This window comes from Dicentrarchus labrax, unplaced genomic scaffold, assembly GCF_905237075.1.
Source record: "Dicentrarchus labrax unplaced genomic scaffold, dlabrax2021, whole genome shotgun sequence".
Classification (NCBI taxonomy): domain Eukaryota; kingdom Metazoa; phylum Chordata; class Actinopteri; family Moronidae; genus Dicentrarchus; species Dicentrarchus labrax.
The window spans coordinates 4,904,558-5,017,552 of NW_026136715.1; the positions used below are offsets into that span (position 1 = coordinate 4,904,558).

General features: G+C 41.3%; 4 protein-coding genes across 12 annotated transcripts; all 4 read right to left on the minus strand.

Annotated features, from left to right (window-relative positions):
* Nucleotides 1-787: 787 nt before the first annotated feature.
* On the minus strand, nucleotides 788-20,544 carry mical1 (microtubule associated monooxygenase, calponin and LIM domain containing 1). Its single transcript, XM_051426337.1, has 24 exons — nucleotides 20,376-20,544; nucleotides 16,977-17,285; nucleotides 16,355-16,562; nucleotides 15,018-15,125; nucleotides 14,748-14,843; nucleotides 14,408-14,563; nucleotides 13,617-13,717; nucleotides 13,106-13,363; nucleotides 11,835-11,950; nucleotides 11,005-11,131; nucleotides 10,517-10,595; nucleotides 10,146-10,293; nucleotides 9,712-9,902; nucleotides 8,589-8,695; nucleotides 8,276-8,332; nucleotides 7,860-8,151; nucleotides 7,316-7,383; nucleotides 6,212-7,022; nucleotides 5,959-6,077; nucleotides 5,761-5,874; nucleotides 4,699-4,792; nucleotides 4,058-4,151; nucleotides 3,685-3,758; nucleotides 788-2,185 (listed from the first exon to the last, which is right to left on the minus strand). The coding sequence occupies exons 2-24, from the start codon at nucleotides 17,232-17,234 to the stop codon at nucleotides 1,992-1,994; spliced, it is 3,870 nt and encodes a 1,289-aa protein (XP_051282297.1). The 5' UTR covers nucleotides 17,235-17,285; nucleotides 20,376-20,544; the 3' UTR covers nucleotides 788-1,991.
* A 1,114-nt stretch (nucleotides 20,545-21,658) lies between these two features.
* Nucleotides 21,659-47,905, minus strand: src (v-src avian sarcoma (Schmidt-Ruppin A-2) viral oncogene homolog). Of its 4 annotated transcripts, XM_051426338.1 has the most exons (14): nucleotides 47,491-47,905; nucleotides 31,369-31,630; nucleotides 31,150-31,249; nucleotides 30,053-30,070; nucleotides 29,360-29,458; nucleotides 28,733-28,759; nucleotides 28,429-28,532; nucleotides 26,854-27,003; nucleotides 26,513-26,668; nucleotides 25,989-26,168; nucleotides 25,548-25,624; nucleotides 25,292-25,445; nucleotides 24,733-24,864; nucleotides 21,659-24,513 (listed from the first exon to the last, which is right to left on the minus strand). In XM_051426338.1, exons 2-14 carry the CDS (start codon nucleotides 31,619-31,621, stop codon nucleotides 24,305-24,307), a joined length of 1,659 nt encoding a protein of 552 aa, XP_051282298.1. In that variant the 5' UTR covers nucleotides 31,622-31,630; nucleotides 47,491-47,905; the 3' UTR covers nucleotides 21,659-24,304. The 4 variants fall into 4 exon arrangements, with proteins under 4 accessions (XP_051282298.1, XP_051282299.1, XP_051282301.1 ...); XM_051426339.1 differs by lacking the exon at nucleotides 30,053-30,070 and having other exon boundaries at nucleotides 47,491-47,904; XM_051426341.1 differs by lacking the exon at nucleotides 28,733-28,759 and having other exon boundaries at nucleotides 47,491-47,904.
* Nucleotides 47,906-50,108: 2,203 nt separating this feature from the next.
* kcng1 (potassium voltage-gated channel, subfamily G, member 1) lies at nucleotides 50,109-61,414 on the minus strand. Of its 2 annotated transcripts, XM_051426344.1 has the most exons (4): nucleotides 61,171-61,414; nucleotides 59,796-59,971; nucleotides 53,897-54,724; nucleotides 50,109-51,760 (listed from the first exon to the last, which is right to left on the minus strand). In XM_051426344.1, exons 3-4 carry the CDS (start codon nucleotides 54,668-54,670, stop codon nucleotides 50,984-50,986), a joined length of 1,551 nt encoding a protein of 516 aa, XP_051282304.1. In that variant the 5' UTR covers nucleotides 54,671-54,724; nucleotides 59,796-59,971; nucleotides 61,171-61,414; the 3' UTR covers nucleotides 50,109-50,983. The 2 variants fall into 2 exon arrangements, with proteins under 2 accessions (XP_051282304.1, XP_051282303.1); XM_051426343.1 differs by lacking the exon at nucleotides 59,796-59,971 and having other exon boundaries at nucleotides 61,171-61,412.
* Nucleotides 61,415-85,816: 24,402 nt separating this feature from the next.
* Nucleotides 85,817-105,491, minus strand: nfatc2a (nuclear factor of activated T cells 2a). Of its 5 annotated transcripts, none has more exons than XM_051425529.1 (10): nucleotides 104,973-105,491; nucleotides 102,119-103,031; nucleotides 101,823-101,991; nucleotides 99,603-99,805; nucleotides 99,312-99,484; nucleotides 97,308-97,448; nucleotides 95,065-95,120; nucleotides 94,761-94,920; nucleotides 93,924-94,637; nucleotides 85,817-88,102 (listed from the first exon to the last, which is right to left on the minus strand). In XM_051425529.1, exons 1-10 carry the CDS (start codon nucleotides 105,028-105,030, stop codon nucleotides 88,047-88,049), a joined length of 2,643 nt encoding a protein of 880 aa, XP_051281489.1. In that variant the 5' UTR covers nucleotides 105,031-105,491; the 3' UTR covers nucleotides 85,817-88,046. The 5 variants fall into 5 exon arrangements, with proteins under 5 accessions (XP_051281489.1, XP_051281484.1, XP_051281486.1 ...); XM_051425524.1 differs by lacking the exon at nucleotides 104,973-105,491 and adding an exon at nucleotides 103,463-103,929; XM_051425526.1 differs by lacking the exon at nucleotides 104,973-105,491 and adding an exon at nucleotides 103,463-103,927 and having other exon boundaries at nucleotides 94,788-94,920.
* Nucleotides 105,492-112,995: the final 7,504 nt, after the last annotated feature.

The following is a 112,995-nucleotide window of genomic DNA, read 5'->3' on the forward strand; positions in this document are numbered from 1 at the left end:
AGATAAAACTGGCTCAGGCTAAGGTAAAAAAAAACACAACGATTCCTCTATTGAGGTGATTATACACTAATTAAAACATTGTTATGAACATTATATTCCATTTTTGCCAATAGATCCTCCTAAATGTTACACATTGGACCTTTAAGTACAGTTTTGAGGTACTTGAGTTCTTTACACGAGTATTTCCATTTCACTATCTCACTATCTGACAGTTATAAAAACATATTATCATCTCATTAAATATGAAATGTTTTAATAGATTAAACTTCCAAACAGAATGTAAAACTTAAAATAAGCAAGATGAGTAAAATGCTGTTTACACACTGATGCATCAGTAATAATAATCCAATATTATAATATATGACACATACTGAACGGGGTGATTCTGCTCAATGAGTACTTACTTCTGAAACCTCAAAGTACATTTTGCTGATAAAACATCTGTACTTTTACTTAAGTAATATTTGATTGCAGGACTTTAACTTAGTATTAGGAGTATTTTGACATTGCTTTTTAGTTTTAAGTCGAGGATCTGAATACTTCTTCCATCTCTGATAAATGACTTACTGTCATATTTAGTTTACTGGCAGTCTAGAGGGACAAGTGTGCACCCTAGAGGTCAGAAGTTACAATAGCAGTCAACCCTTTTATTTTTACAGTTCTGTTTATGGCCAAGTTTATGGCAATATGCCCAGGTATACCAATAAAACAGCTGACAAGACCGGACATGCATTAGCTAAACCACTGAAGACCTTAATGTATTATCAAAAACAGGAAAACTAAAACATCAAAGTGCATGATCTTTATTTGATATACTGTGAAGTACCGTCCATGTGGCACAAAATGGCAGCAGAACAATGAATATATAAGGCTCCTTTTCACTAACAACAAACTGCTCTTTGTCTTGATTTTGGCTATTCCGCCAGCACATGAATAGGAACACCTGCAAATGATAAATGATGGCATTTATAAATAGATGAACCAGTCCGTTAAGTCTGTTTTTCATTCAACCCGAAATCCCGTGTTCGTATAATACACCACCAGTTGAAGAGCAGCCGACAGTTGAAGGCCATCAGTGAAAACAGTAAGTCTGATCCGAGAGGACTGAACGATCCACCCCTGAGATTAGCTATCCAACATGCTATCAGGGAAGGACATGGTGAACAGCAGGAAGTGCTACAAAATCCATAAAAGTCATCAATGAAATGTAAACTGGATAATAAAATGAAATCATGAATACTAATAACGGAATTTAATAATTCTAGTATTTTAACTACCTTTGTTTTACTCCTCCACCACCATCATATTTCTAGAATTTATTCAGTATACAAATACTAAACATAGAATTATGATATGTATATTATGCCATTGTGTACAGTAGCACTTATTCATGATGCCACAAGTAAAATCCACATTAAAATATTTTCAAAAACACCATTTATTCTGTGTTTTCAACCTAGATCTAACTCTAAGGCTCCAAAGCCAACAACTGCAGGTTCCCCACCGCTTTAATTTTATGCCTCTTAGTCCCGGCTTTAGTCACATGACACCGAACCAGGCCATGTCCCCGGCTGGGTAATGATTATCTGCTGTGTCGTGGTGGTTAAATAGTGCAGCAGACACTAGAGGTCTTTTCTCATACGTTGTCTGTTGCCGTGTCCCCACTACCAATGCCAGGCCGGGCTCAGCCGAAGAGTTGTTGGACGCAGCCAAGTAAAAGCCTCAGATTTCCAGGTTTATGTCTCCCTCTAGGGACAACTAATATTCACTCAGCCTCTGGTCCTTAAGCCCAAACTCTTTATCCTATTTGGATAAAGAGGAACCGCTTGTGGTGGGTTACCCTCCGCAAAACAATTCTCATCTTTGGCTTCTCAAAAGTTACGTTTCAGGTTACAAGTCTGAAAGCAGCGAGTCTCACATACAGCAGATGTGAGGGCATCCCCTCTGCAGTACATACAGGTTCATGACGAGTATGCGTGTGCGTGAAAGCTTTACGCCCAGTGGACCTGAGCTCCTGCTTTCGAGTGCCGTTTGGCCTCCCTGATGGAGAAGGCCTCTTGCTCCTCACTAATCTCCTTCAACCTCTTCTCCTCCAGAAACGCCACTAAGGAGTCCCTCATGTCCACCACTTCGATCATCTGTTGGAGCACCCGATCTTCTTCCGCCTGCTGCTCTGGTGTCTTGTCTGCCGGACAAAAACATATGCACACTTTAGAGCTCGCTTTATAGTAACAATGTATTAATGGAAATGTGAAACTTGTTGCTTGTAGTGATTAGTCTACAGGGAATCACTTTACAGAGCTTTATAGTGAGGTGGCTGTGCATGAGGAGGTAGAGCAGGTTTTCCACTAATGAGAAGCTTCTCCTTGTGTCCCTGGGCAAGATACTGAACCCCAAATTGCCCCAGAGTCTGTGCCATTGGTGTGTGTGTGTGTGTGTGTGTGTGTGTGTGTGTGTGTGTGTGTATGTGTGTGTGTGTGTGTGTGAGTTTAGTTTCTGAAGAGCAGTTGGCACCTTGCATGGCAGTCTCTGCCATCAGTGTATGAAGGTGTGTGGGGTGAATGTGATGGTGTAAAGTGGTAAAGTGTAAGACTTGTAAACATGTGACAGTCAGAGAGCCAAGTTTCCCATGTAGAGACCATGAACAGAGCTAAATGAGGGTGAATACTGGACAAAAACTCCTAAATAATGATGATAATGTAATTGCTAGATCCCTAAATAAGCAACCGAGTCTCCCAGAGATACTTGTTTTGTCTTGTCAGTAATTTATTTTCCTTGTAGCAACTCCTTAAATGAGCAATCAGAGACTCCTGAGGTTAAACTGTGCTTCCCAAAAGATTTTAAAGGATAGGTTAACATTTTTTTAAAATGCTTTGAAAGCACTGGTGGTCGCTTTAATTGTTCCTCCTGTCCACACCGGCTGCAAAGAGATCACTTCTTAGAGCATAGTCAATATGATAATGAGGCATTGAGATAATCAAGTCAAGTAGGTTAAAGTCTTTTTAGAACAAAAGTCCCTCTTTCTGTACTATCCCTCCACTACAGTTTAGTGCAGAAACACTGATATGGAGTCATGAGGAAGGAATACGGTTCTAAAAAGACAGGAAAATACCTACTTTATGTCATAAACTCAGACTGCTGAGTGCCTCATATTAACTTCAGCTGAAGTTGCAGTGGACTGTGGATTTTGTCCCCCATCTCTCCACACAGAAAGCACTTTAGAGAGGGATCTCTTTGCAGCCAGTTTGGACAAAAGGAACAAACACAACCACCAATAATGCTTTCAGGCAACATAATGGGTTTATGAGTATTGTTTGAAGACAGAGACAAAAGACTGTACCTGTCCATTAAAAGGATTAACTATAAAAAGGACACACAGACAACAAACTAGCCTTGCCACATGAAGGCAACCAACAACCTTACTTCAACCTACCTCACCGTACGCCTTTATTACAAAATGCGCTGACTGTATGCAGAATTGGGTGAACAGGAGCACAACGCCCAAGCACTGATGTTCTCATTAGAGGAGGAAACGTGCAATAATTGTTTCAGCAGCCCTCGCTGAACACAACTGGGGCTTGTTTCCTATTAAGGTTGCTCTCTTCTAACTGCTTCAAAATCAATAGGCCGATTCAAGAACCTTCAACAACAAATGTGCTTATGTGAGCACACCAAAGTACACACCATTCAGCTCCATGTATTTCCTGAGCTCCAACTCCAACATGCTCTGCTTGTCTTCGAGTTCCAGCTGTCGAGACCTGAGTGAAAAACAAACATCAGCTGAGTCATGTCAACATTACATCCTGCTATACCCGCAGGTCATCATAAGGCCATATGACAAACAGAGTGACTATGAAGAAGATTGGTTGCTACCATGGGAAGAACAAACAGTATCCCCAGTGTTTAGAGGTGGAAGTCTGCTGTTGTGGACCTTCTGGCTACTGTGTCACTTCTACTCTGCACAAAAGCTGTGTTGTATTCCCAGAGAGACTATACAGGATTTTACTGTGTAGCACTGTTTGAATTTACAAGTGAGCCAATAAAGGTGTACACTTACGCCACCATGAGGTCAGACTCCTCGGAAACCAATGCATTCTTCTCGTGGACGAGCTGGATCCAGTGTTCGATCATATCAGGGGATCCGCTACTGCCTGGAGGTGGAAAAATAAATGTTTTTTTATGTTATCTGTGTGTGATGGTATGTTTCCAAAAAAAAAAAAAAAAAAAAAGAGTAAGGTTTGTATGGAAAATCTAGATATAGCTTTGTGGAAGTAGATTTATGTACCGCCTGTGACACTCACCCATGTGAGTGAGCGTGTCTAAAGACAAACTGGGAGCCCTCAAGCTCACATGCATCTCTCTATTTCTGGAGGCTGTTTCCTGTAAAATTCAGCTGACTTATGAAAGTTTAACATTGTACCCCCGTAGATATATATATACATACATGTATTTTGTATTTTTAGAGCAATATTTCTAGTGCTCATTATATTCAGTTTCTATGGAAACACTGTACTTTTTTTAATCAACTGCAGCTCATTTTGTGATTTCTCACCATAATTCTCTTCACTTTCTATTACCAGAAGAGAGGGACTGTAAGTAAGGACATTGTTCATTACAAATCTCTAAAATATTAAAACAAGGAGCTTTTCGTATCAGCAATGAAAAACTTCAGGTCTGCGGTTAACGTTCGGGTCTTACCAGCCTCTCCTCGCAGAGTTCGCTCCAGCTCTACACCCTTGTCCTCCAAATCCTTGAAGGTCACCTCTATCTCCTCCAGCCTCCTCTGTATGGACTGTAAACCACAGAAACAAGAAAGAGTAAGAAAGGTACTCAAAAAAAAATAGTTACGATTTTCATTTAATCTGCAGTAGGCTTTTAATATATTTACTTTCCATAATTGTTTATATGGTAGTTTTCATTGTTGCGGAGGAGTCCAACAATTTTAATTGTAACTACTAAGCATGAGGGATTCATAAGAAGTGATGCAGGTATGTGTTCCAGTGTTACTGTTTTTAATTTCATCTCATTGATGTATTTACTGTTCACTCTCCCACAGCTGTACCAGAGTTTATTAAATTACTGCTAATACTAAATAAAATTTCCCACTTCTGCTGCTGCTAAAAGTGTTCATCTGGTGTAATAAGGAGTGGCTTTTATTGTGAAGAAGCCCCAGGAAACGTATTTGTCACAGAGATTGTTCATCAAAAATGTGTCTACAAAACATGGCACAGTCATTATTTTAAATATCGCAGGGAGTAATGAGACGAGAAGGAGCAGCCACAGTGAGCTTTCAGACAGGCTGCACACGTCCAACTCCTCAGCAAGGTAACTCCTTTCCCTGTGGTCTGGTGATGTGTGGAAAACTACTTACGCAGCATGCAGCAGGAAATTAAACCGTGGTTTCTCAATGGTATAATGGAAGAAGGCTGATTATTGACTGACTTCTTACTTAAAAACAACTTCAGTTTGTTTGCACTGTAAAAAGATACATCAATTGCTCTTTTGTTGTATTTCTGACAAGTGTGCAGTGTTTGCTGCCCCCAGAATGCTGAAACCACACTTGCTGTTACCACTAGTGACCACTGGTGTCGCCAAATCAACCAGGAACTAAATCTTAAGGATTGTAAAAATTGCAACACAACACACAACACAACAAATGTGTTGACTAATTTATGACCAACTACAAGCACAATGAGTTCATAGTTTCACGGACCAATAAAAGATAGATGAGTGTAGTAACACTGTGAGAGAGACACAGACCTGGGCATTGCGTAGTCGCTGTAATTCGCTCATTTTGGCTCGCCGCTCCAATGTTCTCATCTTCATCAGCTCCAACTTCTCAGCCTCAACAGGGTCTGTCGGCACTGTCTGGAACTAAAAGAGTCAGTATAGTAAGCACACCGCTTGTTAAAATGTAGCAGCTCACTAACTAAAATGAAAATATCAGCTCCTTCTTACTTTCTCATCAAATAAGTCAATATCTTGTCCAAACATATCATCCTCGTCGTCGTCATCGTCATCATCATCTCCTTCGACACCCTCCTCTGAGGTGCTGTGAACATGTCTGAATGTCGTTTCTGTTGTTAAAAGACAAGAAAGATGTTGTAGCAAGCCTGACCAAGATCCAAAAAAAACACCACAGCAAAGGTGTTTTATTTTTCCCCCTGCATCTACTTTTCTCCATCAAAGAGAATACGAATCCTCAACTTACCCACTCTCCCTGGATGATTGATATGGACGCTGAGCCGGGTGTCTCTGCTGATCCTCGGGGACGAGAGATTCCAGGGGGAAAACTTTGATCGTACTCTGGTCTGTCCGCTTGGCATCTCTTTTCTCTTGAAGCAACGTCGATTCCTCTTCTCCCGGATGTGACCAGCTGTGCTCCCGCTCCAGTAGCCTTCCTCTTCTTGCCCATCCAGGCCCTCTGGTTTAGGAGGGCTTGGACCTCCTGCAGTTGCAGAGGAAGAGGAGCAGGAGGAAGACCCGCCAGGCGTCTCTGAGTCAGAGTCCGCACTTAAGCTGTGAAGATTAACCAGCTGGGTTTTCTCCTCATCTGTCAGCTGAAGCTTTCGCAGTGACTGCTTGGGACGGGAATCTGGTGCTGCCTTGGAATTCTCCTTTGTAGGTGTTGGAGATGAATCTTTTTCTGGAGTTGAAGGGTTAAAAAGGTGGACTGTGCGAGGTTTCGCTGTAGGAGGAGAGGGCTGAGGGCTGGGTATGGTCTGCCGAGAGAAGCGGGGCTTGGGGACAGGACAGAGCACCTCAGTTTCCTCCTCAGTGGGCGCTGCTACCTCAGTTTTAGACGGAGGATCTGTCGGAGTTTTTGATGGATGTGGTTCTTGGGCTTCCTCTTTGGATTCAAGTATATGTTGGTCCTGTCCTTCAGGGTCATGTGACTGCGTGTGAGTTGAGGGACCACAGTCCAGAGTGTGCTCATACTCCTCATCGGATGGAGACAGTGTATATTCATCACTGGAAACCCCGTTCTCTTCATTTGTTCCTTTGAGATTTCCTTCGCTATCCTGAAAACAGGAATGGAATTGGAAAAAAAAAAAATGAAAATGCAAAGAAAGAAATTCCTGTTTAATATGTTTTGGTCCACAAACCACATATGCTTTGACACAAACATTCTCATTAGTTGTGCGTAACTGCTGCAGCCCCCGCAGGCTGACGACATCGGACGAGGCACCAGCAGGATGATGTATCATGCAACAGAATATTGTGTAACACATGCACAACGAACACCAGGATTCAACATGGAGTCTGGAGCAGCAAGAGAAAGAATGGTTTACATCTGCTCTGTTCCGTGACCCACCTTACAAGATGTTTCAGCCCCGTCTACCATCAGCAACTCTTCAGAGTGCTGCTCGCAGTAAAATCTCCCTGAGGGGACATCACAGATAAATAACGATAAAAGGAGTTGAAAAGTCAGAAGACAAAGTGAATGTTGACATGCTCAAGAGGAAAAACCATGCTGTTTTCTTGAATGATTAATCTCCTTTTAGTCTAAGTGGAAACCCCTTTAAGAAGGGTCTCACTGCAAATTATTAATTACACTCATAAATAAATAAGTGGTCCTTTACTTATTGTAGCAAAACCATACCCTAGCTTTGAGAGGACACATTATACCACAGGTGTGATAGCTGTTGAAAACTAAAAATACAAGTGCTTTATACTCAACAACACAGCATTAAGTGCTTCAATCGAGGGCTGCTAGATTAGCAAACAAGAGGCTGCTAAAAAAGGATAACAAGAGACCAGATATTACACCCGATGTGGACAGATGGAGAGGAACTGACAATTACGACAATATCTTAAATGAGTCTCCCAAAGGAGGCACACAGACAGTAAGTACTCACCTGTAGTCTGGTCGAAGGTGTATCCTCCCAGTCTGAGTGTGATGCTGCACTGATGGCATGTGAAGCAGCTCCGATGGAAGAACTTGCCCTCTGCGCTGATGCGCTCCAGTACATAGACCCTCTGCCCACAGAAGTAACACTCCTCACTGTTTGTCATCGGCACACCAGTACCATGCTCCGGCTGAGGATCAGGCTCAGGCTCAGGCTCGGGCTCAGGCTCAGGCTCTGGCTCGGGAACAGGAGTAAGAGCAGGTGTAGGACTGAGCTCAGGGGACACAGGAGGCACCACCATCTGAGGGAAAAGGTCATAAGGTAGAGTTAAATTCAGAGAAGCAACATTGGCAAAAACACGAAGAGAGGACGAATTAGTGCAGAAAGCTTCTAAAGTAGAATTCTATTAGTTGAACACAACTCACACTGTCCTCATCTTCCATCCTCGTCTCTCTTGCTCGTTTCTGAGATGTGAGCTGTTCCTGCAGAGAAAATAAGAAAGTAACCATCACATGACCCGATTATGCCGACAACACTCAAAACCATTTTAATGAATAACTAGAAAACACTTCCCTTGAAATAACAGACTAAAAGAGATGTGAGTCACAGACAGCATAAGAGCACAGAGTGAAGGCCCAGACGTGAACTCCAGCCAACCAGCCAGTGCGTTTGAAAATATCTTTATCAAACATTTCTCTGTGCTGTGTAAACAGTGAACCCTAGTCACAGTGGGCGTACCTTGCGTCTTTGCAGAGAGTTGTGCTTCAGCTTGTTCAGGAAAAAGACAGCTGACTGTGTCTGGAAGAGAGTCAGAGGCTTGGACGATGGCAGGAAGCCTCCAGGTTCTATAGCCAGCAGAAAATGAGAGAATGAAAAATGTCAGGGACAGACAGACAGGGACAGACACCGAATTCACTTTATCTTGTTACACTCGGCAGCAAACCCAAAAGACACCTGAATGTTATTGTTGGCCTACTTGCAGCTTTGCATACAGCTGCGTAAAATATTCGGACTCTGCCTTTTTTAATATCTTTTCAAGCAAATATCTCTGTCAGAAATATTAATAATCCCTCTTCCTTGTATTTTCTGTAGCGTCACGGCAGCTAAAATTAACTTGTCATTCCACATAAAAACTCTTCAGCTCCAGCTCTGACTACCACTCCCACTCTTTCATCATTCAGATAAGGTTACCGGAGAATGACAGCTCCCTTACTGCCTGCACATCAGTCAGCGGATCCCAAGCAGAGCAGCACAGCATCACAGGCACGGAGAGCGTATATCACACCCACTTCAGCTCATTCAGTGCCTCCAAACGCTGGGCTCACATTTATGCTGTACAGGCTCCTCATGCTACAAAGACTGTAAAAAAAATACCTCTGCTGCACACAGCCGGGGAGAGAAGACCCTCCTTCAGTGCAGGAATAGTAGATCCCTTTCAAGAGACGCTAGTCCCAGCAGACCCCTGATAAGCCAGGTCCACACCGTGACTGTTTGCTCGGTCTGCTGTGCAGGAGAGCAGCCCGACCAGTAGAGGCTGGCTCTGAGCACAGCACTAGCCACTTAAGCCAAATGAATTCTGGGTAACATGCTCTTAAAGAGACAGCAGCGGTTTGATCACTTCTCAACACCAAACACATTTCAGTGGGAGGACATCTGACCCTTTTAAGGTGATGCTAATGCTGTGCAGTGTCTAAGCAACCGAGTTATGCAAGATTTATAGTGCTGTCACCACTAGCCATCTTCAGAAATATATCGGAACATAAATAGCATTAAAAATGGCATAACTGTGGTATATTCCAAAGTGCTTTTTGGGCTTTTGAGTTCTACCCTAGCTGCGAGTAATACATATGCAAACTTTTACCCTTTGCTGGCACCGTGAAGGCCTTTTGGATCTGGGTGAGGTAGAGGACCATGGACAACCTGTCTATCTGGCCGCTGTTGGCCAAGTCACTGGCAGACATGACAGGTGGGATGCCCAGCTCACTCTCCAAGATGCTAAAAGCCAGTTGGTTGTTGTGAACAGCACTAGACTCATCCAGGGTGGACATGTCACTGTGGAGGAATTATTAGTATTAATTATAGGGGGTCTTTTTACAGCAAAGATGATCATTACATTAGCTTTTGTTTACTGTTTGGTTAGCCATGGATTGCATTAGGTAAAATGTAAATACTTGATGTTAATTTCTTTCAAAGAACTGGGTCAAATGAATGCCATTAAACCACATAATTATACAGGATCTTACAGTGTGTAATTAATGGTGTTGTTAGATGAAAACCAAGCTAAGAGGAACTCACATGAGCGGAGGTCTGAAGTGGTGGATCAGAGCACACAGAGCCAGCCCGGACCTCCAGGATTGTGTAAAATCTATTACATTCACATTCGGATAACCCGCTGTGTGTTTCTGGCACCATTTCAACAACTCTTCAAACCCACTGACTGAATCTGAGAGAACAAACAGACAATTCATCAGCCAAAGCTCTACAACATTCTGTGGTTTCACTGTCTCTGATAAGTAAATATGGTGCGAGTACATTGTTTCTTTATGATGTGTCAATACCACAAACCACAAAGCGCCTCCTTCTTAATTCAACACAAAGCCGAACAAAAAGTGAAAGAGTGAACTATCGCGCAGGCCTGACGGGCGGCACAATGAAGAACAGCTGACCTTGACGCATGTGAGACAACCTGTTCTTCTGCTTCGTGCTCGATGCATTGAATTTATCAACATCATATAGGTGCTGCACCTAAATGAAAAGACAGGTAGATCAGTCATTACATTCAGAGATCACAGACTAAACGGAATAATTTATAAAATCCTATAAAGACATTGGTCAATGCAATCAGTACATTTTTTTTGTTATTTACTATAAGTAAATACAATCAAAACTACTGTCTAGGCCTAGAAATTAAGAATATTACTTTGCTGACAACAAATACAGAAAACAGCTATGGAACAGTTTCATATTGGACTCAAACCAATGTTTATTTCCTTAGTATTAGAACAGAATGTGAAGTCTGTTTTGTTAACACTGCTTTACTTGTATGAGACTGTGGCTACTAGACTATAATCTGCATCTTAAAATAACCTTCATGGTGATTAAAGTCACCCTGGTTCAAATCTGTGTTGAGTAAATAAAGGATAACAGTCCTGACCTGGTTGGTTTGGATGGAGGAGAGGTTCGCTCTCGTGTACCGTGTTTTGGGGTTGATGCTGTAACCAGCGTAGTTTTTGCTGGTGTTTTCTGGTGTGGTCTGGGACAAGACCTGGTAGATGCTTTCTCTGTACATTTGAGAGGAAATGACAGTAATTTAGAGCCACGCACAGCCCCAAATCAATCAACACATGGCAACAGAGATGAACTGAAACCTAAAAGCAAACACTAATAAGGAACCCAGTGTCACTGGGTGAGTTTAAAGATTATCTGTGCACATTTTTGAATTCACACTAGATTAACAGAAACTGAATTCTTTCTGTAAAACATCTGTTGCATTATCTGGTATAAAATGAATCTGCAGGTACACACCATAGTAATTTTCTTGCTAAGTTACAATTTTAAAACTCAAAATTAGCACATTTTACGGGCAAACCATGACTTCTGTCAAACACGAGAGGCCTCATTTTATTTATTCCTCATAGTAAATCATAGTAATTATCTCAGGATAGGAAGCATACTGATGAATTTTGGCACCATATTTTCATACTTTCAAGGCCATTCATTCTTTTTCTAAACGTTTAAATCTGTCTTTCTTTTTTCCCTTGTAGATCCTATGGTTTTCACTGTGTCTGAGAAACAGAAGGTAACAAAAAGTGCACAATTTCATTGCATCCACAAACAGCTGGTGAGAAATGTGGCAGGAAGTACAGAAGAAACAGGAAGTAAAGAACTCCAGTGTGTTTTGCATGTTGCTGATGATGTAAAGATGAAATGCAATTTTGGGTATCGCGTGCTGCCTTACTAGATTTATGCTTTATTTTAGCTCACCGTTCAGCCAGGACCTTGAGATGTGGGACGCCCATGCCCCAGCTCCTCACCATCCACGCTGTGTCAAAAGCAGCTAGAAACCCACGGGCAATGCCTGTACCCAGAGGCCAGAAAGGCTGCACAGAACAGAGCACAAGAATTCATTGTCACACATTAAGATAATCTAATGATGAAGTAGAGCATACACATGTCATACAGTGAGTCATTATCACGCTAGGGAGCTTATTAAAATTCATGGGGCAGAAAAAGAAACAGCTGCCCAGCTTTTCAAACTACATCATTATATACACACACACACATACACGTACATCAATAATCAGTCTTTATATAAACAGAGTTCACAGCCACACTAGCAGCTATGTGAGAGACACAGCGACGCCTTAAGCTAAATGCAGGGCTGCCAAAATTCACACAACTGACACTTTTCACACACTCGACACTTTTCACACGTCTATTTTGTCACGCAGCGAAAAACAAATTCATAACTGCTAGCATTGCAGCACAACTGCAGCGTGATGCAACAGCGAGTTATTCAGAGCAATGGGGGGGGAAAGCGAGAAATATACACACATTTATTATAGTGTCATTTATTCCCATGCATGCTGCTCAGAGTTAACAGACTGTGGCTCTCCTCTCACACCGTGCGCACGCGTGCAGGACAGGTAGTTGCTATGGTTACAAGGACGCTCGGTGTCTCTGTCATGCTGAAAGTTTCTCATGATTACCAACAAGAGGTTTTTAGGTTAATATGGTGCAAAATCATGAATGTAATTGCACCTTAATGCTGAAATCTAGTAGGCCTAAAATAACATAATTTGACATTTTGGGTTTACATTATACAGAGTTGCCAACACGCTCTCATCCTGCCCGATCTCATGCCAAATAAGAGAAACCTCAAAGCCACTTCCTCATGAAAAAATAACATGTATGTTAAATATATTTTGTTGTGCAAGCATCTGCAGCATCTGCAGCAGTGCTAGCAGCTCTGTGAGACAATCCATTTATCCATCTATGAAACCACAAATGTTAAGCTAATTTTGGCTCAAGGTTCTTTTCACAAGTTCAACCTTTGACCTGCTGGTGGCACATGGTGTACATGGTGGCATGAAAAGTCAAGGATTTATCCTCTGGGGCCCCTGAGGGTAGGTTTAAACTTTTTTGCCAATCCATCCATAGTTATGGAGGTATTTCAGTCTATACCTGGTGCCCCTGGTGTGACAATAATGGGAAAGGTGAAATTTGCAGGAGATTACTAAAAAGGTTGCCCCTACCTCCACCAGGCAATCTCCCACAAGCCCCATCAACAATTTCTTCCCCCTCCTCTCCCTGACCAGAGAGGCATTCTCAGCACGGTGCATGCAGGTGAAGTCGAACATGGCCACGTCTGGCCGGCCGGCATGGCTCTCGGCAAACTGGAGGTCAGGCAGTTTGCCACCTGTGGAGAAGAAGGCAGCATCTTGGGCGTAGAGGCACAAAGCCTCGTGATCAACGTTTGCAGGCGCCAGCAGCTCTTCTGCGTCGCTGTAGTCCTGTAGAGAGAGAATGAGAGGTGCAACATGATGAGTCATAGTACCTTTTCTGATTCTGAGTGACAAGTCTGACTTGAATTGCTGCATTAGCTAAAGGTCCAGGCTGCATAGAAAGAACAGATGATTGACAGTTTCTCTCTTCAGCAATGCTGTTACATCCATCTGGTTTGTTTCTTCTTCTTTACTGGACTGAGAAGCAACCGGTGCCAATAAGAATCACACTTTTTCTTGGTAATGGATGTGTTGTTCTCACCTGTTTAATGACCCCCTTCTTCAGCAAGCTCTTCTTCTTGGCAGTCATGACAAAGTAGTGGGTGTCGTCTTTGTAGTAGACAATATTCTCCAAATCAATACCTGGAATGGAAAATGGAGAGAGAGCATGGTGAGTATAGCAAGACAGTGAACGGTGTAGAAGAGTAGGAGAATTAGGAAGCCCAGACACCCAGAACATTTTCTATTTGAGAGTGTTATTGTTCTATATCATTAGCTTGTTTGCTTAGGCTTTTCTAATAGTTTAACTGGAGGGTAGTGGAGCAGAGGGAGACACAGGGAGGTTAAAGAAGAATTAAAAAGTCGTTCAACTGGGTTGAGGTTATAAAGGTGACACAACGTTGCGCCGAAAGTGCAGCGTGTGCAGAGTGGGAAGGGTGGATTTCATAATGCTTAACGCTGCCACAGGAAATTAACTAAGGATTGGAACAGCGATGAACAACCTTGCTGCTCTTTTCACACTTCACATTAAACCCAACCTGACAGTGTGAACATTCATTTCATGCCTTCAGGGCTGCATTCAGTGAGGCACAACAGAAGAACAATGAAATGAAAATAAAAGCACTCATGTTCTTATTAGATATATTCTGCTTTAGTGACTCTACTTCATAATTCATGTTCTCATTTAGTGCAAGCCGTGCTACAAAATAAATTAATCAATAGCATTTCCTCTTTTCTTGCTTCAATTTTTTAGCAGCAGACAGCTGGTTCACTGCAAATCGAGATGTCCTCCATCCACCTGAACTTGACAGTAGAGGTCATATGGATTCCTACCCGTCTCAGAGAGCAGGTCTTGGAAAAACTTCTGGTTGTAGATGCGTGCCACACCGCTGATCTCTGCTACTTGGGACTCAGCAGCCGTGTTTCTGTTGATGAAGTTGGCTGTGATGCCAATAGCCAGCTTGCCTCTCAGCTCCTTGTGCTTAAAGCCTGATAGTTTGGGAAAGAAGAAAAGAACAAACTGGACTGATGAAAGCTCATTGAATACGGCTGCTTGAGGAAGTTTGTTTTTCTGTGGCAATGTGTAACAGCCCGGCCTTGCAACATTTCTGTGCCCCCTATTGCGCCAGTGGGAACAGAAGTGATTCAAGAGAACATGTATTGTTTTTCTCACCATCAGGGACAAACCTGCCTCCTCCAGCAGAGATGAAGACATCAAACTGGAAGGCTGCAGCAGGATGAGACCCAGGCTGCAGCTTGGCCATCCAACCTGTCAGAAACACATCAAACTTTCATGTCCCTTGCCCCTCAGCAGCTTTCATAATAACTGCTTTACATACTGCTGCTTTATAAATATTACATGTTCATACAAACAACAACTGATGGTGATATACTGAGCAAAACTAGTGGGAAGAGTGATTACTGATTACTGAGATGTAAATACCATTTTCTCCCGAGGGCTCAATCAAGCCCTGAAACTCCACTCCGGTGTGCACCTCCACCCCGAGGAGGAGGGACACTTTTAATAGAACCAACTGCAGCTGACGGATGCCTGAAAAAACACACATGTATATTTCATTGGAAATGTGTGAATGAGATAATCGAGATACTAAATACAGTGCACACAAACAGCAAGTTCAAGGGAGCCAGGGCTGCAAATAATGGTTACATTCATGACTGATTAACATGCCAATTTCCTTGTTTAGTCTGACCTGCAAATCTCACATTTTACAAGCCATTTTGGTTGATAACTGATGTGTGTGTTTAGTGCCATCAAAAAATGTCCCAGCATGACATTCCCAAAGATTCCAATGTAGTCCTTCTAGGAATAATTCTCAAAGGCTTTGGGGGAAGTGCTAAAGTCTGACTGTTACAAATCCAAAAAAGCACTCCCCGAATTTAGTTAGTTAGTTTAGTCTGAACTGGGAACACCAACAGTTCAGTCAAAAATCTGGGTGTGTTATGCTAGTAGCAGCTAATGTAGCCTTGAGCAGCTAACCATAAGCAGAGATGAGGAGCTACAGAGGTCCGGTCACCACTACCAGTGGCCGATGTTTATCTGTTGGTTATTTGCAACTCAGATATTAGAGAAATAACCACCTCTGTTCTCCAGCACTGGCACAAATTGCACACAAATACCGATGTGTTGCATGCAGCACGGACAGAGAGCAGTGGTTCTTCTCTGTGTCTCACATCTTGGTTGAGAAAAGAAATAGACTGAGCTGCAACAAGTAGATATGCTTATCTTTGCTTGTTTCCATGGTACAGAGGAGCAAATACATAACAAGAAAGAAAGATCAGTATCAGTGCATCCTTACTGTGTAACTCCACATCAGCAGATATTTTTCATTTTCAAACTTGTAGTCTTCATGCAGCTCCCTCTGGAGCCACAAAAGGCTTTATACAACTGTTTTCACATATGCAATAGTTCTCCCTAAGGCCTGTAAACAATCTGAACCTCCATAATAGAACATGCATTCCAAAAGTATTGGAAATCACATATGCACTAAGGCTCCAAAGGGCGCATTTCATAGAGGTATCTTGTAATGGCCCTGTTAATGCAATAAGGTTATTTAATCCATTGTATACTCTATTTATATGCCCCCCTCCCTTCCCCTTCATCAGACACTAACAGACATGAATTAAAACAAAATAATGTTGTAGATTTATTTTCTGTTTGTCACTGAATCGATTGTTCACCTAATCATTTCAGCACTAATGGGAACACTTCAAAACAACACCTGACCCGGTACACAGTAAACATAGTCATAAGTCACTCACTGATGTGATCCAGAGACCCGGTGCAGAATTTGCCGTAGAACTTTTTGGCTCCGAGCCCGCGGAGGTCGGAAATTGTGAAGGGCCACAGGTGGAGAACATTGTTCCTGCTGAAAGCATCTCTCTTCTCCAGCACCACCACCTGAGCACCCAGCAGGGACAATTCAATGGCTGTTCTCAGGCCACATGGCCCAGCACCCAACACAAGGCACTAAGAGAGGCAGGGAGGAAGCATGGATGACATGATGTTAATCAAGTATGAAGAAATCAGATAAAACTAAATGTTTTCATGCTCTACTGTGTGGCAATCAGGGCAAAGTTTAAAATGGAGCCATGTGATGACTCAGGTTTCAATAAAGCTCTTTTCTTTTGAACCTCAAGCCCAAAAACAGATGGATGGACAAATACTCATCCATAGTCGCTCCACAATTAATTATTACAGCTGTATAGTAAAAAAAATATAGATTGAACAGATATTATATTTGAATTGTGACTTCTTTTTTTTAACCAATATTCATATTAAATATGTATACTTAAATCAGATAATTATCTTGACAAATGATTAGAGGGTTTCAGTATTTGTCCCAGAATTCAGAACCTTCACATCCCTGTATATCACTGGTACCTTGTTTTTTGTGCAGGCTTTTCCTTGCTGGTAATCAGAGTTGGATGCCCTTTTGTCCAGCTTTGTCCACAGGGCTTTGGCCTTCCAGTAGTTCAGTCTTTCCTTTAACTTGGTGTAGAAGCTCCTGAAATCCTTGGGATTGATGTCCAGTTGCCTGCAGAGGTCAGCAAAGTGGCGCTTCACATCCTTACAACTCTGGGCTTGGACAAACAGCTCAAATGTTGCATGAGACGGGTTGGCAGGGTCCTGGCTCGCCATAGTTGAGGATGACGTTGACCCGGTCCTTTGTTCACCAAGCTTCTTGGTTAACTGTGAAAAAGGAGGTTTTATAGTGGTATTAGAACTTCCCACATGGAAATAACTGTGCTGCTGGGATAGGTTTACTGTCAGTGATCAAAGGGTTACAAAGTCCCTGTTGTGTTTATAGGGGTGGTTCAGTCTTCTAGCCTCTGCACTAAGGGGAAGTCTCTTCCTCATGTTCAACTAATTATAGTCCAAAAGGCTTAAATGTTGTGGACTTCCTCGTCACCTGGTTGGCTGACTCATTACTCCCTCGCTGTGGTCTTTGCGGCTCTCTATCTCTTTTCTTTGTTATAACTGCTCTAAACTGAAAAACCCCACCCACAGCTGATGTGTCATTCTGACACACCGCCTCAGGACGTGTGCCGGTCTATAGTTTCTGTACGTAAGAGTACACAGTTTAATGAAAACATGACTAAAACACATGTCTTACAGAATCACACAATTGCACATATTACTTCAGACAGAACTAACACATGTAGGGCTGCATCTGATGATTATTTTCTCCATGAATCGATTAGTGGTTTGGTTTACAACTCGTCACAAAACTTTGAAAAATGTCCATCATAATTCACTACAGCCCTAGGTAACGTCTTCAGATGTCTTGCTTTGTTCACCCAACAGTCCAAAGACGCGAGGTATTCAATTTACTAAAAACGTCAGACAAGGAAACGCAGAAAATTCTCACATCTGAGAACCTGGAACCAACCTTGAATTGACTAATTGTTGCAGCTTTAAACACAAGTGCAGAATAAAATCTATTTACTTTCTCTTTAATTACAATTTGCCTGGATTCATCAAGATGGAACAACAGAATTTGGTAAAAAGGACAGTGAGAGCTGTCAGTATGTTGTAATACAGTAGCTTTCCCAACAATGTCTACCACTTAATAAACAACAAATACAGACACATTGTAGAATAAACACATTGTATTCAAGTAATTACATTAGAAATGTCTCATTATTAGAGCTATTTGGTATGTAACATGAGCTCAAAACTCACAATCTATTGTCAACATTTATTTAAGGTGGGTTATTTTCTGAATCTAGAGGGACCACAGACAACTTGCTAATCTTTTATGTAAATATCATACTCGCATAACAATAAAAGCCCTGCTCCCACAGTACACATCCAGCACATCATAAAGCTGTTCTAGCAGGGACAGTAAGTTACAGTTGGTTTGACATTTCCTGTAAACTAACCCTCATGCATCACTTCCTGCCTATGATAACATTTACAACAACACACAAACTCCTCTCTGCAGCTAATTCTGCAGCCCTCTGCCTCCACCTGAGACGCCGAGTCTATAATTACAGTCAGAGACCACTTCAACGTGAGTGTGCAAGACTCTGCTTGTGTGGGAACATGATGGAAACTGCATTTAAACTGCTGTTAAGACCAGCATGCCTCCCTCGCATTTTTTTTAACCACTGATGTCTGAAGATATTAATTGAGAAAGAATGTCACGGTGACACAGCAGACAGCATGACAAGAAGCACAAAACAATCTTCCTGTTTAAAAGAATTAGAGTCTTCCACTCTGCTGCATGCGAGTCAAATCGCTCGAGCAATAAATCCTACAACAGATCCAAAGGTACACAACTCTGGAGGTGTTTTATTGGCCTACAAGGAGACCCAAATGATACAGAGGCTTCAATGTGAAAGCATAGCTCAGGCGAACATAACCCCACCTATATTTCTCATGAGCATTTCTGAAGGTTAAATGTATTCAAAATCATTGCACTCCCATATTATGTTTCTCTGTTTATTCATTGCAGTGTGGACACAACAAGAGCAAGAACATAAGCCTCCTGACATGTACAGTGTCGAGTTACCTTATGGTCTGAAATGATTAAGACTGCAGCAGAGTGAAAGTCTCCCAACAGGCTGCAAATTGAGACAAAATTGAGACAAAAAAAAAACTAAGAATAAAATGCCCTGTGAAGACAAGACAACCTGTCAAAACTAAAAATAACTCAGAGGATCATCTTGAAACTTTAATCTAATTCCAGAGGAGGCTGCTGTATTAATACTCTGTCTTTTAAAAAGATGCCTGAAAAGATGCACAGCAGCATTAGAACAAACATAAAAGCACAAACTAGTTTCTCATGGTTAGAATCACTTTCTGTAACACCTCTATTTATAGTATAAGGGTGGTCAGGCTGAATTAAGCATCATCTGTGGCAAAGGTACAACACACACACACACACACACACACACACACAAGCACACACACACAAGCACACACACACAAGCACACACACAGTCACCATCATCTGACTTGTGTTAAGCAATTTCTAAGGAAGGGGGCAAGTTTAAGCAGGAAAGCTAAGGACAAGATCAGGCAGAAGCAACCAGGATTTGAAGGTGAATTGACCTGATTTTCCTCGGAGCCAGTGGATTGATTGGATTAACCCACCTTATTACATGTGTAAGCTGTGCGCAGTGTGTCTGGCAACTGTGTGTATCAGGATGTTGGATCAAACACTGATCTCCAGCCTGGCAAGTTTTGTTAAGGGGCACAGAGAGGAAATGAGAGGGACAGATAGAGGAAAGGAGAGGGAAAATGTGGTATTTTCTTAAACTTATCTGACTCCCACAGACATCCACAGTTTGTATTGAGACATTAAAACATAACCTTTCAAATGTAAGAGTTCACACAATAAAAGGAAGCTGATAAATGAAGAGGAAGGTGTGGCACTGAGCGCGTTTATGCTGTGCCAAAGCAGGTTGCAACACAACATGATACCAAGCGTGATAGCATCCAGATTTAAAAGAACACACATGCTTGCTATGGGAGCAGACATATGTGCACACTGAAAATACGGCTTTAAACAGCTAGAAGACACCAGCTAATTCATTCATTCATGCATTTTACATTGGAAGCGAACTACAAACGACACAACAGTAGCAACACCAGTGCGCACCAAAAAAAAAAAAAAAAACCCACCGACAAACTTTTAAACTCACCACAGAACTCACAAAATAACAAAAGAGCCTCCCCACACAATGAAAACAAAGGCACGAGACACAAAACCTTCCATTTCAAGTCAAACACGAGCAGTGTTGAATAGTGAAACACGTCCTGAAGTTAAATTACCAGCAGTTGAAGTTGTGCTGGAAGCGACTATCCGTCAAACTGCCTCCTGGCCGTCGTTTCCATGTTGTGTTGTTCCTTTGTTTACAGGTAAAGAGTACGCGCGAGCTCACCTGCGCCCATCGCCCACACTGCACGAGCGGAGACTCTTCCTGGACTTTCTGGTGAAGCTACAGAACTACAGCGCGAGCGATACGCGCACGTGACGGCCGAGTGGGTAGGTGTTTGAGGTGAAATGTCTGTCCCGAGGGTATCGCGAATGATCATATTATAATGAAATACAATCAAATGAGGAACCGTGGTTTGATAACAAGGTGATAGAACAGTGTTGATGGTGTTTTTGAGCTGTTCACAATAATAGGATTAAACACAGATTTGGTATTTGTACTATTTCTGTTGTATACTTGTTTATACTTGTACACTTCAGAGGAAAATACTGTATTTTTTTTTTTACTGCACTACATTTATGTGACAGCCATACTTAATGGTTACTCTGCAGGTGGAGATTTTAAATAAAAACATTTAAGAAATAATACAGATTAAACTCCCCAAAACTATACAAACTGGACCAAAAACAACATTAAACTGCTTTTTACATGTTAATATGACAATATAACACTGATAGAAGCCATACTGACTCTTATTTTGATAATACTTTAGTAATTTGTGGCATTTTTTTTACTTAAATTAAAATACTCACTAAAAAATAATGACTTAAAATATTTTATATATGGTCTCATGATTTGCAGACACAAGTATATAATTAATGTATAGGCATATAATAATACAATGTTCCACGTGATTTATGTGTAATTAGAAGAGTATGTAAATAAATAAATAATGAAAATGTTCTTGAGCTGTGAATGCAGTAATATATTCAACATGGGTAAAGTTTCTCAATACTATACCAGCTGATAAACAAAAATGTAATTCTAAAACCGATAATATATTGTTTGTTCATATTACTGTAAACACATTAGTGACTTTTTGCCCTATGGTATTATTTATCTTCTAGTATTCATACTTGGATCTATGAATGCTGAGATAATGTTCAAGGTCACCTTCTACAAGATTGTTGTGGCTTTAGTTCATAAGAATTCATGATTCATGAGCTATATGTGGAAAAAACCTGCTGAGAAATTCATACAGTCACTGAGGTAACTCACAACTCTATATAAAGAAAGTAAGACTGAGGTCCTTTATTGGTTATGACCTTTGATCGCAGTCTCCGTGAGTTCTTTATAGAAACAGAATTCATTCAGTTGATAAACGAGATCAGATACAGCTGGCAATATACAAATTTTATTCAAACATACTTTCAAATTTGAACAATATTCAGTAGGATTTAACAAAGAGCTATTTATCTGAAAATCCCTATTGAATACAGTAGAAAAGAGTATATATAGGAATATCACAGATTTAAAAAAATATCTGCATAGCCAGAAAGAAGACCCACAGAACCCCACAGGAAACATCCTTGGCTTGTAAGCGAGGCTGCATACAAACATTAGAACCTTTTTCGTGCACTTTTTCCACACTTTTGCTCGTAAGCATTCAGTGAGACAGGTCAGGGAAAGAAGGGGAGGATGCCAGACAACCTGACTACACCCATGCAGGCATAACCCATGTCCACAGGACATAGTAGACGCTACACAGATATCAAACTCCTTCCATTCGTGGCAGCCACATCATCTTCTGTACGGAGTTACTTAATCATAATCAGGAGTGCTTTGTGAAATCCAAGCCGAAGAGGTCGATCGAACCATTTAACGTGGAGGTACAGATGATGGCAGCACACACACCATGTTGGTCAGGTGTACACAGGAAAACAGAGATATTTAATGAGAATGACACTTGATTTACCTGCTCATTTACCAGCCTCTGAAGCAGCACCAAAATGATTAGAAGATTATCACGATGTAAACATTTGTGGTTTTGATTGTATTTATGGGAAGGAGTAATGCTGGTAGATGATCAGTATCTGGCAAGACAGGAGTGTTTTTCTCCAAAAAGGCGAGTCAGGGGATGCAGAGCAGTTCTCCTCAGTCAGTCATATTGTAAATGTACAGCCAAGATAAGTTTCACAGAAATACGTGCACAAAAAAATACTTGAAAAAGTGTTTCTATAATATATATTTATATCATTATTGTCAGATATTATTTAACCCATAAAAGTACCATAAACATTAAAGTTTGCAATGATGATGCTGAAAGCAAAATAAACAATTGGGTTATTTTAAAAGGAATAAATTATAAAGATGATATATACACAAAATATTAGCATTAAGGATATTTACAATTAAGTCTGAAGATGCCAATTTATTTTGCTATACATGCTGTTTATGGGAAGGTTTTCTGGTCTGCCCCCTACAGGCTGGAGGAAGGCACAACCATACTCAGCACAGTGTCACTCTGATGCTCATTTACGAGAGAACAGAAACATAATATCTCCAGTGTACAGTTGTGCTCTAAGACGCACTAAATAGGGAAATGTGAAGGCTAATTAAAAACAGTCTTCATATTAATGAAGGTTAGAACTCAAAGGAGACATGAAAGAAGATTCACCTGATTTTAATTTGAATGCTTGAAAACAAATCAGCACCTCGAAAACCATGCTGGTGGGCCGGTTGGTGCTATACACAGGTGCGGGATCAGGTGAGAAGAAGAACAGCAGAATCTCTACTCCGACTCAGACTTCATTGTAGGAAAAGTTCAGAGTAGTAAAATACACTTTTACACAGTAGAAGAGAGTACAAAAGAGATTTTCATTGGCACAAAAATCCTCGCAGCAGAATTCTAGTCTTCTCCATCCTGAGACCGTTAGTGATCAGTAGCCATTAGTTGTGTAAGAAAAGTCACGATTAGAAAATAGAGAGACAGACGCCGCCTCTTCTCTTCTTTGTGTTGAGCTGTATGTTGGTCACAGCGATAAACCAATTCGTCTGATTGGTGAGTAAGTCTATACACTCTGATGGGAATCGAGGGTGTTAGTCTCATACAAAAATCTCACAGCAGTTGGGAAACTAGCCTCAATGTTGCACGGGGAGGGAGGGAGGGAGAGGGGGGAAGCATGGTTATTAAATAAAACCATTCACTCCAGTTGATCCAGGTTTAATAATAATAAAAATGTAAGACCAACAATATCCTGGCAAATTATTGTACGTCCCAAATAGCTGCTTCTTAGGTGGCAAAATGGAAGACGGACTCTGAGCATGTGTGTATCCCAAAGTAAATGTATTAAAAATAGACATCCTGAAGTTGAGCCTTCAGCAGGACAATACTTGTACCCAACATTCATTCTCTGGACTCCCATGTTCGACTCCCCCATGTCTTTTATGTCATAGTCTGGAGTCAGTTGCAGTGTTGAAGCTGCCAAACTACAAGATTAGTCAGGTGAATTAACACAGGAAGAGTGCATGGGGAATGTACCTAATGTATATCATTAGGGCGCCTTACAAACACAAGGAAGGTAGAAACACCTGCTTGGCTGTGTAGGGTGTTGGTTTGATTGACAGACAAAAGAACGTACAGTATGGTAAACTCAGAATAATACCACAGTTCAGTCTTTGCCTTTGCAAACATCCCTCAGAGCTGACATGTTGGAGAGCATGACACTGACTTTGGAAAGACGCAGGAACTGAATGTTGCTGATTGGTTTGATGTCCCACTGACACTCCTTGATGTCAGACAGTTACTGATTGTACCCAGAATGCAGTCGGCTTTCTGCCCCGTTGTACTGTACACACACACACACACCATCACACACACACAGCCTCACACATACACACCATCACACACAGCCTCACACACACACACCATCTCACACACACACACACACACACACACACACACACACACACACTCTCTGAAGTAGATGCACATGCTCAGTTTTGCACATGCATGAGGCATGCACATTTCCACGTTCAGCCCAGTTACAGGTTCTCTCCTGGCTGGTATTGAGGCTCCGTGGAGGTGAAGTAATCCTCCAGGAAGCCCTGCAGGTACTCAAAGGTGGGCCTCTCCTCGGGTTCTTTTCTCCAGCAGGTCAGCATCAGGTCATGCAGAGATTCAGGGCACTCTGCAGGGATCGGCATCCTGTAGCCACGCTCTACCTGGTCTAACACCTCCCGATTCACCATACCTGGCAGAGCAAAGACGTGAAGTTAGTAGCACATAATCAAAATTGCAATCGTGATTGCTTATAACCAATACACTCCTAGTCATAAATCTTTATGCTGTTAGACTGGTGGAGCATGACGTCAGTACGGGAGTCTAGGTGATAAAAGCAATGTGTGCTCAATCTAATATACACAGGTTAATCTCTCACACTTAACAATAGCCTAAAGAAAATGATCCTTGCCTGGATAGGGCACTCTGCCCTTAGTGGCCAGTTCAGTCAGCAGAACCCCAAATGACCAGACATCAGATTTAATGGTGAAGCGGCCGTACAGAGCAGCCTCAGGAGCCGTCCACTTGATGGGAAACTTGGCTCCTGCAAGAGTACAGGTTTATCAGCAAGTTAAAATTAGATCATTGTAGCACAGACTGAAACAAAAGCAGATCGCGCCAGCTGCATGAATCATACTGTTTTCTGGAGTCTAACACCTCATAACTACAGGCTCTATATCAGTAGTTCTCAACTCGGCTGCAGGGACCCAAATCTGAGCAGTCATAAAGATTATTAAAAGGGATGAGAAAGAAATGTAATGTAAACTCTGTTACATAAAATGCTTTTATTTTTGGCTAAAAATGTCCTTAAAATACTGGATACTTCATCCTCCTCAGACCTATACAAATCACTCTGGGTAAACTGCAATTATATATGACATTTTAAGAGGTCACAAGCTAGAAAGGTTTGGAACCACTGTGGTACTGCACACTGAAACACAGAGACTAGCAACACCCTCCTGTGGTCTTACCTTGCCTGGCAGTATATTCATTATCCTCTATGAGGCGAGCCAGACCAAAGTCAGCCACTTTGCAAACCAGGTTATCTCCCACCAGGATGTTAGCAGCTCTGAGGTCTCTGTGCACATAGTTCATCCTCTCCACATAAGCCATCCCTGAAGCAATCTGAGAGAGAGACAAAGCTTTGTGATTGTCTACACGGAGGGAAAACACCCAAGATAAAATTTTGAATGGATTAAAGTGCAGCCGTAGATTATTTGTACTGACCTGGGAGGCCATATCCACCAGTTGGGGGAGGCGGAGCATTTTGCCCATGTCACCTTTCAGGAAATCCAGTAAGCTACCTGTTAGCAGGGACACAAACTGCAGGTTAGTATAACACCATTGGAGCTGTTGTGCTACTGCAGGCAATCTTCTATTTCCCTCTATTTTTGTACTGACATAAAGAGGTTTATTTAATAAAATAAAGTTTCATTTTATTTATAGAAAATATTTTTAAAACATATTTGTTTTTGCTGGAAATAAATGACTCAAGGCTTGATTTGGTTCACTTCATCTGTAAGCCTCCATTCAGTAGGTAAATATACTTAAATGCCATTTTAACAAGCCTAGAGTTATTTGAAAAAACATAAAGAAGAACATTATTTGTTTCCTGGGTCCCTGTGAAAGTGTTTATATGTGAAAGCGAGATAAGTTGACCGTGCTGACCTTGTCCCATATACTCTGTGACGATGTAGATCGGTTCCTCAGACACCACAGCATAGAGCTGAACAAGCTTTTCATGTCTCAGTTTCTTCATGACCTGAGCTTCCTGGAGGAAGGCCTCAGGGGACATTGTGCCGGGCTTCAAAGTCTTTATTGCTACCCTTGTTGTACCGTTCCATGTTCCTGATAAAAAAGAAAAAAAGAGTAATCAGTATTGGTTGTTCAAACTCAATCAATTATCAGCTTGATGCTAATTCATGGTACACTGACCATGAGCATGAAAGAGTGTCACTAATGAGCAACAGCAAAAGCAAAAGCATTAAACAGAAAATAAAGAGACCCAATGCACTTTTTGGGTAAAGATTTTAAAGAATATGGAAGAATATCATTTCTTTATGCACTTTCGTCTTCACATAGTTTGTTAATATTTCACTTGAACTTGCGCCTTTTCAGTGAGCACTTTCTCTTTCTGTCTCTCTGTTCGGAGACAGAGTTTGTTCACGAAACAGATAAAAAATATGACTTACCCATCCAGACCTCTCCAAAGCAGCCCTGTCCAAGCTTGAGGTCAAGACGGAGGGACTCTCTCGGGATCTCCCAGGCATCCTTGGCTAAGCCCTGAGTCTGAGGCTTCAGTACAGGACAAATGTCTGTTAGAGTGTGACACAGCCCATCAGCATGCTCTGGGGGACACAAGAAAAAAGAGAATGTGTTAAAACAAAGGCCAGCTGCCTCCCCGATCACAGAATAGTCTGCTGAGTGTACAAGAAACAGACAGGGTAAGAAAGTAAGTGTTTTCTCATGTTGTCATTTTTATAAAATATAAAATATAAAAGAAATAGAAGCACTTCAGTCGTAGTGAACTCACTGCGATAGTGATTGACAAGCTGCTGCAGGTTGCTGAACTGTGTGCGTGATGTGATGTAGAAGCCTCCGCTGTCCAGCTTTCTGATCTTGTAATGCTTCACATTCAGCCCTTTGGTGTTGTCATAGTCCAATACAGACAGACAGTAGGCACCTGGAAAGAATAAGAGCAAATATGATAATGCATGATGTAGTCAAATGTACTCTAGTAGTATTTGATTCTAACAAATCTGATTACATTTTTAATTTTTAAGCAAATTACAAAAATATAAAAGGGATTTCAATGGGGCGATACAATGGCTTTGCATGGATATAAAAAAAGAGAAATTAAGACTTCAATATTTTGGTGACAGTGTGCTTTTTCTGCCACCAGGGGGCAGCATCAGTCTGGTGAAAAAAAAACCTGAATCACAGAGTGGCCCCAAGGCGATGCCTCCCCCTTCTCTGAATGTTTGAACTGGGTGATATGGCCTGTGGTTGTACAGTCCTCAGCTCCACACTGACCTAATTCTGTCGGGCTCACCCACCCTTTACCTCTCCACGGCTCCTGCTCACTCATCTACTTCCCTCCATCCCTCCCCACCTTGTCCCCTTTTATCATTCTATGCAGTGCTTACATACATATCCAATCATAGGAAACAAAGGGAACCCTGTAATGTACATGTGTATACAAATCACACACACCTACACACAGAGCCAGCTGAACCTGCAGGGACTGTGTCGCCGCCGCCGCAGCAGCAGCAGCAGCAGCAGCAGCCGCAGCAGCCGCCTATCAGAACTATCTCCAGACTGAGTCCCACAGGCGTCACATCCAACCTTTTCCCATCTGCCTGATTTGACTCTCTTCTGTACCCACACTGCCATACAACTGACACGACACAGCAGGGCGCACAGTTAACAGCAGGGTATCATGTCTGACTGCTAGAGAGAATTTGCTTTCTTCTTTTTGGTGCATTTTAGAAAGACGTGTCATAGAATTCAAACTGCGCTTCATGTTGAGATCTGAACATTTTACAAGTTCATAAAAAGAGAACATGAAGAAGACTACAGAAACACTGCTACATCTGAAAAAAATCCACTGGTAATCAATGGTAATAAAAAATAAAGTTGCAGCAAGTATGTTTTTCACAAATTTCCAGGACAAAATGTTCCCGAGTAAGACTGTTGATCAATACCACTGAATAATTAAGTCTACTTCCCCATGTTCTTTTCTATACTCTGTGTTAAAGAAAACTCCACTCGCCATTAGCACTTCAAGAGACCCCTGGGCTGTTGTTAGAGGAAGCCAAGAGTCATAACACTCCTCGGGGCCCTTATAGCATAGTTCTATTGTTTAATTTTTTAGAGTTTCAGTGCAATATCAAAATTATACTCCTGAAAAACTGAATTAGAATCAGAAAAATGTATTGAGTCGACGGGAATTTGTCTTAGATTGGGGAATATTAACATATTTCTTTGACAAAACCATAAACTCTTTTTCATTTTCAAGCATGTAGAGCAAGCTACTACCAATTTTTGGTACTTGATGTTAAGAACTACTGATGAGTTTGCTCCTTCGTACAAGGCTCCAAGCACTTACCTTTGGTGGTCTCACTCTCTCGCACCAGGAAAGTCCCTCTCCTGTTCTCTAAACTCAGCAGCAGCCTCTCTGAGTCACGGCGAGTGATTTTGCCAAAGTACCACCTGGTGAGGTCGAGAGAAGAAAAAACACGGGATACATGGGAGCAGGTTGGTGAGGGGAAGACGATGTATGTGGGTGGAAGAGAAGGAATAAGGAAGCCGGGGTGAGTTCGTTGCTCATGGTTTAAGAAAGTTCAGTGAAACTCTGTCTCTGCATTCCAGATGCATTGCATACTAATGCCTACAGTGCAACAGCTGCTTACCTGGACTCTAGAGTCAGTCTGAGATGACTGGAGGGGCAGGAGGCAAAAGTGAGAAATGGAGTTGTTACAGAAGGTTAGTCTGTGTGGATTGATTGTATAAGCAAGCAGGTTAGTTAGCATGTAAAGAGTTCTTCCAAGTTTTGGGAAATATGCTCATTTGCTTTCTTGCTGACACTGGGATGAGAATATTGATACCTCTCTCGTGTCTGTACGGTAAATATGAAGTTACAGCCAGCAGTTAGTTAGCTTAGCTTAGCATAAAGACTCAAGGGGAGAGAGGGAACAGCTAGTGGTGGTTTATGGGGGTTTATGTGCTGGACTATTTCTTGTCTGGGTGCAGTGACTCCAAGGAGTCTTGTCATCATCGTTAGTTGACTCCAGGAAGTTACTGTGCCAGACCAAGACATTGTCGCACACATAACCCCCTGTAAAATCACTCTTCTCATCTAACTCTCGACAAGAAAACAAGTGAGTGTCAAACTATTACTTTGAGTGCTTATTTTAAATGCACATTGAGATAAAAAGGAAGAAAAATTCCTAAGTATCCAACATTTGAGTGTTAATTCTTTCATGTGCTTGATGAAAGACAGATACGAGAGACAGAGCGAGGGGGGAAAAAAGGCTTACTCTTCTGCCTGGATGGAGTCGGATGGAGCCACATAATTGCTGGGGATATAACCGCTCTCTCCAGTGGTCAGGGAGCGCGCCAGCCACCAGTCCCCTTCTCTGCACAGATGAAATGATAACACACAGCTTCACCAGGGCTCATCACACATCCAAAGCACAAATAAAACACAGTCTTTCCGACTTCAAGGGCTGGGGTTCATCAAGTGTCTCAGAACATCATTTTGCATTTTTTGTTGCCACTCCAAACTTTGTTTTAGTTTGCACAGTAATTGAGCTCTTGGTTCCTGGAGAAGCTTGATAAATTCAAGCCCAGATATCTCTACTGTTAAAAAAAAAAAAATAGGAAGTTATGTAATTATATAAACAAACATGCATTCATGTGGGTATGACAACAGGGAAGGGATGGTGCTTGTATGCTACACTTCAAGGAGTGAGCTGCTGTAGCTTTGCAGCACTAGATACAGAAAGAAAATTATAGTTTGTTTACATGAATTTCCACCAGTTGACCTGAATTGATTATAGTGCTGCAAGGCTTCACACCAACTTCCCTTGACTACTGTACTGAGGGTTCATGGGGCATGGGCAGAGTTATGTGGTTTGTGCCTTTCTAGTGAAGTGGTATTGCTTCAGGTGACATACACGCAGGCAAACAAACAGGACATTCAAATACAATTCCAAAGGAGCTTCACAAACCTGCAGTTCACCTTCCTCCTATAAAAAATGTGATGGTTTGTGATGGAGAAATGGAAAAGAGAGACGAAAGGGAAATGGTGGAAAAGAAAAGGGGTTAAAGAGATACAGAGAGCACGTTATCAGCAGTGGAAGAGTAGCAGAGTAGACAGAACAGACTCATAACATGACCAATATAGTGCTTATGCTAAAGCTATGAAAATATCTTAAGTATTACATAACTTGGAGATAAGGGAGGCTCAATAATTAGGCAATAGGGGGCTTAAGAGAAAAACATGCAGTGGTTACAATATCATTATAACAAAAGCATCAGTTCACTGTGCATGGCTATATAATTCAACTAAAGCGAAGATGAGCCTGACTAATACCTAATTTGACTGTGATAACCTGTTAACTAATCTTAGAGATGGTTAATGGATTCTCGGTGTACTTGACCCAATAATGATCCAGGTCTTTGGCTTAAGGGGCCAGATGCAGCGATAATCCACTATTGTCCTCAGCTCCTGCCTTCTAGGTCAGCAGTTTGTCTGTGGGCTAGCGGCACTGGGGGTGCAGCACTACAGTACATGGTTGACTGCCCCTCTATTGATTCATAAAGCAAGTCCCTATTTTTAAAACAAGCATGACACCCCCCCCCCGTTAACAGGTTAAAATTGTACTGAGTAACTAGGTCTCACACTGCGTCTCCTGGTCAGGGGTCTTCAATAAAAATAACAATGTCCTTACTGAGGCACACTGAGCAGCGAGATGTAATCAGTCTTTTGTGAATGAAGCAAGAATTGTGCAGAAACGTGTCAGTTGACACAAAAATCAAGCTCTACTGAGGGAAGCTCGTTCCCATGGTTACAGGAGGTTTCAGAGAGATGACAAGTGACATGCGTTTTGGGGTGCAAAGGAGCCAGTCAGACAGCTGAGCAATAACTCAGACAGACAATCTGTGGACTTGTCGACGTGCAGTTATTCTCCATCTTTCACATAGTGTATGTGTGTTAAAGAGGTGTTCTTGGACTATTTTTGAGTTGTTTGTACATGTGTACGAGAGATGACAGGGGTTGATTAAAAAAAAAAAGGCATGTGATCATTATCTGTATTTTCCTTACGTGTTGTTGACTATCTGGAGGCGTTCACCCTTCCTGAAAGACAGATCTGAGGCCGTTCTAGACTCATAGTCATACAATGCCACAAAGGTTGTCACGCCTCCTATCAGGAGAGAAAATGTGGTTATTACCAAAGATGTACTGTACATACAGGGCATACAGTTAGAAACACTCACACAACAAACCACTACATCTAAAAACCAAGGCTTCAAAGTTTCTCACCTGCTAGTGTGAGTCTGTTGGGAGAGGTGACACTATTATTGTCCACGCCTCCAAAAAGGGCCAGCTCTGCGGTATTGGTCATAGACGGATTGCCACCGAGACCTCCATCCACAGTAGGGCTACGATTGGGTGTTAAGGACTGCTGATTTGAGTTGAGGTGGTGGCCGCCAGCCCCTCCCCCGGAGCTGAGGTTGGCATCGAGGCTGCGGGTTCGCTGGCCTACATCCTTGGGCTTACTCTTGGATACCCCCATGGCCAAGGCCTGTAGTGCATTCAAGGACAGAGAAAAAAAAAGTCTGTGAGACAGCAGATAAAAAAAGAAACTTCATTCAAATTTCATTTCAAGGCACTGTAAAAGATGACATAATCATTTTGCATCAAATAGACTTGCTTTCTTGTGTCATTTTCATAGAACACATTCTCTGGAAAAATTCCTCTGACTGCTACAAGACCAGACGCAGAAACCAGAGACGGAGTGGAGACCACTGCTCTAAACCCGCTGAGACACAGTGTCATGTAGACCACATGAACCAAAACTTCCCCACGGACGGTGGAGCAGCTGCTACTCCTCGTTTTCAACACAGACATGAGATCTGCTTCATCCCACTGCCACCAGCGGAGGACATACACACAGCAGACATGTCGCACATGCCTGCATGCACATGTGTCAGACACAGATGCACATACAGAGACGTGTTCCAGCATTTTGTGGTGTTACCGTCTTTCTTTTGCCTTGAAGCCTTGATAATTTAAAGATGAGTCTGTTTATTTATTTAGTAAAGCTCAACGCATCAAACCCAATTCACATTCACACTGATTTAGTAAAGGTGGAACTAAAAAGTCATCATCTTTTTAGTAAATCAATTAATTTTTCAACTGATTACCAACAATAGTGACCCCTAACTATGATAATCATTTAAGTTATTTGCAGAAGAACTAGAAGCTGTACTCAGGCATGCTAAGTTTAGCAGATGTAACGTTGACCATGTTCACCATCTTTGTTTAGCATGCTAACATTAACTAATTGGCACTAAAACACTAAGTCCAGCTGAGGCTGATGGGAAATAATAATGATATGAACGCATTAGCAAGGAACATATGAACAATGGGTTTATCAGAGCTTGTTTACTGAAAACAGATGCCTACTGTTGTAGGAAAAAAAGGCGGAGATGTGAGTGACCCAAAGTTAGAGGCCAATAAACAAAACAATTGCCTGAAAGATGCTAAAATGCTCTGCAGCTTAGGGGAAATGCAGATGATAATTCTCTGTGTTTTCATCACTACATGTGACCCCGTTCACAATAGTTCACACATAGCTTCCTCCATTGTTAATACAGAATTTATTGATTTAATTGAGGGTGTTGCAATCAGCAACTACAGTGCTAGACGACACTGAATCCTTCACACTAGTCCCTCAACAACACATTACTTGAACAAAGCTTTTATTTGTTTCATGTTGCATTACAGTGACATTTCAATAACGGACAAAACAGACCAAGGAGGTCAAGAGGGCAGTTTTTGATTGTTGTAGCTTTTCTCTGTATCTCTTCATCTCTGAAGCTTCCCCGCCTACTCTGGCTCATGAAGTAGCTCTAATATCAGATTAGTGCGGGGAAATCATTACACTAAGCCAAGTATCATTTAGGGACTCAAGCCTGTGCTATCATGGACAGATATAGCCACGGGGGTCCACTAGGAAATGCTAATTCACACACTAAAACACTAAGGTGGGGTAGTTTGGGAGCCCCGCTGATAAGCAGACAAGGGTCAGAGTGCATATGGGTAGTGTAAAGCTACTGAGCCTTCGGCCGGCATGCCCAGCCTCACTGTTGCTATTTAGGAAGCCATGCATCTGTTGGATGTAACATTGGAGTCAGCCAATGCGTGAGCCCACTCTCATTCACAAGAGTCTAATCCTGAACAGGAGACAAGCTACAGTACACAGGCTAGCAGGCATACTCGCAGTGAGAGCGATGCAGTGACATATGGTGGAAAATGTGTGGCACAAAGAAGAGCACAGTTTGCTAACCACGCAAGGGAAATTAGTGAAGCTGTCACTGGTTCTTGTCGGTCATTTTTGATGCTTCCTCAATGCCCTCCACCCCCCCCCTTATTTCGTAACAGAATGGCAATATGGTAGGAGAGGGGAAGCAGATGCAACATAGGAGACAAAGGCTTACTGGTGTGTTTTCAGTCAGTTTAAGTGATTCTTATGGATGTACAGTAAGCACATGTGAGTTGATCCAGATGAGCACAGATGCAGCTCAGAAATAAATATTAAAAAACAGGCAGAAAGCTGCAGCAGGAACAATGAAAGGAGCATAACACGGGGGTTCATTTTTGGTTGGCATCATGAATGGGCGAGAAGGGGGAGGAGGGTGAGGAAGTGAAGAGGGGTCAACGGGGCCGTACAGTCGATAAGTACCCCCGGGGCACGTCTGCATAAAGGGGGGCGCATCCCACTGAGTTTAACAGTGCGTGCAGGTTAACACACAGACACAAGAGAGCAGACACAAAGATGACGGGTGGCTCAGGGAGCTGCTCTTTGTGTGATACGCCTTCTCCCCGAGCAGACTGGTGTCATGGTTAATAAGCCATCGGAGGCAGAGCACAGCGGAGACGCTACCTTGGATGTGTAAATGCCTTCCCCCGTTTCACACAGATGACGCTTTCACAAAAAAAAAAAAAAAAAACGAATGTCCCCTCAATGAGATAACCAATAAGATGGGGCTTAAATAACACATTGTGTGGACAGACCATTGCTAAATAATGGCGAACATGCTAGTTAAACAGCAGCTGTCCATGTAACACAGCATCTGAAACACATGAAAAGGACCCATTTTAGCCACTCACAAAATTTCAAGGTTGAATAGAATTTGGTTCCTTTGGCCAACTGTGTCGTAATACTCTGACCCAGACTGCGAACCCAGACAAATACGCTGAAAACTCCTGGAACACCAAACAGAGCATTAACAGAGTCTCAGGCCTTTCTTCACACTCAGTTTCCAACAAAGCCATCTTTTGTCAGCTCACAGCAGGCGACATAAACAAGACACAGAACTGGCCTATGGCTTGCAGGCTGCCGGATCCTTGTGTATTTTAGCTTTAACAGCCTGCAGGAAAATATGGGCATGAAGGAAGTTGTGAAGTGGAACAATGTCATGTTTCGCAGGAATTATGTCTATGTGTGTAACATCAGTAGCTAATAAAAACGGGAAACTGATTCTAGCCTAGTAGGGCTGAGGTACTGTAACAACCACCTACTGTCTAAGAAGCACAGCAGCATGAAAATCCCTCTGGGCAGGCGGGGTGGCTGGTTGGGTGGGGGGATTTGCTTAATTATGCATAAGATCTGACAATGAATTCCAAATCCTTCAAGTCTCCTGGGCTTTTGGTAAATGGGAATAGTCTTTTAATATTGCTGCCGGGGTTGTTTTCCCCTTACAGAAGGCTGCATATCCCTCTTTTGCTTGCTTTTTACATTTTATGTGAAAAGAAAAGAATTACCATCTATGAATGGTCCTCCCATTGAAATAACAGAAAGGATGTGGTGTCATTCATCCATTAACAGGCTTTACCGATGGAGTCTTTGTCAGGGCAGGATCGTGACACTGGTCCATTTCCCCAAACAACACAGGCTTTGTAACGAAGTCTACTGTGCTCTGGTTAATTTAAAAATATCGTTTTATCTTTTGGGAGGGATCAAATAGTCATGAACATCAAAACTGAACAAGCGTGCTTCAGATGTTCTGTATGCAGGCTTAATGAGAGATTTCCCACTACGAAGCTGAAGCAAACTCAAAGTAATACTGAGGGAGACGGTGAAACGCTGCTATGTGAGGAGGCAAGTCAGGACTTGTGTGTAGCAATGACAGTTACAGTAGACCCCTCATGTCTACCTCACAGTGCTTGTTGCTGTTGGCCTGTGGACTAACACATGGATTGGGCATGTTCTGACAGTCTACCTTCACTAAAAGACCAGAGACCTTAATGCCTCAGGCGACAGGTTAAAGGTCACAACTAAGCTTTTGCCGTAACGCTATAATCACAACAATGAAACTGTTGTATTAACACTTCGTCACATTGTAGGAATAACAAGTGCTCCTGCATAATGACAGTTCTTTCTCCCTGTTCACCTACGATGATGGATCACTGAGGGCAAGCACTGTGGGGTTAGTCTGAAAGGTTTTTTCCTCTGACAAGTAAGATGAAATACCTACAAAAGAATGAACAGCCATGAGTTTAAAAGGAAAAATTCTTCCTCTTTTTGTTTACTAAATCACGCCCTTGGAATTATGAGGTTATATCTGGCTTTCTTGTCAAAGATTAGTTATTAAAATGACAAGTTCTTAACAGTTTGTGTAGATTTATTATTACTTTTATGCCTTAATGGCTTTATAATTTGAATAGAAGTAAAGTAAACTGGGCTCCAACTTGTAAAGCTCCAACTTATGAAGCCAGTGCTTGGAATGTAAAAAGAGGGGCCGATCAGATTCTGCCTCAGATTGTGTTTACGGTTATGGCACAGTCACGCATGCACAAATGCACATGGTCCTTTTTTGCTATTGGTTGAGGCTGCGACTTCGAAATTAAAGTTCACCAAAGCTGAACTCCACGTGAAGAAAAGAGGTGAATTTGCTTATTTACCATTATTTGCCACTATGCTAGAAGGCTTGCATTTAATTAACTTTTGTTAGAAGAATTCATGTTGGCTATTATTAGCAACACAAAGTTCTGCCAGGTTCAGACTACACGATATCAAAGTGGATCACAACTGACGCCTCAAGATGACCTGCCAAAAAGACGACCATGTCAGAAATTCTTTAGCCCTCCGAGACAAATTCCACGACACATTTGTGATGCTGACCAACACGAGCAAAGAGGGTGCTTCCGTGCATGACTGTAAACGTAGCAAAGATGGAACTGTGAAACAGGAAAAGTCACATTCATTTAATTTCTTTTTTGGGATTTCCCGAAGACACTATCATACAGCATCAGACTCTATCCCTTTACCGAAAACATCACACAGGTTGTGAAAGACAGCAAGCTGTAACTGCCGGACACTGTGTCCATCTTAATAGACAGACAGGCAGACAAAAACATCACGTAGTCTGAACTCGGGTCAACCGGGACTAGTTTAGAGATGACAGCAATGAAGAAGAACATTTTAATATGCAGAAATTTAGCAAGTTCTAGCTGCTAAACATCTGAATAATCTGATGCTAACTCTACCAGGCCCCTGACTGGGTTTGTGTCTGTTTATAAGTCGTGTACTTCAGCAGACAAACAGTGATGGTAGTGATTACATTCCAGGCTCGGACACTGAAGGCCCAAGCCTGACACTGTAAAAGCAAAAGTAAATTTAGGATCAGGAAAGAGACCCAAAGCTTGATAATATGATCCTGAAGTGAGCCGAATTAACATTAAGTCTCTATGGGCCTCCTCTGCAAGTCCTCTTGAGCGAGTTTAGTGAACAACAGGTGCCTGACTGCAGGGAGATATCATCCTGTTTTTATTGCATTTGCATAAGCAGACATCAAACGTTTAAAATGGTGTGGGTGCGTGTATGCTCTGCTCACGTGTGCCGGACAGAATGAACTCAAGCCGACGGTTGAACAGGCTGTACTCAAAATCTGAATAGTGCAAACAAACTCACACTTGACCGATTTCAACGTCATTCCAGAGCGGTTTTCCATTTGACAGTGGTACAGTAAAAATAAAGAACCGCATGTCGAGGAGACTGCTCATAAATACCAGTCTTTAAGCGTTTGTCTCATTGGATTGAAGGGGGAACAACTGATGTAGTTCAGTGGACAGGAAGTATGTATTTGCCTACAGGGAGTGTATACGAGTGTGTCTGCGTGAGCGAGTGCATGTGATCCTAATGTCAGCCTGGTGGATGTATTCCTTCATCTCAATGCTCTTTATGTAATTACTACGGGGGAGGAAAGTGGGGAGGCTTTGGCTCCTGCGTCAGCGGGCCACCAATCGTAACATAATCCGACCCTGCTTGTTCTGTCCAGATTATCAACATCTATTCCCTAATCTTATTCGCCAAACGCTGTGATGACATTCCATCTGGGGCCTGCAAACAACACGGGTGTAGCAATGACGGGACAGGACAGACTGGTCAAACCACTACTGCTGCTGCTGCTAGCCCTCCAAGCACTTCTCTTATCCTGTCTCAACAAATACATCTGCTGTGGGAAAACGAAAGGAAAAAAAAAAAGGGAGCACCTAGAGCGGTTCACAAGTTAGTCTGTTAACGGTCATTATGTACCACAACAGGTAGAATGGTTCCTGGTTCTCAACAAACATGGGTTATTGTCATCTTGTTTCTCTTCTCTTTCAGCAAACATGAATAGAGGAAATGGCTGCATAGCTGTGTTTACACACCAGTGTTATCCTCGCACAGGTTTCAGAGACTGACTACTAACCCTCCACACTTGCCATTTACTTAACCATTAGGTTGATCTTTACAAAGAGCTAAGATAAAGTAACACAGAGAGTGTGTCATAAAGCTCGTGGCATTTCACCTCTTTTGTGTTGTGAGCACACACACACACACACACACACACACACACACAGAATCAAACTGTGAACCACTCGGAGCCAGAAAGCTCCCGGCGGTGTTTGGAGGTCTGAAGGTAAACACACGCCCCCGATGGCAGAACTCTGCTGAGTCCTGGATAAAGCATGTGTACCGATCCCCCCCCCCGTGCTCCTGTCACGGACAGACACAGGGATGGGGAGGTGGTGAAGTCAATATTTACCGCTCCATACAGACACACACACACACACACACACACACAGCCCGGCCGTTGCCATGGAGGCGATTCCAAGCATTCCACAAACCAACAAACTGCACAGATGTAGGATAGTTGCACACAGACTTTCTGGGCCAAAACACTCGGAGAACGCTGCATGCCTATCTGATGAAGAAAAAGGCAAGATTAGCGGAGGCCTCGTCTCTCTAAATTATGTGGGATGTCTGTCACTTCCTGAAAGCATTTGGGAGAGAAACAAAGGGAGGGAGGGGGGGGGCAGAAAGAGAAAGTGACAGAAAAAGAGAGAGAAGGTGAAATCTCCTGATGAAATTCTTCCCATTGTGATGTTTTTCGGTTTTACCACAAGAAGATTCCCATAAAAACATCATGTTTACCCATTTTTTCCCGCAGCCTCTCAGGAGCCTGCAGTACTCTGGCTTCTATAATAGGATCAGAGGCTGTGAGCCCTTATCCCCTTCACTGTGTGCTTGTGTGTGTGTGTGTGTGTGTGGATTTCTCACCACTGGTATTTTTGTTAAAAAGTGACCTACAGTGTGTTCACATCACCTTTTGTTTACCAAACGCCACAGCTAACGCAACCTTAAAATCATATGACATCTCTGGACTCACAGAGCCGAGCAGCTGGCCGCTCTATCTTAAACCCCATGCTTACAGAGGAATTTTTTTTTTTTTTTTGTCCATTTCCAAACAACAAACACTGCTGGCACCAACTGTAGGTTCATGGATTTTCTGTTATCCCTTGTTCCTAATCTGAGTATGACATACATCAAATTATTTTGGGATTGAGGCTCAGTAAGAAAATATCTGGGCCATTTTAGATGAGGTGATGTCTTGGCTTTTGCTAAAGGAAGCGGTTAAAGGGAGAGAGACCCACTGAAACGTGTCTGTTAAAGGAACAGTTCAACATTTTGGGAAAATATGATAATTTGCTTTCTTCTTGCGAGGCTGGACGGAAAGATCGAAACCACTCTTAGCTTAGCTTAGCATAAAGACTGAAAACAGTGAGAAACAGCTAGGTTGGCTCTATCTGGCACCAACATATACTATACAACTATAAAACATTATTAATTACAAAGCGTTATTTCTTGTGAGCTTGTGACTTATGACAAATATTTTTACACGTTATGCAAAGCTAAGCCAACAGGCTGGTAACTGTACCCTCTACCCCCCTTTCACCCCCTCTCTCTCTCTGACCTACCCCAACCGGTCGAGGCAGACTGCCGCCAACCTCGCTGCTCGAGATGTCTGCCGTGCCTTTCGCCAAGTCCTTGCTCATGGTGGGAACCGTTGGGTCTCTGTAAATAATTTTATAAGTAACACGCTCTAGACCTGCTCTATTTGAAAAGTGTCCCAAGGTAACTTTTGTTATGATTTGGCGCTATACAAATGTAATTGAATTGAATAATAACGGACAGATACGAGAGTGGTATTGACTCATAACAAGAGAGTGAAGAAGCAATTCCCAAAATGCTGAACTATTTCTTGAGCAGAACAGGAAGAGACCTTTGCCCCGATTTTTAATTCATCTCCATTCATTTCCTTCTTTCCATCTTTCTTCTTCTCCTTCAGCTCATCTGGATTCAGTCCCACCCACTCCATCCCCTACATTATGTCAAAGCCCACAAGGCAACACTCGGGCCCAACACTTCGCAGTTCCACAGGCAGCACTGTGATTATAAATGGCGACAAAGCCACTTCACAGTGAGACACATCTAAACACGTCACATTTCGTTGAAAATCCAGAGCTCAGACCAGTCCAGTCACATGTCGTATGAGCAGTCATCAGTCATCCACTGAGCCTGGGTGTACATGTAAGTTCACACACACACACACACACACACACACACACACACACACACACACACACACACTGTGGTTGTCTGTGTCCTCTTCCCACACGTCATTTATGGTGCAACAACATTATCTAAGCATAAGTGAAACCTCTGAGATTCTTGAAACTAGTGACAGTATTGTTACCATTCAGTGTGGCCTTCATACAGTTACAGTAAGTGCCAACTCACTAGCACAAAAAGTAATCACCTGATATAACGTAGACCTGCGACTAACCTTCCTAGACTGGGTGTGACGGGCATTGGTTAGAGGAGACAGACAGAAGACATTACTGTAATTTCCTCTGCTTAGCTAATCGGGTTTGTTGCAAAATGGCAAATAAATTCCAGCACATTAACCAATAGTTACCATTACACAGAAACATTTAACAGTTTTGTGTTTATAAAGGAGGAAAGAGGAAGCATAATGTCAAACATTAAACCAATTGTGGGCAAATGAGCCTCATGTTAGAACACATGCTCTTTGTTTTATTGCCCAAGGTCTCTCAGCTGTTCCCTTGTCACTGAATACAGACACATCCAGCAGCAGCAGCCATCTCTCCTGCTGAAATCTATGAGATCTGAAGCAACTGAGGCAAGCACAGTACAGTGAGTGCCATGAAGGGACCCGCGGGTGTTCACTGTATTGTGTTGACAGTGTGAGAAGTCTCTTATTGTTCCTCTGTGGCGTATTAAATACAGAGAATAGACAGAATAGTTTACTACTGCATTGGCAAAATCCACAGTTTCTGACAAACATCCAGGTTGTGCTTCTTCTGAGCTTCACTCTGACATCAGCCTCGTATCCTTTTCTCTCTGCACCCCTGCTCTCATCTAAATATGGTCATTATGTGAACTGAGACTGATGAGCTGTGGTCATGTGTTCAAACAAAAAGCGAAGGAGAGCGAAAGGGGGAGCGAAATGGAGGGAGAAGAAAAAGATAATCCTTTAGGGCTTTGGCTTTCTTTATTTCCCCCCCAAGTCTTACTCCTTCACACTCCGTCTATCCCCCTCCCTCGCACTCTTTCCCCCATCATTTCTCCAATCCTTTCAGGAGATTTCCAGAGGGGAAATGGTGGAAGTAAAGGATTTCAATTCCTCTGATGTGTCAGCCACATGTCACGTGAGGAGGAAAAAACATCCTTCTTCTGCTTCCCAAATATTAGTGAACTGGTAGTCAACTCAAAGAGGTGGGGAGACATTCAAAAAGACACTAGAGACACAGCATCAAAATGCACTTCAGATCTTCAGCAATATCTGATGCGCTTAGGTTTGAATGCTTTAGAGTAGCTATATGTCGCCTACAGTGAACTCAAGCTCTGTGATAGCAAACCCTTAAATTCACACCCTCTCACCACATTTCAAAGAGGCAGCATTTGATCTACTCAAGTCCACTGAGACTCCCAAGAACCTCATGCTTCAGTAACTAATGGCTTTCACCGTTTAACTTCTCATCTTCACAGCAAGGCGGTGAGAGAAATCCCTACAGACACAGAAATCTAAGGCCTAACCCAGAGGGAATTATATATATATATATATATATATATATATAAATATATAAACATATATATAATACATAGAGGAGAAGTCTTATCAATTATTGCTAATCAAACATGAAACAGTATATACAGTATAGGGCCACTAAACATAACTGTGTAAACATGTTCAAATATGAGAATGTAAGCCAGGTGTGCATGTTTGTGTCGGTGCATTGTGGCATTCCCAGGTTTGTTGCAGCAGTGCGACTGAGCCCAGTCATGGTTGAGGAATGCAGAGCAGAGGAACAGGCGAGTTTCAACTCCTCTCCCGCTCGCACAGCCCAAAGCAGGAATGTACGGGGAGCAGGTAGAGACACCGTCCGCCCGGGATGTTCAGATGCCCGGGTTGCCCCGAGCCACACACGCCACCCATCCCAAAGCATTCCCTTTACCATCTGTCAGGGAAAGGAAAAGCAGCATCGAGCAGCCACGTCATGAGAACAAGAATGCGAGTCATGGTCGCGACACACACTGTGGTTGTTAATCCCGCCATGAAAAAGCTCTGGACCAGATTGTGCTTGTTGTCAACACAAAATTAATGCTGAGGGTGTCATGCTGAAGCTGATCATCAGCTGAGTCTACCATTTCTGAAAATCTCTATTATCAATATTTATAAAGATACATTCGACGACACAAAACAGAATATTCAAGTTCCTACAAAACATTTTAATAGCAGAGGAAACAGCACAACCTCTGTGTTTATGTGCAGATGCGGAGGTATAAATAAAGCATGCTGTATCAACATTTCTATTGCTGCTTTGGCTGCATTCAAACTGAAAACAAGACACAAAGATCCCTGCTTCCTTGGAGATAGACAAATAAGAGCAGCAGAAAAAAAATCAGCAACACCCACCAGGGTTTGCCATTAAAATTTTAAAATGTGCTCATGTCACGCTTCATCATCAAAACATAACTGCTCCGAGCGATGACATTTCCATAACAGATTGGAGGGCGAGACCCCCAACACGGGAGTGATTTCCTCCATGTCTTTTAAACCACCCCTTTGTTCAGAAAGCCCTGATTTCAATATTCAAATGTAACTCAGCGGGGCGGTGAAGCAGCGAACGAGACGCTGACTCTGAGGCAATCAGCAGAGAGGTGCGGTTGGAGCTTTCTATAAGGATACAGATGGATGGGTTCACCTAACTGCCCCTGGTGAGAAGGAGGAAGATGTCCTGTTTCTCATCCAGACACACGACAGGTCAGTCAGGGGTCAGAGCCGAAGGGAAACACATCCTGTACTTCCTACAACATCTGCCAGTGACAAACAACTACAACACTGACAGGTCACTGGTACAGGTTCGCTAAGTAAATAGCAATAAAGTTGCATTTAAAAGCACATAGTTCTACTACAAAATGTACAGCAAATAGGTGATATATTATGATGGAACATTCTGTAATAATAACACAGCTTCTCATTGGAATTCATGCATAAAGAAATAAAATGTTGCTGTTTGCTTGTTGCACCAATGTCAATGGATTAACAGCTCCAAATGACAGGAGGTGGAAAGTGAACATATTTTAAAACACCAATGAGTGCAGAATGTTTGCTCCAAAACACGCACTGAACTGTAAAGCCCAATTTGAAAGTGAGAAATCACAGCACTTGGCAAAGTAATCACTGAGTCACTGGTATTGTTTAGCAACCTCCCACAGATATATTATGGCCATTCTGTGATATGAGACTGTAAAAACATTACTTATTGCCCCTTTAATATTAATGCAGGACCATGAACACAACTACGTACATGCATCAGGCATTTAAGGCTAATTATTATTTTCATTATGGATTATTCTATCAGTTATTCTCCTGATTTGTTTGGCTTAAAAAGTTCTTAAACACCACACCTGTGTGAAATTGCTTTTTGTGTTCGATCAACAGTCCGAAAAACCCAAAGATATTCAGATATTCATGTCACATAAGAAGCACAGTTGAAGAACTGTAACTAGGTAATGCTAGGCACTTTTGCTTGAAAACCCCCCAGACAATGATCGAATTAGCTACTGATTAATTTTAGATCAATGAACAAATCAATTAAACAGATAATCATTTCAGCTCTAATCAAATTACGACCATTGGTAAATACAGTAATGATTTAATTCAGGCAAATTTCAGTTCATTCTGATTCTGCTTTTCAGTGTATCATGTGTCTCAGTGTGAGGCTGTGAAATCAGTATCGTATCCTGTTATCTGGTTTTCGGTCAGATTATAAGATCTGAGCTTAAGGCAGAGCTCCAGTCTGACGGGGTCCATCATCCCTGCACATACACGATCTGCATAAAAACTCCCATGTCAACATATACTGCAGCGATTCTCAGAGGATGGAGAGCCTCATGTTTTGAGAGGGGGGAGTGCAGCATGTGCTCTTCCCAGCATCTCATCATCCTGACCAGACTCGCACAGCTGCGCCTACACAAAGCCACACATAGAGGCATCTTTCTAAATGCCAAAGACGCTTTTCCTGTCACAAGAAATGTGCGCGGAGCGATGGGAATGAGGGTGTGAGAGTGATCGCTTTTCCACAGAGGCAACAGTGGGTGGATTGAGTGGAGATGCGTGGCCTGTGTCACCCTGGCCCATTCCCAGAGCAGAGGGACAGGAAGTGGCCAGGGATCCTGGGAGGAGACAAGCCCTCCTCTGTTAGTCTGTATCAAACCACTATCTGATACTTCATTCAAATGGCCAGCAAGCACAGGCCCCTCTGACAGAGAGCTTGGAGGGATATGTCAGAGCGTTTCATTTGTGCATCCTTATCATTCAACTGCTTTTACTGGCAGCCATGGCACTGTGGCTTTGTGGCTTTATGGTTTAACGGTGTATACAGCTACTTCTCTCCTGCGATCACTGATTCTGAGCGGTAACGCAATACAGCGTGGGCTACAAAGTAGGCTTAGCAGGGGAGTGAAACATGCAACCTTTAGGTTAACAGCTGGCTAAAGTGTACACTGTAAGGAAGGCAACAATAACTGACACAAAACTAGGCCACTGACACATAAAGCCTAAACAGAGAGAGAGAGAGACAGACAGATAAAGGCTGACAGGATGGTAGAGATGTGAGACAGGGAGAAAGAGTGAGAGAACAGGTGGCACTGGCATTCCCATGCTCAGCCGTATGCCCTTGAAAGTAGCTGGGCACTAATTAGCACCAAATCTGGGCCAGAGCGACAGAAGTTTAGTATCTGCCACATGAAAAATTCAAAGGCCTTTGTCAGCGGGAAGCCATCACAAATCTCATGCCCCCCTTTCGTGTATACAATCTCTTTCTCTCCGGAGTGTATCGCACATCTCATTGGCAAACTGAAGAGGGGTTGATGCTGGCAATAGACAAGTGTTTTGTTTGTTAAGTACTCCAAGGCCAAAAGGGAATAGTGTGTTGTTTCAACAAAGAAGAGGCTCACAATTACTACTACTACTGACTCGTTTACAGTCATCCTCTGTCCTGCAATTTGTGAGCAATCCTTTTTTTTTTTTTATTTGTTCCTCTGGCCAATAAGCTAGTTCCTCTTTATAGTATCACAAACAAATACAATATGTCCTCAGTGCTCAATGCCATATAATCCTCATCTGACCTAAAGGGAAAGTGGGACACTCACTACAACAAATGATGAACTGTTCAATGAAACTGCTCAGTTCGCTCCAGTGCGGTTAAATGCAGAGGCAAATATACACATCACTATCAAAATACTTGGCTGGGAAGCTTGAGAAACAGTCTCTATAGACCACCTCTAAATGGTTCCCTTCCATCTCTCTGAATAGGTTGCACAAAGGCAATTTTGAAAGTGGAAGCGACTTGTCTTAAAGCTGCCGATCCTCCAAGGCCGGATAGCTGCCGAAACAAGCAGTTCATTGATGCCAGGCCCAGTGTATCACCCTGACAGACAGACCACTCCAGTATAAGGGGGAACAAAGGGGCCAGTCCACAGCCACGTTGCCAATTAGCAGGAATTTCGGCCTCAAGAGCCACTTTCCACCAATCTCATTGGAGCTGACAAACATCTACGGCTTTCACTGGAGGGCATTCATAGGATTCCAAGGAGCATTAGGTCCCCTCTGTGGAGCCTGAAATCTGGCAGTTAGAAAGTACAATGGACCATCTCGTACCACTTTGAGAAACACTTCTCACTCGCTGGTTGGTTGCATTGCCCGGCGCAGAATGCATGCAAATAGGCTGGTGAAACAGGCAATGTGTCTTGGCTTTACGGTCGCATTCATCACTAACCGTGCACCCAACGTTCGATTGAGCAGAATGTATGATAAAAACAAACAGCATGCAACACTGGGCATCATGCATATCCTGGGGTGCTTACACGCAACAGCGCTTCATCCCCAGCGTCAGTCTGCACGTCATTGGCCCAATACAAAATCTAAGGATATTGAATCCATGGGATATAATATGTTTTTGCCTGCCTGCTGCCAAACATCTTAATTCCTACAGGAAAATACTAAAAAATACAAGCAAAATCTCTGGGGGATTAGTCTAATGCACAACTGATAATCAAATATTATAGCAATTCTATTATTATTAAAAAAATTACTGATGCCTCTCTGAGATATGTCTCTGGCGAAATGTTTCAGATTTCAGAAAGGATTACAGAGACAGAGGAAACAAGCTGGAATTCACTGTGGGTTTATACACAATGTTTAGGTTTTTAAAGCATGTCAAAAAGCACAAAAACAATACACTGCAATGGTGGTACAGCAAGTTCAAGTGTGTGTGTCTGGGGTGACAGCGCAAGAGCTGTAAAAAGAGTAATAGCTCAACTGTCGTGATAGCAAATGTGTCATGCTGTAGCGTCTCGCACTGACTCATCCTAAAGTGTCTGAGAGTAAATCTGGTCTAGACGTTAAACTAGGTTCAATTTTCTAGATAGAGGACACAACAACCTAAGTTAGCAGATCTGTGCGGTGATCCTGGATCAGCAGTCCAGCTGGGAGAGTCAGGGCAGATGTGTACAGTAAATACAGAGCCAATGAATGGTCACAATGTTAAGACACTAACAATATATAAGGATACGGTCTGTTTCTATATGTTCAAGGACATGGCTTACCTCAACAAATTACAGACTATACAATTACTTAGAGGTCTATGGATACCTTTTCTATTATTAGTTACCACCACATTAGAGTCAATATTTGGGCCTTTGACTCACGTTGAGTGGGAGAGACTAATCCTAAGCATATGACAGCCATGTCTTTAAAGTGTGTGGGATCCCGGGGGAAGGAGAATCTGTGGCATTTTCAGTGAACCAGCAAAAAGAAATGTTTTAAAAGCAAAAGGATATTTACAGTGTCCACCGGCTCTGATCTTCTCACTCACACATAAAAAACAGCACAAGTACAGCAGGTAGCCCATAAAAAACTCTCACCGCAGAGCAACTACAGCTGCCAGGTTTCAGTTTGTCTTGTGAAGGCTTCCACCCAGGGAGCCATTTCTCTTCAAATTGAGGATATGCACAGTGGGAAAAGAAAGCGCTGTGTGATGTGATGTATGTAGCCTAAATCAAAGGCTGCAGCTTATATTTTACAAAAGCTCTCATGATGAGTCACTATACAGTAACTCTCAGACTGGGCTAGTGCCCAAACAGTGGTTTTGGTGAATGACAAAGTGAGAAAATTACAGTGTGACCTCCATCCACTGATCATTATTAACAAAAGTATTTGCAAATATCTCTCTCTCTCTCTCTCTCTCTCACACACACACACACACACACACACACACACACATACATACATACATACATACACACATACATACATACATACATACATACAGAGCAGAGCAGGTGATTATTTAGGTCATACAGGAGGAAAGATGAGTCTTAAAGAAGGGTCTGGAGAGGTTTATGTCCATCTACATCTGGAAACAACACAGTCATTTGCTGCACTCATTTATTTTTAATTAACCCTCGTCTGTCCGTCTGTCATTAAGTCACTCGCAGTGAAATAACAAGTTTAGGCGACTTACCCTGACGCGCAGGCTGCTGGAGATTTGGCGTTGACTCTCTTCTGCCGATCACACAGGCGGATTTCGCATCAAACCATTAATGAACTGATTAGAGAAACCCCCCAAAAAGCGCGCAGATCCTTAAAATCGGGGCTTTGGAGCGGCGGTGACAGCAGCAGAGACGGTCGGTGCCAAAAACGAGCGACAGACGGACGATGAGGGATCCCATTCAACTGGAGGGGCGGCCCGGTGAGGTCATGACGGGGAATGACTCCGGAGCTATGAACACATTTTTCATTAGAGGCTAAATCAGCTGGATTGAAGCAGAAATACCCGATTTGCCTATCACACGCCAGGCTTTACGCGTGGAAACCAGCCGACAGTCACAGCTCCTGTGCAGGAACATCCAATCCTGACCAAAACACTGGGATGTGATATTAGAGGCAGGCAGGGGAGGAGACTACAGCGCATTGTCAAGCTCTGATTGGTTAGATTGTTTTATGCACAACTGAAGCCTGATTTGTTGAATGGCGTTCCGTGGAAGTCCCTCCTCACCTGAGGCTGCAGGTTCAAACGTGGCCTCAATGCAAAGTTATTTACAGTGGTGGAAGGAGAAGCTTCTCTCAAGTAGAAGTAGGAAATACCACAGCGTGTGCAAATGCTCTGTTATAGGTAAAAGTCCTGCATTCAAAATAAGTACATATGTACTGGCATCTAAATTCATCCATTTCAGAATCATATTTATTATATCACTGGATTATGATTATTGATGCATTAATTGATAATCGTAATAATACATAATATTGTATTTATTTGATTTATATTTCGTATTAAGAATCTAAATTTGCAAAGTAACCTAACTAAAGCTGTAAAAAATAAATGTAGTGGAGTAAGAAGGACAATATAGACTAGAAGTAAGCATCATAAAATGGGAAAAATACGTAAAATATTTTTACATTGAGTAAATATACTTAGTTACATTCCACCACTAGTAATTTAATAGTTTTAATTTGTTGTACATCATGCCAAATATAACAGAAAAATAACATTTTATGAACTTTGTAATTGAAAGTTGTCGTTCTTCCTCTATCAGAAGTGTTGAGCATCTACTGTAACTGTAGCCATAATGTAGATTAGTTAAGCTAAAATGAATGCCTTATTAAGATACATTGTCTGTGTGATAGAGACTATGTACATAAATGCTTTTAGTGTCTGGTGATTGCAGTGTTGTACCTGCAGATGGAAATGAGCGAATGGCTAAATCTGTTGTAAATCATCTCTTCTCATTTTGAGATGAATGTTCTTGTGCATGGTTCCTTATTTAATAAAGACTAAAGACTAAAAAATATTGAATGTTTGTATTAAATCAAACATGAGTCTAAGAGAGGCCTTTTTACTCCTGAACTTGAATGTAAGAAAGAATAAACATCTTTTCTGTCATTCTGTGGCCCAATCGAAGCTCATACAGTATACAGTGACATAATGCTGCCACCTACTGTTCAAATGAGGCGAGGGGCCAACACACACTTCTGCAAACATATGAAACTCTCAGCACACAAAGCAATACCACTGTGCTGCATAGCACAAAGTATTTAGTGGGGCTTGTTCCTTGCAGTACTGCGTTGTGTTTTTACGGTTATTATAACATCAGTGTCTTATATAGAATTCTTGTGTATGTTGTATGTTTTTTGTGATCTTAAGAGGATGGATTTCATTTTGTCTTTCATTGCCTATATAAGTGGTTCTCAAACTGTGGGGCGGGGCCCCCTGTGAGGCACAAAGCCACTAGAAGGGGTTGTTAGGTTGAGTGATTTATGTCATTTTGTTGATGCTGTTGTGCTGATTGTTATTTAATAATTAAAATTCAGCTTCTATCCTTTGGTATTTGTTGCTTGCCCTATTATTGCTAATGTGTGGTAAAAATGTTGAGCCAGAAACAGTTTTAGAACCACTGCCCTGTAATGTACAGTGATTTTAGAAATAATCTGTTGAAAGAAATTCATTTAAAAAATCCAGATTTGTTTGGGTTATCTGAAGGTGTGATATAGACCCGGCTCTTTAATGAGGTTTTTGTATTGGCTAGAATTATATAAAATGCATTGTAGCTATGACAGAGACACAGTATTCTTCATAATAGGACAGTTCCTTTCTGTAAATTAATGGCTCCAGCCGCCCCTCGGCCCTCCAAGAATCTGCGGTAAAGCTAATGGATGGATGGATGTTCTCTAAACTGAATCTTCTGAAATGTTTTGTTTTTGAATTTCTGTAACTATATATTATCATTTGTCATGTTGACTATCCCGGTTTCTGTCTAGTTTCTTATAAGCCTACATGCACTGTAAAAATCAGTCAATGAACTATTTCATACACTGGTTTAATACTTAACAATCTGTGTAAACTAAAAAGTAAAAGAATGGAGTAGAATTTTGTAGCAGAAGTGAAAATAAAGTTGTAGTTACTCTCATTGTTTGCTGTATTCCTTTCTATGCGGTATAGCACCATATATGCTGTCACTGTATGTCCTCAACTCTTGTTATTGTGTCCAATTTCATCCCGACACTGCAAACTAATTTCCCTCCGGGACAATAAAGTTTAAAGTTCAGTTAAAGTTCAAATGAGAAGCGACAATGAAAGACAGATTTCAGTTTAAATCCACTTTAAGGAGATAAATAATAATTATAAACAGCTATGGACAGCAACTGCAGAAATTACAAGCACAATAATGCTATCTTCAATGTCCAAAAGTATTCAAAAATTGCATATAGAACCTCAAGGAGTAGAAGAAGGACAATTAATACATCATAATTATTATGTGGATCCTGACGAAACATCATTTTCAGAGTCTGCACACTCATTCAGAAAATAATCAGTGGATTAAGGGTCACATTTTTAGCTTAGATAGAACTTCCATTTAACCTTTGGGATTCAACAAAAGCAGAGAGCATCTTCCATTAAGGGACACTGGTGAACTCCCAGGAGCACATGACATCAACAAATCCATTAAAATGTTTGGAGAAATCAGGGATTAAAAACATCACGATGTTGTGGGATCATAAGGACGCTGTGCTCGTGTGCTGTAGTTATAGTAACACATTTCATTCTGAATTACAATATATTTCAATTTATGACTGTTGTATGTGTATAATCATTGTTATGCTCGAATACTTTGAGGTTTGTTGTGTTTTTTTTTTCTGTAAATTGATATTCTGTGACCATAAAGAATTTTATCCAGAGATAATTCACTTTTTGGTGGGAACATTTATTCAATACGAATACTAATCCTCTCTTTATCCAAAAGTACACTGCTACACAGCAAGGCTAAATTTCTGGGAAGAAAAAAAATCCCATTTCCTCTTTATCTTGTTTATAGAGACTTCTCTCTCCACACATCTGTATATCCCTCCTCACCCCTGTCTATCTCTTTCTCTCTTCACACCTTCAGTCTCTTTTGTAGACTCCCTCTTTTTCTCTCTGTTATACTCCCAGTTTACATGTCCGTCCCTGTCCAACAGTCTCAGTCGTCCATGTCTCTGGTGTCAGACCCTATAGGGAAGAGCATATCACTCTCTAAGGAGAGGTTGCTGCCCAGGCCTGCCATGCGGCTCCGCAGCAGAAAATGTGTCCTCCTCTGCAGCAGTCTCTGCTGCTCCTGCTTCAGCTCCACGTAGGACCGCGAGAAGGTGTGAAAGATGGAGGTGACGGGGAAGGCCATGAGGAGGATCCCACTCAGGATGCTGCTCAGAGCCACCACCTGGCCCGGGATGCTCCTTGGCACCATGTCCCCGTAGCCAACTGTTGTCATGGTGATGACAGCCCACCAGTAGGTCGCGGGGATGCTGGTGAACTCCTTTGTGGTTGCCATTTCATTCTCAATCAAGTACAGCAAGGGGGAATACAGTGCGATGGCCACACACAGGAAGAGGAGGAGCAGTCCAAACTCCCGTGTGCAGCGGCGCGCTGTCAGGCCCAGAGTCTGCAGGCCCAGTGAGTGGCGAGCTAGCCGCATCACATAGAGGATACGCAGGGCTCTGAGGACGCGAAGCACCAGGCCCACTTTGTCCAAGTAGCTGCTGCCAGAGCCCAGCCGCTTCTCACCTTTGGAGGTGCTGTCCACCACCAGGGTGATGTAGTACGGCAGGATGGCCACCACATCTATCAGGTTCAGGGGCTGTCTGAGGAAGGTCAGCTTGCTGCGGTCTTGGATGAAGCGCAGGGTGAACTCCAGAGAGAACCAGGCCACGCACACCGTCTCCACTATGAAGATGTTGTAGCACATCTGGGAACATGTGCCCTGGTAAAAGAAGACACATGGGTGAGCATGGTCATGATTAGCATGTGTGAGTGGCAACTGCAGTCACTAGAGGGAACCATTTCAATGTGAAATCCAGAAGTTCAGCTGGGACGCTGCATATCTGAGCACTTCAATATATAAAACATTTCAAGCAAAATAAGGAAGGAAAAAAGGTTCCAGTTTACTTGGATACCCCAACTACAGATAGTTTATTTATTTGTGACATTTCTTATTACTTATTAGCTGAGATTTAACAATTCAACTGTTTCACAAATAAAGGTTTGGTTATATTTAGGCAGAAAAAACATCTTGGTTAGGGTATGTTCAGTTGTTACATATTCTATATATTTAATCTGTTAAACATCTACAGACAAAGCAAATTCTCTACTATCTTGCCCATCATAGATCAAGCTAACACACAAAATCTTTTAAATATTCTGACAGCAAAAGACTGTTAGTATTAGGAATGTCTATTTTAGTTTAATATGTGCTGCGTGCCATAAAAATCTATACCTCCAAACTCATGAAAAATCCCTGCCGTCCTTCATGATGTTTTTTGGGCTTTTTTTGGAAAGGCGGGCGTTTTTCTTAGATGCAGTAATGACGCTGATTCAGTGTGAGGCAGAGAGGGATCAAAGCATCTCAAAGCACATATTACATGGCAGAGAGCCTTTGAATGCAGTCCACATCAGTTAAAAATATTATGAAACACACTCCCACAGAGCAGGAGATGGTTTGAGTAGACCCATAAAAGCACCTGAAAACTCCAGTAAACCTGTTCTCACTCACAGACAGGAACACTTAAACACTTTTAATGCAACACTTTGTTATCTGCCTGCAATAAATTAGAGCTGGCGGAGCTGTTAGTATGCGATTACTGGCACTTTTAATTAAACAGCTTAATTCAGACATACTGAGAATACTCAAGTGTGAATACAAAGTGCGTCGGGTCAAATATAATACTGTAACCTAACCAGATTAAGTGCAGTCATTGTATTTCTTTTATTTCGTTTTAAATACCCCTTTTATTTTCCCAGAGGACACATTGTGATTGGTTTAACAGTGTAACTTTGTGACTGAAGTTTTTTACTCATTCCACATTTGACCGCCTAATGTCATGGAGCTCCAAGAAGCCACAGGAGTAAATCAAACAGTATTTGTAGTTACAGTACAAAATTAAAGTAGGCCTGCCGGTTCTGAAACTTGAGTCAGCAGCATGAAATGTGGTTAGCAGTTACTTTCAAATGAAAACCGTTGAGATTTTGGTTTCGCCTTCCACCCACTTTCAGTACCACACATACATTATCTGTACTTCATTTCCTGAGTACATACAAGTGAAAGTAGAACATTTGAAAACCACTGAAACATAGTTTCTAAAAAAGAAAGTAAAGTGGTTGCAGTTACTCATTCAAATGGGAAATTTCATAAAGAGAAAGGAAACAATTAGAAAAAAAACCTTTAACTTAAATAAAAATGTGAATTTATTAAACTACGGCATAGACCTGCTCTATTTGAAAAGTGTCCTGAGATAACGTCTGTTACGATTTGGTGCTATACACATAAAAATTACATTGAAAAACCTTGCTGCACTGAAAAATGATGTGTGTGGCTCAAATATTCAATTTTCCTTTGATTTGATAGAAGAGGCCAGTGTGCTAATTGTGGTTGTGATTGAAGTCAGACATAATAATAAAAGCATTTCATGAAAGCAGACCGAGACGTCTTCAAATATTTTTTTTTCTTATCTGGCACAACAGCTGGCTCTCTCAGCAGTCTCGCTTTTTCTCGCTGCAAAGGACGCTGACGGATGACACAAGCCATCATTAAAAATTTTAATGACTGCTTTTCAAAATAAGGCAGCGTCAGTTTACCTCAGTTTGGCTTTTGAATTCAGGTCAAATCATAGTGTTGGTTCCAAATGTTCATTGTCAGTAGTTTGGTGTTTGCTTGATTTTCCTAACTGCAGAAAACATAGAAGTTAATTTCCCAACAGACAATGTTGTGTTGGGTTAAGTCTTTATTTTTATTTTTCCTCACTGAAATGAAAACACTTCTTTCCCTCTTGGCAACATGTTTTTGTTTGCAGTAACTTTTCTCCCCTCTATGAGATATGCTTAATGTCAATAGCCTACTCACCGCCTCCTCCTCTTCCCTCATGGCAGGCATGGTGCTGATGGATAGGTTGATGGCAGTGATGGTGACAAACAACACTGACAAACAGGCGAAGATCTTCCCTGGGAGGCCTGAGTGAGGCCTCTCCACCATGTCTCTTAGCTTGCCCATGCACCGATTGACTCTGGACTCTGCTGCGTTCTCCTTGTGGCCACTGTCTGAATCCTCCAGGAGTTCCTCCTCCTCCTCTGCTCTCTCCATCGCTTCAAACTCCTCCACGCGCTGCAGCAGACGCCGGCGACAGCACCACTCCAGGCTCTCCTCGGGGACGCCCCAGTAGAGCAGCTCTTCCCTGAATGAGAGGGCGCACATCTCCCTGAGGGATCGCAGTTTACCCGCCCGCAGGAAGGTCAGGATGGTACGGAAGGCACAGGGGCTGCGGTCAAAGAAGAACTCATTGTGTGTAACATCATAGTCATCACAGATACTCATGATCTCGTCAAAGCTGCTGCAGAGGTGCAGCTGGCCCAGACGAGAGAGGGGGAAGTCCTCTAAGGTGGTCCAAGGCAGCTGGTAACGCAGGCCACCCACATTGATGATGGCGTGGAGTTTACGGGCGCTGGATAGCAGTGTGTCATCGTGGATGGTGCTGAGCTCAGGGGCACGCTGCGCCCTCTTGTAGAAGGCCCCCTTTTGAGCCTCCTCCTCTTGCAGGGGAGGTGCGTTGAGGGAGGTATCAGAGGCACAGCTCAGGGCACTGTAGTCATAGTCGGAGCCATCACCCGCCAACAGGGTCATCTTTACTGGTCTGCTTACATCCCTGTGCTCAAACTGCCACCATCACACTGTGACCTTCAGAAGGAAAACAGAGGATGAACAGATTAGTCTTACACACTTTGTACTCTTTTTCTTTCTGTTATACTACCAGTTTATATGTCTGTGTCTATGCCAACAGTCTCAGTCGTGTCAGACCCTATAGGGAGGAGCGTATCACTTTCTAAGGAGAGGTTGCTGCCCAGGCCTGCCATGTGGCTGGGCAGCAGAAAGCGTGGCCTCCTCTGTAAAGGGTCTTATTGTTCAAAAAAACATTTGTTTGTAACAATTCAGTGGAACTAATTTGAATTTTCATACTGTATTTTACAAAGTCAGTTGATTAAAACAAAAAATGTGTTGAAGAGGATGCATTAATAGTTCAATAAACGCCTTCTTAAACTCATAGGTTCTGTGGAGTAACATGGACACTGTGTCTTTAACATTTATGCCACTATACTTTAGCAATAAAAACATCTACAGTGGTTACTGTTTTACCCAAGAATGAGTAATACCACAATGCAGCATTATTGTAGCAGCAGGCACTTAGATCATTTGCATTTTAATTCTAATGGCCACTCATCATTACGAGGAGGTACAGCCCTATGCAAACACTTTCTGCCTGCAGAGCAACCCACTCACTGAAGAAATGTAATGAAAACATGAAAGCTGCTTGAAATATTCCAACACAAAGACAATTTCTGATATTGTAAAGATACAGCAGGGAAACTCCAACACGCCACACATTGATATGAGTACTTAAACCATTGTGAAAACTTTGAAAAACTCCTACATGTTACACACTGAACCTTTAAGTTAGTTTGTGTGCTGTAAATGGCTGCTGACAGTTTGTTATGATGGTTAACTACATTGACTAAAACTTTTAGTGTCTAGTAGTACTAAATATCAAACTATTACTTTACTCTTGTAAACCTGACAAATATGGCCACAGGCTGACAAAAGAGATAACACAACAAGAGTTGTAAATATTTCCCAATTTGGAGTCAAAGTGTTATAGAAAGTGTTGTACTGTGCTGCAACAGAAAACATGTTTCTTGTGATTGAGATAACAGATCACTATCATCTATCCAGTATGCCACCCCCATGAGAGCACCAACAGAAAATGAAATCAAGCTTCACAACCTTTATCCACAAACTGCGTTACAAAAACAACATGTCTGTGCCATAATCTTAGCAGTATGAATATGTCATGTATGCATCATTAAACACGATCACTGATCTAGATACATCAGGCATCGAGGGATAACAGTTTCACTCCCAACAGTGTGCATGAACATCTGTTACCCACAGCAGCCTGGGAATTACAAATAATGGCCTGATGTTACACTGGCTGTTAGATAATTCACTGATATAACTGACTTACTTGCGCAGCTACTGAAGAAGATACATTTAAACACTAAAATATCTGTGTTTTTTTAACATCTCTTTTATCTGTTTGATAAACGCACTAATTTCAGTTAGGTGTTGGCTGAGGTGTATGAACTGACTCGCAATCACACTGGACGACAGATTTTACTGAGAGCAAACATGCTGTATTTCCAGTTTGTTCTCAAGGTATTTTTCAAGCAAAACTAGACAGATAGATCAAAGAGACAGAGAGAGAGAGAGAGAGAGAGAGAGAGAGAGAGAGAGAGAGAGAGAGAGAGAGAAGGAGCAATATCTAAAGACAGGAGAGAGCAGGAAAGAGAAAATGTTTACTGGATATCACCAGTGCAGTGAGGACCTTGTGGCCTGTGTCCAAACTAATTTAATCAATTACAGTAATTTAGGGGGAGGCAGGTTAGCCAGTCAGGAATTAAAATGTCAGTGCCTGGATTTGCTGCACCACCAATTCTGGGTCAGGAAGGAGGCCTCGGCTTCTAAAACGGGGATAAGAATGTGTCACTGAATGGTTATTAGGCACCTGCACTGTCAGCCTCAGTGAGCCGCTGATTACAGTCAGCACCATCTTCCACCCATGGAATTAGAGCAAACCCACCCCAAGCTCTTCTCTCAAACACTCTGCCTGCATGTATTAACCTACACTACTATTTGATGGTGTTTCGTTTAGGAACATTATGAGATAGTTCACATGGTCAGAAGGAATTTTTTTTATCCCACAGAGAATAATTTAGTACTGTAGAATATGCCTGTGATGGAGCTTTACATCTTCACATTTTCCATATTTTTAGTACAGTTATTGTCTATTAAATCAACACTAGTTCCGTCTAACAAAACCAAAACACAAGAATGAAAATCTTTCCTCAAAACAGAGTAAAATCCCTCCTTCTGCTGCTACGCATCCGTAAATTCTCACATTCTCCCTCCATGCGGCGGAGGTTATCGATACGCCTACAGTGCATCACCAGTGTGGATGTGCACAGGCCTACGCCACTCTCCTACTAGATTAAATCACACTTAACCCCTTGAGGCTGTTTGATTTCTCACTTTGCCTTTAAACCGATTGTGCTTTTGCCTCTCCACAGTCACAGGAGCATTTTTTAAACTCTTGTTTTTTCTCCTCTCCGCTCCGTTGCGCCTCAGATGCCTCCTCTGGGGGACGAAGTCTATCTCGGAAGGAGAGATGAAACACTGCAAAGACAGCGAAGGCTGTTCTCCCCTCCAGATCGGCTGAGGTCTGGCCTCTCTCTGTGCCAGCGTTATCACAGCTAAGCCACAGGGCATGTTCTCCAGATTGCCTGGTGAGTCACTGGGTTGTGAGTCTCTGTTGCCTGACTGCATTGTGCATGCGTTTCCCACAGTGCCCTCCTCATGAGTCTTTGGAGAGCTTCACTACCAGCAATATTGATTGAGATGATTTTAATGAGCATGGTAATAATAACGAGCACTTCAAGGTCAAAGCAGATTAAATTTAGCAAAAATGATGAAGCTGATGAAGGAATGATGTAATATTTTTTTTCTATGCAACATTCCTGTTCAATATGGATGGTTCTGGTCGATAACATCTATTATTTAAAATGAACACATGCAGAGTGTGTGTCCTACAAAGAGACATGAATAGCTCATTTACTAATAATTGCTATTTATGGCTGCATATCTGCATATTGGTGGAAGTGGTGTGTAATTTACAAAGAATCAGAATTGGACAGATTTTTTCCAATCTGTCTCTGAATGGAGGATTTGCAATTCAACTTGACTCAGTCTGTGAAAAACGAACACATGGTAATTAAATGAGTGATCAGTGTTTCTGATGAAAATCTGAACCTCAGACACTTACAATTAAAGGGAAACATATTTAACGGCTGTTAACCTTCCGGTGACAGCTGATCAGAGTGCAGAGTGCTGTCTTATTTTGCTGCACGTAGCCAAACAACCACATTTGTTCTTATAGGCAATGCAATAATGTATCATTGTAAAATAATGTTCTTTATCACAGTGCTTCAGAATGGTAGATGTCACAAGAAAATGGAGTCTATCCTGTACTTATTCTCTCAGGCTAAATGGCCATTCAGAACAGATGATGTCTCTTTGTTCTTCCCAACAACCAATTCTCTTCTTATTCCTTAACAGCTCACTGCTCTCTAATGGACTATAAGAGGGTGGTATTTCCAGAAATGGACTTGAAACCAGAAGAGCTGCCAAGACCCAACTTTCTCTCTCTCTCTCTTCCCCCTCTCTCCCTGTCTCTGAAATCTGGTTAAACACTGAAACAGTCAGGCATGCCAGAAGCAGTTCTAGCCCCAGAAGACCTTCCCTTACAGTAATTCCAGCAGGAATAGTTGTAAACAAAAATGTTTCTGTTTTGTTGTAAGTGGGCGGTATTAATGCATACTGAGAAGCCTGGAAGAAGCTATAGCTCCAGGACAATAACTGTCTCCCTAACTCTGTCTGTGGTCTGCCACAATGTGCTGCTCTCTGTTTCTGAGGTACAGAGAAGTGCAGGGATAATACACTTCAATATGGGGGTATGTTAGGACTAATTGTTTATTTTGTGTTCTGTTTACCATTCGAACCTGCACATGAATTCAGCAGGACTCATGCATCTATGTAATAACTGATCATATTTTAAATGTTAAAAAGACAGCAACCTTTTGAAATGCCATCCAAGTATTTTATGTTCATCTCCCTCTTTGAGTAAAATGTCCCCGTTAACAAAGAGCAAATGAGAAGCATCACACCTCTGTCATTTTCTGTCTACAGTTTATTTCCCAGCCTTTCCGCTGTCTGTCTGTCTCTGTCTGTCCTCTTAAAGCACTCAATCCCCCTGACAGGGGCTGAGCCGAGCCACTAGATCCCCACATATGTGCATCAATGCTTCACATTATGCCTCAGCACTCCTCACCTCAGCAAACAAAACCTCTCTCCATCACCTCAACTTTACACCTGTGCACTCAAAGTCACTGCGTACAATATGTGTTTTTCTTTAATTATTTTACATCCCCATTCTCTGAGTGGATGATTGTACACCCTTACCATTTGTGAGTGTTCAGATAACTTGATTATATAAAGATTGCACAACATTAAGTTCTCTGCATTGTCTGTGTGCATTAACCGATACTCACTTTTCTTCTGAAGCTCTTTTCCTGCTGAGCTGCAATCATCTGATCATCTAATCGCCCTGGGCTATGTAAACAATTTCTTTTTCACAGGCGCATGATAAAAGAGTCGCTGAGGCCAGGCATGTGTGCAGGCAGGCACAACCTCATACCGGTGAAGACCTGACTGTCTGTCACTTGAGACAGAGTGTTTCAAAGGATTTCTGCACCAGGACACAGTGCAAGTCCCTGGGGGATGAGGTGACAGAAGGTACAAGCAAGGAATGATCAAAGATAGGCGAAGGAAAAAAAAATCCACTCTTAACACTATTACACTGTGAGTGAAAAAGTACTTTAGTTGATGAGATGGAATAAATGGACCAGACAAACTGCCACACGGGGCTTTCTTTGGCTGGGTTGATGGATGTGAAGTGAGCTTACATGAAGAAATAGGAAACAATTTGTATCGTTTGATGGGCAATACTCAAAATGTTTGGTGCTGAGTGCAGAAAATAACAGCTTTCCTGTCACAGGTCATGTCATATGAACAAGGTGCAAGTGGCAATTGGAATAACATGTATTTGAACATTTTTGAAAATATCCTTTATCCCACTTACACTTTCAAAGCACATCCATCACTCAGTTTATGTTGAGTCTGAGCCCTGACTGAAGATCTCTTTGTGTACCCACTGGTGCTCTGGGAAATAGTATTGCAGGTGGAACCGTGACCTTTTCGACCTGCTCTGATGACACTTTAGGATATGTATCTCAGATACCTTACACAGAAAGACACCTGGGAATAGCAGATTATAATTAGTTTGCGGACCCTTCTTTGTGAGGGGAGAATCAGACAGCCACTATTAGCTGTTAGAATGAGAAAAAGTCATTAGTTCATCTCATTATAGTCCCAATTACCTGGAGGAGGGAGAGAGGATGATCTATTACGTATGATATATCACTGATCCAAAGTCTGAGAGAGGCATTTGCAGCTGTTGTGGACTCATAATCACATTATGGGTCATAATCTAACATCATCTTCAAAGCAAGTCCATGAGCTGTACTGAAAATGATCTCTTATGGATTCACTGTGAAACGTAACACAAGCCATGATTCACTGTTTAAGGACTTGAAGTGGCTCTCAAATTCAAAAGTTTCTCTTCTCACATATATTTTCATTTTAAAAAAGTGGCTGCAATTTCAAATGCCTCTGCAAACATACAGATAGGTGATAATTAAAAGGAAAAACCAACACAAACCTCTCTGAACCCTCTCCATTCGCCCATAGTTGTTCAACTGATTCACATCCTTTTAATTCTCATTAAACCCTTGAATGACCTCGCATGTCCTGTATGAAAGCATCTGCATTTGTCATGTTTCTCCACTCATTCATTCATGTTTTTCCTTTAAATATGTCCCCCATCTGTTTGTGCTGTATATGTCCCTGCCAGTAGAGCAAGACAGAGAAAAAATGTCCTGAACCTAGTCTCTGATGAGATATCAGTAAATATTGAAAGATCATAGCATGTAATGTAGCTATAGCCTTGTTATCATGGTGTAAGCGCAGTGTATCTACTATGCATCTTTTTTTGAAGACATAATGAGAAAGGTCCAAAATAAAGTTATACCACTTTGAATCAAAAGTGGACTGTATTAAGGCATTAAACAATAAAAACGGAAAAGGACTGAGCGCACTGCATATTTGCTCAGATCTGATTATTTTATGTGTACAAACCCATAGTCTGAAATCTACAATAACACTCTCTGAGTAAATGCATGATCCAAACAACGCTCCGATATAGCCACCCAGGGAAATCAGCTGCACAAATGTCCCTCAGCCCTGTCATTTCCAACTTCTTACTGTGAAAACAAATACTGTGCCGCATGTGACAAACTCTCAAAGTGTGACTTACAACTAAGAAAGTGTCTTACCGTGCACCAAACCTCAAGTTTGAATACATGAATTTGTGTAATATAAGAAGGAAAAATACTCACTGTGCTCGTGAATCAGTTCCTCAGCAGTTCTTCATTTGCTGAGAGGGTGCTGAGAAGAATGCACATGAAGGAGAAATATGAAATGTGTTTTCAGCTTCTGCTGCTGCCTCGCTTTAACTCTGCTCCATCCATGCACAGGCACCGGGCTTGTGGAGTAAGAGGAGGTTGCTCGATGATCATGAGCAACAGGCTGCCTCTCCTCCCCTCCCCACCATCTCTCCCTCCTTCCCTTATTCCCTCCTTCCTTTCCCTTTGCCCTCGTCTCTCCCTCTCCCCCTCAACTCCTTCCTTCCCCCCTCCGCGAGCGCTGACATCAGAAGTGGGTGTGCCATTATACCAAAAGCTTTTGAGAGAAATCCATGGCAACCACCATCTAGAGAGCTGTGCTTCCCCCTACCTTTAAATGAGAATAATCACTGTCTTTTGATTATAGATTCACACAAAGGTTTATATTTGTCCGGTGGGTTACCCGGCGGAGGGGGAGGGAGGAGGGGAGGGCCGCTGTAGGCTGGCTAAGACTCACCAGGGTGTCCAATTTTAGACAACTGGTGGGAAATGCTATCATGAGGTATGATGATAAGGAGGAAGGCATGGCTCATACAGAGAATGTTTATCACCACCAGAGCAAATGATGCCGTTATGTTTTTTTCTTATACCTTCATTTTCTTTTAGCAGCTTGTTCCTAATGGCCATTGATGTCTTGTCTTTAGATTAAATGATTTGTGAACCTCAAACGTACATTGATTGAGGAAATGCAATTTTAAAGAGAAAACAATATCAAATTCAATATGTGCATAACAAAACATGCATTCAGTGTGCGTCTGCATTTCATCCACTGAGCATTACCTCAGAACTGTGTTGCCTGTGTGTTAGGGTCTATTATCCCTTTATTGATCTCCCTGTCCTGGACTGAATGGAAAGTGCAAAAGTAAACACACATGACAAGTTGATTATTTTCACTTCAGTGCTGTTATGACCCTTAATAGTGAAGTGAAAAAAACCTAAATGTGCATCATTTTCTTCCCCAGTAAGGTTTGTATGACTAGAGTGTTATTATTGTTTTAGGGCTGTGGACCGAGCACCGAGTATTTTCATAAAGAGATTTATCGGGGAGAAAAGGAAGCATGTAATTCCTGTGAGCTATTATGTCTTCAGACTGGAGCTGTTTTCTCGCTGGGTGACTAAAGGCAACTGACGATAATGACACAGGCCAAAGAATGAGAATACAGCAATCACATTTTCTAGGAAGAAAGAAAGAAATCTCTGGTACAAAATCGTCATTTTGATCCTACTGCACGGCAGTTTGACTTGTACAATGCTGATTTTATACTGAGGGATATGACGTCTTGAACAAAACAAACAAATAAAATCATCTGCTGCGTCCACTGGGCTGCATGTCAGTTTTGTTTTGACTGAGATTACACAGCACATAGCTAGGCCACCATGGCAAAGGGTACTGTGTGATATATGATCGTGTGTCATGATATTAAGATTAAGAAGCACCACTACATTCTAGACATCCTTCATAATTAAGACAAAAATGATACTATTCAAAGATGAATTACAAAAAAATTGGAAAAGGCAGGTTTTTTTTCTAATATTTGATTTAAATTAAGAGCCACAGTAGCAGCTCTGTGAAGTTGGACTAAATGCTAATAAATGTTGTTCATACTAATAATAATAATACTGCAATGCTGATGTTTAAGAAATTCACAACAAATAGCACTAAACATAAAGTACAACTGAAGCTGATGGGAATGTCATCAATTTAAGTATTGGACAAGTTTTTAACTGATCTGATGTTGGCGCAAGATTAAATGTTAAAAGATCACCAAAATGATGACAGTTGATCCTGTGTGGGACATGAATGTCTAAATAAGGCAATCTGCTCGATAGTTGTCAAGAAAGTTCACCAAAAAAACACAAATATCAACCAGCTATGTCATCCTCTAGGAACCATGAATGCTGTGTCCATCCACCCCCACTACATGTTGAGGTATTTCACTGGATAAGTGAAAACTTTGACCATATACTGTAGGGAAAATATTGTGGTGGGGTCCATCCAATAGTTGTTGAGATATTTCAGTCTGAAACAATAAATAACATCCAAATTGGTGGACTGACCAAAATGATCTTTTTTTTTTCTAAATTTAAAATGCCCTGTTGGTGTTCATGACTAAGTCCTAATATATGTTAATTTTGGCTTGACACTTGAGTGGGCCAGTTTATGGGTGTTAACTGAGCATCAGCCTGCATGGCACAAACAAGGGGTTTAAATATATTCAGAAATCACATCAGTAACAAATCCAAATTTGCTGTATTTTCAATTCATAATTATTAATCAAAGTACATTAGGATTCAGACATGCTGTGTTTCGTAAAACACAAATCAGGTAGAAGTACTACCTGGAATAGAAAAAACATTAAAAAATCTTAAGAACGAAATAGAAGCAGCAGCTGGATGTTTAGTGAAGTTTTTTTATTTTTACCAAGTCAGCAGCAGCAGTGATTGCACCTACAGGTGTTCACCTACTGATTGTTGATTGCTAATTACTGATACAATTTTAACCCATTTTGTTCTGCCGATTGATGTACTCTCTGGCCCTTTAGCCTCTTTTTCTCAGTTGTAAATGCTGGCATATTTCTGCTGCTTCTTACTGTTAAATGAGGCCAAATGTTCAGCGTTCCCTGAAGGCTCTTTCATCCTCAAGTGCTTGATAATCAAATACTATTTTCAAAGGCACCTTTTACGTCAAATGATTTTTAAAAAATGTCAGTCAGGCTGCTGTCTTTATGACAGTGGTGAAACTACTTTACTGATCATGGCACTCTTCTTGATAAATGCAAAACAAACTGGTTTTTTTTTGTCATAAGATTCTTAACACAACACACACGTCCACTTAATTTTTGCTTCACTGATTAGTATGCATGAAGTGCCACAAGGCTCAGTTATTGGATCACTGCTGTTTCCCTTATGCAACATGAAGAAAAGGTACTTACAAAATCACAAAATCCTGGCTAACTAAGCTGCATATTCCTTTGAAATAAATGAAAAAACTGGCACCACTTTCATGTCTTCATTGTAAATATGAAGTTACTAGCTACAACCAGCAGATGGTTAGCTTAGGTTAACTTAAAAACTGGAAACGGGGAGACAGCATACTGTCCAAAGCTGTCAATATATGACTTTCCAGTCAATAATTAATGAGTGAACTTTAGAGGTGCTGAAAGGCAGATATTTTAACGTTTGAAAGAGCCAGGCTAGCTGTTTCCAGTCTTTATGCTAAGCATAATATTTACACTACAGACATGAGATTGGTATGAACCTTCTCATCGAATTCTCATCAAGAAAGGGAACAATTATATTATCCAAAAATGTCAATTCTTTTAACTCAAGTAATTTTTAGAGTGGTTACTCACATAAGTCACACATAAACTTTGCAGAGTTACTTTTATGAACTCTGCTATTTAGCTGTTGTGGTCAGTTCCACTTTAATTCTTAACACACTTCCTGTCAGTGGTGCATTAACAGCTCTGGACTTTGTACTACTGTTCAGACAGAGCCATCTTTACTTTCTATTTCCCACAGACATATAATCGCCATCCCACATCCAATAGTTCTTGGGCAAAACCGGGGCTTGAGTTAAAAAGCACTCGTAAGTTATCCTTACTAATAACTTTATAAAGAATAATTGCTGCTCAGTAAAAACAACGCAATGACTTTTATTGAGACAATCGCAAAGGACAGTGACTGCTTTTTACTGATTGGCAAGAAGCGAGGCCCTGAATTCTGATGTCTTTACTGTTTGTGAACTGGCTTAACCACTGAGGCCTTTAGAGACAGGATAAAGCTGTGTTCACTTAACGCTGATGGGTAATGTCATGTTTTATTAATTTGGACCTCTTCGTAGGAATGGAACCAATAAAAAATACAAAGACATCTTCACTTAACATTTCGAGAATAAAAAAAAGATTTTATTATTGCTCATAATTATTCTGCAAGCGTCCAATTGTCTCCGTGTTTACTCACTGACATTTTAACATTAAGATGGGATAGGCAGAGTTCTCATAAGAAATTTGAGAGGAATAAAAGCCATCCAGCCGGCCACTGTTTGCCTCTACTGTTTCAACCGTGAAGAGAAAGCGAGGAGAATACAATGTGGGAGGCATTCTTTGAATAAAAATGGGCAAGTTCTTTATTTTCATGCAAACAGACAAACAGACAAGCTCTCTCGCTCACATACAGTAATTGCATGGGTTCAACAGCTGTTGTTCCCGACCATTGTCATCAGATTAACTGAAATGGCTTTCTTTGTTATTCGCAGTTCTTGGTCACGTGTAGTTGATGCTTGTCGTGCAGCAGTTCTGATGACATTAATTAAAAACAAAAAGTGATTTACAGCTAAAGTTAGACAAAGGCCTTGACATTAATGAGAACTGCACTCATTATCCCCTTGTTTTTACTAAAGTTTTGACAAAATGGTAACATGCTCTAGTAATTGATGCTTGGGGATCTCATAATAACGTCCAGCATGCTCTACCCAGGCTCTGATGAATTAAGAAACTGAGTGGGTGTAGGAGGGAAAATGAGATTGATCATCTAATTTTCTCATTAGTTTACCTGTTGTGACAGGAAAAGTATGTTACTCTGCTGCAGGAGCAGCACACAGGTCGATGCAACAGGAACGAGGTTATGTGCAACCTGTAGCAATGATTACAAAGGACCGGGATTAGAGTTGTTCCCAGTGGGGGAAGAAAGGTTCAGAACCTTAATTAAGTAAAAGAAGAATCAATACAATATTGTGAAAATACTCCATCACAAGTAAAGGGCATTCAAAATGGTACTTCAGTAAAATAACTATCATTATCAGCAAAATGAACTCAAAGTTAAATCAAAAGTAAAAAGATCACAGAGACTGATGTTAATATAAGCCTGTATTGAATTATTAGATCGATGCATCAGTGTAGCATAGTAGTAGTAGTAGCATAGTACTGTTCTAGCTGGTTGAGGTGGAGCTGCTTCACAAAATTTGAGTTGGTCTTTTTCTAAGCTTTGCTTTTATAGTGAAATATTTGATAATTTGGCCCCTTTGGCCATTGACTAGTTGTCTAAAAAACCCCATCTGAAAAATTAAGAGGGAAAATTTTTCTTGAAATTGTTGGTGGTGGAAAAAAAAAAAAAAAATAAATAAAAATTAAAAAAAGAAAGGGGGCCCTAACTTGGTATTACTTTTAAAAAAAAAAAAAAAAATTAAAAAAAAAAAAAAAAAAAAAAAAAAATATATTAAATTAATTTAAAAAATTTTTTTTTAATTAAATTTTTTTTAAAAAAAAAAAAAAAAAAAAAAAAAAAAAAAAAAAAATAACGTTTTTAGTTCCCTCTAAAATGTTTTAAACTAAAAGTAATTGATGAAACAGAAATAGTTAAGCAAAGAACTGTATCTCAAAATTGTACTTGAGTAAAATGCACTTGGTTATTTTCTATCACATTTTATGCATTACACACTATATAATGTCTGCTGATAGAGGAATGCCAAGGTCTGGAAAATAGCTCAAAAACTGCGTGATTGTCACCATCTGTAAAAATCCAAACCAAAGTGAGGTTCAGGTGCCAAAGAGGCACAGCTGTGTCTGTTTGACCGAGATCAGTCATAATCCCAATTTTTCCTTGCACACACAACTGAGTTGATTTGGCATTGCAAGTGTCAATACTGTATCTTCTTTGAGTGTGAGGGGATGATGAAGATAACCTCAGTGTGTGCTAGAATCAAACAAGAGGAGAATGAGTATCACGGACCTGATATCACGGAAAGGAAGAGTTAGAAAACAATGTATGACAGTGTGGAAATGTGTGGGAGGTGTCTGTGACCTCAGCCTATTTCTGACAACTGTCAGGCCACAGTGTTTGTTCAAACAACACACTGTTCATGCTATTCACATGTGAAAAACACTAAAACGTCTACTACAAACAGCAGTATATTGTCTACAAAGACATGTATCTTTGATTATCCGAGGGGCTCCTTGCAATCAGTATGATACATTTAATAAAATAAGGAAGATGTATTAAACAGTCCCTCCAGGATTTCGCTGACTTTTCTTGGGATTGTTGCAGCCTAAAATTACAGATTTCATGGCAGCTTTTCAGAAGAAGTCCGAATTGTGAAAGTAATTTGATTATTTTTAATTGTTTGTATGTAATCACACTGTTTAGTGGGTAAATGTGAGACACTTGCGTCTTCACAACTAGAAAAAAGGGAGTTGGTGACCTATGGCTCAACGTTTCCTGCAAGAAACTACAATGGTGAATTGAAAAGAATTGCGCAGAGTTCATGGAGTTTAGTTGAATTTGCGTTAATTGTTGCAAAATCAGAACTTCCTGGAGGGACTGATTAAATGTCTTTGGTTCAAAGTACAAATTCAATCTTCCTGATATTAAATGTCAGGGAAAAACATTCAAAAATCTTTCTTTCTCATTTATGTGATGACACATTTTCACCTTTGATATCATGAAATGTTAAGTCATCCAGTAAAAATTCCATCTACACATATAAACTCAGCAAACACCTGCCTATTAACCACTCCAGCAGATACAGAGCTACATTAGCATTCATTGGGAGTTGTGTTTCTGGCCACCTGGTGAATGTAAATCCAATATTCTCTCGCCTTCTAGGTCTGTTTTTGTTCTGCTCCTGATATAAAATGTCAAGGAAAATACAATTAAAAAATCTCTCTCTAATTATTTGTGTGATGGCACATATTCACCCTTGATATCATGAAATGTTAAGTCGTCCACCTGGGTGCTCTAAAAATTACATCTTCCAGTAGCCCAGGGATCTATTTCAGATCCATTTTTGGCAGGTATAGTGGTCCATCTGTTGTGTGAATCAGTTTGGATAGTTTCTATAAATATGAGCTCATTTTGAACATTCTCCCCTTGAAGTAATGGCTCATTAAGCATCATTACAAAGACTCTGGTGAGCACACATTGGGCTCAAAAGACTTGAAAGCAGCCAGATCACGCTGGCTGAAGAGGTTGATAAAGAGGCTGATGGAGAAATACCACCATTCATGTGATTCAAGTGCAGCGTTTCAGATTATCAGTAGTAAAGCTGTGTGATATACTGACAAGCACAGACCCCACACACATAGACCTCTCCAGACACACATCAGAAAAGACCAGGGCTGTCATTTATTCGATTTTTACTCCAGTAAAATCGCATTTATTAAATATATAGTATTAAATTATTTCACAGTCCATATTTAACATTAATTAACAAACGGATGCCTCCAATTCTACTGTTTTTAAATAGAAAATCTAAAAGGAAAGTGAGATTAATTACGTTAGTGATGACATGAATGATGTCTAAAATCATTTCAAGCATACAGTTTCTCATGGAGTCATTTAAATTTTTACTTTACCAGTTTTTTTTTTTTAAATGAAGTTTAAAGGAAAGGTTTGGTACATAGTAGCAGGTAAAGCTTTACATTATTTTAGGTTTACAGAAATAGATAATTAGACATTGCTTAAAGGTAAAGAAGATAAACTAGAAAAATAAGTAAACCAATAAATATGTTCTTTGTCGAAGGTATCACATCTTAATCTACTGTGCAAGTAAGTCCAACATTTACTCTTTTTAGTTCCATTTTTGGTCGCCACCATACGGTGGCCGACAAGGCTGCAAACGGCAAAACGCTGCAAACACGGGAATGATGCAAAACCAAGAACACACAAACACACAAAACAAATGCAACAGAAAAACGCTCTTATAATAATATAACATAATTATAATATTACATTATATAATTATAATTATATTATATTATATAATTATAATTGTATTATATTATTATAATAATATAGTTTTATAGAATAATATACTAACATTATAATAATTCTAAAAGATTATGGCCAAGTGTTTAAAAAAGACATAAAGGAAAACATACCTTTTTACTCTCCTCTCCAAAACTTAGCCAACTTTCTTCTTCTTCTTCTTCTTCATGTCTTTCGGGTCTGGTCCCACAGGACTGGTCCATCCCTCAGATCAGGTTCCCCTAGTGGCCTGGCGCACTTCCGTTTTGTCGAGTGAATTTGCAGCGTTTCTCTCGCAGTTGTTTTGGGGTTTTGTGTGTTTTTGGGATTTGCAGTATTTTTCTCTCGCAGTTGTTTTGTGGGTTTGTAAGTTTTTGCTTTTGCTCCGTTTCTGTGATTGCAGCGTTTTTCTGTTGCATTTGTTTTATGTGTTTGTGTGTTTTTGGTTTTGCATCATTCCCGTGGTTGCAGCGTTTTGCCGTTTGCGGCGTGTTTGCCCTTGTCGGCCACCGTACCACCAACTCCTGAGAGACATTGTATATCTGGCTCTTTAGCTGCTAACTGGGCCAATGTACACATAACTGCTCAGCCAGTTATGTGTACAGTGGATCTGAAGAGCTGCCTCCTACAGCTGAAAATAACGGTATAAGAGCAGTTAGAGTGATGTTGGGAGAGTCATTGAAGTTTTGGGCCAAACCAAAACCAACCCAGTATCACACATAACAAAGTGTGTAATACACAAGCTGGTCCACCGTGGCAGAGTCACATTTTGCCCCACCTATGCGTGGCAGTGTTGCGTTTTCAACACCCGCTAATTTTGTGGTTGAGTTAGCAATAAATGAAATTAAAAAATTTAAAATAAAGCTTGCTGAGGTCGCAGTCTGGTTAGGTTTGCGCACCAAAGGCTACTTGGTTAGGTTTGGGGAAAGATCGTACCTGAGAAGTCAACGCTGTGCTTTGGTTTCACATGGGACTCAAACAGCGGTTTCCAAGGTGAAAGTCCTGTCCTGCCATCCATCCACTCCACTTCATCCTAACACAGACTTCGTTGCTCTTTTTACGAATGCTACTGCTGTACCTTCATACACGCATATACTTTTCTAGGCCAGGCTCTGACACAGTATACTCTAATGGATCAGTAGGTCTATTAGCGTGAGACTAGGCTGACGAAGCTATGTAGATCTGAGGGGATCAGAGTCAGGTGATAATTAATCTGGGTTCATCACCGCAAGTGATTTCTTTAACAGTAAATGGAATAATTTCATCCATTGGTATTATACATATATGTATATAAGAATTTTGATTAACATCATTCCTGATGCTTTCACTGAAAATACACATCTTGCAAAACAATTCAGTATCAATACAACCTCTCTCATGGATTATATGTGTAATTTTACACCCCACAAACACATCAATCACATCAATTTCTGAACATGTGTACACGGCACTGAGACCTCTCCACCTATCACCAGAACATAACATGTTTGCACTTGGGGTGTGAACGAGAGGATGGGGGCCTATTCTTGGATTACAGAGCAGTGTATCATTATTAGTTCACCGTATAATAACACACTGAGCCACCGAGTTTGAAAGCTCAAGTGGCAAATTTTATTTCACACTGACCATGAAAGAGGATATCTGGATATTGATTTTTGCAAAGATTTTAGAAGAATATCCTCGTAGTACAGAAAACTCCCACAGTTAGAAGCAGTGCCCCTGCCTTTTAGTTTCACAGTATGACTAAGTACACCTTCGTCTCCTCTCACCAACGCTGGAACATTTTGTTAGCCAGGTGAACAGACCTCTGAAGGTGAAAAGAGGAAGTTTATCAGTATCTCCCTTTTCTGAGACTCTTTGATCGAGACTTCAAAAAAGAAATCAATGACGGGATCAGGACATTTCAGTCACAATACAGAATTCAGGCAATAACAGGAGGTAAGCTGTAGAAAGCAGCAGAAAAATCATGGTAAGTCGAAGGAATATATCCAGTGAAGTGGGAAAAATACTCTCTTTGTGTTGCCTTTGCTATGCAACTTGATTTTTTAATATAAACAACACACTGCTTCATCACAGTGAAAACATAAATCAAAATCTAAAGTGAAATTACCTCCACTTTACAGAGAAAATGCCATATATCACCTTACAGAATGGGACATTGTCCACTGATTAAAGGTCTGCTTACTCTCTCTGCTGTCATATTGTACTTGCAGTGAGTACGCTACAGCACAGATCTTGGTTTTCTTTGTGGGTGTTTTTGCAAAGGAAGGTGAGGATTTCGCTGTCATTCAGAGAGGACAACAGAGTTCAACCTGCTCGTGCTTTAGATGACAGCTTGATTCTGTTCTTGCCCTTTACCTGCCACCTGAGGCAGACAGGTTTCTGTAAATATCTCATATAGAAGACAACTTTAACCTCTCCAGCCTGAGTTCAAACATCCAGAAGGTGTCTGTATAGCATAATAGGTATCCAACTTGCGCTGTAAGGAGGAGAAATTACAGATGTAAATAAGAGAGTGAGAGTGTTGTGTTTGTGCGCAGCGGAAGTTGTTAAAAATATTGTGAAGAAAATTTCTCTTTGTTAGAGTTCTTCTCCAGTAATGAAGCTTACACCTTTAATCCTACTCCCTACATTTATTTTTGTTGTTCTTCTATACTACTACTTATATTTTAATATTTAGTTGAGATTTTAGTCTTTTCTTTCCAAAACATGATTGCCAGTGTGTCACTGTCAGGTGAGGATATGATCTGAAGTTCCAGTCTGTGATTGTTTTTAGATCTTTGAAGTTTTACAAGGGTTTAATTAAAGATATAAAAGATTAACTTTGCTGACCTTCAGTGACTCAAACGCTTCCCTCGCAGTAGAAGTAAAGTCAAGGTGTGAAACAAGACTTTTCAGATAGGTATCAAGTCACTGAGCATACTCATATAGTGCTACAGGAAGCCGTTAGTTGACAGAATCAAGAAAAAAAACCAATTTCCTCTGCAAAAACTGCTAAAGCACATTCAGCAGGAACAACAGAACAAAAGCACAAGTTAGGAAATAATTAGTGCTTCAGAGTTGAATGAACTGAGGTTGTAATTAAAGTATAATCCCATTCTGTGTGTTCCGTGCTCCCTGAGAATAATAATACACAATTTAAATATATTCATACATACTTGTTAAACCCTTTGGCCGACATGACACCATGAGAATATATATATATATATATATATATATATATATATATGCACCATCTTGGAGAGCTACAGCTGTTGAATGCAATTATATCACTGTCTCACATAAAACAAAGTAGAAAACACAGTTGGCATGGTAATATCATATCCACATATCTGCTGCTTTAGCATCACACGTTCATATGTCAGGAGTTCACATGGCTTGATACAAAAATAGCATTAGGTCTTAGCCTAGCATACATTTTTTTGTCTACCACAGAATAATGATTTCTGTGTTAACTGTATTATTAGTTGTGTTGTTGCCATGGACAAAATGTCTCCTTTCCTCCCTGCTTCCTCTCCAGAGACTATATGTTCAGTTTGACCTGCATGACTCCACCCTTAATTCCCTTAGCAGGCTAATCTTAGCGCTTAAATTGCTGTTAAAGCACACAATGCCATTAGCGGGCTGATATACAGACTGACATTTCAGAAACGCATCTGCTGTCCATTACTGTTTCCAAATAATTCAGCTCATATTTTATCATGAGGAAATGTTGGCACCCGGAATTAAAGGGCTCTGTCAGAGATAATGATGATAATCTGCAAGTTCTGGATGTTGGATAGCCGGCAGAAGTGTTAAATACAATGATCCTTCTTTCTACACAATTAAATCCCCTCAGCTCGAGCCCCTTTAATGCAAAATATGAAAACTCTGGAACAACAGACCTTTACCACAGCAGACATTTGGATTTATTTTAGCAGTAAAAGCACAGGTGAGACATTAATGATGTTCCATGTGTTCCATGAAGCCTCTCCAGTGAGCCAACATGTTCAAAACAATCTCTGAAATGAAATACAGCCATCATTAAAGGTTATATATGAAACTTGCCACTAGAGCACCAACCAAACAGACCAAAACAATGCCCTACCGCATCAGACTCTAATGACAAAACAGTCATTTTACCCAGCAGCTCATCGGAAAACACACTTCAAACTGGACTGAAACAAAATAAAACTCACCAAAACGGTCTTTCTTAGTGTAGTCTGAACAATCACCAATGCTGGTTTTGCTGAGATAAACCATTAATTCACTGAGTCAGATGTGAAAATAGCTGCCAGGTAATTTTAGGTAATCCTTGGGGACAAATTTGCCCAACAAAATACGTAATCTCCGCCACTTTACAGGCGAGGTGCAGTTCATCTTGAACAAACCTACTGTTTTGGCATGAGAGACTCTCTTAATGACATATTAAAAGCTCAAATTTACTCTGGTACGTGAGCATAAAATGCCCCCATTATAGAGCTTTTCATGTAGACATTTTTGACTTTTCACAGCAGGAAACACCCAGTTGGAAGTAATAACATTAACGAAGCCTACCGGCACACATTCAGACCTAATGGGATTATTACTGTTATCAATTACACCTGCACTTTGTCTGCTTTGACATGACAAAATATCTGCCGTGAAAGAGGTCTATTAGTGTGCTTGCTTCAGCGAATTTGTGCCTTTAAAATTTAACTTATTTAATTTTTTGGTGCAGTGTATGTGTATGGGGACGCTAAAGTGAACAGTGTCATTAACAGTTAGGAGCTGGTTTACAAGACAACAACCACAAACCCAAAGCTGCTGTCAGTCTATTTTCACTGTTCATATGTATTTTTCTAAAAATGTAAGAATGAATCCCACAAATATTCCTTCAGTTGTCCATCCCAAACATAAACTTTCTCTGTAACTGCATTGATCTAATCTGGACTATATTATCATGTTCAGCTACTCCCGCTGCCACCTGAGCAAAATCTAAATCAGTTTGGGATATTATTATCTGAACGAGGCCTGTCATTTTCCAAGTCTCCCTAACAACATTCTGCTCCCACAAAACAATCCGGCTGACACAGGCGTATGGCATTTGACTAATTAGACCAGATCATATTATAAGAGTTAGTGGTTAGCACTGTTATTTCACAGTAAGAGGGTTCCTGATGTGATTGCCCTTTATGGCTGACATTGCTGTATTTTAACACAGGCAGTCTTGTCCGCAGTCCCACTACAAAGTGACATTTGCTCATCGAGCTCGGTGACCGTAAGTCAACCTGGAGACTAGACACCTGGACACAAAGCGGAATGGGCTTGCAGTGATGTTTTGGGTCTATTTTTTTCCTGAGCTGTGAGAAGAATTGTCAAAGAGGCCCAGTGGATATGCTGTAGACATATCTACATGCATACAGCCTATTAATGATGTTGAGGTTGATAAATACCTGCACAGTGATGGCTGTTCCAAAATTAAGATTGTGGTAAGAAGAAACTGTAGTACACACGTTAGTTGTAGATTGTAGCGAGAGTCGTAAGAACAGCCAAGGGCACGGCAAAGGCAAGCTTACATGGAGTGTCCGATAAGCAATGACCACCTAATGAACCTGCATCATTAAACAAGGAGGAATAAAACTGGCGCTAAATAGGTCAATATTAACCTTTCCAGTAAAATTATGACAAATTGTGAGCAAGCACTGTCCTGTATTGTTAAGAAAACCTCCGGAAAATGATTTTTTTTTTAAAGAGTGTGAACCATGTAACTACTCTAGCTCCAGGAGCATCTCCCTATTTTCTCTTCTGTGTACTTCCTCCTGGCATTTTGAATAAAAAGTTATTTTTTTATTTGAAGTTATTGAAGGAAAGCTGTCTACAAACCATTGCTCTTCTGTTTCATAGTTTTCATTTGTTGTGTTTTTCTATTTAATTTAATATTAGTTTTAGATAGAATTGCAGTTAAGTAAAAGAAAACGGAAAAAGAAGGAGGGGACAACATTGTCTCTAGACACCATTATTCTGTCTCAACCTGTCAATGGCATCAACATAACGTTTAGCAACTGCTAGGGACAGTCTCTTTAATTATGGTCTCTCATACTGAGGATGCAGTCACTCACTCACATTCACTCCAGCCAATTACTTACCATTGTTGCTGGTTTTCGTATTTCAACTGGATGTGAACCCTTCTTCTCTTTTCTCTCCATTGTGTCTCCTGCTCACAGCTTAGAGCATTTTTTTGACTGAGATGTTTGGCGCATTAAGTATCACAACAACAACACAAAATCACCAATCACCGGTCCAATCAGCATCTTTTGAGTAAGTCCTGGCAGCTACGGTTGTGTGACGGAGAGAGACAACACCTTTTGTTAAACAGCAATGGCGGCTCCCATAGAGATCAGCGTAGATGCTGCTAGCCTTTATATGACAGCTGGAGAGTTTCTCTTCGTTGAAAGAAGAGCAAAGAAGAGAACTGAAGGCCTTTTCTCTCTTTCCCTGTCTGACTTTAGCAAGAGTTTTACTATACGGTTTCTTAATCTGATGAAGTTCACCCTCAATAGACAGTAATAGTTCATCCACCTGCCAATATTCTTTGAAAGTGGCAGCCCTTTTCTACTTTACATCTAAAATTGGCTAAACATACAGCGATTGTGAGTCTGCAAACCCTTATTTAAGCCTTATTGCTGTAAGAAATTAAATAATAATATAACTTAACTCAGTTATTTCAGAGCTTAATCTTTCAGTCAAAGGTTGCCAGAGCCGCCTCTGGCCTGTTTTCATTCACGATGCCTCAGGGAAAAAAAAGTTGCTTTCTTCAGAAGAAGCGAAAAGTGAGGATTCCAACTGTGCAGCCAGCTTTTAAGGTTCTCATCCTGCTGACGATGAGCAGCTGATGACCTTTGGCTTCACAGGAAGCAGCAGGACTCATCCCTGTGGAAACGCTGTCATCTGATGGCTGGGGGAGTTGTGAAAATAAGCAACACGTACTGTACATCCTCTTGAAAATGGCATGATAGGTCACTCTGGTGCGGAGGTCAGTGACCAGAATGGCACAGAGAGAGAGAGAGTCTATTCATAAAAATACCTGAGAAGTTTCCTTTGAAGATCCAGCTGTTCATAGACACATCCAGTAAAATGCAGCCCAGTGTGCACTCGACATTCTCCGTCGCCAGCAGCACACTAAGCTCTGTGGTGTCTGAAGATGTTTTCAGAATAACATAGATTGATATTGAATTATGCGACTCTATTTTGCTGTAATTATGCAAATATTACTCCTCATTTGCATGCTCTATGGAGAGCCATCCCAATTTGTGATTAGAAAAGTGGTTTCCAGGACTCAGAGCCCTGCTGACCTTCATTCTAGCCATCTAATCACAGAGCATTTTACAGCCAGGATGCAAGGTGGATATAATTATTGAGCTGTTTGATAGAAAACAGCTGTATCCTGAATCCCGAGGATCAGAGCTGAAGACCACAGGGTTAAAGGAACTTCATTAATTTAGGTTTATGTGCCTGTGCAAAGGAATGATTGCAAGCAGCAGCAGATCAGGTGCAGAGTGCAGCCCTATGTGCAGAGCTTATCAGCATTAAACCAGACCAGGATCTTACCCTAACATTAACCAAGTGCTGTCAACATAAGCATAAAAAGTTGAATGATGCGGTAGTCACCACAAGTGGATATTATATTGCAACATTGGATAGTTTAGTAGTTAAAACACATTTTCCTTATGTTCCCATCAAAATGTCTATGCTGTTGCCTTTTGTTAGTTGTATATAAATAGAGAGAAAAGATATAGGTTTGAACAGGCAGCTCTATAAACCAGCTGTACACTACCTGCGCAGAACCAAACAGCAGAAAAAATCTAAGGCAACAAAAACACAATTCTTATATTGAGGTGATTATACACCAATGAAAACATACTTATTATATTAAATTTCTGCTAATAGATCTTCATAAATCCTACAAACTGGACCTTTAATTGCTTTCCTGCCAAGAGTGACATAAGCAGATCAATACCTGTTCATGTCCATATGTTAATTATGGAGCTAGAGCCTCGACTTGATTAGCATAGCTTAGCCTAAAGAAGGGAAGAGTGTTAACTTGATCTTCTTTAAAAGGTGTTAGTATGTCAGTGTTGTTTTCACAGCTTGTTTCCGCTGCCCCCAAGTGGCCAAAAGAATCTGTTATTGCAGGTGAATCTGAATTGTAATCTGAACACAGGCTCTGGCGCAGCTGCTAAATCAGCCGGACCGTGTGGTGATATTTAGTCAGCTGCTGTTTCCATGATCAAGAATTAACTCTACTCTTTTGTGGCAATGTGTCTCAGTAGCACGTGTGTCCAGAATAGAATAGAATACGATTGTCATATAAATAAAACCGAACATCACTGAGTGCACGAGGCAGCGAAGGTAAACACGAGGAATTCGCAATGCAAAGTTATCCATTTCTGTTTATAGTACTCTTGTCGCCAAAGGGAACATATAAATATCCTTTGTTTAATTCAGTTTCTATGGATACGACGTTGTTGCTATGTGACAGATGAAACATGAGTTGGAGAGTGTGTGTGGTATGTAAAGGCATGTGATGCATGTACAGTTTACATGTTTTGTGTTTATTGACTGCCATTGCCAATACTGTTGTTGCTGTGCGTCTGTCTGTCTGTCGCTCTCTCTCTCTCTCTCTCTCTCTCTCTCTCTCTCTCTCTCTCTCTCTCTCTCTCACCCCAACTGGTCGAGACAGACGACCACCCACCTAGAGCCGGAGGATCTGTCCTAGGTTTCTGCCTTTTAACAGGCAGTTTTTCCTTGCCCTTGTCGCCAAGTGCTTGCTCATGGTGGTACTGTTGGGTCTCTGTAATTAATGTTAAAGAGTTCGGTCTAGACCTGCTCTATTTGAAAAGTGTCCTGAGATAACTTCTGTTATGAATTGGCGCTATACAAATAAAATTGAATTGAATTGAATTGAATTGAATTTATTACAAAAGGGAAAACAATATTTTTCTTTTTGTATCTACATGACAACACTGTGGATATTCACTTTGTAGAGTAAGTCTTTTGGATGCTCCTTTAAAATGTCAAGTGATGAAGTTTACTGCAGTTGAGACTGTTATAAAGTCAGTTCAGTAATATGTTACAGATTAAATGCAAATCTGTCTCCTCTGTACTGCAATACTCACCTCAAATTGGATTTCTAATTAATTCTAGTGCGGTCAGCGGTGAGGATTAACCATTCTCTTGTGAGTGTGACCTGTTCCTGTCAAAGGGCTTTGATTAAGTGAATATCCAATTAGTCCAGGTTCATTAATTCAGTGAAGCTGGCTCCTGCAGGCTCCTGTTTTCAGCATTATTTAGAGCGCCTTTGTTTTTGTGATTAGGCTTCACAGAAACACATGGTGATTAAAGGCAAAAAGAGAAAAAAAAAGAAATTACATGGGGAAAAAACACGCACATAAATATGCCAAAGTCTTTTCTTTTCTCACTCACTCTTTCTCTTTCTTTCCTTCTGCTCCGCCTGTCTGTAGTCTGTATTCAAGTGTGAGAAGTCAACGTCTGCTGCCAGTGTTAAGGAGATGTCAGCTTATAACTCAGCAGGTCTGTTGATCACTGTGGCTTTGATTATAGCTGTGTAAAATAACAGCTCCCCTCTCAGTGCAATCTGTGCAGGCCTTCCTCTATCTGCTCTGCTGTGTGCCATTTAACAGGGTCCTTTGTTTCTTTGATGTGTTTCTGTGATAATAGTCATCATCAGCAACTTAGTACTGGTATAACAATGTGCTTTCTTCAAGTTGCCTGCTTGGTAATTACACCCAAACATTTATTGATGAACAAGGTGTTTAAATTCATGCTTTCTCCATCAGTATTGAGAACAGAAATCCTTCAACCCGTGATTCCAACCAGCGCTTGGTGATATTAAAATATTATCTTTCTTACCTCCATTTCTGTAACCCTTGAGGACATAATAACCTTGCAAAATAATATTAAAAATCCACAGTCATCAAGTAAAAAAAAAAAAGACTGCTGCAGAAAACTCCCTGAGGTACAAGGTTTTAATTAAAGAGTGTCCGTGTATCATTATTAAGTTATTAGATTATTCTACACGTGAACTCTAAACTACATGAAGTTCATTATTTGCTTTGGTGTTTATTATCTGACCAACCGAGGCCTCTCATGGGAAGTTAGCACAAGCTATTTGATTTCTTTCCAAACTCAGAGCTTCTGACTGTCATTAAAAATGTGCTATTTATCCACGTACAAGGTTATTCACACCATTTGGACTCCACACTATCAGACACAGTCCCTGCTGGATGTTAATTAGGTCTTGGACTCAATGTATAAGTGAGATGAAGGAACAGGAGGCCCACGGTGTCTGTTCTCAACTCGGCAGATGGATTTTTCTCCCCTTTTTTGAGTCTTTTCTCAAAGACAATATGGGCTTTCAGAAAAAAAAAGCTAACATGGACAGTTGGATTCATAATGAGAGAAAAAGTCAAAACAGATTCAAAATCACAAAAATGATACACAAATAAATACTGTAAATTCATTACAATTCTCACCCCAGACGGAGCAAAGGGAAGCTCTTTGTGAAGAATAAACAAATTTGAAGGCTGTGAAAACTACAGAAAGCCAAACAGAGGCGTCTGAATTTTGACCAGATTTCACCAGTTTGGTGGTCAGTCAGTTTGTCTTTTTATAGCCAATGAGACGCTTTCATATCTGCCCAGTTTAGTTGCTGTTTTCTGGTTTCTGAGATTCAGATAGGTCAGAAGATTAAAACAAGACTAAGGATTGGCTGAATGCTAATGTCAGCAGGCTAACATGCTGCTGTTTAGGGTGCACTATCTTAGTTTAGTGCATTAGCATGTTAATTATTGCCAATTAGAAATATACACAAAGAACAGCTAATGCTGTTGGACCATAGTACTGGACAGGCTGAATATTTAACGATGAGAGTGATGAGAATTCATCCTAAGGGGGGACATGAGTGTCCGTGCAGTAGTTTTGAAGAGATGACACTCAAAACCAAAAATGTCAACATCATGTTGGCACTAGAGAAAAAACAAACTGAATGTCTTTACAGTCTGGATCATTGGCATTGCCATCCCAAGAGCCACAGCACTAATTATGGCTTTTGGCTGTCTAAAAAAGTGATCTGAATTTAAATAAGGCAGGAATTGAAATGTATGTAAACTTTTCTCTTTTGAAATATGCCTGTGTATGTGTGGTGATGATGTGTTAGAGTGTGTGTGTGTATGAGGCAGAGAGAGGTAAGGATCCATTGTTGGTCTGCGGACAGGAAGAACGTAGTTGGTAAATGGTTTAATTTCTGAGATGAAACCACTGATGCCACTTTCATTTTCCTCTGAGACGTCCCTGCAGCTGAGTGCTTGTGAAATGTGAGAGGCCATGTAATTTGACTTACAGGCAGCACTTCATGCTGGACCACCAGAAACACTCTCTCTATGACAGCAATTAGACGGTAACATTAGATGCATATAAACACCCTATTGTGTGCACTTCACATCATCACGGTGCGATACTGTTTCTATGTCTAGAAACTAATTGTAGAGTTGTAAACAAACAACAAATGATACAGTGGCTACTCAGATTGAAAAATATGAGTGTGCAGTGAAATAGTGAAATACTGTTGGGCAGAAGTGAACCGAGTGCACTCGTTATGTTTAATATTGAATAAATGTTTTTCTCATCACGTGTAAATTATTTATTATTTTCTCATTTAAAAAAAGCGTTGTAGAAGAAGTACTTAAAATAAATGTATCCCGCATGCTATGGTTGTTCCTCGCTTCTTATTTTATTCACAATTTGGCAGGAAAGTTGGTCCATTGAGACAATACTGATTAAATGTTAGTATTTCAAAGCTGAACACATAGCATACAATGTTGATTCAATGGCATTTTAACTGTAGAAATATTGATTTAAAAGAGATTATCAACCTCAATCGTATCTCAACTTTTCCTATCTGAAGATACAATAGATTGACAGCTATACTGGTCACAGCACATATATTATCATTGTATTGCTTCTGAGTAGTGTAATTTAATGGCTGTTAACAGTTATTGACAAAATGTATGTACGGGCACAGCACTTAACCTCCAGCTGACCTTTCAACGCTGTTCAACGGCCTGCAGTGTTCTGGGCCGATTTGTCCCAATCAACATTCAGCAAGGACGATGTAAAAGTCACAGGCTCATTAAAGGAAATTGCACCTTGCACTTATACAAACAAGCTCACACCGAATGACGCATTTCTAGAGAATTGTTTTGTTGTTTGGTGGATAAACTGCATGCCATTATGCCCATTTACAGCTCCATTGGACATTTTTTCGAGTTACCAGGTTACTAACTGAAGCCAGCCGGTTTCCTTTTAGCCCCTTAGGAAAAAAATAACCACACTGGCCTACATCCATATAGCGGCTCTGTGAGACTCTGTAGGGGTGCTGTGAGCTAAATACTTCACTCAACATGCAAGCGTGCTGATCATGGCAATTCTAGCATGATGTTTAGCAGGTAATAGTTAACACAGTCGTGGTTTTAGTTGAGCCTGTTAGCATAGCAACAGCTGACCTTTTGTAATTTAAAATGCATTTTTCCAGATGGTTTATTACATAAAATACTCGGCAGGTCACTGGATGAACCATCTGTCTATCACCGTCTATCACAAGCCAACTTCAACCAATCAGATCAGGGAACGGTGATCTTGCGAATCCAGCTGCCACACAAGGTTTCAAGGTCTCTTTTTCAAGAGGTACAATAACACACTATAACTAAACACAAACTATAGCTGAGGGGTTTCGAGACATCTCACCTAAAACCACAAGTATCAACCTCAAGGTGGCGCTGGAAAAGTCAAGGGATCGCCAAAGTCATTCGGACACATTGTCTAAACACTAATTTTGAGCCAATCAGTTGAGTAGATGTTGAGATATTTCACTAGCCAATGAAAACCTAGTGGTGTTAGGGTTACGGTTAGGGTTAAAATGGCAGGGGATTTCCTAAGTCTATATGCTTGCTAAGTTCATGAATGTATAAATGTTCCAAATTTGTATAAAATGTCATGTATGTCCATCCAGTAGTTTTTTTTACATACTTCAGACTGGACCAAAGTGGTGGACTGACCAACAGACTAACCATCCTTGCCATCTCTAGAGGCACGCTGCCTGGTTAAAAAAGGAGCAAAAGCTTCTGTTTAAAGTCATTATTTTACTCTTGTAAAAACAATTAAATGATGAAATAGCAACCGGACAGAGAAATTCATCATAGAACAAGCAAATATGCAAATTTATTCATCAACAATGCAACTAAAAGATACCATTTGTTTTGTGTGAAGGGTGAGGCCCGTTATGATACATACGGCATAATGCTCATAAACAAGTCGACTACCTTGCCTGCACCCACGCACGTACACCCACCTTTGATTACAGGCAACAAGTTCACACCCACTGCTAGTTGCTGAAAGTCATTCTGGGAAACACAGGAAATTATGGTCCAAAGCGAAGTAGCAATATGAGACATGTTTAGGGGAACTCTTAAAAGCGAGAGAGAGAAAAAAAAAACTCCTATAGAATAAGTCCAGGAAGTAGATTTATGATATCTGTTAGTTTGAATCTGGGTGTGTTATTATTACTATCATAAAACATCCCACTGCAGTACTCTAAAAAATCTGCCAATGCAGCAGCTTTAAACATTCCAATATTCACATCTACCACACAGACTGATGAGGTCTTATAATTTATTTGCTTTAATGTGAACATTTTCTATGAATATCCTCCCAATTATTCCCCTGTCAGGAGTGGACTGCAGCGAGAAGGAAGCATTATGTAAACGCAGGAACTCTGACACCGGTGCCGGTGGAGGGAACTAAAGAAATGAAGTATGGAGCAGTGTGTTGCTTGTGTTGGTGGTGGGCGGCAGCTGTATTTACCACTGGAGCCTGTTGTTTCCTCTGACTTAATGAGCGTCAGGGCCACTTCAGAGCTGATGTCACCGTTCACCTCAGAGCAAGAGTGGCTTTTCACCAACTGGTTATAATAGATAATAATAAACCATTATGTTTGGACGGTTTGTCTGCTTTTGTTTTGTCATTGTAAAGGGTGCTCTGCTTGAGGATGTTTTATCATTTGACAGTTGTATACTTAAAATAACTGGAGCTGCTATTGTGACATGTTGATTTGCCACAGTGTTATTACTGTATTTTTAATTACAGTATCATTACTGTTTTTCTGTCCTGTGTGTTATCTGTATGCCTTACCAATACATCATCATAACCATCTTATCAGGATTTATAGGGGGAGCTCATTAAGCCCTAATTTAATCTGTGTTATTTAATACAATAAACTATACTTTTAAATGATACAGAGCAAAGAAATGTTGCGGATTAAACTGAGAAATTAGCTATAATGTTAATGGTATCATTTCACTTAATTTATGTATTTGTGTTTATTGCCATCATATTAGTTTTATCTCTCTCAGTCAGACGTCCCAGTGCACTCACAGATCATGCCTGTAGCTCAGTTCCTGATTTGGATCTTATGGAGGCCAGAAAAAGCTGCAATAGTTTGTAGCTATGACTGTAAAATATGTTTAGTTGAAGTGGTTTGTCTCTCATAGACACTGAAACTTTCTTGGTCCCAAACTCACAGATTTTCATCGAAAGGTTTTGCAATCTTAACAACATAGGAGACCCTCTATCAACACCCGTATCCCTGCCAGTCCGTACTAAGACTCGCTGGCTGATGCTGCCATGATATTAATTATAAAATGTAATTTTACATGGTATAATTAACTAACTCAGACTGGTCCTCACAAATGCATATTTTGCTTCAAAAACACACAAATGACTGTGCACCACTAGCCGAAGATAAAGAGGCTCTACAATGCTCGTGAAAGCAGTTTTTGCTCCTTTGTCTGCTCCTTTATATAATTCCCAGGCTTCCTCCTGATCCAAAAGAAACCGCGCCTCTGCAAAGGCAATTTAATTCAGGCTTTCTTACTTAATTTCTTCACCATTTGCTCTTAATGGGCCTGTCTTTAACAGACTGATTACGTGCTTAAAGAAATTCTATTTAAGAATTTCATTACAACTTATTAAATGGTTAAATACGCTGCAGTTGTAGAAATGTTAAAATGGCTTTAGAAAAGATACAGCTGTTTTGTCAAAGCAGCTTTTGTAAGCCGCTGATGATGTGCTTCATTAGATTTAATTTGCAATTCTGAAGTGACTGAATCTCCCAGTTCAGTGGTAAAAATACACAGTGAAGTATTCCCATTACTCCACAGAGGGAGCACTTCTGTTTGATAATGTACCTCAGTAATTGTCTCTTGATGCTGGTGGAGGGCTGTTTAACGTCTCTTTTGTACCTCTGTATTACATTCACAAGTTCTCAACTCCCTCTACAGGCTGTTAGCAGAGCTCACCACTCACTTTTACTTTCCTCTTGCTACACTAGTTGTCACTATAATACAGAGTATGGACATACAGTTGTATGGTTGTACATACAGTGTTTCCATGTCTTGACTTTTCGGTGTTCATATATTTATCATCAGACCGTATCCTGCATTTTCCTCTGAGTTAATGTCTTAGATTGTGTTTCTCTTGTGTGTCAAAACTGAGATTACGTTAAATTGGATTGTTGTTTTTATTGGAATGAAGACAGCAACTAAGCAATAACATCATTCATCATTCAGATCAACGATTGCTGCCTGTATTTGGATGATGTTTTGATGCAAATTTCCTCCATCTGTGCTCCACCTAAGTTCAATAAAACTCCCTACTATGGCATTCAGCAGGGCATTTACACACCTGAAGCTCAGGAAACTGACTCATGTCTCTGAGAAAATGATGCAGAGTGTTCAGAAGAGTCTGCAAATGGACAATGTCATCTTTATTCCACACAAACAGCCCATTATACTGTTGCTCTGCAGCTGACCCTGTCACTTTTTAATATACTTTTTTTCACTTTTAACACCATATCAAGACACACGAGTGGTGGAATAAAATGTTGGTATAACAAGTCACACAGCCAGCTCAGCTTTGGACATGATTATTTTAATTTGTGTGGGATTGAATTTACAGTTAAAGCAGTGCTAATGTTGTGGCCAAGTTAAAGCTCGATGCCCTCTGTGTGAGGATGAGCTCAGTCTTTTATTATTATTTTTTTTAAATAACACAAAGGCGAGCTGAATGAAATGCCAAGCTCATCATGTAGTTCATTCTTGTTCGATTTCACACAGTAAATCTGTATGCGGTCCGAACTCATTACACCATCGAGTGCTAAAGGGCGCATGAGTCATCGTGGCATATCTGTATGAGTGGGCTGTATGAGACGACTCATGCAGAGAAGCCCACGTGTTGCTTTTTCTCCCGTGGTGATGTCATAACCAGAGACTTCCTGAACACAAGGTTCATTCACAGAGCCCTCCTCCCGACACCAAACAAGCTGTCTCCATAGCAACTACAGCCTCCGGGGATGTGAGTCCCCCTCTTCTTGTTGTTATTTGCTGTTTGAGGGAGGAATGGTGTTCTGAATCTGTGTGTGTGTACTGTACACAGACACGTGCGCCTGTGTAAATAGGACATCATTTTATTAGGTTAGACTTTAAGTTCTGAGTATATTTATGTTGTATTAATTATAAACAAACATGTCGGGTCTCCTGTGAGTCTGGCTGCTCCTGCCTGAGGACAGGAGGGGAGCAATTGATGAGTCACTGTCTACTGTGGATCTGCTAATTTTCGATTTTCCTCTCATAATAGGCAGCACAGAGAGTGGAGAGACACCCCTCATCTTTGGTGTAATGTTAAATGTTCCTTCTGTCATTAATGGCAGTAAATGCAGAGTAATGATGCACTAAAACAAGGACAATCATGATGTATATGGTTATTATTTATTGCTACTTTTTAAGGATACAAAAATAGCATGAAACAGAGATTTTTTTTAAAAGGAGGCACAAAGTGTAGCAGACTCAAAATAAAACAAATACATGAAAACTATCAACACAGAAAAATAAAATAAGACAGTATTAATAACCTTTTCATTACCAAAGATTTCTTTAAAGATTGTAAAATAATAATAACAGATGCATAAACAAAAATATAACCTATTAGGGGGCGACTTAAAGGTTTTAGGTGATGTATCTTAATTCCCTTCAGAAAAAGTTTTACATTGCAATAAAACAGATAAAAATTAGGATAACTATGACATTGTGAATATTATAAACACAAGAAACAGAGATAGATACATGACAAACTGTTTCTATTTTAGTCTACTCAAACTCTATTGTAACACATGGACACACTCTGTAGCTAATATTTACAGAAAAGGGGAAAAAACTATTTAATAAAGATTACATTCAAGAAATGTCAAATGCACTTGTGCTGTACTGGCTCAATGGGAGATATCATTAATAGATCAATATTATCATTACTAATATTACAAAATAAAATCTTATTTTCTATCAAATAGGTCCATATCAAATATTAAACATTGAGATTCAGTATTACAGTCTTTTTCTTGCTATTATGTTTTTTTTTTAACGCAACTTTACTTCACTTGCGACATTATTCCCTTATAATTCTCTTCATTTACAATCATACAAATGGCACTTGGCGCTTTTAATGTACTCCAATCAGTCAGTGAAATATTACTATATTACAAAAATATTTATTTAAACTACTGCTTTCTTCATCAAGCAAGCTGTAATAGCACATGAGTTACACACACTGTATTTCCCTACTGTGCTTACAGTGCATATAAAGTATAATGCCAAGTACAGAAAATAAAATGTGTGCTTTACATCAGCAAGCATGAAGCTTCTGCATAGGCAGGCATTTAGCTTTGAGTATACTGATTGTCATTATGGACAAAAAATTCAACTGTTCACAAAACAATACACACAACACAAGCTTTGGAATATTTTGTTTTGGACTGTGGGGCAGCCACAGATGTTATCACAATCAACAGTAAGAGCAATGCAAATAAAACAGACCAAAAAATGATTTAAAAAGCAAGAGGACCACCTTTAAATCTGAGTGTACAAAATCTCTCACGTCAACTTGCGTGAGCCAGACTTCAGCTACATTTTAAAATCATTTTCAACGCAAGATCAACAAAATACAAATCAGCTCGAGCATAGAAATCATATAAAACTGCAGACCCATGCTATCGCTGTAGCATCACAGGCCCCTGTGAAGCCACTTTGGCATTATCACCTGAATATAATGCAATATATATTTTACGAATATAAAATGGTACATTATTCACATGACTCAAATATTATATAAAAAAGTAATAACAATGACCCCCTGTTATTGAAAACAGTGCATATTAGGAGGTGTCACAATAGTTCATTTGTATATTAAGGTTAAGGCAGGTGTGCACTTCAAATTAGAAAGCTGCACTTAAAATGAGATGATCAGCATGTAAAGCTTAGGACAACCTTTTCATGTAAAACTGCATATGAAGATACACACAGACAAAATACACACAAAAAGATGCTAAGCTTTTGGCTGTAAGTAATATTTGATATACTGTATTTGGGCTTATTTTTGGTATATTAACTTTCTTTAATAAGACATTTCACAAATCTGAAGCTGCTGTATGCTACATAACCTTCATTCACTAGTATGAGGCAAACATGTAGGAGGCAAACAGGTGTGGATTTATTGCCTGGACTGTATGGCTAATGCCATTCTAGGGAGATTATTTCACCCATTTTTGTCTCTTTTGTAAACCAATCGGTATCCAAACTTCAACCAGGGAAGAAAATCAGAACAATAAGGCACATTCCCCTTTTGTTTCTCATCAGTTTGCTGGAAACCTGCTAGGGTGTTGGTGTTGACGTTATGGGTCAAATAATTGTTCTGTTTGCCAAATGAAACTATTTATTGCAGGAACACATCCAAAGCAAACACAGCAGTTGCTGGAGCTGATATTTTCTATCTCAATGGGTAAAGAAAATAAGGAAGAGAAAGTCTGATTGTTGGTGGATGTGCGTCACTTCATTGGAAGGCTGAGGACTGTGCGAGTGTGCGTGTCTGTCTACATGTCTTGGGGGGTGGGGTGTATGTTGTCATTTCCTGTCCAGGCCCCTCCTTTATGTCTGCCCTCTGGCCTGAACGCCTGTCAGATCCTTTCTTATGATCTCATTCACTGTAAGGCAAAGAAAGAGAGGGATGTTAGACAGTGATAGGATCAATGGAAGTATTTTTACAACAAAATTCAAACATAACAAAAAAAATCTAAAAAAAGGCTATTTCCTACTGATTATTGATTATATCATTATATTGATTATATTCCTGACAGAGAGGCATTACAGTCTGATTGACGTGGCTGTGCAGGGTGTTGATGGAAGGCTGCATTAATGTCGAGCAACCACTAGGGGTAGAGCTATACAAGGGCCTATAAGCGATTACTTCCTGTTGCTGGGATGATTACAAGTGTGTGTCTACATACACATCAACAGAAGAGGAAGAGGGTTGAAATGGAAACTTTCAGTGTCATGGTTCTAAAAATAGAATCACGATCTGCAGCAGGAGGGCATAACACCTGCGTAACGCACTGAAAATAAAATATACTGAAAATCCGGTTGAATAATAGAGAATCTTTACATTTCCAAACATTTGAGTGTTTGAAGCTTCTTTGTCGTGTGTGTATGTGCCGAGAAAATAACCACTGACAACCACGCGGCAAGGTGAAGAGGAAGTTCGACTACCTGTGGCTGTGTCAGGTTTGCCAGTACACGTGTTAACTTCTGTTTAAACACAGTCAGAAGAAGTCATGCTATCGACAGGTAGTTCTTCAGCACACATGCAGGAATGACGAGCATGCGAAACGTGTCATCTCTCCAGACATGCCACACCGTCTGTGTCTGATGTTAATCTGGGAGCCCGGGCCTGGAAGCCTACTGTGTGTGTGTCTGTGTACACTGGCACTTGGAGACATTATAGGCTGGTGCCACTGCTTCCACCGTGCCTCGGGGAACTCATTAGGGTCGATGAGTAATATAAGTATTTCAAAGTGGGCCAAAAAAGCTCTTTGCCTATAACCAAGCCATTACAGAACGTATCGTGTCTGTGATTTTGTAACCATGGTAATGGGCTTCACTCGGGTTATTCAAATAAAGTTAAAAATGTACGTGTGAAAATCTGATCATCAGCAGCTGTAAAAAGTTATTAGCATACACATTTTTCTTTTGCTGTGTAATGTTTTTTAAAAAAAGTATTTTTTCTGTTTTGACATTTTTGCTTTCTTGCTGAGGGTTAGAGGAGAAGATCGATACCCCTCTCTGTATGCCAGATATGAAGCTACAGCCAGAGGCCGATTAGCTTAGCTTCACATAAAGACTGGAAACAGGGAGAAACAGCTACCAGGGATCTGTAGATCTTTATTTTATTTGAACTAAGCTAAGCTAATGGGCTGCTGGCTGTACTCTCATATTTAACAGACCAATATGAGAGGTACCGATCTTCTCAACTACTTTAACTCTCACTATTCCCTTAAACTCAGCAGAATGAAGGAAAGATGAACAATGTGAAGATGATTCACCACTGAAGGAACCACCAGCTGTACAAAATACTGCATGTTGCTACCCTGAACTGTCTTATTATAGAGGTAGAGGAACTTTATTCTTCAAAGAGAAGAGAAAGGGCTTATGTTAGCTCTATTTAAAGCCTTGATTTACATAAAGGTGAGACAAAGGGTGAAACTATTAAAACCCATATAAAATTAAATCAGACACAATCTCACTTACACCTCCCCACTTAATAAGCTAAAAAAAAACTGTTGCAAGGTGATGGCATATTCTTATTCAAGACTAGCAGTCAAGAGGTATAAATAACAGCAAACGAATCAACGGACAGAAGATATTATTTATAACTGACGTGATGAAGTAGCACCCACGGTTGCAGAGAAGTGTTTTTAAATCTAATCAAGCAATCAGACAAATATTCTCTTCCATCCAACAAACTAATCTTTGTCTGTCTCTCTTTATGTCTCTCTGCAGCCTTTCTTTCTGATCATTTGCAGATGTGAAAGAGAAACAACCCGCCACAGCAGCGTAACACTGAGCACAGTTTATAGCCGGAGCAGCATCTGAGAGTTGCAAAACTGCAGGAGCGGCCAAACTGGGTGCTCTGCTGTCGTCACAACATCAGCGTCCCTGTTTATTTTAGTCTGTAGTGGAATTCCCTCTGACACCTAATGCCTTAAAGAAACTTTCATCTCCCCAGCAGGGCCACAGGATTTTTCCTGAGCATAAAACAAGCTCAGAGAAGCAGCAGGAGTGCCGCAGTGGGACAACATACAGTGGGGCTTTACTGAATCTAATGAAGGGTTGGCACGGACCGGCTATTTGAGGCTGGCCCGGGGAACACTCGGCCTAGTCTGTTCAATAGGTGAGTGTCTGGCTCCTGAGTTCTGCCCCAATGAGCTGCACTGTTTACCGACGGTGAAAGGGGGGAGGGAGAGAGAGAGAGACACCCTATACAGTAGCTGACTCAGTCGCTGCACACGGCCTGCTGCGAGCTGGAATGTGTGTGTTTGTGTGTCTGCAAGTATTTGCATGTTAATACAGTGTGTGTGTGTGTGTGTGTTTGTAGAAGGGTGCATTGTGTTCATGGGTTGTTTATGACTGGCTAGATTCAAGAGGGGCTGATGAGGGGATTGTAATGACAGCATGATGCTAGAAACCTTAGAGAGAAAAGAGAAAGTAGAGTAAGTGGACTGACAGCTAACCACCAATCTAACCACAGATCCGGTGTGCTAGTGCTCACAAGTCTTCAAACTGAGCTCACACACCCGTCTGTACAGTGGAAGAGTTATTGGTTGCTGTTATAGTTCCTTCTCTCTGTGCTGGCTGTCAGACTTTTTTTTATATGATGCCAATGGAAGGAAAGGGGAAATAAATCCAATCCCTCTGTCTCTGTGCAAAAATTTCAGTTCAACTGAAGCTACTGTGTGAGTCGGAGTTAGCTTTACCAACTGGATATTTGTAATTTTAAAGTATTTCAAGTACAAAATTCCCTCTTTGTGTTACTGTGCCTCCACCACAGATCAGCAACACCGTCTACGGAAACACAAAGATATAATTTCACACTAAGAAAACAAAGATTCCCATGTGATGTGATTAAGTTAGGCTAACTACAAATACATTTTACCACATAGCTCTGAAGATGGCAATGTCTTGGTCGGTTGGTCCACCACTTTGGTTTGGAATGAAATATCTCAACAATTATTAAATGGATTGCCATGAAACAGTCAACAGACATTCATGGTTCCCAGAAGATGAAATCGAATTATGTTTGTGATCCTCTGACTTTTCCTCTAGCGCTACCATGAGGTTGACAACTTATCATCAGTTTGCATTAGCTCAAAGCACTGCTATGCCTACAGTAAATGAAGCCTCACAGGGCCGCTTGTGTGGTTGCAGACTCTCAGTCTTGTAGTATAGAAGGACTGTGGATTTGACCCCCCCCCGTCTTACAGTGTAATTGTATTTGGAAGAGATCCCCAATACCTCTCACTTAAGAGGCTGACAAATACAAAAGTCAACATAGATAGAACAAACTTACTGAAACGACTCGCACGCTGTAGATCAAACAATATAAGTTGTCTCATCACTACGGTTGTAGCACTGTGTGGATACAGCTAAGTTGTGTATTTGGTCAAGCCTTTCAAATGGGATGGAAGTGAGCTGAGACTAATGTGTGTCCACCAGGCTGTTGCTGTGTGCTTTATCTCTCTTGCCCTGATCTCTACTTGCTGGAACAATTTCACCTGCTCCACTGCCTCTGGGCTTTATTCCACACCCACTAAATCTGTCACTCTCCACCTTTGTAGGCTATGCCATTGGCTCTTCTTCTGTTACAAACTATGTGGCCGGCAGTGAGCTATGCCAGACATTCTTTACTTTGGCAAGGCAGACTCCCACTAGTATCTTTTTTCTGTGGAATAGACACAATAAATAAATCAATAAATGCAAATATCAATCAACAGGCTTTGTTCAAGCACCGACCCAGGAGGCATGGGAACCTGCGGGGGGGCTGAAGATACATGCCCTCTGCGTGGGAGAGTAAAGATTTCGTACAGAATAAGAAATACCTGATGTTCATCTTAGCACTCTTCACTAAAGTTGACACAGTTCAGGCATCTCGGAGATGTGACAGTTATCGACCACAACACTGTGACGATACCAGGATGTGGCTTCATCCTTTTTTTTCAAAAATGACTACAGACTGAAACACATGTCTCGATGAGTAATGTTGACAATCTCACCTTGGTGAAAATGTGTTTGATAGTCCCAGCTTAAATGATTGTTTTGTGGTCAGAATCATACTTCAACACCTTCTCAGGCAAATACAGGGGGATTTTTTTGGACCACGCTTATCTTCTCACCCTTTGTCTGAAAAAAATATTTTGAATATCGGGAAGTCCCAATTTTTTTCTAATTAAATGATGTGGGTAGGTGGATTGTCAACTGTAGGAGTGATAAGCAGGGGGCACACTATCCAAATGCAAATTTTAATGCGTTATAAATAAGGTTTTAACATTCAGGGATGTGGTAGTATAGAAGATCATATTGTAGTTTTAAAATAATAAAAGTGCCTGCAGTTCTTGGGATAAAAGAAGGCAATTAAAAAGAAGTAACTGCTAATTCTGCAATTAGTTTTTTATGAGATTTCCAGGGAAAAGGTAATTTGAATAAAAACTCAAATTGAAGAAAGATGCAGAGGCACCTTGGGAGGCTGGCTGGCCATCATCACCTTATGATGCTGGGAGGATCAAACAGCAGGCCCAGTTTGACTGTTCCTCTAACTCCTTGTTAATTCACCAACCCACAGCCCTGTTGCTGTTTACTGCGGAGGGAAACCCTGCAGGTTCCATCCAAAAAACACAAATTCCATTGCTGGCCTTTTTTCTTCGTTTCATTTTTTCCATTGAAACACACACATACACGCACACAGCCCCTTCCTTTTTCCTGCAAACTACCCTCCTCCACCCTCCCGCTATCTTACAGGGATCAGGCTGGATTTCTGGAGGAGAGCAGCTGCAAATAGGAATTTCTTGTGCCAGATTGGCAGAATCTCGTGGTCGGAAAAAAAGCTAATCCTCTGGTGGGTTCCCCCACAGAATCGAGGGGCGTAAGGCCAAGGAGAAGCCCCGGCCAACTATAACAAACAAAGAGGCTTTCCCCAGCTCTCCCAGGCAGCCCGTTCCACTGTTTGACAATGGTTGCCATGGAAGTTGTTTTTCACTTCATAACAGTGTCAACATGTCCAGGCGGTCAGGAGAGTGACACTTTTTTCTCCCTCCCGCTCTCTTTAATGTGAAAGAGAGAGAAAAAAGCTCATTTCCTGATGTGCAGCGGTGCCAAGCAAACCCCTGCGACCAGCAGGATGAACATTGTTGAATGGGCCACAAACTGCCTTTAAAACTCACCTGGCTGACACAGACTGAAGAACAGAAAAATACACTACCACTGTATACTGTAAAACACAATATAGTTTGGAGAACCTTTAACTCCAAAGTAAGGAAGAGGTTCAGCCTCCCGCCTGCTGCTGGATGTGGACTGACATTAATTTTGTCAGAGGGTAATAGGGTTGACAAGCATAAGTATAAACATATGACTCATAATCCCTGTTATTTCCACCTTGAGTGGAACATAACTACACGTCCTGGCGAGGATTGTTTTAACAGTGTGAGCTTGTTCTGTTGGCTTTGTTCAAAGGGATACTACAGCACATAGAGCAAACCGGGATGTGTGCAAAGGAGATGGTGCAGCTACTGTAAATATCCTTTAATTGTTCTTAGGAAAAAGTCATGTCTCTGTTGGCGGGTCTTATCATCCATCTCATTCAAAAAGGGAATTCCTCATATCCATCATTTCTTTCACCCCATTACACTTGGCTGATAAAAACACACTATGAATGACACAACAATCCCACTCACGCATAGTATGAAAGCATTAACTTACACTCACCATCATCTAGGTAGGCCTGGTCCAAGTTCTCCTCCTTGACCGTCACCCTCCTCTGTCCGTCTCCTGGAGCCTCCATCTGCTCCGTGCCGGGTGGAGCCCGGCCTTTCTGCTGCCCCTTCTGTGCGTAGGACTGCTGCTGGATCACGGTGGGATAGTGCTGAGGGTGGGTCACTGCTGCCTGAGTTTGGGGGGGTGTTGGTGAGTGGGCAGCGGCTGCCTGTGGGGAGTAGCCATCGCAGTAGATGATCTGCTGGCTGTCAGGCTGCGGAGCAGTGAGAGCTTGAGGGTCTCCTGCCCGAAGCAGGTGTTGGTTGGTGGGAGAAAACTGGATAATGGAAGGGTGCTGGCCTGCACCGAGGGGACCTACAGACTGAGCCGGGGAGCCGGTGTGAACTAGGACTGACCGATGGGGGTCGGGCATCATCACTCCAGTCTGCTGATAAAGGCCTGGGCTGCTGCTTAGACTCTTGCCCCCGCGGGAATAGACGATGGCTGGGCTCTGCTGCTGGAAACGTGAATCTTGGCTTGGAAGGCTGGAGCTGAGACGCTGGCAGGAGCCCATGCTGGGGACCAGGCCATTGTCTAGATGGAGGACGGTACGTTGGTTGTGGTAGTAGGAATGAGGGGATAAGCCCAAGATCTGGGGCACGGCAAAACCCATGTGGTCTGCTTCATACTCATCTAAAGGCTCTGTCTTGATGGATGGACCTGTAAGAAAGGTGAAAATTAAAGATATAGCTGTAAATATAATGAGAGGAAGGAGTATGTCCACAATAACAATCATTATCTGATCATTATACATTCAAATCCCATAGTATGATATAGCCATACCACAAAGAGGCTGAGCAGCATTCTTACATGCCAGTGGTGTGTAGGTGAAATGTTGAGGCTGACTGCGCTTCCTCTTGCCGTTAATGACGTAGAAGTTCACTTTGACAGAATGACAGATAGACGTGTCTTGGTAGGACGGCACCTCCACAAACAGCATACTCTACACAGAGAGACAGTGATTATGTACGGAAACTGAATCTTTTTGTATGACCTGAACTTCTAGATCATGACATTTGATATGTTTAGTGTGGTTTACAGGCGTCATACAAGTATGTAATTAACAGTAACAGTGCATGATACGTACTGGCTGGCTCTTATCTTTGTCCACCGTTGCTTCCATTTCCCAGATTTGCTGCCCATCTAGAAAGCAATTAAAGAGAGAAAGCAAAAACCTAATGTTAAACAATGTGGTAATTAACTCTGCAGTAAAGTAAGTACAGTTGATTGTTTCAAGATGTACTAGACAGTGGGATAATTCTGCAAGTCTTTAGGCTGTAAATTGGGAAAGTGCTGAATCCTTGAAATCACCTTATTCTGAATTCTCAGAATAAGAATAATAATCCAGCTCTATGCAGTAGATTTGCACCCAACTTGATTTGAAATACATGTGCACGTAGATAATATCACTTTTAAATCCCACTTCCTCTTACACCACCAAGCACACTAACAGATATAGATGATGCGTAGGTTTACCCCAAACACACCAACAGTCATCCATTAATCAGAGAGATGTGGCCGTGAAAGACCTGTCTGCTGTCGAAAGCTGACAGAAACCCGACATTAGCAGGGATGTGACGGGAACGGCAAGGGATTATGGTTGATGTTATGTTACATCACACTTCATCAGATTACATTTAAGTTGTCACCTAGGTGGAGAAGTAGAAAACCAAATGGGCCTGTTAATGTAAACTCCACATGCCCTAACACATGATACGACACGTGCTGCAGTGAGCTCTGTTTAAATGTTAGTGTAGGTGGGAAACCCTCTGTCAAATTGTAAATTAAAAACACATGGCTTAAATGAGTCAGCAGGAGGAAGGGGGATTCCACACATCTCGCCAACTTTTCTTGGCGTTTTTTTTCTTGGCGTTTTTTTCTAAACTTTATTTTTATGATCAACTCTCTCCGCGTCTCTAACGAAACGTGATGACTACTGCTTTCTTGGCGTTTGTATTTGTTTGCGCTTTGTTACAAGTGTACTCTAAGGGATACCCCGACTCTGGTTCTCACTCTGGAGATAATTGTGTGCGGAGGTGGAAAGGGGGAGCGAGAGAAAGCTGGAGAGAAAGCCTGAACAGGCTTGACTTGGCCGGAGGAAGGTTTCCTTTCCTCAGAACAACCCTCCCTGTCCGAGCACAAGAGCCAGGGGAGCTCCAGCCAGAGGCAGCTGTCTCTCATTCAGAGGGATTTCACAGCTGCACTGGTCCAGAACTTTGTGTCATACAGAAACTCTCCAAAACAATGGCAATCCCTCTTGGTAAGATTTCTTTTTCCGTCTCTGTCTTACTATCCATTACTGTGCTGTGTCGTAACACAGCAGTAGGGAACCCCGGAGAAGCAAAAAGAAAAACCCAAGAAAGTAGCCGGGGCCTACAGATCCAAGTTTTAGTTGAGGTGGCCTGTCGAGTGCCTGCATTTAAAAAGCAAAGCACTCCTCTCTCAGAAAGCAGTGGAGTAAGTGAGTCACAACATCAGACAAGTATTTTAACATAACTGTCCATCCAACAGACCCTTCGAGAAGCTGAGAACAACAAATTCAGTTCAGACTAACGGCAGGTGATAAACACAAACCTACCTTCAACAGTTCCTTGATAATAATTTAAAACAACTCACTCTTAAAAAGGCTGACACAACCCAGAGCCAGGGTGAAGAGGAGGGAAAGTGACACGAAGGCATCAAATTGTACCAATAATGGTAAAATAATTCCATTTGGGCTTATAAATTTCAATAGAAGATTAGAAAAAACGGCATCTACTTCAAGTATTCCTACTAACTACTTAATAAAAGGTAGCTGTAAGGTTTAAGTGTTATAAAAACAAATCCTTTCATTCCACCCGTATGCACAAGTGTCAGGCTCATCAACAACTGCACATGAAGCAACCTTTCATGTGTCACACAGAACTATTAATCATACAACAAAAGGCCCATATGATTAGTGATAAGACATCATGGAAGTCAGTGAGGAAGAAAAGGGCAAAAGGAAGTGAGGCTGCAGTGTTATCATTAGGATCATGCAAATAACTCATGTGGCCCCATCAATTCAGTCATGGCGGTGAAATGTGAAAGCTATGAACTTGTTACACAAACATGGTTGCTTATGAGTCATTAGGTATCACTAGTGCAGTGGTATTACTGTGACACTGTGTTGTGTAATAGCAGAACTAACAGACGCACAGACCATAAAGATTTCATAGATTCAGTCATAGGTTTCCAGGCAATGTATGTCTTTGTGGTTCACCTAAATGTTGCCCCAAACCATCTTTGAAAACAGAAAACAACTCCCACAGGTTGTGAGTGAGGCTGGGGGAAAGATTCGATGCCACTCACCCTGGTTTTTCTCCGTAAAAATGACCTTAGAATCAGAGCTGAAGTTTTGCCCAGTCAGGATCATCTGCTGGCCTCCCAGAACAGAGCAGCTGTCCATGTCCTGCTTCTCCACCATGGGAAGCTCATGTGCTGAACGCTGGGCTGCCGGGACACACAGAAGGGCGGTGTGTTACATTTACTGCCAATCTACTGTAACATAAGTAAGCACTCACATTTAGCACATGAAGTAGCATTTAACTACAGTAGAGCTGTCGGTCGACAGAAAAATAATGATATTCGGTTAATTGTTTCGGTTATTTAATATAATATAATATAAAAATGCTAAATTCAGTTTGTCCAATGTTAGCATTTACTGCTTTTCTCACTTACGGCTTTGGACTGTTGGTCGGAAAAAACAAGACATTTGAAGATGTCACCTTCAGGCAGTAGCGAATGTAATTTTTTTAAGATTTCATAAACTGAACGATTAGCGTATGAATCACAGAAGAAATCTGCAGAATAATCAATAGTGATTAATAGTTGCCACCCGAAACTAAAGTCAGAAAACATGTACAGTAAGTCACTTTGTATTGATTGATTTCCCACAATTGCACGATAACTTATTAACAAGAAGCAACGGCGGTTTACAATAAAGGAGTCAGGCTGAGTCATTCAACAATAACAACCCTGGCTTTCAATTTTACCAAACAGCAATATGAATCTGTAAAAGCCCAACTTAGGAGAGGTAACAAGGGAGACTGCCTCGGCCTAAATACAGCAAAGTACTGTAAAGGAAGGGACAAAATAAGAGGAACAGTTAAAAGTCTGATGCAATTTGCTAAAACAGCCCTGCAATAAACACCACCTACTGCATGTGACGCTTAAAATGTTTGTCAAAGAGTCATTAAAAACTCACATTGTTCAATCTGACAGGACTTCAATTCTAGTGGAGATCCCAAACTGTCCATGTCCTGTCCAAGTTTTGTGAAAAATATATCGCCATTTAATGGAATACGAGTATACTAGAGTTTGAACAAGCTGATACAGAATATATACAATAAAAGGAAAGGAGAATAGTGTATTTTAAGGGGTTAGGGTCACTGATGACTGGGACTGTAGCTGTAAGCTTTGTAGATACACTAGACTTTCTCATCCTGTAGCTTTTTAATCACCCATTAGTTCAGCTGAAACTCCCCACTCACTGAGGCATCAACAAACCGCCCCCATGACCTTTGAGCGGGAGTGTTCGCCCTACTACCCCGCTAGAGGATAAAACAAAGTGGATAACACCAGCAGGGACCCTGCCTCCTCAAACACACCATCACTGACACAGTCTGCTTATCAGCGGGCCTGACAGATGTATCGCAGGCTTCACTGTAAGCAACTTTACGCTTGATCTGTTTTGTGCTGCGCAGCGATTGTTCTGAAGTTCATCTTCCAATAGACGGGTACTACCTATTGTTCTGCCCTTTCTGTGATCGGAAAACAGATGGGAAACGGCTGTTATAAAATGATACTATATTCTGCGTCATGAGTTTTTACAATGACAGGAGCATATTGCACTCAGACTGTGTCACACTGATATGATGAATGCTATGTCTTGTCCAGGGTGTCGGTCAAAGCTAGATAAAGGGACTTCTTGTTTGAGTTTTGATTACAACAGGTGCTTTAATAACACTGTGTACACATGCACTGATGTACCCAAACACAGACTTTACTACTGTGCACATACAAACAGGTACACAGACACTGAAACATGCAGTGCCCACCTACTGGATGGAAGCCCTGGATGCATAAAGGCATCTTTGTGAGCAGGAGTCTGGACTATCAGCTCAGGCCCCAGACTCATTTGAATGTGGTTTCCTTTTTTCATGATGTTTATTTTGTGTAAAGTTGTTTGTTATCTGATGAAAACATCAGCAGGAAGCACACACGGAGAATTAATAAACCCTGCACTGTATCAGGACTCAAGATGAGGTGAAATAGCACAAGAACCATATCTGTGTTAAATGTGCAGGGGCTTACAGCACTCGATCGGATGCGAGGCCACTTGGAGAGAGACGTGCTGTCCTCCAGGCTGAGGTATGTGCACACGAAACACAAGCCGAACGCGGGTGTTTTTCCGACCGACATCCGTCTCGCCCTTCCTCAGCTCGATGTCGGCGTTCCGGAGCTTCAGGATCCCAGCACAGTCGATTCTGTGAGAAGGGATAAATATGGAAGCTAAAGTGACAATAGAAAATTGATGGAAGGGGAAGATGTTATGGGCAGATGTTAAATCATTCAGAAATCAAACGTGCTTTATCATATTCTCACATTGCTTTCATGTTGTTCTTTGGCTCCAGGGGGATCTCAAGGACTTTGGTGCCGTGGATAATCTTCTCATAGCTGGTGGTCGTAACCGTCTTGCCAGTGATGCGGTGGACTTGATAAAAGGCGTGGGGCTTCAGGATGCGCTCATCGGCCGTACCGATGAAGATCTGCAGACCAAGCGGGTCCTTGCCCCTGTAGCCATGTAACTGCAGACAGAAAAAAATCATAAAAACAGACCATTTTGTAAGGTGATGAAACAGCTCTCCAATGCCCAATAGCTGCTTGTTCTAAACTCTGCCTTTCCAGATGTTGTTTGCCCCGAGAGGTTGCTAATCAACGTCAGACCCACGTGTAAAAGCATGAGTCTTCTTTCTGCAGCCTTGAACAGAAACCAGCAGAGAGCTCACATCACACAGCCCTGTACTAGTTCTGTCATAACTGATTGAGGGATTCAGCAGGGGTCTTGTATTTTGCTGAGGGAACTGAAACTGTCATAAACATCCAGCCCGACTAATCTTATGTCGTTCTGCAGAAATGAAAAGTATCATAAAGGTGACCCAGTGAACTGGAGATAGGCAGAGAGACAGAAGGAGAGAGAGAGAGAGAGAGAGAGAGAGTTTATTTTAACCTGAGAGTGCCTCCTGAGGAAACCTGCAAAAACCACAAAGCATCAACTTGCATCTAAATGCTGTTTTTGTGCAAACAGTGTAGTGCATAACCTTAATCACAGAATACAACCATCATTAGACTGATGGAACAAACTCTACAGGTAACTTTGCACTTTATTTGAGTGACTATTCTAACTGCAGAAAGAAATACATTTATTATTATGTATTTCATTTCTATCTAATGCTTAAAGAGCTGCAGATTGTATTGTATTCCTATTGAGACTGGTATATAGTCAGAAAAAGTACACACAGCATGTACATCAATCACATTTTAGAAATGATTATCTCCGTGGATGTAACTGACAGACTTCACAGCAGCTGCTGAATGTGAGCAGCAACTATGGCAACGTGAATGAGCACGCTGGCTCCATATCCAGGTAGCTGACACACAGAGTGAAACAGAGGAAGCTGACTGCAAACACTCAACAGGCCATGTGAGCAGTCGGACGGTTGTCATGGCAGTGGCAGGAGCAGTGAGTCATGACAGAGAGCAGTGTAGGAAAAGAGAGAGAGAGTCACAGAGAGGGAGAGAGAGACAGAAGGAAAAACAGAGAGAGCGAAGGAGGAGGAGAAGAGGAAAGACGAGGTGAAGGAGTGCAGCCGTGGCTAGCCAGGCCTGACCATCTGATTGGCCTGGCAAACCAGGCAGGACTGACCTCAGGGTGAGGCCTTTGGGGATGGGCAGAAAATGGAAAAGGGAAGGGAAGCTTTATTTTCAACAAGCCCCTACTATCACCAACAAAAACAGCTGTGAAATGTTGCCATGGTAACACAAAGAAGGGGAAGTAGTACCTATTCTTGGACAACACAGCTGTAAGTGTGTCACAGCTAATTTCAACATGCTGTGTTTGAATTCTGTGTTGTGACTATAAGAGGAATAATAGCAACTTTTTTTTTCCTGATCTACTATTATCTTAACCACAGGCACTATTCCTTTTTTTTCTTTTTCTTTTTTTTACACATCTCGAGAGGCTGAGCGTTTCAACACTTTAAGTCAGCTTCCTAATACCAGACCCACACAGTCAACAAACCCGTGTGTAAGAGGAAGTCAGGGACAGCATGAACACAGATCTGTTTGTGTGGTTAAAACCCTTGGGGGACAGGGCGGACAACAGCAGACTATATTAAGCTGAAAGGCAGAAAAAAAAGAGCCTGTGTTGCTCAATGACCTGGGTTCAATTCTGAGGGTTGTCATGAGGCTACCAGGTGGTTACAGTGTGGGCAAGACTTTATGATTTGTTTCAGAAAGTGAGAAAAAGGAATGGTGTTATGAGGGTGGCCAGAGTAACTCACATAGAGTCATTTTCATACAGCTGGCCCTGGGCAATAACACCAGCACTGAGTGCATAATGAGTAGGAAATACCATTACACGCAAGCCCTGCCATCAGGGCTGCCTGAGGCTCCCACACTGGACTGCTAATTTAATGGACAAACCTGAGAACATGCCTTCCTATGGTCACTCGACCCTTTGATTTGCCGTTTTAAATTCATATTTTGGCACCGATATAAACAAGATCGACTACTTTGTTCATTTAATCCTGATTTGGGCCATACCTGCACAACGGGGTGTCCTCCTGTCGGGGCTTTGACTGCACCCCTGCTTCCCTCCGTCTCATAGTGAGCTCTGTGGTGCGGCTTGGGCTGCACCTCAATGTGAAGTTCATACTGGTCTGTGCGACGGGGGATCGGCCACTCCAACGGGGGAAGAGAAGCCACAGGGATGCTGCAGAACATGAAGGATACAGAAAGGGGCAGAAATCATTAGTTATGAACATGTAAGATATAAATGTATCTTGTGTGGTATGTGTGTTAGCCATAAGCAGTAAGTCCTGGCCTTCCTGCTAATTTACCTGCAGATGCTGGAAACCAGCGGCTTGGGCCAGATTGGGGGGATAACAAAGAAAGGCTCTGCAGCAGGTTTGTTTTTTAAGTCCTGGTCGCAGGACACCAAGTAGTTCCCTTCTATGTGGTTCTCTGGGTACAGAGTGTAAACTTGGTTGGACGTCTTGACTATTTTAGTGGGCACCAGGCCTGGCTGACCCGTGCCAAAACCATTCATACCATCAGCAAGGTTGCTGTGTGTATAGTGGGCCCCTATGTTGTGATCTTCATGGCCACTGTGAGGGGACGGACTGCGGGAACGGTGCCCTGGGACTAGGCCTGGATTCCTGTACATGTCGTAGGTGCGTTTTCCCTGTGGGGAGGTGGAGCGGGAGCCGGGTCTGGGGGAGGGCGACCGGGGTCCCAGGCAACCGTCCTCAGCTAGGCTGGTGCCAGGAGAGGTGCCTGGGGAGGTGCGCGGGGAGCCAGTGTGGATGTTCTGTAATCTGGGGCACAGGTCTCCGGGGTTCTGGCCACTGCTGGGGGACACACAAGGAGACGCCCAGGGGGAGTAACTCTCCGAGTGCCAACTGGTGGAGGAGTTGCTGCTGGCGGGACTCAAGCACTGGGGCTCACGGTAGGCGAGGTTTTCATGGCCAGGCACTGTGAGGGTGGGTCTGGGACTAATGTTCAGGTGGTGGTTCTGCAGGGAGTCCCGACCATGGTTGTAGTGCTCACGGGAGGGGGTGATTTCGATCCGCGGGCTCAGGGCCAGTCCTGCAGGCCGGGTATTGTCCAGGTAGTGTCTGGCTTCCTGGTTCTCATATCCTGAGAGAACCTCAGAACTGCAGGACTTGATGCCGTATGGGGAAGCCTCCTCCAGAGGGAAAGCCTGCTCAGACTCAGGACTGAGGACTTTGGGAGATGCAAGGTTGGGGTCATCTGCAGAGGGGAGGAACATTTTTAAATCATCACAAAACACACATTTGAAAAAAAAAAAGTGTTGTTACATTTTTTCCAATATTTCCAATAATAACTGCAATTTATTACAAAAGTTAATGTACACCTTTCTGACTGACACTGGTAACTGCACCTGCAGAGAAAGGTTAGTTTTATTTTTCAATTTATGTTTATTTTTAACTTTTTTTTTCATAAAACAGATTTCAGCTGAAAAACTTTTGCATGTTGACATTTTCTCCCACATGGCTACTCCACGTCGGACCCTCGTCAAGAAGCCTGTCAAATTGACTTCCTGGTTTTCTTTTTCATTCACATGAAAAAAGCTTGCAGGCCAGATATTAATGAAGAAACCCACAAACAACCAAGAGAGGGAGAGGAGTCAGCTCAGGTGCCAAAAAAAGCATCGGACAAACCTTGATTTCCCCCCGCAAAGTCGCTGCAAGGCGGTTCATATTCAAACAAGTACTCAAACTCCAAATCCTCATCAGGGCAGTTGACTCGGCTGAGCTCTTCCTCCAAATCTTTCTCGTCGTAAAAAGAGGTCATCTGTCTAAATGTTTTTGGTTTTTATTTCTAACGACTCCTCGGAGTTCAGGCCAGGCGACGGGGACGCGGCTGAGGTGCTGCGGCGCTGATGTGGATTTGAGGAACCTGTTCGAGTGTCAAATGATGCATCGGTGAACTGCGAAAGGTGAAGCGCACAAGTTTCCTGTTTCTGCTCGCCGCAGTTATTTTCAGACGGAGGCGGGTCTGTTTTCACACTGAATTTTAAGAGTTGATCTCTGCCTGATCACGCCTCCTCTGATCGCTGATGCGTCGAAGATAAAAAAAAAAAAAAAGCAAAAGAAGCAAAAGTGCAGTTTGGGAGAGATGAATTGACTGCCCCCATTCAGACACATTGCTGGGAGTCGTTTGACAGACTGTGCAGACTGCTGCTGCCCCCGGGTGTTTGACATGTTGCAGTGACACAGCAGGGTGCTGACTGGGCTCATCGCCTGTCTTTACAACTCCCCATTAAAACAGGGTTGTAAGCTGTCACATACAGGTAGATGGGCGAATGGAGAACAGAGTGGACAGATACACACACATCAAAATGCACCACTTCGTGTTTCGTGAAATGTCAAATCTTTTTTCACAGTTCCCTAAAATGTGCACAGGTTGGGAGTCCTGAGGGAATCCCTGGATTTACGCGCGACGCGGCGCAAGATAGTGGGGCGTTCCTTCCAGATGTAGCCTTACACCGGGTGGGCCAGTAGCATGTATGCAGAGTCAGCAAAACAAACAGACCGACATCATAGCACACTTTCCATTTGTCAGGTCTTTTAGGCGGTGTGCTATCCAAACTTTACTACAATATCGATATTGGGTTCATTTGGACATATCAGACAGGACACCAATCTGACATGAAACGTATCAGAGCTGTTATACTCAACCAGAGAGTTTGTAATCACACTATTTGTGCAGTAATCAAGTGATTCGGAAATATAAAGTTTGCTCTCTTTGTTCTCATATTACGCACTGATGTCATGATGTAACTCTAAAGTTTGATAGCATGTCATAACATATTACATTTCTTTTAATCCAAACTGTTTCTCCCATTACGCGCTGATGAAATAAAGTCTGTAGTATTCTACTATTTACTACATGCTGCTGTATTTAATTGTCTCCCTGCCCCCCCTAATATCAACGGGTTTCCCTTGTGATGCCAAGACACGCGCTGTGCGTCGATCAGTGAAAGCGCAACCGCGTCTCTTCCCCAAACATCAACATCCCAACTTATCTCCTAAATGTTAGACAGACAACGGACAACACAACATCACAGCTCACATCACTACAGGCCTAAACACTCCAGGGCTAACACTACTCTATCAATTAAAAATCAAATGATTTGATTACCAGATAATCACAACACTTCAGCAGTACCTTGATCCATCGACCTCATGGTGTGGTACTGTGCCAGCCTCCAAGTCTGTCTAAACATCTGAGAGGGGAAAAAAAAAGCGAAAAATAAAGAAAAAATGAAAAAATTACTTTCCGCTAACAACCATAGCAGAAGAAGCTCTCTTCGGTTAAAAAACTGCTGAAAAGCGACGAAACAGGGAGGAAAAACTTTCTGTACAAGCTCAGAAACTTCAAGCGGCGACACAGCAGCTGCGCGCAAACTCCCTTTCTTGTCAAAAAAACATGCAGCCGCACCAGCTACAGCACTGGTTCTGGTATGAAGTCTCCCTTCCTAGAGCTCTATAAGGATTACTTGAGTATCAAGAGCGGCTTCCTTCCCCGCTCTGGGTGTTTATAATGGTCCAATGCTGTAAAATAACGGGATTCCCTCAGTGTTTCCTCCTGTTTGTGCGCCTTTGCCATGGAAACCTGGAGCGGGTCCATGTCGGAGACTCAGGGCTTTCCTGCAAAGCCCCACACTCAGGAATCCATGACGTCTCCGGCTCCAGCGCCAAGGCATTTCTGCGGCTTCTCTCAGACAGTAGCACACAAGAACTTCATTGTAGGGATGAAGAAATTACTGTAGGACGCTGTAGGGAGAGAGAGAGAGAGAGAGAGAGAGAGAGAGAGAGAGAGAGATGGTTCTGAGCTTTGATTACAGGATACACTACATGAAATTTATTTTACACCGTTTTCTAGACTGTTCTGTCTAGCACTTCAGTCTGTCTTCCAGTTTGTGAATGATCGTAGACCAGGCAGCTCTGACATGTCTGTTTGTTTAGAGGTAATTTAAGAAGTGGCCGTGGTTAGTTGACGTTTTTGAACATGGAATATAGAGAATTCCATTGTTCCCATTGAGGGAAGAAGCTACTATCCGTTTCCATTTCCTAATGGAAATCTGCAGCATCTTCCAATACTTCACTGGGGGAAAAAAAAAAAAAAAAGCTTGAACAAGACCACTACATAGACTGACCCCGCAAGTCACGAGGACAAATTCTCCATTGCAATAAAAGTTACATAAGTTAGCATCCAAGGGGGGAAAAAAAGACTTGATATTTTGGAATCATCCTATAGGGCTACAACTATACTTTAGACTCACTTTTTCATTTCCACACAAACCTTCATTAGTTGCTTGTGTTGTGGAGGGTACCACAGGTCACTGAAACATACAAAGCCTTTAACTGTGGAGTCCCAGACTTGAACTTCTTTGAATAAATCACGAGTATCTCTTGTATAACAGGAGGAACAGCATTTCACGGTGAACTGCTACTTTAAATCCCACACTGCCCTTACTCCAGTGTTGGCAAACACAGTATATACATGTCTGAGTCATGTCTCAGTTTATGTTCTGTTGAGAACAAATACTGTAGCTCTCGTCTGTTGGGGTTCCCTTCTAGTTTCTAAACAGATGAGTTTAAAGTTCTAACAGTTTAAATCAGCCGGTCTGAGAGCTTAAATGAGACGTTTGAACCTCGACAAGCAGCAGCTGATCTGTATGTGCTTCATCCGGGTAGGCAAACAAAAGTTTATAGGTCACTGCCTTAGGTAAACTGCCACTGTTTTATGATCATAAGTAATAAATGGAGGTGTTTTCAGGTAGTGGAGAGCAAACAGGTAGGCTCAAATTCCTCCTGAATACATTTGCTTAAGTCAAGAAACAGGTAGTTGAAAGTGTGTTTTAAGGGAAGCTGTTTTAACATTAACAAGTTCACATATTGCCCAGGAGGGGAAGCTGTACAATAAACCATCCACATGTGCCAAGTTAAACTATACATTACTGTTCCAGTACCACGAGTCCACGCCTGCTCTGGTGCTTTTAGTGCGGTGCTGTGCTCGTAGTGTAGCGCTTTAGGTTTCAATGTATAGATGAAAAAATAAAGAAAATCCAGAAATGTATGATTGGATTTAGCAAACTCATTTCCCTTTTGAACGTATCCCAACTGGGGATCAACTTTCCAAATGTCCACTATGTGGATAAAGTGGTCTGCTTCTGTTTAAAGGAGATTTTGATCCAATTTTGAGACAAACTATCTTGCTACAAATACACTAACTTGCTTTCTTGAGTCAGATGAAATGATCTATAGCCTACCACTGTCCAAAGGACTACCAGCACCACTAAAGCTCATTGATTAACACCTTATATCTTCAATCTATCAATGTATGAATAATTGCTTCCATCTGATATTTTACATTATTTATTTAAATCAATAATGTATATTTTTGTTAATAGTTAATGTGACAGAACATTTTCTTTTTATATATTTTATATATTTTTGGGTGCTTTATTAGACAGGACAGCTGAAGATAGACAGTAAAAGGTGGTGAGAGAGAGAGAGAGAGAGAGAGAGAGAGAGAGAGAGAGAGAGAGAGAGAGGATGACACACAGCAAAGGGCCACAGGTCAGATATGAACCAATGCCTGCTGCAGTTAGGATTCAGACTTTGTACATGGGCAGGGTGCCCCTGTTTTCCATTTTCTTACTGGAATATATGTGATATTTTGTAAGTATTTGTGGCACGAAGGAGTCTTTACCTTGTTTTTTCTGTTTAGTATCACATGTAGTAATCCATTATTCTATCCCTTGCTATGTGGATTCACAGCAGCAGTTGTCAAGTGTCCCACTGATCGGCACTGATGAGCCTGACAGACAGACAGACCACTGGTGAGAGTTCAGTACAGTCAGCTAGTATATAATGTAGCTATAAGTACAGTGACACTTCCAGGCCATGTATGATTAGGTTATAGCTCTCGATTTCACAATAGATCTGGCAACTAAAGCTTGCTCTAAAAGATTTGGCAGAGTATTCATTTTACATAACATACAACATATGCTGTGTGTAGTTGCTGAGGCTGCTATGACACACAGTATGTCGGTGTTCCAAGTTTTCTTTCTGTAAAACGTTCTGAAATTGTTGTTAATAACTTTTATATATAAGTTCTGGACATTGAAATGAGCACAAAAAGCCCCCAGCATTTACGACATTATGAAGTTTCTCCCAGCACCTTCCAGCTCTGACTGACTTCCTGCAACCCTGACACAGTACATTTGGCAGAGTTCACATCATTCAGCTGTTTGATACAAACCAAAAAAGAAACGTTTATTCTGTCTCAGCCTATAGAGTGGAACATCTTCACTGGATTTCATGTGCTAAACCTTTTGCATAGCCTCAGTGACTGATCCCGTGCTTACATCAGTCATGTCAGACCCACAGCCTTTCATAGGAAAATGTGTGTACTTGAGAGAGAGGGGAGGAGGCGGGGGTAATCAAAGGATCTGTTTTGGATTGAGACATGGATTAGTCTGAGAGGGGGGTGAGCAAGGTGACTGCGATGAGTCTGTAAACCACAGTGACCAGAGCCTTCGTTTTGGGGGTAACCATCCAGCAGCCTTGTCTACCAGATGTAAATTCCTCCACTGTTACGGAACACTTATGCAACTCCAAATTATGAATGAGTTAATGAAAACGGCACACGTTTAAGAAAGGAAAACCGCCTGTGTCCAGACGGCCGAGTTTGCACTTCCGTCTTTTTTTGTTGTTTTTTTCTCAGAGAGCCCACTTTTTCCAAGTTCATGCAGTATTTTCCATCACTGTAAAAACAGCTCATTGAGGTAGTGTTGTCTGGGTTAGAGCATTGCCCTGTTCGAGTTTTCCAAGTGTAACATGTGTGATTGAGCTTTTAAATCCAAGCAGTGGAACTTTGATATGGAAATAGTACATTGTATCGTGTCTCATGGAAATCTTTCCAAGGAAATTCAGGGGGCAAAGGGAGGCATGGACTTTTGCCTCCATTTCGTACGTTTGATCTGTTCTCGTATATGTCAAGTGTGTTGCACTTTTCTCCATTGCATTTAACACTGATTAAACTTTATTATAACTTTCATTTGTGATAATATTTGTATGGAAGCCGAGAACGGCCGTGCTTGCGATGAGATCACAAGTTAATGATTTTGTTACCTCGAGAAAACAAGCAAAATTAAGATCTGCCAGGCTTAAAGCTATGTGCTTTCAACGTCCTTTGGTATGGCATGATCTACGGGTGTGGTTTAACACTATGTGTGTGTCGATGTGTTGCTCGAAAAAAATTTATTCTGGCTGCTAAAGAGGTTAGCGTAGTAGTTATATCAGAACTGGAGAGCATGTCTTCATTAAAGAAGAGCAACAAACGGCACAGAAGGCTTTTCTCTATAGAAAATATCTTTTTCCAAGGCAGACAAAAATAATCTGCTTTAAGGGAATAGTTTGACAATATGGGAAATACGCTTATTAGCTTTCTTCCAGAGAGTTAAATAAGAAGATTGATACCACTCCACTATAATGTCTGGACACTAAACACACTAGCCAGCTGCCGGGTAACTTAATTTCCTGAAATCTTAAACTTTTCCTTTAAAGAAACAGTTTTTCTTTTTTGTTTTTGTTCAATCCCCTCCTCAGAGAGCCAATAATACATATGCAGATATTTTAAGTCCTTTCTCAGTGTACATGCACTGGAGGATAAAAGTTTCCACATTCCGCTTGTGTAAATTGGAAATACGACAATGATCAGCTTCGTAATGATTCCAAACTTTGTGATGTCACAAAATGCTCATCATACGCAAACATCTTTAAAAGTACAGAGAAACTTTCCCTCTCTTTCCCAGCAGATGAATGGGAAAAGTCAAACTCTGCACATTCATCATCCTACACAGTGAAGCTCAAACAGTGGGTAGATTAAAAATAGGCTGTTTTAAAGGAGCGTAGCACTCAATCCAGGAATTTGTGGATTGTTTTTAATGATGAAGCAGCGTAATTAAATTAGGTTCTGTTTCATAATTATCATAGATGTTAGACATGCAGCGCTGTAGCTGCTGAGACCACTACTAACAGGATTTCAGTGTGGGCAGTGCTGGCATGTCATTGTGCAATAAGGAATCTTATTTCCTTCCTGCCACAACTTGAGATCCCTGGAAAACATTTTCCTTCTTTTTCCGAATTGTACGAATGAACTAATATGTTCCATCAACATGGAAACTACATACATCCACGCTGGATGAAACCGCCTCATTATGTAACAGGATTCTGATCAATACCCAAATGTTTGTAGAGAGAATTCAAATGTCTTAAGTCCAGTGGAAAAGTGGCAGACTAGTTCATGGTTTTTTCCCTTCTGAGCACAGCATTATGAAATCCCATGAAACAGTATCACCCCGACACTATTTTCTGTCTTGTCCAGGTTTCCAATTCCATCCTACAGTAGTTCATATCTTTAATGTCTCTCTGTATGTATTATCAGCACAATATACTTGAAAAAAAAGTCAATGTTTGGTAGGTAAAACAGCATGGAACGCACGTATTCAGCATTTCCGCAGAAAGAAAAACTCCCTCTTCCCACTGGAGCTTCATTCACAACAACAACTGACTGTTTAGGCTCAACAATCACAATTAATCACGCGTTGCACCAGTTAAAAATGTATCTAATCCAGTCGGTCTTAAAGTGATTTGGGCGGTTTCGTCCATTTGTTTTGGGAGGCATTAACAGTGTCATTAGAGATCACAGGGAGAGGCAGGGAAACACATCTGCAGCCCTTCTTTAACAGTCGTGGGTGCTAAGACAAATCAAAGCATTCCAGGCCCACAGAGCTATAAATAGTGCCAGAGGAGGGTGTGTGTTCATGCTTTGCAATATTTCTGTGAGAGGCCTGTCATTGCCAAAATCCAATGTTTACACAGGGCAATAACAGTGTGTAGTAAACAATTCATCTGCACTAGCTTGTTCATTATTTGGTGTCGTTCCAAATCATCCATCAAGGGGTTTCTGTTATTTCCAAACAACCCACTGAATCTAAGCAGACAAGTTTAATGTGGCACATAATCCAAGGAGCGTTATGCAAATGAGAGTTATTGTTGAGTTGGTTCATTAGGCCTATTAGCCAATCAGACGTGACGCAGAAGCACAGCTGACCTCGGGCCCAAGCTGTGCTGCAGAGGTTCAGTGTTCTCCCTGGGAGGCTGGCGAAGGCCCAGTGACCTCGTTGATGTGGTCGCCTTGGCCTGGAGGTTGAGTATGGAATCCACATGGTTCCATACTATCATTTGTATTAACCGCTCCAGTCAGGACCCTGTGACAGTTTGTGGTATATTCTGTAGCACATTCACGGCAGACTCTCTCTCTCTGTCTCTCTCTCCCTTTCTCTCTTGCACTTTTCCATTGGGAGCAGCGTGTAAGATGTTTCCAAGCTGGAAACAAATTCTAGAAGTGCCAAAGATAAAATGCACTGACCTCGTGATAATTAGCCTGGATATGTTACGCAACAGCTGTAAGCTACCTTGCTTTAAAGCCTGAAAATCCAAACCTTATAAAATGCAAAGTAAATTTAAAAATTTACTTTGACTGTGATTGGATTGTGTATTGGGCAGCGGACCAGCTCTGGCTCCAGAGCTGGCTTTAAGAGAGGAGGAAAGACCACGAATGTTAAGGTTAGCAGGCAGCTCTGTTGATTCTGGAGTGGAATTTCACTTTTCATGGGACTGATTAAGTTAAATGGTTTCTTTTAATGGTATAACTTACGCATTTGGGCAGTGGAACAAGAAAAAAAAGTTGGACATACACTGTAGTTTTAATTTGAACATGCAGTACTGAGGTGCTTGACTGCATGTTAAAAAAAGGAAAAGATTTTATGACTGAGAATCTAGTCCAACTAAAACCATCTTTGGGCTGAGACGCCATGTAAGCTCCAACACTTTTATAACTTGTAACCTACATGGATAATTAACAGAGTTCCTTCTAAAATCTTAAACTCAAACTAAGCGTGAACATTGATTTCAAAGAAAAAATAAGACGTGTTTTAGTGATTTACATTTCTAATGAAGTCTTACACTACTTTTGTTTTTGATTCTCGGTAATGTTTTAATGTTGAATGTCAAAGCCTGAGATTGTGGATTACCTGAGACGTGTAGGATGTGACCATGAGTGAAGGAGAGTGAAAACACAGTAGCCTCTCCAGGCTTCAGGGACTCCCTCCTCTGGTGAGAGAGTGCCAGACACCCTCCTCCAGCTGCCTGTATGGCCTATGTAACTTGCACCTCATCAGAAACTGGACTGATGTGGAACACCACCATAATAACCATAATTGTTTTTGCATACAATCTATATGATGGTTTCCATGTATGAGGGATGCCCTGGAAAAAGTATTACATTTTGTTTCATTCACAAAAAAAAATCGGTTTTCTTATTTACTTACTGTTCTTATTGCAGCATGTCTACGGCCACATTGCGGGGCACCCTCGCTTTTTAATTTCACTCTGACTTATTAGTCTGAGGCCACTAACCCACAATAGACCACACTGAGCTCAGCTGGATCAACTTTTATAATTCAGGAAATTGTCATTAAGCCACATTAAGCTCCACTGTTATACTGTGCGGATGTTTCACAATTTTTCAAGACCTCAAAATTACATAGAAGTTCTTTAAGCTATAGCAAAACACTTATCACAAGGGGTTTTTTTTTATGGTTTTTCTGAAGTTATTTTAGCCTTCTTAAAGAATAAGTCTGAGATATTCTGTTTTAGTACCCATAAAAGACTAAAGTGTTGTGTCTCTGTATCTACGGTCTGACATATCTCTCCTGTGTGTCATAAAACTCCACTGTTGTTCAAAAACTATTAAAAACACTCAAAGAGCCACACTGTTGCTCAGGGCAACATGTTCTGTCTTTAACATGAACACACACACACACACACACTGTAGTTTATGATGACTCACATACAACATCCTGCTGCCACAAATATTCACTAGAGCATCAAATGTATATTAATCCACAGCTGAAAATAGTGCAATAGAACAAATGTATTCTGTATGAGTAACGTTTGTTACACACCAGTGCCACTATGTTTTTCATAAAAACAGAAGTACATACTTATTATTTTCCCCGCCCCCCAATTTTATTCTTTAATTAATGGACTTGGGGCTGAGCGCTACAGACATGGTAAGAAAATTGGAAAGGATTCAGACCCAGAATCTTTTTTTA

Excerpts from the sequence above, each read along its gene's own strand:
- nfatc2a (XM_051425524.1), bottom strand. The coding sequence starts at position 103,595 with ATGACCTCTTTTTACGACGAGAAAGATTTGGAGGAAGAGCTCAGCCGA. Across the intron at positions 101,992-102,118 it reads CTGGTTTCCAGCATCTGCAG|CATCCCTGTGGCTTCTCTTC; the intron begins GTAAATTAGCAG and ends CATGTTCTGCAG. Across the intron at positions 99,806-101,822 it reads GAGGACACCCCGTTGTGCAG|TTACATGGCTACAGGGGCAA; the intron begins GTATGGCCCAAA and ends TTCTGTCTGCAG.
- kcng1 (XM_051426344.1), bottom strand. The coding sequence starts at position 54,670 with ATGACCCTGTTGGCGGGTGATGGCTCCGACTATGACTACAGTGCCCTG. Across the intron at positions 51,761-53,896 it reads TGAGGGAAGAGGAGGAGGCG|GGCACATGTTCCCAGATGTG; the intron begins GTGAGTAGGCTA and ends TTCTTTTACCAG.
- mical1 (XM_051426337.1), bottom strand. The coding sequence starts at position 17,234 with ATGGCGAGCCAGGACCCTGCCAACCCGTCTCATGCAACATTTGAGCTG. Across the intron at positions 7,384-7,859 it reads CACCTTCGACCAGACTACAG|GGAGATTTTACTGCGAGCAG; the intron begins GTGAGTACTTAC and ends ATGTCCCCTCAG. Across the intron at positions 6,078-6,211 it reads CAATCATCCAGGGAGAGTGG|AAACGACATTCAGACATGTT; the intron begins GTAAGTTGAGGA and ends TTTTAACAACAG.
- src (XM_051426338.1), bottom strand. The coding sequence starts at position 31,621 with ATGGGGGTATCCAAGAGTAAGCCCAAGGATGTAGGCCAGCGAACCCGC. Across the intron at positions 31,250-31,368 it reads CAACAGACTCACACTAGCAG|GAGGCGTGACAACCTTTGTG; the intron begins GTGAGAAACTTT and ends CTCTCCTGATAG. Across the intron at positions 28,533-28,732 it reads AGACTGACTCTAGAGTCCAG|GTGGTACTTTGGCAAAATCA; the intron begins GTAAGCAGCTGT and ends CGACCTCACCAG.